At 40.7% G+C, this 144,179-nt stretch overlaps 3 protein-coding genes and 1 long non-coding RNA gene across 6 annotated transcripts; 1 reads left to right on the top strand and 3 right to left on the bottom strand.

The window, feature by feature from the left end:
* Window positions 1-6,863: 6,863 nt before the first annotated feature.
* LOC122659875 (1-aminocyclopropane-1-carboxylate synthase 3-like) lies at window positions 6,864-8,710 on the bottom strand. Its single transcript, XM_043855028.1, has 4 exons — window positions 8,523-8,710; window positions 8,293-8,424; window positions 7,976-8,136; window positions 6,864-7,870 (listed from the first exon to the last, which is right to left on the bottom strand). The coding sequence occupies exons 1-4, from the start codon at window positions 8,667-8,669 to the stop codon at window positions 6,895-6,897; spliced, it is 1,416 nt and encodes a 471-aa protein (XP_043710963.1). The 5' UTR covers window positions 8,670-8,710; the 3' UTR covers window positions 6,864-6,894.
* Window positions 8,711-26,462: 17,752 nt separating this feature from the next.
* Window positions 26,463-131,656, top strand: LOC122660334 (CSC1-like protein RXW8). 3 transcript variants are annotated; one of them, XM_043855590.1, is made up of 13 exons: window positions 26,464-26,847; window positions 27,977-28,364; window positions 30,071-30,217; window positions 42,347-42,410; window positions 42,509-42,718; window positions 52,506-52,688; window positions 87,164-87,462; window positions 88,063-88,342; window positions 89,175-89,453; window positions 130,469-130,702; window positions 130,847-130,978; window positions 131,075-131,258; window positions 131,386-131,656. In XM_043855590.1, the coding sequence occupies exons 2-13, from the start codon at window positions 28,084-28,086 to the stop codon at window positions 131,451-131,453; spliced, it is 2,361 nt and encodes a 786-aa protein (XP_043711525.1). In that variant the 5' UTR covers window positions 26,464-26,847; window positions 27,977-28,083; the 3' UTR covers window positions 131,454-131,656. The 3 variants fall into 3 exon arrangements, with proteins under 3 accessions (XP_043711527.1, XP_043711526.1, XP_043711525.1); XM_043855592.1 differs by lacking the exon at window positions 30,071-30,217 and having other exon boundaries at window positions 26,463-26,847; XM_043855591.1 differs by lacking the exon at window positions 130,847-130,978 and having other exon boundaries at window positions 26,463-26,847.
* On the bottom strand, window positions 50,900-54,323 carry LOC122660335. Its single transcript, XR_006332667.1, has 3 exons — window positions 54,226-54,323; window positions 52,890-52,893; window positions 50,900-50,910 (listed from the first exon to the last, which is right to left on the bottom strand). It is a non-coding gene; the product is annotated as an uncharacterized LOC122660335 (long non-coding RNA).
* A 3,840-nt stretch (window positions 131,657-135,496) lies between the features above and the next one.
* On the bottom strand, window positions 135,497-142,189 carry LOC122657489. The gene is made up of 4 exons (XM_043852206.1): window positions 142,186-142,189; window positions 139,996-140,042; window positions 135,892-136,317; window positions 135,497-135,802 (listed from the first exon to the last, which is right to left on the bottom strand). The coding sequence occupies exons 2-4, from the start codon at window positions 140,038-140,040 to the stop codon at window positions 135,575-135,577; spliced, it is 699 nt and encodes a 232-aa protein (XP_043708141.1). The 5' UTR covers window positions 140,041-140,042; window positions 142,186-142,189; the 3' UTR covers window positions 135,497-135,574.
* Between the last annotated feature and the right edge of the window lie 1,990 nt (window positions 142,190-144,179).

Here is a 144,179-nt window from a genome sequence, read left to right as displayed (position 1 = left end):
TCTTGTCTATGAACTTTTTCAGCCTTATGGACAAGTTCTTAGTAAATATTCTGAAAACCATGTTGCATATATTAATGGGTTTGTATTAGATAGCGGTGCCAGAGTCAAAGAAAGACTTCATTGTCAGACAAATACCTCGACTCATCATATTGAATTCAGATCCTCTATTGCCGAGTTGTCCAGCAGGACCGAGCTGCCCAGACACGATGAGACGCACAATGACCGCCTTACCCCCACTCAGGCAGGAGTAAGGTGATCATTGCACGCCTCGCCGTGTCTAGGCAGCATGGTCCTACCGGATAACTCAGCAGTAGATCGAGGATCCAAAATCCCATCATATCCCAATAAGACTCTAAGAAAACTGGTGACAGACCATCTGATCCTGATGCCTTCTATGGTTTCATATTAAATGCAACCACTTTTACCTCATCATCCGAAATGAGAAGACAAGAGCTCTCTATTCATATCCAATAATAAGTTTGAAACACCTACTAATCAACTTAAGCAAGATAAAAGTAACTTTCATTATTTCCTTTTAAACCCAACAAAGTTAACTAGAAAATCTTAAGGCAATATCACAATTGACATATTTAACTTTAAAACACTTGTTGTACATGTATGGATGTCACATCCTTCAACATGTGTAAATACCATAAAGGCATGGGTTATATTCTCATTATTTACAATTTGCTATATACCCAATACCACAAGAAAGATAAAAGTTTAAAAATTATGATATGATTTATTAAGAAATAATAATAAAATGTGAAATTAAATAGTTATTCAAAGATTAAATATGTCATGATAAATAATACTTTGCATTAAATAGTTATTTAAAGGTTTTATCCAAAAAAAAAAAAGTCATTTAAAGGTTCAATATGTTAATCTATAAAGTATGAAATACAAAGTAAAAATAAAAAATAGGGAAAATTTTTAAAAAGCAAAAAATACTAACCAAAATTATAGAATCTTAAGTATTTTAAAATTTTCATATATTATTCTGAAAAATTTACAGAAAATTAAAGTACCCAAAATGTCTAGGCTAAAAGGCTTTAGTGGGCTGGGGTGATTACCATTACAGGGAATTTCAATAGGCCCAGCCCAATTTAGTTTAAATTTAAACCCCAAATAACTCATGGGCCCATCCGAGTTGGACATAGGGGGAAGTGAATAAAGAATGAAATCTATAGGTGGGTTGGTTCCTACTTCGAACTCCTTAGGCCAGGCCTAACGCCTGAGCTGGGTTTAGCCTGGCTCCCTCTGCTTAGTCTAGTTCCTTGGCCAATGTTAGACTAGCCTTGGCAGGATCCAGATCTTCTATTGCGTAGCTGCCCTGCGTAGACACAGGGCCGCATGCAATGACCACCTTACCCCAGTTTGGGCAAGGTGCTTGGGCAAGGGTAAGGCGGTCATTGCATGCGGTCCTATGTCTGTGCAGCACAGGGCGGACAGGACAGCGCACTGTAGAGGATCTATTTACAGCCTTGGCCTGTCCTGAGCGCAGATGAAGCTAGCTGCAAATTCTAGAGCTGCCCATCCTGCCATGCTGTGTAGACACAGCAAGGCAGGAAATGACCGCCTTACTCCCACTCAGGCAAGGCGCTTGGGCAGGGATAAGACGATCATTTCACGCCTTGCTGTGTCTACGCAGCACGACAGGACGGGACAACTCGGCAGTAAAGGATCCAAATTGCAAATTCTATCAAAGGAAAACATAAATGGACTCGCCTGGTTTCAGGGATGAAGGTTATAATATCTCTGGGGGTGTCATAAAACTCATATTTTCGAACACTAGTATACTATTACTACAACGCATTATATGCTACACCGCACACTCCCAATTTACCAAACACCTGGCAGACAGGTGGGCAGGCCGGGCATATGAGACGCTCGGCCCAGAGCAGATTTTCCCACCTCGAGCTCAAATACAGATATACTTAATACAAAGCATAAATAGGCAACACCGGACACAATCAATTTATCAAACACCTGGCAGGCAGGTGGGTATATGAGACGTGGGCGTTCGCTCCACGCGCTTATTGCTTGTTCGTTACTGCAGTTAAGGCACGTTGGAAATGTCTTAATTACATAGACACGTAGAATACATATATAGCATTTGCATGTGAGGGAAAGTATGGCACAGCATCACAAGGCCCATATTCAAGTGGTTTCTATTTTGGTTAAGTGTTGGAGAGCTTAAAAAATTACAAGACAGGTTAGAGGTTCAGGTTTTAAGGCTTGGCTCTTTCATCTATTATGATCTATCTATTAAACAAATAGAAAGTTGCTAATACTAACCACTAATCACTACTGGAAAGTAGTCAAATCATGAATATATATATATTTATATAATCCAAATTCCAAATAGAGAGAGTCCAAAATTCCAACTCAAAATGGGTCTCAAAATGAAAACAATGTCGACCAGGTGGGGGACCCTTTGAGATTTGTACAGCATTGGACAATAGTTTGTTTTGGTATGGGAAGTGGGGTTCTATTTTAAGACAATGTGTTATGCTCCCCTGGCCCATTTGTTCCTCTAAATGTAAACACAACTAAAGTAGGACCAGACCAGGTTCCCCCTTGAAAGAGACTCACAAGAAGAAAAAAACCTCCCACAATCAAATTCCCCTACTTACAGGCTTTTAGAATAGATTTTAATTTCTTGCAGGTGTTCTTATATGTTCCCTATAGCATGTGAGAACATGTACAGATCTCATGTGAAACCCACATGGCACCCCATTGTGGGTTCTTCTTATAATGGATCATAATTATCTCAAGTTAAAGTGCTAAACTAAACTATAATTGGTTAATTACGTAAGTTCTTATCAGTTTCGTGATTGTCTCCACTTGAGACACTTTCTTGTCATGTTACTGTCTTTGTTCTTCTTTTCTATATATCTTTTTTTGTTTTTTTTTGTCTAGGGTTTTGTGGATCAAGAAACAAATCCAATAAAACTTTTTTGTGGCTTCATAAGTGGCAACTAAAAACTAAAAAGCATCTCTTTTTCTATCTGAGACCCTTAACAATGGCGTAATCAATGGGGCCATGTTTCTTCCTTTATCCTATCAAAATGCGGATTATTTCCTTTTCTACTTTCTACGTAAACAAACAAACAAACAAAGGCAGAAACTGTATGATTTTCTTCTTATTCCGATGCCGGCATCAAGAGAAACACACACGTATGCGCTTTTGGCTTTAGAATAGTTGTTTAAAAGATTCTCTACTAATATCATTGGTTAGGCGTGAGTTTTAAAGCTTTGAAACCTACCTAATAAACTTTTAATGGCTTTACACCTGTTGACATTGAAAAACTTTTCGCTCCTTTGATGATTACTTCCAATACTAAATACTAAATACTAATTCAAGAGCAATATTATATTATTTCACACCTGAATACCTTTTGATGGGCATCTACCAAATGTGGGTCATACAGAAGGTGTATGTCAATTGTCAACCTACCTTCGTGCGGCAGAAGTCTATCATCAAAACTTTTTCAGATGTGTTTGTGGAGAAAATAGGGGAAAGTTAAGTTTCCCTTCATCATGCAGTGAAGAAGAAACCATACAACTATTGATAGTTGTCAATAATTGTTACCCATATTTATGAAATATCTTCCACGATTGATTGCGTAATAGTGCACGAGGTTTTTGTCACTAAAGCGTTTGGGGAGGATCATAATGTACACAGTCTTACTTATATCAGGATTGCGTGATACCCTTTTTAAATTGATCGAAGACCTTGGTCAAAGGATTCTCCATTAACTGTAACCGAAGGAAAATTTGGTTTGAAAAAGTTTAGTAAACATATTAACAAAAAAAAAAAAAAAAAAAAAGTTGGGTTAATTTTATGTGGGTGTTAAAACAATTTGTACTAGGATTAAGCTTTGTTATTATTCTCCAAAAATATAGGATTTTTAGATAGAAATGAGCAAAAGGAAAAGGGTTTAGATGCCTAGATGAGGAGATTCTTCCTTCACCATTGTTGAAGGAAAACTCCGTCCTAAAACAAATGATTCATGCCCTTAGGGTGTAGCGTATACATTTAAAAAAAAAAAAAAAAAGTCATTCTACATTATAGTGCCGGCAGAGGGAGTAAGAGAGGGTGCCTTAAAGCACATGATGAAGATAAGAGAATCGAACACGTGACATCTTGGATGCCTGAACTGTACTGATTTATCATGAATGTGCATGCATGACCAGAAAAATGACCAACCTAAACGATACCCAAAAATTAATTGGACTAAATATGTGAAGTTGCAAGTTCAATTTAACTGTGGTTGAAAGGAAAAAAATTGAAGAACGAGATTTTGCTTGATCACCCTCCCTTCCCCATACACGCAAAAGTCCAAATTAAATGAGTTCCTGCCGTACGTGTATTGGACTTAAGTATGGATTATGGATAAGATCAGATGATTAATATTGAAAAAATAATTGCATAGCTACAGAATGGGTTGGTAGATCATCCAAGATTCCTTCCCCAACCCCTCTCTCTCTCTCTATAGTTGAGGTTTAAGAAACCATAATTGGACAGAATCGGTCAAAACCTTAGAAATTGAAATCAAAACAAAGATTTTCCGCATATATGTGATTTTTTATTCAAAAGACTTTATATGTGGTGTTATGAGAGGTTATTGTCATTGATTTTCTACTTATTTTACACATGAAAAAAAAAACAAATTTTGGACCAAGTTTTCCTACACCCATCATTCATTATCCTCTCAAGATCCCTGCTCAGTACAGTTCCCTAGTGCCTCTAATAAGAGGGGGATGGACTCCACCCAGGCAGTGTGTCCAGGACTTCAGGCAGGGGATAAGGTGATCATTTCCATCCCTCATGAGAGGAACAGTATGAACTGTTCCAGGCAAGGAACCTGAGAGGATAAAGATCCATCCCATTCACCGGGAGAGCATGGGAATGAGTATCAGGAGGGTATTTTGGAACATACAAAAACCCCTAAAAAGGTTTTGTGAACCCTACGATGGTGGATGAACCGTACGCCCTCTATGGGTGGAGGAAAACATAGTCCAAAAAGATTTAGCAGACTGATTTGAACTTGGAGGGCAGTAGGCAAGATCATTCCATGTGAGGAGAAGAAAGATAGACACAGAGGTGCTAGGATACCCTACCTTAAAAGCATAAAGGAATCTTAATTTGCTATATTATATGCAGGTTGGTATAGACTAGGAAGTTTGAACACATGACCCCAAAGTATTGCTTAGGTTTAATTAATCTCAACAACCGAAAACAAACACGAAGGAATTAGGCATACGAGGGGCAACTTTGTAAATACAAGTGTATTTAATACACCATGCACATTTTTTTTCTTCCGGGAATTGAAAAAGATCAATATATAATGAAAAAGTTTCATCTTAATGTAGTTGTGTCCCCTGGTACCTTACAAATTAGGGAACACAAGGGGTGGAGGAGGTTATCTATACAAAACATGAACTCTTGTGTACGGTTCACGACTTCATCTAGCCAATCAACGCAATGGTTAGATTTTTTTTTTGTAAATAAGAGTTTTTATATATAATTATATTTTAAGATGAGGCTCGCCTCCAAAATTATCTAAACACCTCTGTTTTGGTTGGACTGGATCCAGTTCCTGCCATGGTTGGAGGAGAACCAAATTCGGGTTGAATGACCATCCCATTTCGTCTAAAAAAATTATTTTTATATATAATTACTTTTTAGGGTAGGGCCCGCCTCCAAGAAATTTTTTAGTATCTTGCAAATGACTACCCCACTGCAATTCTCAATTTTTACGTAGTTGGTGACGCACTTTGAACGAGAACACCAACAAACATACTCCTACGACCTTTCTTCACTGCTTCATTCTTTTCTTTCTTACTTTTCTTTGTCCCTTGAGACTCTGATCAGCCACTTCATTCTCTTATTCCTCGTCCTCATCATTATTCTATTTTCAACCCTTAAACTCAAAATCGCTATTCATACGTCATTAATTAGTCGATAAAGCTTGCCAGCGTCGGCAATACTCCACAAAAAGTTTGCAGAGATCCTTGCAAGCTTTATTATACACACTCTCTCTATTAATAGGGAAAAATAACCCTAAAAGACAGTGTGGTTTTTGTGTCCGGCAAGAGGGGTTGCATGAAAAATAGAAATTCCGTTTTTATTGATGTTTCACACATGCTCTCATTAGCTCCCGCATTGGTGCAATGGCCACGCTGCCTTTCAAGGAACCCTTTCCCTCTCTTACTAATATAAAAATGGACTGAATTTTCCCACACCAACTATCAAGAGAGAATTCGAATGGTGTCTACAAAGTATAAGGAAAAAGTAAGGGATATTATTGACTTTGTATTATAGATGACAAAACATTTATGACCCTTGATGGATGTATTTTTCCTACAGCCACGGTGTAGAAAGTTCCTCGTATATAACCATACAACTTGAAAAATTATTATTTTAATGTTTTTTTTTTTTTTACTTGGAGCTGAATTTATTTATAAAATCCTGTTATGTAATGATTAAATGATTCAATATTTCGTAGACATATTAGCTATATTTTCTTAGACAAAAGGTGGATGGCACAAGAGGGGATTTAAATGACCAAACCCCACCCCAATTTTGATGCATTGTCATCACCTGTCCCTGTCTAATGCGGCCTTGCATGAAAACCCTCGCCAATTTCTTACTATTAATTAGTTTTGAACAGTTACCTGAAGCGAAATCAGAAGAAAACTCTCAACTTGTAGAGAGAAAGAGAGAGAGAGAGAGAGAGGATGTAAGCTTAATTAGGCACATCGAATCAACAAGAAGAAATAAGGATGGAGTGTTACTTTCTACATATAAAAAAAAAAAAAAAAAGAAATAATAATAATGGAAGCCAGTGTGGAAGAGGACAGGTGTTCACACTTCACACTACTAGATTAACGCTCGGATTCCCTATCATGAGATGATAACCGGAGAACCCACTTAGTGAGTGATCTCCTTCTTGAGTTTCTTGTGGACTGTCGCGCACCAACGTCTCTGTTGCTGCTATTCATGGTTGTGGATTCCACGAAGGCCTTAACCCTTTGCAATGAAAGGTTTAATGTCTCTTCAGCCATGTTAGCAAAGCAAACCCGGAACCAACCCGGTTCAGTACAATGACAAGAAGACCCAGGAGAGATATTTAACCCAACTTCATATAAGATTTTCTTCCACAGCTTCATCTCTTCTTCAAAAGTGTTGGAGCTTAAGAGATGTCTCATATCAACCCAACAGAACAACCCAGCGCTACTCTTCAAACACCCAATACCAACTTCTCTCAGGCCTGAAACGAGCATGTCATGTCTTTCTCGAAGCTTCCTCTGGTTCTCAGCAATATAATTGCTCGTAAAATTCTTATCTGAAAGCATAACAGAGAGAAGGTATTGTGTTTGAGATGAAACGAGCCCAAAGCTCGACATTTTGGTTGCGGCGGCGACAACCACTTCGTCATTTGAGTAAAGAGCACCAACTCGGAACCCGGGCAATCCAAGATCTTTGGAAAGACTGTAGACGATGTGAACCCGGTTCCAAACATCACTTTCTTCTTCAAGGTTTCTTTCCTTTAAAGCTTCTAGAACGCTGATGAATCCTGGTGAGTCAAACACGGTTCCAGAGTAGATTTCATCGCTTATTAAATGGATCTCTTTTGCAGAAACAAAGTCGATTAGAAGATTAAGCTCTTCTCCACTTATAGTAGTACCTAATGGGTTTGAAGGATTAGTGATAAGAACACCTTTAACCCTTAAATTACTTTTTTGAGCTTGTTTGTAAGCTTCATCCAATGCAGATTGAGTAATTTGAAAACCGTTTGAGCTTGAGCATTGTATTGGGATGATCTCTACACCGGTTCTCCATTTAAGATCTCTATCAAACCTATAATTTAAAGATTCCAAATGAGTACAAGCTACTTTCTTAATTAAGAGCAACAACTAATCTTTTAAGAAGAGAGGAAGCACAAGGAAAAGAATAGTAAAGTACCCTGGGTAGTATGGTGTCGGGAGAAGGAATGCTTCACCAGGTTCAGCCAAGCAAAACATGAGAGTCTCGTTAGCCGAAGTTGAACCAGCAGTGAGGACCAGCTTCTTTGGCTCAAAGCTTACTTTGTATCCTCTTAACTCCGCCATGAATTCTACCAAAGCCTGTAAGTTTAAAATATATATATATATTCATTAAATTTTGCTGGGTTTCACGCAAAAATAATAATTTTTCCTTAACGGCTAGCTTTTGAGGATGAGTTCTATCCAAATCCCAATAAGTAGTATCAGAGTTTATCGAGGTGAGTTCTAAGAATTTACCTTCTTAAAGGCGGGTAAGCCGTGGTAATCTTGGAACAGAGCGAGTTCTCTGAATATAGATTCTCCGTTTCTCTTGAAGCCAGCAGCGTCTGGGTTCTTGGATAGCCACAATTCGATGAGGTCAAAGGATAGCTGATGATGAAAGAAACAGAAGAGCACAAGGTAAGATTTAAGAAGAATGGAGAAGAGAGGACGTGAAATGTATGATGTTATGGGTCACACTTGCGCACCTGATTCTCTGCAAGACCCATCTGTATAATTCCATTTGGATTCCGAACCTCATCGTATGGATTCTTCTCGTATTCCTGCCAACCTAAGAAGTATGAAGAGTCTTGCCCATGAGAATTGCACGTGACCTTTCTGGAAAGACACTTCATGGTTTTGTTTTCTCTGGATATCAAGAGAGAGGAAGAGAGGAAGGGCAAAAAGGGAGAGATAGATAGGGAGTAGAGATTAAAGCTTCTAAGCTTGTAGATGAAGAGCGAGCGAGCGAGAGAAGAATGAAGGATAGGAGTTTTGAATGTCGAAGACATCTTATATAGTGGTTGATTTTGAATTTTGACCAGAGTGCCCAACTCCATAGTGAGCTGTCTCTTCTAATAAGAGTTCTTCAATTTTTTGGAATCCTTTGCCGTCACTTTAATATTTGATATCTGGGTAAGGCGCAGCTCTTCTATATCTATATCCACGCGCATCTCATGTCGTGTTGGATCTTCAGCCCATCTCTTGCGCCTCGCGTGATATCAATCCGACAGTCTTAAGTCTTAACAATGGGAACAAGTACACAAACGAAAGAAAAATGTGAGGAGAGGAGCAAGCCGTGTTTGGCAACTTTCTCTTCAGCCTTGTGTTTCCGTGTTAAGAGCGTTTTTGCAAGTTTCAGCTCTTGATGGCTATGGGCCTATGAGAAAGGGCTCAAGTGTGTCTGGCACAGTTACACTTTGCACTGTTCAAGCGGGTGGCGTTCTTTCCCCCATTATATGTATGATACTTTTTGCCTTTTTAGAGGTGTACATTGGTCATTTTACATGCAATTGTGTCTGGCACAGGTACACTCCACACTGGTCAAGCGGGTGGCGTTCTTTCTCCCATTATATATAGTTTTACTCGATTTTTGGGCTTTTTCGATTCCATTCCAATTGGTTGCTCCGATCGGTTTTGATCCAGGGATCATTATCCTCTCAGGTTCCCTGTCCGAAGCAGTTGTTTGGTTCCTCTCATAAGGAGCCGAAAATGACGACCTAACCCCCTGCCCTAACACACTGCCCGAGTGTGGTTAAGTTTTCATTTCTGCTCCCCTATGAGAGGAACCGGACAACTGCACCGGGCAGGGAACCTGAGAGAAAAAAAATTCATTTTGATCCCTTAAACAATTTCTAAAAACCAAAATCAATTCCGAATCAATAAGGTGTTTGATTGGTCCAGTTGATTTTGATCCTTTTAACCGTTTCTAAAAATCAAAACCAATATAGGCCCAATAAAATGTTCGAATCAATTGATTTTGGTTCGGTCTGATAAGTTCGATCGATTCAATCGGATCGATATGCTCTTTTACACCCTATGGACCATCGCGATCTCAATTTACTCCGAGAGCAAAAAATCAGTTTTAAAAATACTTCTCTATTTCTGCTTTGAAGTGAAGTCCCAATTCGTAGGAATATAAAAGAATATAAAAATTTAGTACTGCGAAACATGTATCCGATGTTTTTTTGTTCCAACAAAATAAACAAAAATAAGGGAAAAAAATGTTAATCGATCGCATGGTTCTTGTGCCTAGACACAAGACAATGTGAAATTACCACTCAACCCCAATGAATTAAAAATTTTCATTCAATCAAAAAAATTACATTCAATCAAATGCTTCTGCATGTACTCTTATTGGCTTCCACATTGGTGCAAACACTACACGAATAGACAATATTCTCTTGCCAATAAATAAAAAAGAAATGTCAGGAACATTTTGCCACAGTGCTACCAAAGGCCAATGTAGTCCAATGGAGTCCATGGATTTAGTAATTGGTATGGAGCCGATAACGATTTGATACTATTCCAAATCGGTTTGGTTCGGATAGATTTACACTTGATTTTCATTAAAAATTGAATTATATTACCTTTTCACCCTTATTTCATGATGATCCATTGATCCAAAAATTGGTCAAGAATCAAAAAATCGATACTAACACGAATCAGCATCGATAAAGGCTGGTGCCGATACAAATCCGCCAATTTGATACCAATTTCTCAAACCATGATAGAGTCGGCTGTTTTCTTCTCGCCCTCTGGTAGGGCAGTAAATGGATAACAAAAAATTCAAATTCGAGTTGCATCCGTATCCGTTTAGGTATATCCATATTCGTTTATATATATCCTGAAAAAAAATCCAAATACTCCGATAAAAATCCATCCAAAAAAAATCCAAATATTAAATAATAAAAAATTAAATAAATAATGATGTGAGGGCTTTTGAAGATTCAATAGGTTCTAGAATATGAGGAAAACAAATCATAATCTAAGAGATATAGATTGAGAGTAAATTGTATCCGCTAGGGGGAGGAAGGTCCGAGTTACACAAGGCAGTGATGTAAACGAATGGTCGAAAATCTAAATTTGATCCACATCCGTTTAAAGGTATCCGTATTTGGCCAGAAAATATTCGAATCCAATTACATTCGATCAGTATCTGAGCCAAATCCTATCCATTTACAGGCCTACCCTCTTGTCCCTATTTATCTACTTATATCCCATCTCATGTGCAAAAAACTAAAGATAAAAGATCGATGTAGTTTAATTAAGCGCGCGTGGTAATGTACAGCTCTCTGGATTTCCATTTCCGTTGGAATAAACCTGCCAACTTGATGTAGAGAGTAGAGAGTAGAGAGTAGAGACAACCGGCCACGACCCACAAAAGGCAAATTGCAAGCTAGGAAATTGTACCTGGGCCTGGACCAGTGGGCCCCTAATGCTGCTGCTGCTTCCCGAGTCTCAACCACCCATCCAATCACTGTCGGCCATTTGGTTCCAACATTTCATCTCATTAACTCCAAAACCCAAAAGTCATTAAAGTTTTTTTATCTGATCCTCTACGGCCGGGCAGGTATCGGCTATTGTGCTGCGTACATCCAGACACAGGCGTAATGACTACTTTATCCACTGTCTGAGCACCCTGCCCAGGTAGCGTCTACACCCCTATCTGATTGTAGACAGCACAATAGCCACTACCTGCCCGGCTGTAGAGGATACAAATTAAATCCTCCATCTCTAATTTCAAATCAAAACCTTAGGGTTTGTACTCACACAGATCTCAATCATAGGGATCATCTTGCCTTCATAATTAGAACGGACCTTATAAACATTAGAGAATTAATTGGGATTAAAATGGACTTTGCTCCTGTCTAGCCATGGCGGGAGCCGGAGCATCTAGTCACGCTAAACGACCCATCTGTAAAATGATCACCCCACCCATGTTTTTGTTGTTGTTTAGCAGGGCTGGAGCAAAATGGACTTTGCTCCTGCCTAGCCATGGCGGGAGCTAGAGCATCTAGTCACGCTAAACGACCCATCTGTAAAATGACCACCCCACCCATGTTTTTGTTGTCGTTTAGTGGGGCTGGATGCTCCAGCTCCCGCCACGACTGGACAGAATCCTTTTCCGTTAAAAATATGTTATGTCTGTCTAGTACATGGAAATAAAGTTGCGCTATCGGTTAGAACTTTTGGACAAATACTGTGGAAGAATTGTTAGGTCTAAAAGGTCTCCCTATGACTCTGGGATTAATGGTTCTTTATCCTCTCAAATACAGTGCACTGTCAAGTGCACCTACATGGCGCATCGGGCAATGCACAACAGTTGAGAGGGTTATATTCCATCACTCTTCTTGTGTAGTGCACTGTTTGATATGCCACGTAGGTACACTTGACAGTGCCACTACACTTGAGAGGATAAAAATTCGAGATTAACCGCCCCTGCTTGATCTGATAAACCAACAAAATAGAAGAAAAGCATAATCATGAAGATTTTTAATTTTTGCCTGAAAGTACAATGAGAGGGAGAGAGAAAAGGGACGACATCATTTTCATCTATCCCCGGCTGTTAGTGGATCCAGAGTAGAAACCACCCAATCTGTAAATCTTGTCTGAGAATTCTTGGTGAGAAGCTTAGCTTGTTAAGGGGGCCATCGATCTCTCGTCTACCCTTTGAGAATGAAAAGATCGATTGGAAGTAAGTGCTGCTTCAGAATTAATTCCCAAGCTGATCCAGATCAAGTTTTACGGCTTGGAAGGAAAATGCCGGCCCACTTTGAACTGGCTAGTTGGACCCTAGCTTCCCCATAACAGGACACGTAAGTGTAATCATTGTTGGATCCAAATGGAGGAAACAAGGTTCATGTAGGTCTTATAGGTATGCATGTGGTAGTAGTAGTCAATTCAGATCGTCTAAGGCCCAGCTACCCGTAGCGGCCTGGGTGGTGTAAACTGGGCCCTGCATGCAATGATCGTCGTATCTTTGCTCGGGTAAGGGCGTTTGGGTAGGGGTCAGGCGATCTTTGTATGCGGGACTCAGTCTGCGCTGCTTTAGAGGATCTGGATCCAGTGGTAATAGTAGTAGAGTTTGTAATGAACCAACTAAATCCAATCTCAAGAGTCCCAGACACAATGAGTGACTCTCTTTTTTAACTTCACTGCCTTAGCTTTGGGAGGTCACTTCATTCACCCTGGTCAAAATGTAATAGCTAACCCAGCAATCCAAAGTGTTTTTCTTACGTGTTCTCCTGGTATTCCTCTCGGTGTTTCCCACTAAGTGAAGTGTTTTCCATGAAACACTGGTTGTACCTGCAAAAAGATAGTTGGAGTTTTACCATGATTGGTATGATATGATAATGTTGTTGACTCAACCGGCAAAGCTCTCTTTTTCTCCTTCATGGCTTTCCAAACTCCATTAATTCTTCTCTAGTAAGTGGGTAACATAAATATGATACAATTTCATTTTTCTTCTCATACTTGGTTCAGAATTTTATCAAAGAAGAGGAGATGGAAGATGATATAATTATTGAGGTGGAGAGAGGTGAGGGAGAGGGGCACGTGGTTTGTAGTAGGAGAAGGGTTATTACGTAATGGGAGGCCCTCATTCTCCTTGAACCGTAGTGACGGTATTGTAGACCTGGGGACCGTCGAGAAGCTATTCCTTTGTGACAACTAACATGGACATAGACTACTTGCTTCCTTTCTTCAATAATGTAGGCCCTTCTGAAGCTTTACCGTCTTTCCTTTCTTGGGTGCTCTCTCTTCTGCCTCATCATATCTTTATTAATTCTTCTAATGTAACAGATTGCGCAGCACAGTAACTCTCTCTCTCTCTCTCTCTCTGTGAGACATTTTTCCAAACACTTGGAGTGCTTGGATGTCAACGAAAAGTATAGATACCAACTTAAGTAGAAATAGCCAAACAAGGTCGTAAATGCTGAAAACCAACCTTCTTCTAAGAGAAAATGAGAGTTTTCAACATCGACTTTAATTAAATTCTTTGAGGACGCGGCAATGTCGTGAAGGAATCGACTATATGGGATGACTTCAAACTTTTGACCTTTATGTCATATGCGTTCCAAGTAACTTGTACTTTATTACTAAGTTATATCCAAACTTCTGTGGAATTCCAGTCTCCGGCCAGTTTCCACAGTCTACATACAGACACGTAATACACATAATAAAGAAGAGAAGAGTTGAGAGTGAACTGGAAAATGAGAGGTTTTGTGGTACACTGTTAGGTCAGAACTCACAAAAATAATGTCTGTTCAAGAAAGTCCAACTAATCTTGCTAGCTAGCACTTGCTTCGCATGCAAATTAATTAAAGCCATTTAAAGATTTCATATAGATCAAAGTCATTGTTAATAATTACTATGGTTTACAAAAAAAGGATATGATTATTATAAAATGTTAACATGAAGTTGATATGTGTATTTCCATTTAAGGGTTGAAGTGTTGACTGTGTTCATAGACAATGGTTTATGGTTATCTTTCACTATAATAATAAGGAAATGTTTTACAAAGATGCCAATACGTGGGATTTTTTTTATTATTTTCACTCTCATATGTTTATCATGTGGGCCCATGTGAATGATATCGTTTTCTACATCACCATTGTTGTGACATGTAGATTCCCCTTATATTGGCGTCTTGGGGAACCCTTTTCCCTTACAGGAACCCTGAAAGGCAGCGTTATAGAGAGGCGTGAAATGACCGTCCTGCTTCTTATGAAAGACAGAAATTTTGCCCCCATTAATGCTACCGCGCACACTCTCATTGGCCCTTGCATTGACACAGGGACCGCCATGCTGCCTATCAGAGGACCCTCTCCCTAATAAAAATACTATCTGTGATTAATTATAATTAAATGTATAAATATATATATATTTTTTTAGGGGAGAGTTTTCATACAAGGTCGTGCTTTCAGCTGTTGGATTATCATGATCGTCTACAATACACGGTTCCTCATCCCCATCCAACGGTTGTAGACATGGTCGTGCACCATACACGGCTGTGCACAAAACCTTTTGCCTATTTTTTACAACAAGAATTTCTCTTCCAAAAACCCTTTTAAAAAAAACCTACTCAATACAAGTTAGCAAACATTTGAGGCTTGTAGCTTGTAAGGGGTTTTCTCCTTGTTTTTAGGTTGGTCCTTATGCAACCCTATTGTTCAAACAGAATAATTCAGTTTGTCCAGCAAATTTGATAGCATTTCTTCTACTGTGTGGCAGAGTCGATGAAGTCTGAGTGCTCATAAATACAATCACATGATATATGACCCACGCTGACAGTACCTACTAGATTTCCCCCCCCCCCCTTAATTTCTTGTGTCAATTTAGATTTGTTTTTCCTCTTGATTTTCATTATTTGGAAGAATCAATTCCACTGAAACTATAGTTGAAAAATCAGGTTTTGATTGGGTTGGCCACTCGAGTCAAGTAAAGGAAAAAAAAACATGAAACTTAGTTAAGAATCATGAAAACTCACCGAAGTTTAATAAATGATCAGACCAGGTCCAAGTCAATCCAAGTTTTCATTGACTCGATGGTTTTACCCAAGTCATGAGAAATTCATCGAGTATTATGTCATATACTATTCATAGACCATACGTTTGCATATTGGCTACAATTATATCCACACATACTTTCCTTGAAGCAGAGCGAATAAAAACCTTAAAAGGGTTTGGGTTTTGACAAAATCAATGACAATAATCATTATAACACAATGCTATTATCTACCACATGGTGTTGCAATCAACACTAAAGCTAAGTGGACATGTTTTACAATAAAATTTAATCATGGATTAATTTTCAATGTAATGTGATTGTATGATAATTTACAGTGATTAGGATTAAAAAGAAAAATCAAATATTTTATGAAACCATTTAAAAATTTACAAAGAATTAGAAGAGCTATACCTAGTGAAATATAACACTTCACTATTTGCCACATGGCAATACATGGGTTAGTCTATATGATAAAGGATCAGACAAGAATTTCATTGGTACAATTTCAGTTTAAAATGAATAGAGGAAGTAGCTAACATTACAAAAGATGTCATTTTGTATTTTATATTCATCTCCATTTGATGATATTATATTAATTTTACTAAAACTTTGAATCAAAGTTTGAGCAATTTTTCTTTCTCACTTTGGACTAAAATTTGACCATTGAGATGTACGTAGGGTCCTCTATCACATAGACTAATCCAAATTCTTCCAAATGACAAATAATGAACTGTTAAATATTTAAAAAAAAAAAAAAAGATCTCGTTACAATTAAAAAAAAAACAATAATACAATGATCCACATCTTTTTATATAAGAATTGACAAATTAACCATATGGAGAAAGAACGCCACCCAGTCGCGTAGCACACACCGCTCTTGTACCCAAACATGGCAGCACGCGTAATGACCGCCACATCCCCTTAGAAATATGGAAATGACTATAAATGCAACGATTATTTTGCACATCCATGTGTCTCGACACAGGGCAACATGCGGTGCACAACCAAATAACATTCTCTTTCCCTTATCCATAAGATAGGAATTTTGATTAACTTCCTCATATATTAATTCGAGGAGTAGCTATCAAGGAGGAATTTTTAAGATGCCAAAAATGTGATTCCCATTAATGTTGATTAGTGCAAGAAACAAGGAAAAGGCGTTGAAGCATATACGGTTTAATCACCATTGACAAATGCAACTATCATGATCAAGAAACAGAAATTCTAGGATCTTATATAGTTCCGGCCAATAAATTTTTAGATTCTTCGGCATTAAGAAGGAGTGTAGATGCGTGCAACACGAGTGCAACCGACAACACTAATACAATCCTTCTTCTGCAACACTCATCAGGTCTCAGCCACCTCACCTTACGTCACCCCACCGACCTAAGCCTCTAATGGATAAACTTGAGATCAAACAGTCAAAACACTCAGAAATTTTTTATTTTTCTAAGTTAGACTAGGAAAGCTTCACCCAGCTACGTAAACACCATTTCTGCAACAAAATTTACTTTCTGTGGAATTCAAAACGGTTGACCATTACCTCAAATGGTGCCCTTGAAATTAAATACTACATCTTTTCTTAGCTTTCTCTCTCTCTCTCTCTCTCTCTCCTCGCCTGCATGTCTTTCGTTGAAGATACCACGAGGGAGGTGTGGTTTTGTACATAAGGAGTTCAGACTCTTTAAAAAGTTAAGTTTAATTATCTCTGTTTGCCAATTTCTTTTTCCAGGAAAAATACATGTTTTTTTTGTGTTTCTTTCCCGTATAAGTCAACTGCGCGATTATGGCTTCAATCACAGTACGGAAAATTTATTCTCACTATCACTATCAACTAAACCAAACATGTTACAAATGGAAATGATTCCTTCTGAATTTAATCTTAACCAATTTTCCATTCTTAAAAAAGCTTCCTCCAAAGAAATATTTATGAAAGCTTCGTCATAGCTTCCTCTCTCTTGATTTCCCAGTCTAAGGAAAATTTTTCCATGCGTCAATAAAGGAGAAAGATTTCTTTTACTCAGGTGATCTTTCACCGACCATTAATGTGATCTCATAATTACTTTCTCTATAGGCGAAGCTTCAATAAATCTTAATGATCGGTCAAAAGTCGTGTGTGAAGAGAGTAAACCTAAAACACAAGCTTTTGGAAGTTCCTCTCTCCCAACATGCACATGTGCACACGCCTTTTGTTTTATATTTCGTGATTAATTACATAAATGTTTATGGACCGAGTTTCCCCCCACCCACGGTGAATGGGATCCTATGCACTGTTGGGATCGATACACGACATACAGAAGCGCAATTAAGAGAAAGAAACACAAGCAAACATAAATAACATACAAGATTTACGTGGTTCAGTAAAAACCTACCTACATCCACGGAGAGATTCTTTGTTCTTCACTAAGAGAAAAATACAGTACAAGCATGGTTTAAGTTTAATCCCAAAACCCAAACCCAAATCCAAATCCCTTCTACACCCTCTCTCAGTAAACCCAAGAACAATCCACTCTCTCACACCTCACATCTTGCATGTCCTTTGCTTGTCCCTATATCTCTCTTCCCATTTTAAACCCCTTCAAAATATATAGAGATACAAAGCTTGGCGTACAAGCATCCTTCCCTTGCATCCCACTCAACTCAACTTGACCATCAAGCTAACCATGAGAGTCCCAATGCAATAAATGCAAGCCAAAACTCAACAACTCATGTGAGTCCCCATGCAATCAATGCGAGTCAAAACCCAACATTCAGTGTGGGGCGGGAGAGGGTGTGAATAGGTATTGAGAAGGTATTTTGGAATATACTGAAACCCTAGGAGGGATTTGTGAACCCTAAGATAGTGGGTGAACTGTACTCTATGAGTGGAGGGAAACTTAATCCAGTGTTTTTGTAACCTATTGCTAAGTAAAAAAAAAAAAAATTTCTTTTAAATACAACAAAAGAACCCATTATGGGAATATGAATTTTGCTTGAAGGTTACTAGAGGTTGAGATTTCTTGTAAAGCTTCTCGAAGAATTGATATTTCTTTTTTCTAATAATAAAATTGTTATGTAACAATTACTCTAATATCTCTTAAAATGAAGGCACAATTTTCATTTTATTTTTGAAGACACATAAATTTATCTCTTTCCAAATGTGGGCAAACGTTGAATAGAACGTCAATTTTGCAATGCTCCCAATTGAATCTGTTATGGCAAACACCAACCAAAAACACAAAAAGAAACAAGAAATAGCAAGAGGACACAGAGGTATAACGTGGTTCACACACCAGTATGGTGTGCTACATCCACGGGCGAAGACGAAGATGATTCACTATACAAATCAGAGAAAAGATTACAATGGAGATCTCAAGAACACCCAAAACGGCACTGTTGCTCTCTCCCAGAAACCTGAGAACAAAAAAAAACCCCAAATCTTACAGTACTTTACAATAAAGCGGGTAAGGAACATAAATACTCCTCCATCAGATCCGGGTCAATCCATCGGGTCGGGTCGAACCGTACCACGGAGGCTTTTTCATCTATCCCCGGCTACCATCATAGATCTCAGAAAAAGTTCCATTCGAGTCGCCACCAAAACTGTCGGAGCGGGTCATTCTTTGAAACAGGTCCAAGAATTCGAGACATACATAACAGAATCTCCCTTAAAATTCTTCTCAATCCACCTTGCTTCTGAAAAGATGTCAGCCCCAGGTCTTTTAGAAGGAGAACACAGACTCATATCTCTTCATATTTTGATTTTATCTTGCTAATTCTTGTTTCATATTTTATAACTACAAACTGGTTTCTTCCTTAATAATATCCTGCTTAAGAGGTTTCTTTCATCAGCTAGAGTGATTTTGTTTTCTGAATTTAAACAAAAAGACGTTCACAGTATGTGAGCACCACTACATTATGGAGGGACATTACTGGGCTGTTTAATTTATATCCTTGGGTAAGCTTCACATTGAAGTACAGAGATGGCATGAATCAAGATGGGTAAAGCCCATCTTAAATATAGAACATGGCTCCAAATGGGCTAGGTACTTCGATTCCAGGCCCATTCAACCAGATTTTGTATGGTAGTGAGATGTCCCCTTGCTAGTGCCAGAAAACATTGAAGGCCCAACCTGAACTGCTGCTAACACAAGCTTCTTTTTCAGTTTAATGGCTGATTCAATACCTTTCAATTCAGCCTATAGGGAATTAAAAGATTGCTTGCCCTGATCCAACTCATGCCTCTGTTGGATGTGTTTGTTCATTAAACCCAATTTAAATTATGTTATATATCGTATTTTCTTAAGGTTATATCTTGAAGCTAGTGTCCACACCTGGGGACGATATTAAGTATACTATTCATAGGATTGTTACATTGTATATTTTCAGAATGCGATTCTAAAATATAAATATGAGCATTCATATCGTATGTGTGTTTGACATAATCATAGTGAGAGTCCTATCTTGATCACCATCAATTGTTTATACAATATGTTTTTTAATAGTTATTTTTTATCCCTATACCTGAGAGGTCCTTATTATTGCATTTATACTTTGAGCGTCTTGGTGTACCAATAGTTGATGTCTACACTAATAATATATCGGTGTTCCAAATTCACAATGTATATCTATCAATGGAGGAGTTGTTCGACATAGAATCCACTTCCGATTAGGGAGAATATCGTGAGAGTATTTATTGACAATGATTGGATGAAATTTTAAGCTCGATGGTCGTTTAGTAAATTGTTTATAAATGAATTGAAATACTATTATTTATAAATAATTACATTTTTTCAATATTTTTTATGTCCAAGCTACAAAGACTTAAATGTAATAAAATTCTATCACTTAGGCTTTATTTATTATTTCCAATTATTATTGCACTTGATAATAATTACTGTTATTCGATCACTAGGTAATATGTTATTACCCAAAAAAAAAAAAAATCACTAGGTAAATATTACTATATAGGATAGGTAAGTTATAGGGTCACACAACTTGGCTGGCAAACTCAACATGGGACTCTAGAGATCAAATTCTATTTATACGTAGCTAATGGGAGGGGAGTAACACTACACTATTGAATTTAGAATTTGTAGATTGCCACGATTTTGACAGACATTCTTTCCCCCCATAGTTCTTCTCACTCTTCTTCATCTTTTATGATCGAGAGCTAAGGTTTGTGAAACTCTAATTGAGAAAGAACATCTCATCCATTGCATTGATATCTCCTACCCATGTCGAGTAGTTAGTTCAAGTATTGCAATCTTTCGAAGAACATACACTTGTGGGTTTTGATGTAACCCTAAATCCCTTTTTATTTATGTTTGATTAATCCTAGCTGTATTATGCATGATCAACAGTTTAAGGTTGCAAAATTTTCATTTGACATCCCTCAACGCTAACAACCTCTCCTTCGGTAGCACCTGTCGACAGCAGGAATGACACACCAAGTAGCATCGATAATGATGATCTCAAGTGCCTAAGTATTCAGTTAAATCAGTCAAGTATGCACTCTGAATCCTAGATATGAGTATCACACTGGATTGGTTGTGATGAAAATAAATCTGAAACCCACATATTCATTTATTTTTTGGGCTTATCTATCTAACATGCCCCGTGGGACTACATCTACAAAAGGGTGAAGAGTTGGGTGAAAGAGATACCTTAAGGCACAAGGTGAAGACAAGAGAGTCAAACTCATGATCTCTTGGTAGCCTGCATTCTATTGGCAAGTCATCAGCAAACTGCTAACAATTGTCTTAAAAACCCATTTATTGAAGGCATAAAAAAAATGTGAGATGGGTTCCACTCTGACGATGAGAGAGTGTTTTTCTTGCTCCATTTGTTTCGGCATAAAATTTTATCTGGAAAAATTTTCTTGTTAAATTTTATTTTGTAAATATAAAATTTTATGTTGAAATTTTTTTCAATACTTTTTTTTCATAAAAAAATAAACATTGAAACACACTTTTCAACATGTAAAATTTTACATATCAAATAATTTGAAGTGAAAATTTTCAAGTAACGCCGAAACAAACAGAGTAACATGAAATGTTATACCCGCACTCCGGATCATAATTAATTATTATTTCTTCCCGTGACGTGTGGTTATCACCGCCACGTCTTGGTGAGCTGTTCTCACCGTGGTCAAACCCGATTACAAATTATTGACCATGATACGGGCTTACCATTGACACCCCATGGCAAAGGAAATAGTAAGTTCTAGCCCTTAATTTTATTTATTTACCCTTTTCCTCGATGCCCTCGGGTGCGGGTCAAGATTTAGACCGCCGGCTATTTTAGTTGAGTTGGGAATATTCTATTTGTGGGTCCCACTTATTTAAGGGAGCGTGTGATGGGCTTATAATCCCATGGTGAATGGACCCATCCCCAAGTGGGTTCTTTTCTATTTGAAACCTGTGGGCAAACCCATTTAGTTAAGAGGCCCATTCAACTTGAGGGCCCATTTGACTCTATTTGACCCAAAGATGGGTTAACCCATTCCTTTACCCTAAATAAGACTATGGGTCAACCCATTAAGCCCTCTTGACCCATTTAACTTAAACTATCCATTTGGCCTAATGACCCATTTATCTTGGATCCACCCATTTAGCTATTTGACCCATTTAACTTAAAGTACCAATTTAGCTATTTGACCCATTTAACTTAAAGGACCCAAGCCCATTTTCTATAAATAAGACAAAAGGGGGAGAAGCATTCATTTTCATTTCTTCTCCCATCTAACCTAATCGTGGAGGAGAGAAAGAGGAGAGAAAGGAGAAAGAAGAAAGAAGAAAGAAGGAAAGAAGAAAGAAGGAAGGAGAAAAGGAGAAGGAGGAATGGAAAAGCTTGGTTGAAGGCTTGGAACCTCACCTTGTGGAGCCTTCTACGTGGAGTTTTTCTACATTGGGGAAGGTAAGCCATTGAAACCCACATCTCTTCATCTATTTTGAGTTTTGAGGTTTGGAAAATGGGAGAGATTCGACCTAGGGTTCTCTTGGAACCTCTAAACCTAGACTATGGTGGAGTTATTTCACTCCATTACAAGCCCTAAGCCTAAGTAATCTCTTTCCATTTAAGAAATTTAAGGTTTCTACCCTATTATGTCCTAATTTAGGTTCTCTTTGTTTTCCCTCTTAAATCCATGGGATTACATGGACCTAATGAGGTCTTAGAACCCTAATGGACCTAGGAGGAAGCTTTCTTGAAGCCTCCCTACCTTTAAACCCCTTGGAAAATGAATCCATAGTGAGAAACCTTTCAATTTTCGATTCTCAGGTATGTGGTTTTACATGTGGTTTCGGACACGAGAAACCACACACGGCAACCACCCTTGGCAGAGACCTTCCTAAGCCCCCGGTTAGCTAGGATTTACATGTGGTTTCGGACTGCAAGAAACCACCACAGAAATTACCTTCCAGAAGGCCCCCGTGAAGCTCGGATTTACACTCGGTTTCGTTTTAAACCACATCCGCAACCGACCTTGACTAAACTGTCACGAACCCCTGGTTTCCTAGGATTTACATGTGGTTGCGAATTTGGGCATGAAACCACTCCTCGCAACCACTTTGTTTCAAACCTTATACTTAAGTGATTATGGGAGACCTTTTGGGGATCCTTTCCTTCGCTCGTTTAACCTTATTTCACTCTTTGTTTAGGTTAATATATTCATCTTGTGGCTTATTGCTTGATTGAGAGCGACAACGATAATCTTGGTGCTTGGCGTATACGTTGTGAGTAGGTTTGGTTGTTTGGGCTTGATATTATTATTGCATTGTATATTATGTCATCATTATAAATTATTAAGCATGCTTGCGCATATTGCATACTTTTATATATGAATGTTATGATGTTAATTGGAGATGCTTTACTTTGATGGGTCTCGGTGCGGTGGGTGCGGTCTTAACCCCGGATACTATATATATTTATGAAGAAATTATGTTGAATGTCATGTTGAATCAGATGCGCCGTGTGCGTCTTGGTAACCGGGCACTAAACCGGATGAAAAGTTGATGCGCCGGATTACCTCTCGGGATGATAGGACTTGCATGTAGTTATGGCTAGGATTTTACACCCTTATGCTACGACCCTTACCAACAGGGGTTTAGGTGTTGGGTAATCGATGCGGATTCGTGGAGGTGGGAGAGGCCATCATGGTAGTATTGGTTATCGTGGGTCGCCACTTGAGTGGTCTTGGAGGCTTCGATCGGCGTAGGTCCCGGGTGACAATTGAGGTTTCATTGTGGCGATAAGTTAAGTGACCCACGAGTGTCTCCGAGTTGTCAAGATGCATATACCTCGACTTAGTTGTGATGTTAGGTGGAAAATTTACTTAACATATGCATGCATCATTGGACTATGTGAATTGTGTGTTTGTGCATCCCCATCCCCTCACTCGGCTCGGTGGAGAGCTAACCCCTCGTGTACACAATTTTTAGATTATGATGCAGTGCGGAGGAGCCTAAGTCGTGTTAGAGGAACATGGCAACGGTGTCCTTGTGACAATTGTGCCTACGGCGTGAGAATTCTAGGACTTGTTCCCCTTTTGTTTATTTTAGGCGTAGGCCCATGTATAAACATTTACTTATACCCTTGTTGATCATTATTAGATGGTAATGAAAAATGGATTAACTACGGTATTTATCATCTAGGCTTTGATCATCTTGTAACTATTGATTTTATACGCTTCCCCAAAACTATTGATCAATTGGAATGTAATATTTTCCTTTCCGCACTCTGATATTATATTATTTTAATATTATTTATGGTATGCGTTGGGACACCGTGTCGCTGATCTGGCGCTTAGTAGGATGACAATCGTCGTCCTAGTCACCCCTTATAATGTATTTTATCCCTTGTTGGGATGGGGGCGTGACATGAAATATATTATGTTTGAGTCCTAATTAACAAGGAATTTGCCCATATTCTCTTGACCCTCTCACATGAGAGGAGCATGCCACAAGAGCTTTCATCTACAAGGTTGCATAAAGAACAAATACTAGGCATGGATAGATGGTATGAACCTATGTAAGACTGATCGTGTTGGCAGGCAATTAAGGATAAATCTCCATATAGCATTACCATAATTTTCCAATCATTTTGTCTGAGAAAAAAAAAATTTTTTTGGTAGAATTTTGTTTGAGAAATTCAGGACCTCAAATTAGGGTGGTAACTAGAGCCGGCCAAACTCTAGCCCATTTAAGCCCAACTCAAAATTTCCTGGCCTGTTCTGGTTAAGGTTGGGAATGGCAAGCAGAAGCTGGGTTGTGCTGGTTATACGTGTAACCAGATCAACCTTGCTCGATTCCCCCAAGTTTTGAAACCGGGATAATTTGGTAGAAGCAGAGTTGAGGCCACCCCATCTAAGATTGGCCAAGTTAGAGTTCAGGAACCCTCAGGGTTAGGGTTGCAACAGGATCGGGTTGGGTCAGGTTTTTTAAAACCTCAATCCAACCCTGAGTCCCCTTAGTTGGGTCCAAGTCCGGCCCAGTACAACCTTGACTCAAGAGCCGAAGAATCCAACCCTGACCCGCCCTCAAGGTCGAGCTGAGCCTAATTGGCCTTGATTATGGGGAGAGGGAAGGGAGATGCAGGGGGTGGGCCAAAAGTGAGAAGAAGAAGAAGAAGAAGAAAGAAGAGGAAGAAGAGGAGGAAGAAAGAAGAAGAAGAAGAAGAAGATAAGGCCGGGCTTGATCAGGTCGGGCTCAGCTTAAGGCCTCAACCTTGGCCTGATCTTGACTTAGGGTTAGAAATTTCCAGCCTTGACCCGCCTTCAGGACCAGGGTATTTCAGCCCAGGCCTTGTTCGGGCTCAGGGTGGATTAGGGCGGGTTCAGGCTGACAAGATCAAACTTGAACTCCTACTTAGGATGAACTGAAACCAGGCTGGGCTGGATAGTTTGAGGGCTATTATTTTGATTGACATGAACCGGACTCAACCTAAACCAGATGAAAACTTCCTGAGAGAACCCAATTCGCTTGAAAATAACGAGAACAAACGGACACACTACCTGAAAGTATCAAGGGATTTTGCATGTGTAAGGCTCTCTTTAGTATAGTTTAAATTTATGTTTATTCGACACATAAACATAAATAGATGTCTTTGGTTTTGTGACCCCTATTTCTCATTAAAATAAATCAACATAAACATAAATTCATAAACAGCTCAAGAGTTGTTAATGATTTATCACCATAAATTGTTAATATTTGTTATGCGGGTACCATTAATGAGCATGTGCAGAATTGCTACTTAAGTGGGGTAAAATGGTAAAATTAACGAAGAGTAGAACAAAACCTCTCTCTCTCTCTCTCTCTCATGGTTTTAGTGCACTGTATCAAACAGGGTATCGATCACTTACAAAATTGATACGTTACCGTATTGGATGAATTTGCCCTTGATTTCCCTTAAAAAACAAGATTTTTAACTGTGTTACCCCCTGTCTGTACCGTATCACCGATACGATATTAGCATGGTATCAGGATAGACAACTATTAAAACCATTACGTATCGCCTGATACAGGTGATACGATACCGATACCTTAAGCCACCCACCCTTATCCCTCTCTCTTAACATATATCATATTATATAATATATTTTACCAAAAAAAATATTGATACAATATATCATATTATATAGAATATAATATAATAGAAATAATAATTATTATATTATATATATTGATATATCATATATTATGTACTATATATTTTAGTATCTTATAATACAATATATACTACTATAAACATTATAATATTATATAAAAAATGTTTTTATTATATATATATATATATATATATATATATATATATGAATAATAATATAATACATAATATATTCCACACATAAGCATATCAAACTTATTTTTCATTATATAAGCTATTATGTCTAGTAATAAACAAATGATTATTGTATATAGCTCATAACTTATTATCATAATTAATTATTTATAAATAGGTCATAAATATAAATATTAGAACCTTAACGTATGGGACAATCGAGAGGGAATGTGGGAACCGAATAACAGCTTTTTTCAGAATATTATTCTCATTCCTTCTTCTTTGTTGGTGGCGTTGTATGCAGGCAGGACAGTTCGTTAATTTGGCAGTTGAAGTCCGTCGAACTTGAACCATCTCAGATTTAGGAGGACAAGTGGCAATCGATTAATCGTCCACATGGTTCTTCGGCTTGCCGGGAGAATCGTCCAGCCAATGAATATGCGGCACGCATGCTGTCCTTGCCACATTAAGGTTTCGCGGTGGACGATTTCCTATTTGTCCGGACTTTCGAAGACGATCGATCCTCCCTGGTATTTCTTAGGGTTTCCTGTCTTCTTCAGTCGTGCCTCTCGTTCACATTCTTTTAGAAGTGGAATCAAGCGTGAAAATGGCGGATGATATTTGATACATTTTCCTTCCATCTTCGTTTTCCGTAACTTTTGTCTTTGAACACCTGCTTCGCTTTTTTCAGGCTGTTGTTTCGCTTCAACTTTCTCATTAAGTTCCTTCTTCCTATCACCGTCAATCCCAAAAGCAGGCGCAACGGTACTGTGCTCGGGTTCATGGTGTTTATTATCTTTGTTGTAGCTCTTTTGTTCCTATTGTGTAGGTTTGGACTTGTTTCTATGGTCTGTGATTGGATCTCTTCTCATTCGAGTTCGAAAAATGTATCTGTACGATTGATCCAGTTTCGGTTTTGATGCTTCCATGTCTCTCTTTTGTGTGTGTGTGTGTGGCGATAATCTTGTACCATCAATTGCTCAAGTTTAGTTAGTCCACCGGCATTCTTCTATGACATAACCGTGATTATTATAATCAGTAAGATGGAGGAGAAGTACTTTTATCAATGGCTTCTAACACAATGGTTGTGCCTTGATGAGTCAAATTATGTATAGGAGGATTCAATTAAGCTTTACTGTGAAAATGTTTAATTTCTCTCTCTTTGATGTTTGAAATAGTTTAGACTTAATATGCATTTGCGCTCTAGATATAGAAATTTTAAAAATTTTGGTGTTTCTTTTCATGTAACTTGTCAATGTTTTCTTGGTACAAAAATCAATTGGCTGAATGATCTGCCCAGATACAAGATACTCCTTAGCAGTTGGGAAGTCTGAAAACAGATTTTGATTACTTTTTTTTTTCTCTCCGTGATCGATGTGTTATTCTAATTTTTCCAAATGGAGAAAGAGTTGGGACGAAAGAGAGAATGGATGCTGTAAACTCACATCACTAACCTCACTTTTTTAACATGTTAGGGGGGGGGGGGGTTAGTTTCCCATCTGGTCTGGCTGCTGCTAAGTTATTGAGATGTACTTGTCTTCTCGGTTTGAGCTGGTTCCACCTCTCTCTCTTTGTTTATGTTTGGAAATATAACGTTAAGTTTCTATTTGTAAGTGCTAGAGGATTCTGATAAAACCTATTGGATGTACAATTAATCTAACCTATTAGTATTTCTGTATAAACTGTTTAATCTTTTTATATCATTTATGTTGTAAATTTGTAAATTTTCTTCATTATGATTTGTCTGTTGCAACACTCCCTTCCTGTATTCTGTTTGACTACTGATTTTCATACCAGTTTAACATAAGTTGCGCACATTGAAAAATGTTTATTATTTTGTTAATAATTGCATGTGAGCTTATAAAATTCCATGATACTGCCTTTCTTCTTGCAGCTGTGGCCCTTTTGAACTTGCCCAGACACAAGGCGAAAACTTAGAAGATTGAATGGTTGTTATTTGGCATAATGATAGCTAAAGTTTTTCATTTGTTGTAGACAGAGATGGATGTCTCTGCTCTTTTAACTTCTGTTAGCATCAACATATGCGTGTGCGTGCTCCTGTTGTCATTTTATTCTATTTTAAGAAAACAGCCGGGCAACGTGAGTGTGTACTTTGGCCGGAGGCTTGCTCAAGAGAAAATTAAACTCAATAATTCTTTTCAATTTGAGAGGTTCATTCCTTCCGCAAGCTGGATTGTTAAGGCGTGGGAAACATCTGAAGAAGAGATCTTGACAATTGCAGGCTTAGATGCTGTGGTCTTCCTGAGGATACTTGTTTTCAGGTGATTGAAATCTCACATTCCTGAAAATTATAGACAAAATTTAAAACATAATATATATTTTTCTTTATTTATTTATTTATTTGACCAATATATGTGTTGCCTCGTACTGATTGCATCACTAGAATTTCTGTTCAAAAGAAGTAATTGAGCTGTCCAAACATTTTTTTAATCAAAAGTTGTACAGTTTTGTTATCAGATATCTGACTGATTAGAATAATTTTGTTTTCATTTCTTTTCAAAGCATGGGCAAGCTACAGGCCAGACCTATTATAAGTGTTCATACAATTGGTTGTCCTTAACCTATAATTTTGTATTTCATATACTGATAACATTAAGAATGGAAGTTCCTCTTTAGTCATTAAATTTTAATTTTATGCAATTCTTCTTCTGAAGATTCTCAACAAGTTTGTATTTGGATGGGGCCATTAGATTTGTCTCAGTGACTGGGATTAAAAGGTTCCAATATGGAAGCTTGTTGGATGCAGAACTCGTTACATTTTTCATTTAATGAGACAAGGATTTACATTTTAAATGTTTGGTATTATATGCAACGTGGAAGTCTTTACATATGACAGAGATAATTGATTAGGTGTTTTGACTATGGGGGACCAAAACATTTTCTGGGACATCAATCACAATAACCTAGAAAGAATTTCTTTTCATCTGCTAGTCATGATTATAAATTATTTAAATTACTTTCTACTAAACCTTTAGAGAAAAATGCATGTTTTAGAGTAGTTGATTGGGCCTAAGTATATCATTCACTACTAAAAGCCTTATATTGACCTGATTACTTAAATGATCTTGAAGTTTATTTTGTATTTTTAAGTGGTAAGAGGAAATGGTTGGGGTAGTAAAATGGATTGTGTAAATTCAGAGAGTACTGTAAAGTGTAGATAGTGGAAAGCAAGCATCTGGCTGATGGAGGGATGGGAGAGACAATCCAGGTTAATCCAGCCCACATTCCACCTTTAATATGTTTTGTGCTGTAGTTGACTTTTCCAACTCCCATAATCCAAAAGAAAGACAAACAGGGGCAAGTTCTTTGCACCAGTGGGTGTAGAGGGTATTTCTACACCAGCATCCCAAGTTCTGCAATGTGACATATTGGATAATACTGGAATTTTTGGAGAGGTAGGTAGAACCAAAGGTCTCCTGCTCACATGTCAAGTTTAAGCCCAATAGAGTTTGTCAAGTGGCAAAATAAAGCACTGAAAAATCACGACTACCTTTAAAAAACTGTGTATGGAGAGGGTGTATGGACATACTTGGGAGGGTACATGATTGAATCAGAGTTTGAAATTTGATGTGTCAAATACACATCATTACCTAGATATCTGTATGGTGAAATTGTCACCACCTTTCAAGTGTCAAAATTTGGGTGCTGGTGTATAGATACTCCCTATGCCTACTAGTGTAGAGAATTCACAAAACAATGTAGAATTTTCTGTTCTACAATCTTGAAATGGATTTAGTCGACTCTTCCCCATTAATATTTAGGCGCAATGCATGCTTGCCCGAAATGTTTCTTGACAATTCTGTAAGCTTGTCCATTTGACCTTATGGAGCAGATTTATCATTTTGAGTTGATGTTTGTACACATCACATTTTTTTTTTGCATTGTAATAATCTCGTAGTATCTGCTTGCAGCTTTACTTTTCTTGGTGGAATGGTACTGACCATGGCTACTAATTAATTTTCTACAGTATTCGGATATTCTCCATTGCTGCTGTAATTTGCCTGCTAGTAGTTCTACCATTGAATTATTTTGGGCAAGAGATGGAACATAAGCAAATTCCTTTTGAGTCTCTGTATGTATTTACCATTGGAAATGTCGAGGAAGGATCAAAATGGTATGCTTGAAGTTACCACAATGGATTGATCATCAAACTGCAGCTGTTTTCTGAAAGTTCTAATTTTGATTCAAGCATGTCTATGTTCAAATGTTACTTTAAAATGCTTCAATTTCTTCAAGATGTCACATTCTTTTTGATGTCTGCATATGATCACCGCAATGTGAAAAGTCTATGGTCTGTGGACTGGTTTCACAGAGTTTCCATGATCCAATGTGTGTTTTGACAATGGTTGGCAGTGAATGAATCTCCTATGGAACTTTTGACAGTAAATGGGGAATATATCCTTCAAATTGCTCATAGAGCATGCTTTTGCTATATTATTTTCATGCATTCTGAAATAGGCAGAGCACCAAATATAATTATTTAATTTAGTTATCCTTATACGGAGTGGTGAGCATTGGTGCAACGGTTTAGGTGTGCTATTGCAACCTGTTGGTTGTGGGTTCAAAACTTGGAAACAGCCTCTCCTGCGAAGCAGGGGTTAAGGTTGCATACATTTGCCCTCCCAGACTTTGCACTAGCGGGAGCCTCATGCACTGGGACGCTCTTTACTTATATGGAACAACCGAAAATGTGTACTTTTATCGAGACACAGCTAAGTTTGATGGGTCATAGTTAATAGTTCTAGAATAATGATCTGTAGAGATCCACCTAGCCAAACTTGTCTGGGTCATAGTAAATATTTAAGATAGCACTTCAATGTACATATTGACATTCTACACCTGTGCTATTCTTATGCAAACTTGACACTTTCTGAAGGGTGGAGCTGATACATGTCCCACAATCCCACTCTTGCAGGGTGATGCAGGACAATCTTGGGCCGGGCCGACCCAATTGGTGTACTACATTGGACCGACCCAAACCCAGTTGAACCGAGTCCAGTGTGAGTGTTTGGATCTAGTAAGATTTTAGGAAGTTTATTTTATTTGGGAAATTATTATGTAATCTTTTATTTTAAGGTAGTTATTAGACACATTGGGAAATCTCCAATTTGAGTTTTATTGGGTTTCTTATTTAGACTTTAGTTAGCCTGGTTTTAGTAAGTAATTAGGAGTCTTTATTTTTGGGTGCCTTTTATTTCTCTTTATATATGATGTAATTCCCCATCGTTAGGGATATGCAAGAATGAATTGAAAAAAAAAAGTGAGTTTGTGCGTGTGCACCCCCCCTTCTTCTTCTTCTCACGGCTTCTTCTCCCCCACTCTGATTTCTTCTCAGATTTCCCCTCTCTTATTCTTTCCCCTGCTAATCTGATTTCTTTCTATCTTTTCTTCTTCTCCTATTTTGTCCCCCATTATCTGGTATCAGAGCCCAAACTTGGGTGAATCTCCTTCCCTCTCTTTCTCTGATTTTTCATCCTCGCAGTCTCTTTTCCCTGCTATTTCCTCAGTCTCACTTTTTCCCAATCTATTCTTTGTCCTTCTATTTCCTCTTCGCTGCTGTTGTGACTGAACTTCAACAGCAACCATACCACCAAGCCCAACCCCATCTCATCCCTTCCCCACAACAACTTCCGCTGAATCCCCAACCCATCCTTTCGTTTCCCATCTGTGACAGACAAAAAAAAAAAAAGGAGTCGTCTCTGTGGAAACAGAGGTCGAATCGAAAACCCAGACCCCAATCCCATCCCTTTCGATTCCCTGAGCTTAACCCCAACCCACCATCACCCACCTTCTTGATTCCGCCAAAACTAGGAAAAAAAAAAAAAAAAAGAATCAAGAAGAGAAGCAGAGAATCGAAGCCAAAAAAAAAAAAAAAAAAAAAAAGGGGGCACATGCCTGGTTCAAAGTCCTCCTTCCACAATTCAACTCCCCGCAGTCGATCAGCTCCCTCGTACCGTCGTCATCCATCGAAGTCATGAAGCCCCTCCTTCCTCGCAGCCCCTTCCTCCATTCTTCCTCTCTGGTTCGACTGAATTAGACTCCAAGTAGAAGACGGTAATAATTCCCCCTACCCACGATCTTACTTTTCTCTTTTCTTATTTTCTATTCCTAAACTGCCCTCAGTCTTTTATTAATTCTGTTTTATCCTTTTATTGACCCACTTCCCAGTTTTGCCCTTCACCTTATACATGAGATTCCATCCCCTTTTGTGTTAGTTGTTGCACTTGCCATAATTACAATTCTGCCACCGTCCTTATAAACTTCATTGTATTTACAATTATGCTATCAATGTTCTCCAAACCACAACCCAACCGAATTCTTTTAGTTACAATCCACCAGCTGCTCTGTCCTATAACTGTGAAAGTGTTGCATCAAGTGTTTTCTCCTTGTGGATTTGTTGAAAAGATCAAGATATTTCATCAGTCTGCTATTGTTTGTCAAGCTTTTGTACAGTATCAGTCACTCCTGGGTGCCGTTTCAGCAAATGTTGAATTATGTACACCAGAATACCGCCACGATATTCTAGTCATTCTACAGTTGTGTTTTTTACTTCTTTGTACCTCCTAGTTAAGTCGGCTGTAGTAGGGGTACTTTGGTCATTAGTATGTAATCTCTCGTATTATAAATACAATGCTTGGTTGATCATATTGATCATTCAAGCAATTACTCTCTAATTCTGGTCTGCTAACATGGCATCAAAGCAGGTTTCGAATTAGGGCAGTCCCCTCTCCTTCTCGTCATTCTCAAGCTCTTCTTCCCCTCTCTTTCCCTATGTTCTTCATCCTCCCACTAGGGCAGCACTGATGAGGTGATCTACAGATCCAGTTGCTGCCCTCCATCACCTCATTCATGCTATAAAATTTTTTTCAGATCGATAGGAGCTTGTATACTGCATGCGATATTTGAAGACTTCAAGTTTTTTGGATTGATTCATCTACCCTTCCGAAGGATCTCTCCACATTATTGAAGCTCAAGAACTGCAGCAGATTTATATTGGACAAGGTTCTATCTCCAGCCATACTACGGCTTCTCTCCCTGATCGATTTTGCTCTCATCTTGGGTTTTTTTTCAAAACCCTGCAAATATCGATCTTGGTGTTCTACTTCTTTGTTGAGGCTGTTTTTTGGAAGGGTACTTCAGTACTATTAGCAGCACACTCGATCCAAGTTTCAGCTCTTTCTGGTGATTTTTTGCTTTTAATCTGTCCTCCATCGATTTCACCAAAATCAGGGTTTTTTTCAAAACCCTGAAAAAGTCGATCTCAGGGATTTCCCTACCTGTTGTTGCTGGTTTTTGGGGATAACTCTTCCTACATTTAAAAAGGTTTCTCCTCCAATTTCCAGCACTTATCTTGGAGTATTTATTGGGTTTCTCATTACCATAGCCCCTCTTTGCGATTTAGATTTTTTTGCTGCATAATGGCTGGCTCTGAGGTCTCTTCTGGCACTTCTGCTGATGATGGGTATGGTAGGAATGATACCCGTGACCTTCTCCCTAATCCTATCAAACTGGATGGGAGTAATTACCTGATATGGTCTCGCTCTGCCTACTTTGCCATTGTTGGCCGTGGGCTTACTGGACATATTGATGGTACTGTTGCTTAGCCAACTGAAGCTGGTGCTCCTTTGAACAGATGGATCTCCAATAATGGTATCCTAATGTCTTATTTGATTGGCTCAATGCAATCAGATCTTGCCAGTGGATTTCCTTCTTGATACTGCTGCCCAGATATGGTCTGCCTGCAAGGAAACATATGGGCAACTTGGGAATGATGCCCAGGTTTATGAACTCCGGAAGAAAGTCCTTCATACCACTCAGGGGGAATTAACTGTCTCCAAGTACTATGCTACTCTTCGCAGCCTTGGCAACAGTTGGACCATTTTTCTGATTACCATCCTTCCACTCCTGGTGATATTGCCTCTTACAAGAAGCATGTTGACAAGATACGGGTCTATGACTTCTTGGCTAGATTAAATGTGGATTATGATCAGATTAGAGTTCAAGTGTTGGGTCACTCTCCTTTTCCCACACTTGAAAAATCTTATGCCTTGGTCTCCTCTGAAGAGAACCGTAGGGCTGCTATGCTCCATCCTCCACCGACTGAGAGATCAGCTCTCCAGACTGCTTCCACGGCTATTCCTATGACTGCTGGTTCCTCCCCTTTTGGTGATGGTTCTACCAAGGGCATTGTCACTTGTGAGCATTGTAATAAGCCCTACCACACTAAGGACAAATGTTGGAAACTTCACGGGAAGCCAGCTGACTTTGAAGCCAAACGGGCTGCTAAGAAGAAACCACCCAAGAAGGCCCAACACTCTGAGTCTATTACTACAGCCCCTACTACTAACACTGACCTATCTCAGGAGGATCTACAGGCATTCCTACCTGTGCTCAAGTCTTCTGCTGTTACTGCCTCTACTACATCAGCTACTGCCAATTCACCTATTCCTTTAGGTTCAAACTTTGCTCGGTCAGGTATTTCATTTGGTGGTCATTGTGCTTAAGTAGTTTCCCATCCTTGGATCATTGATTCTGGAGCTGCAGATCACATGACCGGGTCCTCTAGCCTCTTCCATCGTTATTCTCCCACTTTTGGGAAAGACAAAGTCAAAGTAGCTGATGGTTCCCTTTCTTCCATCTTTGGAACAGGAATCATCAACTGCACTTCCTCTCTTCCTTTGTCTTCTGTTTTGCATATTCCTAATTTTACTAGTAATCTTCTTTCTATTAGTAGTATTACTTGTAATCTTAACTGCAAAGTAACATTTTTTCCTTCCCATTGTGTTTTTCAGGATCTGGCCTCTGGGAAGACGATTGGATTGGGTAAATTGCACGGTGGCTTATACCTGCTTGATGATGGTCGTCTCACTCCACCCCCATTACCATCTCCACATTAGAACTCCTTAGTTTCTTTTGAAAATTACTAATGGCACTCTAGATTATGTCATCCTCTATTAGGGATTTTAGTATCTTTATTTCCTACTTTGGTAAAAAAGTGTGATAAGACCGATTTTTTTTTGTGAGGCTTGTGTTCTGGCCAGGCAGACACGTTCAACTTATTCAATTTCAAATAAAAGGAGTTCTTCACCTTTTCAATTGGTACATTCTGATGTTTGGGGCCCTAGTCGTAAAACTTCACTTTCTGGTATTCGTTGGTTTGTTTCTTTTTATTGATTGTCATTTTAGACACACATGGGTTTATCTTATGCACACAACAAGTTTTTTACCTGTTTTCAGCATTTTCATAAAATGGTTCAAACTCAGTTCTAGGCTACTCTCAAGGTTTTGAGAAGTGATAATGGCACTGAATATAAGGAAAATTAATTTCAAAAGTATTTTGCTGATCATGGGATTGTTCACCAGACTAGTTGTGTTGATACCCCAACCCAAAATGGTGTGGCTGAAAGGAAGAACAGACACTTGTTGGAAGTAGCCAGGGTGTTGATGTTTTTGCGCCATGTTCCTTCCCAATATTGGGGGGATGCTGTTCTCATTGCAACCAATCTTATTAATCGGTTGCCTTCCCGTATTCTTGACTCCCGTAGTCCGGCTGACATTTTACATTGGACTTCCACCTTTGTGGTTTCTTCCAAAGTGTTTGGTTGTGTGTGCTATGTCAGAGAAACGAAATCTTATGGCAACCTTGAACCTCGTGGGCTGCGGTGTATTTTTTTGGGTTACTCTCCATCTTAGAAAGGTTATAAGTGTTACCATCCCCCTTCCCGTTGTACTCTGGTCAGTATGGATGTGGTTTTTCATGAGAGTCTTTCCTATTATCAATCCCCACATTTTTAGGGGGAGAGTTCTAGTTCTAGTGAAGATGTGTTTGTGTTTCCTCCCCTTGAAGTTCCTCCTCTCCCAACTCCTTTGGTTGCTGCCCAGCCTTTTTTGGCTCCTATAACTGCTGCTCCATCTCCTTTGGCTGCTGCCCCTTCTTCTGAAGGGATTCCTTTACAAGGGGAGCTTGTAGAAACTAATGATGGTGATGTTCCTAGTTAGGGGGAGTTGACTCCAGTTTAGGGAATCATCAGGTGAATTTTAGAAAAGAATTGACAACTCTAATATCATCACCTACAAAAAGAGATGCTCCAAAAGAGGGCAACATCAATCCACTGTGGCACCAATACCTATCCAATTACCAGCTCAGGATCCAGATCCTCCTCCTCCTGGTGAGACCTCTCCTTCCGACCTACCTATTGCTCATCGCAAAGGTACTAGGACTTGCACCCTGCATACCATTTCTCACTTTGTTTCTTATAGTTCTCTTTCTTCGTCTTTTCGTGCATTTGTGTCTTCTCTTTCTTTATTTTCTATTCCTAAAAATTGGCAGGAAGCTTATACAGATGGAAAGTGGAAGGCATCTATGTTGGAAGAAATGAAGCTTTGAAAAAAAGTATTACTTGGGATCTTGTAGCCCTTCCTTTAGGGAAAAACCAGTGGGGTGTAAGTGGGTGTTTGTGGTTAAACAAAAGGTTGATGGGACTGTGGATCCATATAAGGCACGTCTGGTTGCAAAAGGCTTCACTCAGACTTATGGAATTGACTACCAGGAGACCTTTGCTCCTGTTACAAAGTTGAATACAGTTCGGATTTTGCTATCTTGTGCAATCAATCTTGGATGGGATCTACAACAGTTAGATGTGAAGAATGCCTTCCTAAATGAAGAACTTGGTGAGGAGGTGTACATATTTCACCAGGGTTTTCTTGTGACAGTAATTAAGGTAAAGTGTGCAAATTGAAGAGAACACTTTATGGGCTGAAGCAGTCACCTCGAGCGTGGTTTGGTCGGTTTCACAAAGCCATGATTTCTATGGGCTATAAGCAGAGTAATGCTGATCACACTCTCTTTATAAAGAGGGCTGGTGAAAAACTCACTATTTTTATAGTCTATGTGGATGACATTGTGGTTACTGGCAACGATGGTGATGAGATCAGCCAGTTGAAGAAGTTTCTTGGGCAGGAGTTTGGGATTTAAGATCTAGGGAAGCTACGGTACTTTCTTGGGATTGAGGTTGCCAGATATTCTAAAGGCATCTTTCTCTCCCAAAGGAAGTATGTCCTAGACTTGTTGGCTAAACTGGTTTGTTAGGGTGTCACCCTTCAGATACCCCTATGGAGCCTACTGTCCATCTCAAAGAAAAGGAGGGTGAACCTGTTGATAAGGGCCGGTACCAAAGACTAGTGGGGAAACTGATTTATTTCTCACACACACGTCTAGACATTGTTGTTGCTATGAGTATTGTGAGTCAGTTCATGCATGACCCCTTTTCTTCTCATTTGGAGGCTGTTCTTCGGATTTTTCACTACTTGAAGTCAGCTCCTGGAAAAGGCATTCTTCTGTCTCCTCATGGTCACCTACGGGTAGAGGCATATACCGATGCTGACTGGGCTGGTTCTGCAGATCGGAAGTCTATCTCTGGGGTACTGTTCTTTTGTAGGAGGCAATCTTGTCACTTGGCGTAGCAAGAAGCAAAATATGATGGCTGTTCTAGTGCTGAAGTAGAGTTTCGAGCTATGGCACAGGGCATTTGTGAGTTACTTTGGCTGAAAGGCTTGCTACACGACCTTGGTGTTCCTGTTCATCTTCTTATGATGTTGTACTGTGACAACAAAGCTGCAATCAGCATTGCACACTGTAGGTCAAACTATGGTCCTGGCATCAAGTTATGGTTCCCTAGGGAAACCAATTATAAACCAATTAGGGTATTGCGCGCCCTGGATTAGCCCATGGTCACCCATGGGTGCCCTATTTAAATTTTAGGGTTTTCCATGGTCGCCCATGGGAACCCTAGTGCATCCCAATTAGGGTTTGGTTTGATAAACCAATGCCCTGCCCTTCTCTTTTGTGTCCCATGCAATTATAGAACCCAAAACAGATGGAGAAAATTCATCTTTAATCCATCACATGGAAAGAGGGATCCATCCCATACCCGAATGCGTAGCGGAAACAAATCGATTCTGGTTTCTTTCGCATCCCATAAATAATCAATAATTAATATCAAGAGGAATTCATAAAGAACTGCTAACCTGATGAGCCTCAAGTGTTGCTCCTCCAATAGACAGTGGTTCTTCCTTCAATGAGCACTCTAAGTAAACAGATCTAAACCTCCAATGGTGCAGCCAAGGTTCTTCAAGCCAATCCCAGATGCTTTTCAATTCTTCAAGCACAGATCTGGGTTTCTAAAACTCTCAATTACAGAAGAGAGAAACAAGAAGAAGAAGAAGAGATCACAAGAGGGAGAGATGCACCAAAACACTCCAAGAGGGGGAGAGCCAGAAAACGTGGAAGTCTGCCTCCCCCTTTGCGTTTTGGTCCTATTTATAATAATAGGGTCTTAATTAAATCCTAGATGGATTTAAATAAAACTCTGTGAGAGTCTAACTCTCTCTCTCTTTGTTTGGCAGTTTTGTTTAAACTCAAAGTGCTTCTAAAAGGTGAAGAAGCAGAATCTAATAGGGAATGATTTAATTAGTTACTTTATTTAAATTTATGGATAATTACAATTAGCGCCATATCCATTAATTCAATAAAGAACCAATTAATATAGCAAATTCCAAATAACTCCCTACATGATAACAAATTATCATGTACAACCCCCCCACTAATCAATACCATCGTTATGGAATCTAGGGCATGTACACTTGTACTGCCAAACCCCATTCCATAGTACATGTCCATATAAGAGTATCTGTGCATCTGATCGGGTCCCGCAAAACTCGATAAAACACTTTGTTCAAATAATCATATATAATCTATTATTTTATGTAAAATAAATTTTTGCAAAACCATTTCCGAAACGACACTGGATCCAGATTCCGATCCAACCATACACAGACAATCTCAATCTTGGTGTTCCCCAATCGGGCGGTGGTGACCATGTTGAGTAACTCCTTCACTCACAAAGTGTTCATGCATTCCTAGAACACCGGCTTTGACTCGCTTGAGTCTCAGTCATTGATGAACCAAAGAATGCAATCTCACTTTGCAGTGACAGGGTTCCCTCAGGCAAAGGGTGTCTGTGACACATGTCTATCCCTTTCTACATCTGGTCGTAATACATGAGGGAATCGACAAAGTAGATTTTTCGCTAATACACACATCAATCATGTGAGTACTCGCATTCGTACCCTGACATCACATGTCTAGGCATACCCAATGCGACGACCATATGATAAGGGTGCCCAACCCAAACCCTAGTCGTGAGTACCATTTTAAGTAAAACTTACAGACACATAATGCTCAAAAAGTTTATATCGCATGTGACAATATCAAACCAAAATGTATAGAAGTTCAATACAAAGTAAAACCGGATTGAACCGGACCGAACCGGGTTTGATGGACACACAAGTCCAACACACACAACCCGGTATAGCATGATCGCACCAAGCATGTTGAAGTAGACAGGCATTTCTTCAAGGTGAAGTTGGAAGAAGGGTTGATTTGTGTTCCCTTTGTGAAGTCTACTGATTAGGTTGCTGATATTTTCACCAAGGGATTGTCTGGGAAATTGTTCCATCCTAATCTAGTCAAGTTGGGCATGATTGACATATTAGCTCGGTTGCTCCAACTTGAGGGGGAGTGTTGAATTATGTACAGCTGAATACCGTGGGGGTATTCTGGTCATTCTACAGTTATATTTTTTATTTCTTTGTACCTCCTAGTTAAGTCGGTTGTACTACCCCCTCGGACTGTTGTTGGGTCTGGCGCAAGATTCTAGCCCTCCGCCCCTTAGCTCTCAGCGCTATTTCTTCCTTTATCGCTGACGGCTCCTCCATCTCCCTTTGGCTTGACCCCTGGCACCCCTTGGGAGTCCTCTACAGTTCTTTTGGGGCTCGATCTATCTACTCTTTTGGCATCCCCAAGTCTGCCCCCCTCTCTCTTCCATTATCTCTCATGGTTCTTGGTCCCCCCCCCCTTTCCCCCCATCCTCTCCTAGATTTGGCATTCCCTCCCCCTCCCCCCGGACTCTCGCGGACAAGGTCATTTGGCTCCCTTCAACAAATGGCCTTTTTACCTTTAGGTCTGCCTGGAACGTTGTTCGGTCCCACGCCCCGACTGCTATTTGGCATAAGCTTGTTTGGTTCAAAGGCCACATCCCTCGCCACAGCTTCCTTGCCTGGAGAGCCCTTAACCTTTGCCTCCCGACCCAAGCTTTCCTCCTGCACCGGAGAATCCATGTCTCCCCTTCTTGCATCTTTTGTTGGAATGGCTCCGAAGACATTGACTACCTTTTCTTTGATTGCCCTTTCACCTCTACCATCTGGAAAAAATCCCTCTCATCCATCTGGCCTCGCAGGAGAACCCCCCTCCCCATCGCCAGAGAGTGGCTCTGGCTGGTCATGACTTTCTCCAGAAGCTCTATCTGTGATACCATAGGCAAACTTGTGTTTGGTGCGGCCCTTTATCACATCTAGATGGAGAGGAACTTCAGGAGATGGACCTCCAAATCTAGATCCTTTGACCTGATTTGGAAAGCCATCTCTGTGGATGTCTCCTCTAAAATCCAGTTTCTCCCTCACAAGAGGCTCTTAGACTCCCCAAGGAACAGGCACATTGTTGATTTCTGGGGCTTAGATAGTGCTCTTTTAGAGTCCCCTTACCACCCTTAGTTGGGCTAGGGCTTTCTCTTCCCCCTCCCCCCCTTTTTCTCCCCTTTGTATATCCCCCCCTTTTTTTCCCCTACCCTTCTGGGCTTTGGTAATATATTTTTTTATTCGCCAACAAAAAAAAGTCGGCTGTACTAGGGGTACTTTGGTCATTAGTATGTAATCTCTCATATTATAAATACAATGCTTGGTTGATCATATTGATCATTCAAGCAATTACTCTCTAATTCAGGTCTGCTAAGAAGGAATATTCTTCAAGGCCGTAATATTTATGATGATTGTTGTACATTGAACATCCAATTTTCATGCCTACGTGAGGTACAATTGAACTACAAACGGTCAATGGGTTTCACGAACACATCCGTGCCTTTAGAACAGAAAGACAGGAAACCTATGATTGAAGCATCACCGACTGAATCACTTCCAGGAGATTCTATTGCGCTGACAGACGACTTTACTGAAGATGTCTCTGTTAAAGAGATTCACGTCGACAAAGTTGAAGCACCAAAAGACGAGCCGAATGGATTAACATAAGTGGAAGAAGAAATTGAAACTGGACGTGATGATCGAGAAGAACTGAACGGCCCGATCAAGGTTGCAACCGAAGAACCGACCAATGGTTCAATTGTAGTGGCAAAACCCCGCCATCGGATTCCTATCAAAATCATATCACTTGTTGACGACCATCAAGAGATCGTAATGGCTGATCGGGAGATGTGCGAGATCACCGTCCCAACTAAGCTTTTGATCGTGGATGCTGATCGAGTGGGGCTGATCCTTTCCTTCTTTAAAACTCGTCCACGAGTTTTTCTCAACATCAGGCTAGTTGATGTAGGACAATCTTGGGCGGGCCGACCCAACTGGTGTACTACATTGGACCGCCCAAACCCAGTTGAACCGAGTCCAGTTTGAGTGTTTGGATCTAGTAGGATTTTGGAAGTTTATTTTATTTGGGAAATTATTATGCAATCTTTTATTTTAAGGTAGTTATTAGACATAGGGAAATTTCCAATTTGAGTTTTATTGGGTTTCTATTTTAGTTAGCCTGGTTTTAGTAAGTAATTAGGAGTCTTTATTTTTGGGTGCCTTTATTTCTCTTTATATATGATGTAATTCCCCATCATTAGGGATATGCAAGAATGAATTAAAAAAAAAGTGAGTTTGTGCATGTGCACACCCCCCCTTCTTCTTCTTCTCCCCCCCCCCCCCCTCTGATTTCTTCTCAGATTTCCCCTCTCCTATTCTTTCCCCTGCTACTCTGATTTCTTCCTATCTTTTCTTCTTCTCCTATTCTGACCCCCATTACAGGGTCTTGGGAGGGGTAGATTGGAATCAGTCCTAACCTTCAGAAGTTTTTTTCACCTGCTCTCACCTCGAACTCACATTTCATGCTGGCAGTCCAATAATAAGTGAAAGTCCCTCAAACTAACATTTTTTTGGTGGTCAGAAATCAAAATGGAACAGACATTTTGGCCCTTCTTAAAATGTTAGTACATGCAATATTGTCCATTTTCTTTATCTTTGATATTTTTGTTTGCTTCTTGTATTTTAGACTTAGAATATTACTTTCCACCTGGGTTTGCTTTTTCTTGGTTTGTTTAATTTGATTTTCCTTGTATGGTGTTACCATTAACAGGCTTTGGGCCCATTGTCTTGCATTGTACGTCATATCTTTTTCGGCTTGTGCTCTTCTTTACTTCGTAAGGATGCTTTCTTTTTGTTATTGCATTTTTTTTTTGTATTTGAAGTGATTAAATGATGCTAGATATTTATTTTTATTGCTTATGTTCTGCTTTAGGAGTACAAGAGAATCTTTAAAATGAGGTCAGAATATATTACTCGATATTCTTCCAGCCCGAGTCAATTTTCAGTTCTTATCCGTTCCATCCCCTGGTCTGCAGAAGAATCATACAGTGATTTAGTAAGGAATTTCTTCACAAAGTATCATGCATCAAACTACCTTTCACATCAAATGGTTTATCAGTCTGGAACATTTCAGAAACTAATGGTGCGTAGTTTTTAAAACTTCTGTTTTTCTTTCTGTTTTGTTTGAAGGCTACATTAGTCTCTTATGTCATGTGCTTATGTGCTAAGTTTGTATTCTTTCATCATTTATTACTTTTTCTGATATTCCTTGAACATCTCACTGTTGTAAGCATGCCAACGAGTCATGCCTGGCTGTGTTTATGTCATGTTGGATTCATGCTGTGTCAAAATTTCCTTAACCTTAAACTCATATTTAGATAAATTGGATTTTTGAGAAGCATTTAGATGGCTTTGTTTGAGAGAACGTTATACCATGACTGTTACCATATGCATGGACTTTGAGCACAGTTGTGTAATTTTTAAACTGAATGTCAATATTTTCTTTGGATCCGTTAATGATAATTACCCAAGTTCTACATGCTTTTTTTATAGTTTATTTACAGACTACTTAGGGTTACACGTTTAGCACCCCCCTCCCCCCCCCAAAAAAAAAAAAAATACCTAGGGTTACATATGTTTTCTACATGTTTAAGTGCATATATTAAACTTAAGGTAAGTACCATGGATGACAATAGTGAGTAATGATTTAGTGAAGGTTGAAGGATCTAAAGGCTTAGGGGAAGCAAAGTAGACATGAATTGTGGAAGGAATACATTGGTTTCTGACTCATTCGATCATGTACACCCCACTGTGTATTGCTTACATCGCTATTTATGTCCACGCATGTGTACCGTACTGACCTAGACTGTGCACTCTCTCCCATTACCACTTTGGCAAACTCCATTTGGGCAGGGACCTAGGAGTCTTACCCGTCCGAAAAAATGGGGCCCATCCAATCTGCCATGTATCAAATCTTGTCCCGTGTAAAAGGGCCATCTACCATGAAGGGGCATTTTTGCCCATATAATTTTTAGAGCAATGTTTAACTTATGCACCATGGTTTATTTTCTTGCATTGGCACTTTTGGTTCAGTGGTATGCTGAACTCAGTCATACCAAATTTGTTGGATAAAAATTCTGTCTTACTAGGTTCATGAAGAGGCTGAAGAAGCATTTTTGTCCAACTCTTTTTAGTAATCATTTGATGCCATTTGTAGGGCTGAGGGACAACCACTCTCATGGCCTCCTCCATCAGTTTGGTGGCTTCATGGATGCTATCCATGTTGCGCTTGTTATCACTATCAATCATCTTCAGCACATTCAATATAGCCCCTAAGATGTTGGCCATAGTGTCTAGTAATGATCCAAAATTGAATGTTATGTGATTGTTCTTTTCCCCTTTGTTCCTGTAATACTTATATTATTCTTCATAGAAAATCCTTGCCTTTGGCCCTTTGGAGGTCTGATAGAGGACCTTGGGTAGGATCAGATGAACCCAATTAACCTACTGGTGTGGCCAGATGAGTGACCTGTGATAGAGCAAAACACGCTTAAATATGAAACTGATCTGCATAGATTAGTTGTGTTCACTAAACCAGTGCTGATCAAGAAATCCAAAAAATTCATATAAAACCAAATTAGTGAAACTTCAGGAGTTGACTGCAGCCTGTAGGCATCTTAAAAATATCAACTCAGATAAAAATTGTAAAAAATTCACTAAAATTTTCAGTTGGAATCCACAGCCAGCATAAAAATTCAGATTCAGACCCATTGAGAACTCAGTGAATCAACCTTAGTCCAGTGATTCCCGAATTGTAGATAGTGGCAAATCCAAATCCAAACATTACAGTTAAGTCAGATGTGATTTAATATGAATAGAAGGCCACAAAATCAGACCTAAAATGCAACCAGGTATGGAAATATCATACCATTTTTGAAATTACTTGAAGAATAAACATGAGGCTGAATTCTGAAATATTGGTACAACATTAGCAGCACAAAGAAAATAACTAAATCAGAAGTAAAGCATCAGCAAAACATAGTTTCAACTTTCAAAATAAACTCTCAGAAGCTCATTTTCTATTCCAACATCCAGCCTATGTGTAGTCTATACAAACTGAATAAAGAAGAATAAAGAGAAAGGACTGCCAATTCATGGCAACATTTCAAAACCTATTTTGAATGGTTCTAAGTTCTAACTGACTCAATGATTCACTCTTGAAGATAGCTCTAATTAAATCTACTTATCCCTCTAATGAGTTCAATTAAAAAAGCTTAATCACAAATTAAAACACGTGACATACCACATCCTAAAAATCCTAAAAAACTAATAATAAGAGAAAAAGACGACCATCTAATAATTATTCAGGTTACTCTTCCTTTGTTGGATTGAGACCCAATGGTTTGGAAACTTATGCATTTCATGCTAAAATGGATGCAAAATCAACAGTAGACACTTGCCTCACCATCTGATCCAGATTTCCTTTAGCCCGTGGATTACCTTTGCGCCAAATGGAAATGGTTGCTCACTTGCTCCAACAAAGTTTTCATGTTACTGTCTTCTGATGGTCCAAATTGTGGTCTGTTGTGAGCCTAGTAAGCACTATTCTTAGAAAAACCATTGGTGTTCCTTCTGCTGCAAAAAAATTTTGGAAACCAAATTCGCAGCAGACCTATTGTAACAGTCAAACACACATCTTCTCATTTCTCATTATGAATAAGAAATCCTTCTGATGGAAATTTTGATAACGAATACCTGGTTTTTCCATCACTGGAGATATGCATGCTTTCACGGCACTAACCTGATGGTCAAAATCCTTACCAGACAAACTCTTGAGACATTGGATTGAAAAAGTAGTAATGGTAGCAATATACGGAACTCATGATAGGAAAATAAGCCATGTTTTATGTATCCAATCTCAAAAACTACAATAAAAACATGGGAACTAATGGCTCTTAGTACACCCTTAGACTTACAGTAACTTCAGCTTCTATGTGGAATGTGGGCTGAAAACCAAGGTACTAAAACTCGGGTCTTGGTGCCATCTCGGTCCCTTAAAAAACCGAGTCGAGTCGAGATCTCGGCGAGTTGGTGCATTTTTTTTTCTTCGACTCAAAGCCTCAACTCGGTGGGTTTTAGGCATATTTTGGGTCTAAAACTTGGTATGCAGCCTATTTTAGGCCATTTAAACACAATGGCATTATCAGATTTTGCAAAAACAAAGTCCAAATAGGACTTTTACATCAGACCTTAAGTTGGTAGGTGACGACGTACTAAAATACCCTACTCTACACATAAATGACATAATTTAGTAATAGAAAGCTAGCAACACATTCAATTAATAGTAAAACAACTTATGAGCATTAGAAATGTTAAAGTGATACATCAAATTGTTTAACAATGTTACAACTATCATCACATAAACTGAGATTGAATCACGTATTCAGTCCCCACTCGTGCCACATAGTCTTCCCATGACATAATGTTGTTGCACTGTTGCATATAGTGCTCCACAACATTCATATAAGAGTTGTCATTAGCATATGCCAAGTCCCCTATCCTAGGGTATAGCTGTTGCCATGAGGCGTGAGACGGTTGCCATGAAGCGTGAGATCCACTGTTACTATCATATTGAGGCATGTATGAGACTGGGAATATGGGCCTAAAACCAGACCCAATGTTTTGATTGTCAAACTCATGTGTTGACTGGCCAAACTAACCATAGGCACTATATTCACAACCGGTGCTCTCCTGGCCATAATCATAGTCATGGTGAGGCTCAGATGAATGTCACGACTGATGCTCACTACTAATATCTATATTCATGCTTCTGGATGCGAATGTACTCCAGTTGGGAAGAAGAGAGGATTTTGGGGGTTTTGGACAGAACTCGCCGAGATATGGTGAATTCTGTCGAGTTAGGTGGGCTTTTTAACTGTTAGGTGGGTAAAAAAGTGGACCGAAACTGAGATCCGAACTGAGATCCAATATCTCACTGAGATCTCGACGGGATATTGGACTTCTTAATATCACCTATGGTCTCGTCTCGGCTTTTCGAAATACTGAGAAACTCGGCGAGATCTTGCAAGTTCTCAAACTATGCTGAAAACACAATTGCAAGATGACTTTTAAGCACCACTAGTTGGACTGTGATAGGAAGGATTTTCTTTACTTCCTTTGTTCTAAAAAAATAAGGGCGTACCTATTGCACGAGGCTCCTGCTACTGTGGGGTTTGGGGAGGGAAAATAAATAAAGTTCATAGAAAAATAAAACCCCTGCATAGTTGCTGTCCTGCCCAAAGAAAAGAAGTGAGTTGATTTCATGCTTGTCACATGATATTATTTTTTGGTGAATAAATAATTCATTACCAAAAGGTGATGTAGGGAGAAATTGGCTAAAAAGGTTCTTTTGCAGAACCTGGTCCACATGTTGGTCCAAGACCAGCCCAACCAGCCAATCCCTGGAAGCAGTGAAGTCTTTTCATATTCCAAGGCAGCCTTTAGTACCTTCCATTATCAGTTTTCTATCTAGTCTTGTTTGCAGTTCCTATGTCTTGGGACAATTTTCCATATCTAGGTTGATAGTTGTCTTTTCGTATTCCTAGGTAGAGTTACTGAGATTGTTTTAACTTCCTAGGTGTAGTAATTGCCTTTTAAATTTCCTAGTTAGAAGTTTGAAAGTTGTAGTCAATATATTTAATGTTTTATTGGGTTTATTCTCTAGGTGTGGGAACTCCACTTAGCTTGGGAAGACCAGCAGTCCACTTATTTTAATGCATGTATCCAAGAGACAACTTGGGCTCTTCCTCCCCTATAAATGAAATTCATGGAGGCTGCTATAGCCAATTCCAGATTTTGAAAAGACTGAGTGTGTGAGTTTATCAAGCGTGCTTGGGTGGGACTCCTAAAGCGTGGCCTAGGTGGGACCGTGGGACTCCTAAGGTGAGACACTAATGGGACTCTAGCTGTCTACAATTATCTTTTATTTTCTCTCCTTATCAAGTTCATTTCATCATCATCTACAGCAGCCGAAATCACCAGGTGAGCCAACAATTGTCATCCTATTTCACAATCCTTCACTTCATCCTCCTTTCATTGGCAACCTTTTCTCTCCATAACCCTCCAACCGTGGCCCCTTTTTATACCTTCCATTGAACTAGAATTGATCTTGGCAGCCGCCATTTTTGGCCTGAACATTAGGAACTTACCTTAAGAACTTAGTTCAGATCTTGAATTCCATATTTCTATCTTCTTCTTCCCAATTCTTGAATCCAACTGCAAATCTCCTTCAATCCCAAATTCTCTTCAGATATCAATGAGTTAGCACCTAAAAAATCCAGATCTTTCAATTAATTTCACAAAGTCACTTCAGCCCTCACTAAATCCTACTCTCTTTCTTCAATCTTCTTGAAATCCTTCTTCACTTCTTGACTGTAGCCACAAAATTCTCAAGTTTCCAGCTTTAATTTGAGCAGCCTTCAATCCATTACCACATCATTCAATTGCATAAGCATCTTTCACAAATCTATCTACTAATTCAGATAAAAATCCAATGTTACACATACCTTAGAAACACATTCAGAATTCTGGTTCCAGCTCTTTAAATTCTTCCCTTTCTCCCTTTCAATTTGTACTATCCAGCATCACAGCCCCTATCATTCCATAGTCTCTGCAACTTTAATTGTTTCAGCTTTTAGCTTCTTGCAATTACTCATTCAATTTCACACACAACAATAGCTTCTTAGGTACTAAGGACTTTTATTCTTCCTCTTTTTCTCTAAACCTCAAAAGTCAAAACCCAGTTAGAAGCTTAATGATTTTTCCCTCTTAGGTACTTAGGACTTTTATTCATCTTAACTTTTCATCCCTTAATCATTTCATAACCTTGATTACCTTAGTCAAAGTATACTTAGTGTCCCATTACCTAGACAAAGGACACCTCAAACCCCCTTGCTAGTGGCTGCTTAAAGCCTTGCCACTATAATAACCAGCTCTCAAGATGCTGCCATCTAACTACCACCAACTCTAAATCAGCCCACTAAATCTAGCCTTAGCCATGATGCTGCCACCTATCTTCCACTAATTCTAAATCAGCCCACTCAATCTAGCCTTAGCCATGATGCTGCTACCCATCTTCATTAACCCCTAAAGTCATACTTAGTCTTAATAATCCCCATTAACCCAGCATTACCCATATCCTATGCCACCTCCTACTTTGACTATTCACTTAGTATGTATATATGTATATATATATATATATATATATATGTATATTAAATGAAACAATATCATATATGATCCAAATAGAATATCATAGTATATATAAATATACCATATAGTGTATATAACATAATAAAATCTTGTAAGACTTTTATGAAAAATAATAAAATAATAAGCCTTACACTATAAATATATAAAATAACATATTACTTATTTAATTATTTATATAAAAGTAATAAAACAGATTTAAGTGTATAAAGTAATTCACATTCTCATGCTATATACCATGCTGGAAAATTACAACTATGCCACTGCTCGGTTACATTAATAAAATAATATAACACCATTAAAATATTAATAAATAACAGTAACGTACACCCATTATAATGCAAATATTATTAAAACATTCACAAAAAATTAAAATATTCAAGGCCATCTAATATAATAATAAAATAAACATGACATGCTTCCGGGGTGTTACAGCAGTAGCATCACAACACCTAGCATTAGATATTCTATATCTCGATTCTCAACTACTCATATATTCTGTAAAATGTTTAGATATTGTATTTTTTTTTAAATTTCAAAGAAATGTATGTTCAAACAGGCCCCATTCTTTGTGGCATGAGGTTATTAGATCAAAATATGGGGTAGATCTAGAGGGCTCAGATCCAGCTGTAACTAATAGAGCCATGTTAAAAGTTCCTTGGAAAATCATGAGCCTGTTGTGATGCAGATCCAAGCATCCGCAAGAAGAAGAAGCCCTAAGATTAGGGCCTAGTACTTGGAGCCTTGATTTATTTCCGTACTTAGTTTATTTTTCAGTTTGATTGTAAACTTAAATTGAACCGGTTAAGAATTAAAGATCATGGTTCAATTTAAGTGATTAATTCCTATTGGTTGTTAGGTGCTTATTTCCCATTGGTAGTTTAGGAATCTTTTAAGATATTAGCTTTTAAATTAAGTGTCCCACCCCTTCCACGATTTAAGAAGGGGAATGATTTAGATTTGTATTAGGATTTGGGCCTGTGGCCATATTATAAATAAATAAATCATGGGAGGCTCCCCCACAATTCAGACATTAAAAAAATCGTTTTATGCTTGCTGCCATTGTTGCTGCTGCTTTGCTCCTTTGAGAGTGTTGCCTTGTGAGTGATATCAAGGTGAATGGATTGGTGGATCTCCAATTGACTCCTTGCGTCTTGTAGGCCGAGAGGATCCTCTTCTCATCTCCTTGCATCTGGTAGATCAGGAGACCCTACATTCTTCAAGCTGCTGCCATTGAAGATATTCAATTACAAGTAAGTAATTTACTGTTCAGCATTCACATTCTTCTTCTAATCCTCTAACCTAAGCCTATAAATCCCCATTATCATCTCCCCCATAATCCCCATCGATCCATATAAACCCTAGACCTTCATTAAGCTGTCCAGCCCTATTCTACCATCCAAATCCATTCAAATTTCAAATATAACATCCTCACAGTAATCCCTCCACTCGACTGTAGCTTCTGCCCCATTCCTACTTCAAACCCTAAAATCCCCTCAACCTCCATTAATTCCAAAACCCTAGAATTTACAGATCCATCACTTCCAGCCATTAGTTTACCATCAAACCTTGGCCGAATATTCTTCTTAACACCTACAAGACTCAACCTAAAGCCCTAGCCCAAACTCCGACTCTAAACCCTAAAACCCATCACTCCCATCTGTCCCAAAACCCGAAACCCTAATTCTCTGATATTTAATTTCTCATTCAAACAACATCAAACCCTCACTGTTAGCTTCCTCTAGACCTGCCTAGCACCCTAACCCTAACCCTAGAATTTGACCTAAATCATCAAATCTACCCAATCGGGCAGCAGGTCCTGGTTACTTGGCTCCTAGTAGACCCTTTGTCTGTCTAGGACTACATTATGTTGCTTCCTGGTTATCTCAACCAGGGGAGATATGACTTGGATATTGAAGTAAGGATTCAATTCTGGAAGGATTTTTGGTGGAGGGTGTTGTCAAGTGAGATGGAGACTCTTTTTCCAAGACTATATGCCATTTCTGATGCAATTATATCTTTGTGGTATCCGGTAGTGAAACTATGCATGCTGGGATTAATTGTAATCTCAGATTTAGAAGATGATTTAGGGATCAAGACTTAAAAATCATTCAGGAATTAATTGACCTTGTTCAGGATGTGTCATCTGGTCGCATGGATAAAAGAATTTGGGTTCTAAATAGCAGAGGTAAATTTACTTCTAGATCATTATGTTTTGCTGTGAGTCAAATGGTTTATGCAGATGATGTCTAAGAAAACCATAGAGGCTTTTTTCGCCATAATAAAATCTTTTGACATCCAAGCTACCACAGGAAAGTGCTTATTGATGATATGTTTCAGAAACTAGTCCCAGGTTGTGTCTCCATCCCTATAACGATTTTGACATCGCTCCTTGGCCATATTTCAGATGGCTTTGGCTTTTATGAAGAACGTGAAGAGTTATCCCTTACTATAATGGAAAATATTCCATTAAGAGGAGTGATTTTTGTATCCTTATGGTGGATTTGTAAGGAATAAATGCCAAGTTGTTTAAAAGTCATTATTGACAGGATCAGGATTAAAGCTTCTAATTAGATGATTGTGGATGATCTATTTAAAGATATACCACCCAATCATATCTTTATGAATTTTAGCCTTTTGATCTTTTCAAGGATTGAAGGAGTAAGCAGTTCCATGTTGGTTTCCTCCTCTGGAGGATGTGGTAATATTGAAGTTCAACAAATGTTTATTAGGGAATCCAGGACCCCTTGGAATTGGGGAAGTGATTAGGTTAAATTCACTGGTTTGATGGTGAGTGCAAGAATAATCGAATTGAACTCATGAATGTACCTAGGTCAGCTTAGGGCCCAAGAAAGGATTTTTCTCTTTGAAACCCCTTGTATTGGAAAGTTGAGTGGACGAGGAATCATACATAAATGATCGAACTCTCATATGTCCCGAAAATTCTATTGCTATGGGGTGTTTGGGAGGTCCTTTTTTGGGGATGGGGGAAGGGGGTTCTCCAGCTGGTCAGAGTTACTTTCATTGAAGATGGGCTTGTATATGTAATCAACATTGGCTTTGATCATCTATAATCGAAAAGATCCAGAGAATGCAATTGGATGAATGATGCTTCCTTGGGTCAGTGGTAACTTTCCCATTTCAATAAATACTTTCGAGAGCATTTCATTTAAATTTCTTGTTCCAGTGGGATCCAAGATGCATCAACAAGATGGCTGATGACCAAGCTAAACAAGGATTCATGAGGCTGCGATTTGTTTTGGGGTTAATATTCCGTTTTGAGGTGTAAAATGGGCTCTCTGTATATTTTTATGTTAGTTGTGGTTGATCCAGTGATCTGTTCTGTTCACCTTGTGGCAATATTTTATATCCATTCATTCTTTATCAATAAATTGTTGCTTTATGAGACATTGATTTTGATCAATTGTTTACTTAGTTGGGTCAGGACGGGTTGGATGATTATGATGAATAAAATGTATCAACATGTTTGGTGGAGATAGATAGTTGCAGTTTTTACCATTATTCCTTTAATACATATTTTGCGTTAGTTTGAATTTTTTGTTTGATATGTGATTGATATACGACCTCGTTCACTTTTCTATTTCCTGCTTGTAATCTAACCTATTTTATTCATGGTTTTTTTTACATTTTCCTGTTTATAGAGTGATGCAGAGAAGATGTATAAGGTGGTTTATAATTATGGGTCAAACTCCATCGAGAAGAATTTTCGGCCAAGTCTGTTACAATGTGGTCTTTGTGGAGGAAAAATAAATTCTTTCAAGATGTTACCTTGTGAACCTGAGAAACGTAACCTTGAACATTTGGGTTCAAGTATAAAAGATAAGGTCATTTCCTCCCACATGAATTGTGTTAACTTAGTCGGTCCTTTTTTATTGTTGTCATTTATCATTTCTGGTATGTGATTTTATGATTGGATATGCTCTTTCTACGCTACTGTTGATGTGCTTCTACTTGTGTTTCTGGTTGAATGGATGTGGATTCAATCTGACTTCACTTTATATGTGTGCTTCACTGCTTCTGCATACATGGCTTCTAAGAAGTTATTCTTTCGTTTTAGATGGTTCCAGTTCTAGAATTTGATTAACATCTAATGGCTGCCTATTTGGGAAATCAATGTTTTAAGACACTGAACAATAGATGGTATTGAATATGGAGATGATTATGACCTCTCCTGCTACAGATAGGGTTGGTTAAGCCTCCTCTGGTTTTTCTTCAAATTCAAAATAGTGCTTCTAGCATGTCCATGTCCACCTTAGCTTTTGGCAGTACAGTTGCAGTATAAAAATATTCAACATTTCAACTATTTACCCAAAGGTGCAAAATTTCCTTGCATTCTCAGTGCAAACTTTCTTTGGATCCTCAATTAATGCCTTCCCAACCATCAATTCTGATCGGAAGTTTTTCCTCTTTCCTTGGCCAATCTGTGAGAAAACTGATACTCCACCTTTTTATCCACGAGTGTCTGATACTTCAACCTTTTAATCCGCGAGTTCAGGAGTCAGATTCGCTCAACTCATTCTCCTCTCAAGGAGATTCTTTTTCTTGTTATCCTTGATTCTTTTCTCGGGTAGTTTGGGCACTAGTTTAGTATCTTATGGTCTTATATTGTAATTTTAATTTTTTACCTTTTACCTCCGTAGGGAGGTGTATGTAATTCTCACTTCATGTTAGTAAATCAAATAGGGGAGAGGAATCTTCTCTCCCTAACTTTTGGCTGCACATCTTCTTCTCTCTTCTCTTCTCCTCTCTTGAATCAATCCTTATACCATTTCCAACTTGGTATCAGAGTGTGGTTTGAGAGTCGACCAACCTTTCAGATCCCTTACACCTCTCTTTGGAACCAGATAAGTGGAGGGTTCCAATAGAGGCTATACCATGTAAACAAACACATCGAGAAGACACTACCTGAGTTTGGATCACTTATGAATCAATCTTACATTACCGAGAAGGCATAATGGAAGAAGTTTCAAGGTTGTGATGGCCATTCGAAGAAGCAAGAAGCTCCTTGGTCACTACCGCCAGCCTTTTCTCTCTCTTCTGTTTTCTTCTCCATCGAGCAGTATTTGGGAATGGGGCTGGGCTTGCTAGAATCGCCTTAGGGGTGGCTTTCAACCCCCCCAAGGTCTTGGTTACTAAAGAGGTGAGTTGGTGGAGCACAACTCATCCTCCTACAAGCTGCCAGGTACCGCCAGATTTGTTTTTTTGCCCTATTTTTGGCTCGAAATGCTGTGTATGGTGAGTTTGATTGCTATTGGTTGGTGAGTAACATCATTTGGGACTTATGTGTTGTCGTGGAATGAAGCTAAATTGTGAAGGCAGTATGTGAGTTGGTTTTCTTCAAGTTTTTTTATGGTTACCTACTTGAGGGCAGGTCTTGGTTCAACGGTAAAGGTTGCTCCATTGTGACCAAGTGGTCATGGGTTTGAGTTTGGAAACAGCCTCTTTGTGAAAGCAGGGGTAAGGCTGCGTATACAGCATCCAAGTGCCCACTCCTGGGAGCATGCATAAACTGACTCACCACTCCCATAGCATAAGAAATATCTAGACGAGTCATAGACGGATAGATGAGCTTCCCCACTAGCCTTTGGTACTTCCCTGCATCAATAAGAGGGGGACCACAATCTTCTCCTAGTTTATGATTCTGCTCAATAGGCAAACTTGCTGGTTTGTAACCTAACATCCCTGTCTCTTTCAACAAATCAAGAACAAACGTCCTTTGACATATGTTGATTCCCCTTTTGGACCTTGACACTTCAATTCCTAAGAAATACTTCAAGAGGCCCAAATCTTTAATCTCAAATTATTGAGCCAGGTAGGTCTTCAGCCTAGCTATCTCAGTTTTGTTATCTCCAGTCACTACAATGTCATCAACATAGACAATAAGGGTTGTAATAGTACCATTACCTTGCCGGGTAAATAAGGTATGATCAGATTGACTCTAGGAATACCCGTTCTTGAGAATAGCCTGCCTGAACCTCTTAAACCAAGCTTTTGGAGACTGTTTTAGACCATATAAAGCCTTCTTGAGGAAACACACCTTCCCTTCAGCTGTAGGTAACTTGAAGCCAGGAGAGGACTGCATATACACTTCCTCTTGTAAGTGACCGTGGAGGAAAGCATTTCACATCCAACTGAAACAGGGGCTAATATCTATTTGTTGCCAATGATAAGAATTATGCTTAGTCGCAAGAGTAAATGTCTCATGATAGTTAATCCCGTACACCTGATTATACCCTTTGGCCACCAACCTTGCTTTGTACCTCTCAATTGCACCATTTGACCTGTACTTGATTGTATAGACCCACTCCAACTAGAACGCTCCCCCTTGGAAGATCTACCAGTTTCCAAGTACCATTCTTTTCAAGAGCAATTATTTCCTCAGATATAGCCTCAGTGACATTCTTGGGAATGGAAACAGAGGAGTGGGCAACAGTAAAAGCAAGACTTGTAGGAGAGAGAGCATCATAGGAAACAAACTGGGCAATAGGATTAGTGCAAACTCTCTTCCCTTTTCTAATAATAATAGGAAGGTCTAAATCAGAAGGAAGAGAAGTGATATCACTTGACTGAGGTGGATGGTGCTCAGGATGTGGATCCAAAGAGGACTCTGAGCAAGTATTTTTTCTCTTTCCCTTCAAGCATTCACCTCTTTTGTAGACAACAACTTCTTTTTCATTGCTAGCATCAACACCTGAATGAGTATCAATATCACCAACAACCCCTTCTTTGTGTTTCCCAATATCAAACAGAAATGGAGAACTAAGCAAAGGTGGGAGGAAAGGGATATCAACAACCTCTTCATTCCCACTATGCTCCCCCTGAAGAAGATGTTGATGAGGAGTAAAGAAAGGTATAGATTCAAAGGTGACTATTAGAAAAACAATGCAGTAAAATGGTGATTTTGCAGGAAAAAGGCAACAGAAAAAGAAATCACACACACAAGACAAGATTTTAAGTGGTTCAACCCCAAGAACGCTACATGACTACATCTATGGACGAGCGATAGAATGAATCCACTATTTCTGTTAAGCAAGTACAAACCCTCTCACATTTTTCAAAGAGATAGCTACAATATATAAGAAAACCCTAACCCAAAAAGTACAAAACTGCCCCTAGAGACCCACCCGGTCTGGTTCGAGATTTGAACCAAAACAGGGCGAAATACATATCAAATCGAAGATCTCGACGAGCTCTTCAATATGCAGTTTTAGGCCATTTACGCGCATTTCGAAGGTGAAACGGCCCACCAAAGAAACACCACATCACTTTCTAGATTGAGATCAGGCTTCACCAATAACAGTGACATCTTTAGAGAGAAGTTGTCATCGGGAAGAGGGATGGTAGCACTTATACCCATTGGTAGAGGAGGAATATCCAAGGAAAATGCATTTCAGTGCCTTGGGGTCAAGCTTACTCCCAGCAGATTTATTGATATGGACATAGCCCACACACCCAAAGACCTTAAGAGGAAGAAAAAAGCAGAAGTTTGGGGAGACAATGTTTCCAAAGGGGATTTGGAGCCAAGAAGTTTAGTAGGCATGCGGTTGACTAGAAAAGTAACAGTGAGAAGGGCTTCAGACCAAAAGGTTTTAGGAACATGCATGCCAAAATGCCAAATAAAAGACTCCTAGCTACCTCCAATAAATGATGATTTTTCTTCTTAGCTACCCCATTCTATTGGGGTGTGTCAACACCATAGTACTATATCTCGCGATATATCGGTATCTCGGGCCTACCGAGATATCCGAAATTTGGCGAAATTTTGCCGAAATTTTGCATTTTTTCTGCAATATTTCGGGAGTCCATCTCGGTGGGTATTTGGCCATATCTAGGCCTGATACTTTATGGACACCCTTATTTAAGCTAAATAAACACATTTAAACCTTCATATTGCAAAAAAAATGAACTCAAAGTGGTGTTTTGGGTTTGTTCCCTTGATTGACTGTATACGGTCGGACCCTATTGTATAGAATAGTTAAATACATATTGTTTAAGTACTAAAAGACATAATAAGAAATTTAAACAAAGTAATGAAACAAAAATAAAGTCAAATGTAGCCTTTAGTTTAAACTTTAAAGTTTAAACTCATAAAGTCATAAGTGCATTAGTTATAACTCATAAACTTCATAATAGTCAATAGTTTAATACTTACACAAAGTATTTTTACGAAATTTACCGAAATATACCAAAATATACTGCTCAATACACAGTATTTCTACGAAATATACCGAAATATACCGAGATATACAGAAATATACCGATATTTCGCCAAAATTTACCGAAATTTCGTCGAAATTTGAACTTTTTCCATTTCGGAAGCCCATCTCGTCTCGGTAGTGGCGAAATTTCCGAAATTTCGGCGATATTTCGCGAAATTTTGTACCATGGTCAACACAAGCTACCTGATGAATAATGCCATTATCAGTGAAAACGTTTTGAAGGCCACCATACATGTACTCCCCTCCTTTATTATTTTTTATGTTTTAGTTTCAAACTGTGTAAGAACCATCTGATAGAAATTTTTAAAGGCATCATAGACATCACTTTTATGCTTCATTAAGTAGGTCCAAGTGGATCGAGAATAATCATCAACAAATGAAACGAAATAACGGTAACCAAATAAAGATGTACTGGGAGAAGGTCCCCAAATATCAGTATGCACAATATGGAAGGGAGCGGTGGATCTATTGTCATTGTAAGGATAGGAAGAGCGACAATGTTTAGCAAATAGACATGGTTCACATTGAAGTACATGGGAATGAGGAATGGAAGAAAACAAATGTGGCAATTTTTGTCTCATAGCACTAAAGGAAGGGTGACCCAAACATTGATGCAACAACATCACATAATCAATGGTACTATTGTCACTATGCCTACATACGTAGGACTGAGCAGTATGTAGGGGTAATGATCCTGGATCATGAAGGTAGAGTCCCTTTTCCTCCCGTCCACTGCCAAAAATCCTCTTTGTCACCAAATATTGAAAAACACAATGAGAAGGAAAGAAAGTGATACAACAATTCAAGGATTTGGTTAAATGACTTACCAAATAGAAGGTTGGTGGCAAAGTTAGGGTCATGAAGAACAGAGTTAAGAGAAATATAAGAGGTGATTTGAACAATACCCTTACCAGAAATAGAAGAACGGGAACCATCAACAATTCTAACTTTATATCGACAAATGGTGTAGGAATCAAAACACTGAGATATACTAATCATATGGTCTGTGGCACCAGAGTCAATGATCCAAGAGGGTGCAGATGTAGAGGCTTGTAAGGCTGAGGCCGAAGAATCTGACTCTGCAGGAGTAGTAAAATAGTGGCCTAGTCATGGTTTAAAGTATCGGTACGTATCGTATTGGTATCGGTCGGTACCGATACGATACATACTGATACGTCTCTTTTTTTTTTTTTTTTAAATGGACTGTCTCGGATTGTATAGAAATGTATCAGCCAATACGGGTCGATACGATATGATACGACTGATATGTATCGATACATATCGATATGTCCATTAAAGGGTTTTGTGGGTGGTTTAATATGTATCGATATGTATCATCCGATACCGATACCTACCGATACCATTGATACATTCCATAGAAAAGCCATATTCTCTCACAGACTCGATACAACTCCTATTCTAAAATCTTGCATTTAATCTTGGTTTTTCACACTTTTGGACTAAAAAATGAATCAAGGAGTGCTACAATATTATGCTTTGCATCATCCAATACTCTTCATGGCTATAGACGATTACAACATGTAAGAATCATCATCTTTTATAACAATTTCAGTTTAACGCACTTTTCTGGTTATACATTATTCTCCATTTTAGTATTTATGCATGATATATGTTATATATTGCTTGTTTATATTGTTTTTTGTGTCCAAAAGTGTAGTTCCATGTGTATTTTGACCACTTTCATGCGTTTCTGTACCATTCGATTGTATCTCCGATATGGTACGATATGATACGATACGTCTCTTAAAATTGCCCGACCAATACGATACCTGTTACCGATACTTTAAACCTTGGGCCTAGTCGAGACATCATCGGGCATAGTGCTGCAATATCATCCTGAGTGAGAGATTTGGTGTCTGTCTGTAGTCCATGTGGAGATCCCATAGGTGCAATCTTAGGCATCAAAGTGCGGGCTCTAACTCCCCATCTCTTGCTGCCTTGCATACCAGGGGGACAACCATAAAGTATCCAACATCTCTCTCTAGTGTGTCCAGCTTTCCCATAGTGGTCACACCTGAATCTATCCTTGTCATTTCCTTGGGGTGGAACTGGCCTCTTCCTCCATCAGCTGACATAATGTAGGAATACATGAAAAGGTAGGGATGATACCCAAACCCAATGGGGAGTACACAGTATACCCAACTAGAGACAGTTCTTCTCAGGTAAGACTTCTCCAAACACACTTGCAAGATGGGGGTAATACCCAATGTCAAATGGGGAGTATAGTCTCAACCCAAATACACAGACCAACTTCAAAAGAAATTCCAGCAAGAAAAACAAGCTCCAAATGTGAAGAACTTCACTCAAACAAACCCGCCAAAGGGTAACAACATCTCATAACAACCCAAACAACCCTATGAGGCATTCCACAACCATTTCAATAACACGACAATCAACTGGGGAGTACACTCGACACCCCCCCCCCCCCAAAAAAAAAAAAAATCAGCAAGCAAACAAATCACTGTTTCTTGAAGAAAAAACAAGTCAAATGCATTTCCGGTAACATAGCTTCATTCCAAAGTACCCAAGAAAACCCATATAATATATTCCTTCAACTAGCAGCAGCCATTCAACACTTCATGAGGTATTTCAGGCAAAACAGAGGAGGTATAAAGAATCTGGCAGTACCTGTCCAGCTGAAAGGTAATGAGTTGTGCTCCCAAAGTGCTTCCCTTCAGCTAATGAGGCCTTAGGGGAATCAAAGACACCTCTTGGGCATTTCTAACAAGCATAGCCACACCTCAAGTGGTTGCTTGATGAGAGAGAAACGAGAGGAAGAAGGTGGGGCTGGCGGTAACTTCTGTACAGCTTCTAAATCTTCATTTCGACTTTCACATCCTAATGTAGCTCTAGATAGGTAAAGGTCCTACTAGAGGCCAATTATCCAGGATCCAATTACAAAGGACCAAAGGGGCTACTGGTTCTGTAGTTCCAATAGAGCAGAATAGGAGTTTTAGGTCAAATTCTAGGGTTAAGATAAAGGGGATGTGAGATTATGATAAACAGTAAAGCTGGGCAGGTGTTTGGGACGATATTGAAGTAGGTTTAAATAAAAATTAGAATTCTAGAAAATTTAGGGTTAGGGTTTCGGGTTTTGGAAATAGGAAAGTAGATGAAACTAGGGTTTGGGAAGGAATTCCATTGAAAGGGATTTGGTTAATCAGATCCAATCGGATGGAGGTTTTTTGGAAGGAGATAGAGTGAATACCGGTTTAGGTGTTGATTTAGTGGAGAAAGGCTTGGTGGTTACTACGTCTATTAAGTTGAAACTCAAAGGTAGATCGAATCTGGTAAGAGAAGAAGTTTACAGCAAGAAGAAGAAGAAGAAGAAGGAGAGAAGAGATAAGAAGAAGAGAAGAGAATGGGAGAATCGATTATGTGTGTTGAGAGTGATTCTCAACACACATATTAGCTTCATTCATTAAGTCTTCCAAATTACACAAGCCTCCCTAGGGAGGTAAGGAGAAATAAGACAATAAAATAAAAATACAACTTAGTCATGTCTTATAACTAGACAATGACAGAACTACCCCCCTATACAAGATATTCTAACAACTCTAACACTCCCCCTCAAGTGGAGAATAAATGTCATACATTCCCGACATTGTCAATAGAGTACTAAATAGACTAGAAGAGAGACCTCTTGGTGAAGATATCTGCTACTTGATCACCTGTTTTCACAAAGGGAGTACAAATGCACCCAGAATCCAACTTTTCTTTAATGAAGTGACGATCGACCTCAATATGCTTGGTTCGATCATGTTGAACCGGATTATGGGTAATGCTTATGGCAGCTTTGTTGTCACAATAAAGTCTCATTGGCCCTTCAGTTTCAAAGCTCAAATCGTGAAGAAGTCGTTTTAGCCATATAAGCTCACATACTCCATGGGCCATGGCCCTAAACTCGGCCTCAGCACTAGATCGAGCAACAACTGGTTGTTTCTTGCTCCTCCAGGTAACTAGATTACCACCCAAGAAGGTACAATACCCAGAAGTAGATCTCCTGTCAGAGACTGAACCAGCCCAATCAGCATCTGTGTAGCCTTCAATCTGCAAATGGTCATGCCTGGCAAATAGAAGGCCCTTTCCTGGACAGGATTTCAAGTATTTGATGATGCGATATACTGCATCCAGATGTCCACCCCTGGGAGCATGCATGAATTGACTCACCACTCCAACTGCATAAGATATGTCTGGTCGAGTTAGGGAGAGATAGATTAGTTTCCCAACTAACCTCTGGTACTTGCTTGCATCTATAAGAGAAGAACCACATTCATCACCAAGTTTATGATTCGGATCAATGGGGGAAGTGGCTGGTTTGCACCCCATCATCCCTGTCTCTTTCAGAAGATCCAAGACAAATTTCCTTTGGCAAATGTTGATCCCTTTCCTTGATCTAGATACCTCAATACCCAAGAAGTATTTTAAGATTCCAAGGTCTTTGATCTCAAACTGTTTAGCCAGATAAGACTTCAATCTATCTATCTCAGCAACATCATTCCCAGTCACCACAATGTCATCAACATAGACAATGAGAGCTGTAACTGTACCATTACCTCTCCTGATAAACAAGGTGTGGTCAGCGTGACTCTGGGAATACCCATTCTTCAGAATGGCTTGTCTAAATCTCTCAAACCAGGCCTTAGGAGACTGCTTTAGGCCATAAAGAGCTTTCTTCAACAAACACACTTTCCCTTCAGCTGAGGGACACTTAAAACCAGGTGGAGGCTGCATGTACACAACTTCTGCTAAATCTCCATGAAGAAATGCATTCTTCACATCTAATTGGTACACAAGCCAATCTTTATTGGCTGCTACTGAAAGAAGAACCCTGATGGAGTTATGCTTGGCTACAGGGGCAAAAGTCTCCTGGTAGTCAATGCCATACACCTGACTATACCCTTTTGCAACCAACCGAGCTTTGTACCTTTCCACTGTACCATCGGATCTATACTTGATTGTATAAACCCATCTACATCCAACTGGAGTTCTCCCCCTGGGAAGATCAACAAGTGTCCAAGTATTGTTCTTCTCTAGAGCCACCATTTCCTCAGTCATTGCTTGCATCCATTTTGGATTGGATAAGGCCTCTGTGACATTTTTGGGAATAGAAGAAGACTCAGGGCAAGTGGAAAAAGCAACACTGTAGGAGAAATGGAGTCATAGGAAACAAATCAGGCTATGGGATTAGTACGGGTTCTCTTCCCCTTTCTAATAACAATGGGAAGATCTAATTCAGAAGGAGAGGGATTACCTGATTGAAGAGGATGAGGCTGAGGATGTGGATCCAAAGAGGGGTTTTGGCAGGGTCGCTTGTACCATGGTTGCTTCCCTTTTTCCTTCAACAAGCATTCACCTCTTGTGAATACACCATCTTCTTTGAATCTTATCCCCTTGTATTCCTTTTGTCTGCTAGCATCACCATCACCAATACCATCAACATCAACATCATCCACAACATCCACTTCTTTGTACTTTCCAATATCAAATAGAAATGGGGAAGTGGAGGTAGGCAAAGGGGATAGGAAGGGAATGACATCCGCATTCTGTTCACTGCTAATACTCTCCCCCTGAACAGAATGGCGAGGGGAAGAAGAAAAAAAAGGAATAGACTCAAAGAAGGTGACATCTTTGGAGAGAAATCGCCGTCGGGAAGAAGGATGGTAGCACTTATACCCTTTAGTGGAATCAGAGTAGCCTAAGAAGATGCACTTGAGAGCTTTGGGATCAAGCTTGGTGCGGGCTGATTTGTTGACATGTACATAACAAACACAACCAAAGACGCGTGGAGATAAGGAAAAAACTGAGGATTGAAGAGAAAGAAGAGCGAGGGGGATTTGGAGCCAAGGATGGACTTGGCATCCGGTTAATAAGAAAGGCAAGCGTAAGAAGGGCATCGACGAGAAGGTCTTAGGCACGTGCATACCAAAGAGAAGACTCCTGGTGATTTCCAGCAAATGGCGGTTTTTGTGTTCAGCCACCCCATTTTGCTGTGGGGTGTCAACACAAGCCAGTTGATAGATGATGCCCTTATCAGAAAAGAAATGTTGGAGCCCCCCATACATGTACTCACCCCCCTTATCAGATCTAACAATTTTGATGTGAGTACCAAATTGAGTACTGATAAAGTGATAAAACTCCTTAAAAGCATCACAAACATCACTCTTTTGTTTTAACAAAACAGTCCAAGTAGATCGAGAATAGTCATCCACAAATGAAACAAAATAACGAAAACCGGATAAGGAAGTAGTAGGAGAAGGCCCCCAAACATCGGTATGAACAAGGGAAAAAGGTGCAGTAGATCTATTACCACGATAAGGATAAGATGTGCGACAATGTTTAGCAAAAATACAAGATTCACACCGAAAAACATAAGATGCAGGAAAGGAAGTAAACAAGTGGGGTAAGTGTCTCTCATAACAACAAAAGAGGGATGACCCAAACGTTGATGCCAAAGCATAACAGCACTCCAAAGCACTCCTGGTCATGCCGACCACAAACATAAGTCGCAGCAGAGATCGAGCAGCGATCGTGGCTCAAGAAGATAGAGTCCTCCTTTCTCAGTCCCACTGCCAATAACCCTCTTTGTCTCCAAATCCTGAAAGACACAATAAGAAGGAAAGAAAGTGACACAACAATGTAAGGATTTGGTTAGGTGACTCACTGATAATAGGTTAGTAGCAAAGTCAGGAACATGAAGGACAGACTCAAGGGAAATAGAAGGAGTAACCCGCACATTACCCTTACCAGGAGACAGAGGAAAGGGAACCATCGGAACCCTTACCTTGTCCCGGAAACAAATGGAATAGGAATCATAGTACTGGGACATACCAGTCATGTGATCGGAGGCTCCAGAGTCAATGATCCAAGTGGATGCAGTAGGGGTAGCAGATGAGACCTGCAGAGCTGAGGCAGAAGTAGTCAACCCTCCAGAGCTAGAACCAGTAGCTGACCCTCCAAGGTGAGACATCAACCGACGTAGGGCTGCAATATCTTCCTGTGAGAGGGAATCAGGAGCAGGCTGCGGTCCAGGTGGCTCGGACTCAGATGTCACAGAATGAGCCTTAGCTCCCCTCGCTTGCCTCCACGGGCATGAGATGAACTACCACGCATCCCGGGGCTGCCCATGAAGATCCCAAAGACCGGTCCTCGGTATGTCCAAGCTTGCACAATGGTCACATTTGTATCTCTCACGGCCTTTCCCCCCACTTTTCCAGTCTTTTTGGGAACTGGAAACAAGAGCAGACCTCTCTATTGAGGGTACAATATCCATAGTGGTCCTCCGGGTTTCCTCACTTTGCAAATAACTGCACACATCATCCAGAGATGGAAATGGAGACCTCCCTAAGATTTGCAGGCGAAGGGGTTCATATTCAGAGTTAAGACCACCAAGCAAAATAAGGATCCTTTCCTTTTCTTGGCTCCTGTAGACTTTTGCCTGATCCTCAGCATTGGACAACTGGAGATTGGTATAATGATCATACTCCTCCCACAAGCTAATAACAGAGTTGTAGTACTCAGATATACTCCTATCACCCTGTTTCATATGAATGATTTTTTGGAGAATTTGATACACTTTCGTGGAATCTCCAACTCTATCAAAAATTCTGGATACACCGTCCCAAATATCTTTAGCAGTCTCCTTACTCATAAATCTCCGACCTATCTCAGGTTTCATGGAAAAGATCAGCCAAGTCATGACAAAGGAGTTTTCGCTCCCACTGAGATAGCCTGCATCAGTAGTAGCAGGAGCCGTGATAGACCGAATGTGTACCCCAACTTCCCCTACTACGTAGGGACAACTTCACGAACGGGACCAATCCAAATAGTTGGTATTGTCCAACTTCACAACTGAGATCTGGGTGTTGGGGTTATCAAAGGAAGCCATGGTTGGGAAACCACCACTTGGGCTGCCGGCTGTAATTGGTCCACTGACCTCAGAATCATGTCCAGACACAGTGGACATAATAGGCAAATACTTCAACAATCAATATAAATTGTTTGCGCAAGTGGGGAGTATACTCAACCCAAAACAAGGAGACAGACCAATACAAAAAAAAGTCCCAAATCAACCAAACCACAAGGCTGAGGCCAAGCCTAAAAAACAGCAAGCATATGAAGAGCAAAAACTTGTATAACTCAAATCAAATTCTGCTAGTAGCCAAGAACCTTTAGTCCATAACACCCAATAAGTGTATCAAGATGTAATACTATCACATTCAGCCATCCAATACAGCAGACCTCGTGAGAAGACAAAAAACAGAGTAGCCGATACCGTGTAGCAAGAGAAAAAAAGAATGTATCCTCGGACTCTCCACCTTCAAGGGCAGGCTCTTAGGGCTTCAAAAAGCACTCCCATACGACACAAATGGGACAAGTTCCAAGGTCATCCAAGCTGCCAAAGGCAGAATCGAAACCGAGACACTCCTAGGTCAGGAAAACAGAGCCTGGTTTCAAGTCTTCAAAACATCTAGCAGCAAGGCACCATTTCTTTTTCAACAAACAAGAGCTTTGGGGTCTGAAACAACACCCCTAGGCGATGCAACTCCAATAGGTCTCATGCCAAGATGTGGAGAAGAGAAGGAGAACCAAGAAGAAGCTTCACAAGCTGGCGGTAACTTGCCAGTCTTCCTCCATAGCTTCAAGTCACCTTCAGCAGCTCTGAAACTCTCTCCAACTTAGGGAATACCACTCCCAAGACTGTAAGGAGTATAGGTTTCACATATACAGCCTCCAATGGAACCCCCTTTACATTTATAGGGTTCCAAAGAGAGGAGAAGATGAGGACTGAGCTCAGCCGACTCTCAAACCAGAGATGTTGGCTCTGATACCAAGTTGAAACTCAAAGGTAGATCGAATCTGGTAAGAGAAGAAGTTTACAGCAAGAAGAAGAAGAAGAAGAAGGAGAGAAGAGATAAGAAGAAGAGAAGAGAATGGGAGAATCGATTATGTGTGTTGAGAGTGATTCTCAACACACATATTAGCTTCATTCATTAAGTCTTCCAAATTACACAAGCCTCCCTAGGGAGGTAAGGAGAAATAAGACAATAAAATAAAAATACAACTTAGTCATGTCTTATAACTAGACAATGACAGAACTACCCCTATACAAGATATTCTAACAACTCTAACATATTAACCCTCACGTAAATGTTCCTTTGGTTTCAAATTTGAATGCTAGAGAGGAATCTTCCGTTTTAAATATGCCTAATGAGGTGGAATCAGTTCAAAGATCGGATTCTCGTGGGTCGGGTTATAACCAATCTGATCAAGAGGAGGTGCTAGGCGGGTGGACTCAGGTGTTGTGTCAAAAGAATCGTGATGGACGTAGAAATGCTCTTCGAGGTGGTTGTGTGGGTTCCCATATGACAACTCCAGTTATTGGCGGAACTCGAAGTCAAAGGACTGCAAATCTTGGTGTTAAGGCTGTAGACACGGAGGTTGAAAAACATCAGGTTGAAAAGGAGTTAGGAGTGGGGTTGCAAAAAATTCCATCTCCCTTTTTCGCCAGAGGAGGAGGCTCTTTTGGCCTGTGTGGCTCTTGATCAGCTTGGTTTATATGCTGAGATCCCCCGACGATCGAATAGGATAAGGACCCCCTCGGTGCGCCTCACATATCCCCCGTAGCCTTATTTTATTATTTCTCTTGGGTGAGCGAGTGGCTTGTTGCCCTCGCCTATATGTTTTAGGACTGAGTCCCCTTTTTAGTTTTAACTTTCTTTGCCTTTAGATTGTCTTTAGGCTTGTTTGGCTCCTTTTTAATCTTCAATAAATTTTTTATTTAAAAAAAAAAAACCACTAGGGTTTCGAGTGGGAATTTTGGGATGCACTTTGGATCGATTGAAGGGGATAGTGGAAAAGAGGTTCGAACCAATTTTGGGCTGGTTTTGATAATTAGATTAGGCTGTGAAAATTTTAGGGTTTGTGGAGCTTTAATGGAGAAGAAGGAATTAGGGTTTGAATGACAATTTGGGGTAGCAGCCTGGGATTGAGTGAAGGGAATGCTAAGGGTTTGATAATGGGTTAATGCTGGATAGGGTTAAGGGTGATTAGGGTTTATGAAATTCAAACAAAAACAAAGGGGAATCGATTGGGGGGAAGTAGAGGGTTAGAAACAGAATTGGGTCTCAAACTTACAGTAGAATCCACTGGTAGCAAGCTTGGACAGCAGAGAAGGATAGAACCACCTTCAATTTTAGGGATCCTCCAGGCCCTCACGGCGCAAGGAGTCGTAGGAGATCCATCTACCCTTTCCACCTTGATAGAACCACAAGGATGCAAAATCTCTGCAGAACAGAACAGCAGCAACAATGGCAGCAAAACACATTCATGATTTTGGGAGGCTAATCCTCTTCTGAAATTTTATTAACTTATATAATAAGGCCAAGGGCCAATGATGATTCAGCTTTGGAATAGGATTCCTTTGCTGAAAAGACTTACAAACTATTTTCCCTTCTAAAAATTGTGGAAATGGTGGAATTCAAATCAAAACAGCTAATTAAAAGAAGATTCCTTATCAGCCAATAGGATTTAAGACCCTATTAGCCAATAGGAGTACTTCACTTAAATTGAACCAATTGGATGCAACCAATTTGAACCGGTTCAATTAAAAACAGAAAAAATAAACTAAGTATAGGAATTTAAACAAACTGCCAAGCTATTAACTAAGTAGGGGGGGGGCAAGGGCCAACCCTAGCTAACTACTTAATGGGCCCCACATGGGAATGGGGCTGGTTCTTCTTCTTCCTACGGATGTGGGGCTTTGGTGCTGCATCACATCCCCTAAACCTCTTCCCTTAGGTCTTGTGTTGGTCAATAGAACTCCTTTAAACCTTCCAAGTGCATTAGTTTGCATAGTATAGCCTCTATTGGAATCCTCTACCTTTCTAGGGTTCCAAAGAGAGGTGTAGAGAAGATGTAGGCTTGGTGGGCTCTCAAACCAAGCTCTGTTACCAAGTTAGAAAACAAGAATTGATCGATTCAAGTAAGAAACAAGAGTGGAAGAGTTAAGAAGAGAAGAGAGGAAGAAGAAGAGAAGAGAGGAAGAAGAAGAGAAGAGAGAGAACCATAGGGAAAGAGAAATCGATTCCTCTCCCCTATATTGTTTCATTAAACACTTCATGAAAATTACACATGCCTCCCTAGGGAGGTAAAAGGTAAAAAGATAAAAATACAATTTACAACGTACATAACAGTCCAATAAACAAGAGACTAAAGTACCCGTATCTCTAACAAACATTTCCATGTGTATCTTTAGTTTATCTTGCATCTCTCCGATACGATACGATACGACACGATATGATACGATACAATACGATATATCTCTTAAAATCACCTTTCTGATTCTCTTACAACCGATACCTATACTTTTAACCTTGTATGTGAAGCTGACGCTCTCGAAGCCTATCATCATGATATGGTGGATTGGGGCTCTCTATATTTTTCAAACTAAAATAGAATATTCCTCTTATTTATTTTCAATTTTTTAAACAAAAATTAAAATAAATAAATAAATAACAGTAAAAAAATTTCAATACAATCACGCCATAGATTGGCCAAAGGTGTCTAACATATATTAAATAGGTATCCATCCATCATATGGAACTCTTATTTTTTTTTCAAAATATATTGTAGAAAAATACTTTTTGTAAAACAGAAAATAAAAAAAAAATTAATTGAACTACTAAAAAAATAATCCAAATCCATACAATCGTAGATCAGGCCATTCTAGCTAACATATAAAATTTTTGAAAGAGTTCTACCATATATTATAGTATATTGTACAGAAAATTTGAATTTGGGGAAGAAAACACTATTACCTTTAAGCCTCAAGCTCCAAAATCTCCTCTGGAAAGGTTGATTGAAGAAATGTAGGTTAGATGTTGACTTGAGGAAATAAATCGAAGTTTTTTTGGCAAAACAAGCTCATCAGTGTTGAAAGTTGAAACAGTCAAAACAATTGAGTTTTAGGTTAGAGCTGCAAGGAAAAGAAGAAGAAAAGGTTGAAGAAGAAAGAGGAAGAGAAGAGAGGAAGAAGGAAACAAGGGAGAAGAGGAGAGGATGTTTTGGTTGTAAGTGTTGTGTGTTGAGAGACTTCTCAACACATCTATATTGTTTCATTGATAAGAAAAAGGAAATTACATACACCTCTCCAGGGGGGTAAAAGGTAAAAACGCTAGAAAATACATAATAGGACAACTAGACAAAAGGCTAGTTCCTAAACTACCCTTATTACATAACTTCTAATAGCTCTAACACTCCTCCTCAAGCTGGTGAATAAATGTCGTGCATTCCTAGCTTGCATAGGAGGTTACCAAACTGAAGAGAAGCAAGTGCCTTCGTGAAGATGTCCGCCAATTGATCACCAGCCTTCACAAAAGGAGTGCAAATGCGGCCAGAGTCTATCTTCTCCTTGATGAAGTGTCGATCAACTTCAATGTGCTTGGTTCTGTCATGTTGCACTGGATTGTGAGCAATACTAATGACTGCCTTGTTATCACAGTAGAGTCTCATAGGGCCTTTAGTGTCAAACCCTAGTTCCTAAACTAGTCTTTTCAACCATATGAGTTCACACACTTTATGAGCCATAGCCCTAAATTCAGCCTCTTTACTGGATTTGGCTACAACAGGCTGTTTTTTGCTTCTCCATGTAACCAAATTACCTCCTACAAAGGTGCAATAGCCGGAGGTAGATCTCTTGTCTATGATGGATCCAGCTCAATCGCCATCAGTGAAGCCTTCCACTCTCAAGTGATCATGCCTGGCATACAATAGTCCTTTCCCTGGAGAGGACTTCAAATATCTGAGAATGCGGTACATAGTATCCAAGTGACCACTCTTGGGGGCATGCATAAATTTGCTCACCACTCCCACTACATAAGAAATATCTGGGCGTGTCATAGAAAGATAGATAAGCTTCCCTACTAGCCTCTGGTACTTTCCTGCATCAATTAGGGAGAGGGCAAAATCTTCTCCTAGTTTGTGGTTCTGCTCAATAGGAGAATTTACTGGTTTCAGCCCAACATCCCTGTCTTTGTCAACAAATCAAGAACAAACTTCCGTTGACATATATATATATATATATATATATATATATATATATATATATATATATATTTTAGGTGAATAAAAGAATTTCATTACCAAAGAGAAAGAAACAACAGAGACCCCAAAAGAGGGGGGTGGGGAAGAGAAAAAAAGACAAGCTAACACAGCCTCAAATAGAGGAGGAGGTCTGCTGAGGGGAGGATAGGGGTAGATCCAGGAGACAACAATATGCCTGTTCCTTGGGGAATCAATACAATGGGAAGTTACATTTACGAGCTTTGCCTTAAAGTCGAAGGAGATAGAGTCCCAAATCTGGCCAACAGTCCTGGAGTTGGAAGTCCATTTCCTAATGTTACGTCCATCCAAATCTGGTTGATGGTAGCACAAAAAGCTAGTTTACCAGCTGTGTCGCATAACGAAGAGCCCGAGAAAGTCATATCAATCCACAACCATTCCCTAGAGAAGGGGAGGATTCTCCTTCTGCGAGGCCAGCATTTACCAAGGATTCCCTTCCAAATAGTCGAGGAAAGTAGATAATCAAAGAAGAGGTGGGCTGCATCTTCCATAGCATTCCAGCAAAGACTACAAGAAGGGGAAACTGGGATTTGGCGAAGGCGAAGGAAGGACTGCATTGGGAGGCAGTTGGTGAAGACGCGCCACACAGTGAAGCTGTGCCGGGGAATGTGGCCTTTGAACCAGACAAGCTTTTTCCAAGGAGCTAGATCACTTCTAATCCGAACCAGGTTCCAGGCATCTTTTGATTTAAACACACCCGAGGAAGAAGGAGTCCAAGATACACAATCACATCTCCCTAAAGGTCTTCTAGGGGTAGAGGGCAAAGCATCCCAAACTTCAAGGCCCGGGTGGCTGGTGATGGGAGGGCTCCAGTCACCATTGGATATAATATCAGCAACCCTTGACTGCCTACTTAGGCTACAATTGTAAATAGCTCTGTTGCTGATCGAGTGAATGAGAATACCCTTAGGGTGCCAATGACCCAACCAAAGAGCAGTAGAGGAACCATCTCCAATCTTGGAATGAACTGCTTTGAGAGCCGTCGGCTTGAGAGAAAGCATTTTGCGCCAGACCCAAGAAGCATCTGATGAGGAAGTGACTGTCCAAATAGAGTCAGACCGAAGAACTCCAGAGTATATCCAGTCAACCCAAATGCTGTTTTCTTTAGAGGCTATCTTCTAAATCAGCTTAATGATGCCTGCATAATTCACATCTTTTATAAGGCGGAGACCCAAGCCCCCCCTCTTCCTTAGGGAGGCAAACAGAAGCCCAGCTGATGGGGTGGAGGAATCTAGTGGTTTCAGCCCCTTTCCAGAGGAAGGAAGCCATGAGAGATTCTAAAGCTTTGATGGTTGAGGATGGAAGACCATAAATACCCGTCCAATAGATGTAAGTAGATTGAAGCACAAACTTGATGAGAACCAACTGACCCGTATAAGAGAGCAACTTGCCCTTCCAGAGTTGAAGCTTTTTCCTGATGAGATCCAGCATAGGCGAGTAGTGATGGGTAGTGAGCCTGGCTGGAATCAAAGGGAGCCCCAAATATTTGACCGGAAACTGACCAAGAGAGAAACCCGAAAGATCCAGCAAAGAAGCCTTTTTGATATCAGACACCCCCGCTAGAAAAAGAAGAGATTTTGTGGGGTTTATCTTCAAACTAGAGAGCTCTTCAAAATGCTGCAAACAATACATGATGTGTTCGAAGGATTCTAAGGAAGCCTTGGAGAAAATCATGAGATCATCTGCAAAAGCCAAATGCGTTAGCTTGAGGGCTTTGCATTTGGGGATAGGGACAATGAGCTGGCGATCAGTGCAAGATTGGATGCTTCTAGAAAAGAACCTCCATAGCTAGAGTGAAGATGTATGGGGATAAAGGGCAGCCCTGACGAATACCCACTGAAGAAGAGAAGAACCCCGCTGGACTGCCGTTAACAAGGACTGAAAATTTTGCTGTAGAAATACATTGGTGGATCCAATGAGAGAACACAGGAGGAAAGCTCAACATGGAAAACAAGCTGTCTATAAAGTCCCACCTGAGAGAGTCAAATGCCTTGTGAATGTCTATCTTCAATAGAGCTGCCGGGTGGTGGGATTTCTTGTCAAATCCTCGAACAACTTCATTGTAAAGAATAATGTTATCAGCTATGCTTCTCCCTGGAATGAAAGCTGATTGGTTTGCACTAACCAAATTGTCCACAACAGATTTTAGTCTGAAAGCAAGGATCTTTGCTATGAATTTGTAGAGCAAGTTACAGAGAGCTATTGGCCAGAAATCTGTCATTGACGAGGCACCTTCCTTCTTAGGGATGAGACAGAGAAATGTGTGATTCACTCCTTTAACTTGACTAGGATTGAAAAAAAAGCTTTTGATAGCTTTTATAAGGTCCTCCTTTACTATATCCCAAGCAGCAAAAAAGAACCCCAAACTGAAACCATCAGGCCTCGGAGCTCTGTTGGTTTTAAGAGAACGAATGGCTGCCACTATTTCCTCTTCTGTAGGAATGGCCTGCAAGGAGGAGAGGTATTCACTTGGGATGAATTTGTTGAGGAGATGATCAGGGAATGGCCCAGCCATTCGAGAAGAGTCATTGAAGATCTTCTTGAAGTAATTTGCTGCCAGATCTTTGATGTCCTTTACACTGTGGACAAGGGTTCCTTCAGAATTTGTAAGTTGCTGAATGGAGCTGATGTTTGTTCTAGACTTCATGGATCGGTTGAAATAAGCAGTGTTAAAATCCCCTAAATCCAACCACTTGATTCTAGCTTTCTGCCTGGCAAAACTTTCTTCTTGAGAAAGGAGAATTGTGAGCTCGGAAGCTGTCTCTTTTTCTTCTTCCACCATAGAAATATTTGAAGCCTGCTTTGAATGGTTGAGAGCTTGTCCCTGCAGTCAAGCACACGTTGGGAGATGTTTCCAAAGTGGAGAGAGTTCCAATCCTTGAGAGCACATTTGACATTCCTTAGTTTTCTAGCAGTGGCAATAAGGGGGGAAGAAAATGCTTGGACTGGCTTCTCCCAAGCTTCTTTAACAGTGGGAAGGAAAGATGGATGAGAGGACCACATATCAAAATATTTGAATGGTTTTGGACCAAAAGAAATGTAAGGCTGAATGAATAAAGATATGGGGCAGTGGTCAGAAATACCTGGATTATCATAAGTGGCATGGGATGAGGGATAAGTAGAGAGCTAAGCTTCGTTCACAAGGATTCTGTTAAGCTTGCAAGCAATATGGGCAGTACCAGCTCTTTTGTTGTTCCAGGAGTACTTTGGGCCAGACCATCTCAAGTCACAAGAGCCAATATCCTCTATGTAAGAGTTGAAAGCATCCACTGATTCCATATCTAAAGTGTCACCTCCTTGCTTCTCATTGTCATAACGAACCACATTAAAATCACCTCCCAATCCCCAAGGGAGAGAGCCAATCTGACCAGAGATAGTGCAACCTGTTCACTTCTACAATTCTACCCCTGAAGAGGATGCTGAGAAGGGGTAAAGAATGGGACAGATTCAAGGAAGGTGTTAAAATTATTTATCCACCCGTGTCCCCCTTTGGATAGTCCACCGTGTTAGAGCTTCTGTATGATATACATATTGTTTCCTCCCTTTCCTACAAGGTCGGCCTTTTAGAGAAAGCAGTTCTAACATGGTATCAGAGAAGGCAGGGGGTCACGGTATCAAGTCCTCCTGAGAGCGGGCAGGTGTTAAAATTATTTATCCACCCATGTCCCCCTTTGGATAGTCCGCCGTGTTAGAGCTCCTGTATGATATGCATATTGTTTCCTCCCTTTTCTACAAGGTCGGCCTTTTTCAATAGGTTCACTCTCCTTTTCTTTGAGACGGACAGTAGCCTCCATAGGAGTATCTGAAGGGTGACATCCTAACAAACCAGTTTCAGCCAATAAATCTAGGACATACTTCCTTTGGGAGAGAAAGATGCCTTTAGAAGATCTAGCAACCTCAATCCCAAGAAAATACCGTAGCTTCCCTAGATCTTTAATCTCAAACTCTTGCCCAAGAAACTTCTTCAACCGGCTGATCTCATCACCATCGTTGCCAGTAACCACAATGTCATCAACATAGACTATAAGAACAACGAATTTTCCACCAACCCTCTTTATAAAGAGACTGTGATCAACATTACTCTGCTTATAGCCCACAGAAATCATGGCCTTATGAAATCGGCCAAACCATGCTCGAGGGTATTGCTTCAGCCCATAAAGTGCTCGCTTCAATTTGCACACTTTACCTTGATTATTATCACAAGAAAAACCTGGTGGAATATCCATGTACACCTCCTTACCAAGTTCTCCATTTAGGAAGGCATTCTTCACATCTAGCTATTATAGATCCCATCCAAGATTGACTGCACAAGATAACAAAACACAAACATTATTCAACTTTGAAATAGGAGCGAAGGTCTTCTGGTAGTCAATCCCATATGTCTGAGTGAATCCCATTGCAACCAAACGTGCCTTATATTGATCCACAGAGCCACCTGCCTTCTGTTTGACCACAAAAACCCATTTACATCCCACTAGTTTTTTCCCTGGAAGAAGGGCTACAAGATCCCGAGTATTATTTTTATTCACTGCTCTCATTTCTTCCAACATTGTTTCCTTCCACTTTCCATCTGTGTAAGCTTCCTGCCAATTTTTAGGAATGGAAGCAGAAGAAAGAGAGGACACAAATGCACGAAAAGATGGAGAAAGAGAACTATAAGAAACAAAGCGAGAAATGGAATGCTGGGTGCAAGTCCTAGTACCTTTGCGATGAGCAATAGGTAGGTCGAAAAAAGAGGTCTTACCAGGAGGAGAAGGATCTGGATCCTGAGTCGGCAACTGGATAGGTTGGTGCTACAGTGGATTGCAGCTACCCTCTTTTGGAACATCCCTTTTTATAGGTGATGATGTTGGGGTTGTCAAGTCCTTTCTGAAATTCACTGATGGTTCTTTGAACTGAAGTCAACTCCCTCTAACTAGGAACATTACCACCATTATTTTCTACAAGCTCCCCCTGTAAAGGAATCCCTTTGGATAAAGGGGCAGCAACCAAAGGAGGCTGGGCAGTAGCCAAAGGAGATGGTGCAGCAGCTATAGAAGATGGGGCAACAACATTAGGAGATGGGGCAGCAGCTATAGGAGGTAAGAGAGGAGGAACTTTAAGGGAAGGAAACACAAACACATCTTCACTAGAACTAGAACTCTCCCCCTGAAGATGTGGGGATGAATAATAGGAAAGACTTTCATGAAAGACGACATCCATACTAACCAGAGTACGACGAGAGGAGGGATGGTAACACTTATAACCTTTCTGGGTTGGAGAGTAACCCAAAAAAATACACTGCAACCCACGAGGTTCAAGTTTACCAGGAGATTTCGTATCTCTGGCATAACACACACAACCAAACACCTTGGGAGAAACCACAAAGGAGGAACTCCCATGTAAAATCTCAGCCGGAGTGCGGGAGTTAAGAACACGGGAAGGCAACCGATTGATGAGATAGGTTGCAGTGAGAACAGCATCCCCCTAATATTGGGAGGGAATATGGTGTGAAAACATTAACGCCCTGACTACTTCCAACAAGTGGTGGTTCGTCCTTTCAGCCACACCATTTTGGGCTGGGATATCGACACAACTAGTCTGGTGAACAATCCCATGATCAGCAAAATATTTTTGAAATTGAGTTTCCATATACACAGTGCCATTATCACTTCGCAAAACTTTGAGAGTAGCCTGGAACTGAGTTTGAACCATTTTATGAAAATGCTGAAAACATGAAAAAACTTGACTTTTGGTGTGCATAAGATAAACCCATGTGTGTTTAGAATGATAATCGATAAAGGAAACAAACCAGCGGTGACCAGAAAGAGAAGTTTTACGACTGGGGCCCTAAACATCAGAATGCACTAAATGAAAAAGTGAAGAACTCTTTTTATTTGAAATTGAATAAGTTGAACGTGTTTGTTTGGCCAGAACACAAGCCTCGCAAAAAAATTCAGTCTTATCAAAGTTTTTTACCAAAGTAGGAAATAAAGTTACTAAAATTCCTAATGGAGGGTGACCTAATCTAGATTCTAGAGTGCCATTGGTAAATTTTAGATGAGACTAAGGAGTTCTGGTGTGGAGAAGGTAATGGTAGTGGAGTGAGACGACCATCATCAAGCAGGTATAAGCCGCCGTGCACTTTACCCAATCCAATCGTCCTCCCAGAGGCCAGATCCTGAAAAACACAATGGGAAGGAAAAAAAGTTACTTTGCAGCTAAGATCACGAGTAATACTACTAATGCAAAGAAGGTTAATGGTAAAATTAGGAATATGCTAAACAGAAGACATAGGAAGAGATGGAGTGCAGTTGATGATTCCTTTTCCAGAGACGGAAAAAAGGGAACCATCAGCTACCCTGACTTTATCTTTCCCAGAAGTGGGAGAATAGCGATGGAAAAGGCTAGAGGACCTGGTTATGTGATCTGCAGCTCCAGAATCAATGATCTAAGGATGGGAAGCTACAGAAGCACAATGACCACCAAATGAAATACCTGACCAAGCAAAGTTTGAACCTGAGTAGGGGAATTGACAGTAGCTGATGCAGGAGAGGCAGCAGTAACGGAAGACTTTAGCACACGTAGGAATGCCTGTAGATCCTCCTGGGATAGACCAGTGTCAGTAGGGGGGTTTGTAGTAACAGATTCAGTGATGGGCCTTCTTGTTTGGTTTCTTCTTGGCAGCCCTTTTGACTTCAAAGTCAGCTAGCTTCCCATGAAGTTTCCAACATTTTTCTTTGGTGTTGTAGGGCTTATTACAGTGCTCACAAGTGACTATGCCTTGGTCTCCTCTGAAGACAATCGTTGGGCTGCTGTGCTCCATCCTCCACCCACTGAGAGATCAGCTCTCAAGACTGCTGTCACGGTATCAAGTCCCCCTGGGAGCGGGTAGGTGTTAAAACTATTTATCCACCCGTGTCCCCCTTTGGATTGTCCGTCGTGTTAGAGCTCCTATATGATATACATATTGTTTCCTCCCTTTCCTACAAGGTCGGCCTTTTAGAGGAAGTGGTTCCAACAGAATGTGACATCTTTGGAGAGAAGACACCGACGAGAAGAAGGGTGATAGCACTTGTAGCCTTTGGTATTAGAAGAATACCCAAGAAAGAGACACTTAAGAGCTTTGGGATCAAGTTTTGTGCGATTAGGTTTGTTAATATGCACATAACAAACATAGACAAAGACTTTGGGAGGAAGAGAGAAAGTAGAAACCAAGGAGTTTGGTGGGCATGCGATTTATGAGAGAGGAAGCAGTGAGAAGAGCTTCAGACCAGAAGGTCTTGGGAACATGCATGCTAAACAAGAGACTACGAGTAACCTCCAATAAATGACGATTTTTCCTCTCAGTAACCCCATTTTGTTGGGGTGTGTCTACACATGCTAGTTGATGGATAATGCCATTATTAGTAAAGAAGATTTGGAGGCCACCAAACATGTATTCCCCCCCCCTCTTATTAGACCGAACAACTCTGATGCGAGTATCAAACTGAGTAAGAATCATCTAATAAAAGTTTTTAAATGCATCACAGACATCACTTTTATGCTTTATAAGAACAGTCCAAGAAGTACGAGAAAAATCATCAACAAATGAAACAAAGTAACGATAGCCAAATAAAGAGGTAGTAGGGGAAGGTCCCCAAACATCAATATGCACAATATGGAAAGGAGAAGTAGATCTATTACCATGATATGGATAAGAGGAACGATAATGTTTAGCAAGCATACATGGTTCACATTGAAAAACATGAGAAGAGGCAATAGAAGAAAATAAGTGAGGTAAGTGTTTCCTTATTATAACAAAAGATGGATGGCCAAGACGACGATGCCATAACATAATAGAATCCACAGAACTACTATCATTACATTCACATACATAGGACTGAGCTGTGGGCAAAAATGTTAAAAAAGGTAAAGGCCTTGCTCCTCACGACCACTGCCAATAATCCTCTTCGTCACCAAATCCTGAAATAGACAATGAGAAGGAAAAAAAGTGACACAACAGTTTAGAGATTTAGTCAAATGACTCACAGATAGAAGATTAAGGGTAAGGTTAGGCACATGAAGGATAGAAGAAAGAGAAATAGAAGAGGTAACAGTGGTACTGCCCTTACCAAAGATGGAGGAAACGGAGCCATCAACTACCCTAACCTTATCCTTACCAGAGCAAATGGTATAGGAATCATAATAATGGGACGTACCAGTCATGTGGTCAGTGGCACTAGAGTCAATGAAACAAGGCTGTGATGCAGTAGAAGCTGAGGTGGAGACCTGCAAAGCTGAGGATGAAGAGAAGCTGGCTACTGTAGGTGTAGGAAACGTGCTTAACTGTAACATGACTCGGCGAACCACTGCATCGACCAAAGTGGAGTCATCCTATATAACATCTGCCTCAGTCATCACAAAGTGTGCACGAGCTCCCCTCTACGGCCACCACGAGTACCACCCCACGTACTAAGGGGACAACCATGAAGAGTCCAACATCTATCCTTGGTATGCTCAGAGCTCCCACAATGACCACATTTAAACCTGTCTCTGCCACCTCCACTAGTACCAACTGTCTTTACTGCTCTGTCTTCCCCATGGTTAGGCCCCTGGCCTCTACCACCTCCACGGGTGTCCCAAAAAGAACTAGAATTGAGGGTTGACCTCTCAAGAGATGATGCTGGAGCTGGTTCTATAGTAACACGCCGAGTCTCCTCACTCTGTAAGTAGCTAAACACCTCATCAAGGGATGGAAAAGGGGACCGGCCTAAAATCTGGAGTCTGATTGGTTCATAATCAGGGTTCAAACCACCAAGTAAAGTGAAGACACACTCTTTTTCAAGGGTGCGATGCACCTTTGCTCAATCCTTTGGATTGGTCAATTGAAGATCCCTGTAGTGGTCATACTCCTCCAGAAGACTGATATATGCATTGTAGTACTCAAGCATGGTCTTGTCACCCTGCCTCATTGAATTAATTTTTTGGTGAAGCTAATAGACCTTGGCAGAGTTACCTACCTTGTCAAATGTCTGGGAGACACTGTCCCAAATTGCCTTGGCAGTTTCTTTTCTCATAAACCTTCTCCCAATCTCGGGCTTCATGGAGAAGATGAGCCATGTCATAACCGTAGAATTTTCGGTCTCCCATTTTTCATAAGCAGGAGAGCCAGCCTCTGGGGCTTTAATAGCACCAGTAATATACCCAAGCTTCCCTTTACTCCTAAGGGAAAGCTTCACTGAATGTGACCAGTCGAAGTAATTAGTGTTGTCAAGCTTCACGATGGAAATCTGTGGGTATGAGTTCTCGTAAACAACCTGAGGAACTGTTGGTGTTCTAGTGGGCTGTGAATCAGCTGAACCAAGCGCAGATATATCCGAATCAACCATATTGTCAAGAAGCATCACTTGACCATAAGCAAGAACACCAAAGACAAGTGGGGAGTACACACTCAACCCAAATATGGAATCCAACCCAATAATCAAATTGAGTGACATCAACTTTAAACAAGTTCAAAGACTTCATAAACGCTGTCCATAAGCATTTCTCAACCAAGGAAGCAGCATATGGCAGTCCAAATGCAAGAAAAAAAGGAAATGGGCATTCTCGGCTCTACTTGGACAACAAATGGGATCCCACAAAAATGAGTTATGCTCATAGAGCTCCTTCAATCAGCAAGGAGGGACATAGGGGTTATAAGAGGAACCCTTGGGCGATTCTAGTAGTCCAGTCCAAGACCCAAACACATGCCGAGAGAAGGAGGTAGAGGTCCTGCAACTTGAAGCTGGCGGTATTCCTGGCAGCAGCTGGGTGTGATCCAAATCTTCCAAAGAGCTTCAATACAGCTCAAGTAGCACTTTCAATCATCTAAATAGGTTATAAGGAACCTATTTCATACTCTTTCAACAAATCTTTACATAGGAATCTCCTTGAAATCCTTGGTGCCCTAGGATTTCAAAGAGAAGAAAAAAAATAGGAACCAGGAACAGAACACGACTCTCAAACCTGGTTCTGCTTTGATACCAAGTTGAGTTTTAGGTTTGAGCTGCAAGGAAAAGAAGAAGAAAAGGTTACAGGAGAAAGAGGAAGAGAAGAGAGGAAGAAGGAAACAAGGGAGAAGAGGAGAGGATGTTTCGGTTGTAAGTGTTGTGTGTTGAGAGACTTCTCAACACATCTATATTGTTTCATTGATAAGAAAAAGGAAATTACATGCACCGCCCCAGGGAGGTACAAGGTAAAAAGGGAAAAAAGCTAGAAAATACATAATAGGAAAACTAAACAAAAGGCTGTTTCCCAAACTATCCTTATTACATAACTTCTAATAACTCTAACAAAAACATGTAGGCTCTCGGTTGTAATTGCTTGAAATGAGCATGTTTCAATCGAAACATTGTATTTAAGTCACTTGGTTCAACCAGGTCCAACACTGTTTTGGTCGAAACAATTTGAAACCAACTGAAACCGTGCAACTCGGCATTTCGACCCATGGTTTTGTCTTAGACACTTGCCAAACCAAGATCTCGGTCGAAACCAGTACCATTGGTTTTGACCAAGTTCTTGAACCTTGTACACGACCATGTGTCAAAAGTAATTGAATGGATTTACAAGAAATGATGACTAATCTCCATGTCTTTCAACATACTACGCATTTGTCTGTTAAAGAACCCCTCAATTCTGGGGAGGATGTCTTTATATGGCCAAGTCCGTGTATCTCCTTTAGGGTCTTCAGGTTTCTGGCCTCATAGCATCTACTGTTGTTAAGTAAATCGGTGGGAGAGGGACTCTGTCTATCACTAATTGGATTTGTGCAACTTACTGTCTTTGGAAAATCTCTCACCTAAGGAACATGAATGCTTTGATTTCCTATCCTAATCTGTCGTTCCAATGGAGGCCAAAGTCCAGAAACTCTATATAATGGGGGTACCTTGGAAAGAGATGGTGTCTTCCAGATCTCTTCGTTCTGAGGGGAAGATTATGTGAGTAAGATCCCCTTGGCATGTAGATAACATACTCAATTTTCTTTTTCTGATTTAGGATTGGGTACATGGGTTTGTACATTATTTCAATTTTGATTCTTTTAATCTCCTAGTAATTCTCAAAAAGATGTTTTAGTAATTCTCTATTTCTAGAAACCTGCAGTGTCGACCGAGATACTTGGTTTCAACATTTTCCAAGACGATCTTGGTCATTGTGATTGTAACCTGCAATAATGAACAACTGAGATGCTGCATGTCGAAGATGGCCTTCCTTCTCCGACAACCTGTGAGTCCTTCTCCGGCTACCTGCACTTCCCGGTAATCTGTCTCTCTTAGTCTTGCTGACAGAATGCCTTCCCCCTCCTCTCCTCCTCCAATCCTTGACCCTTCCACTGGTTCTGACCTTCCTTCTGAACCACCTCGGTGGTACTCTTTCTTCAACTCCCCTCACATCTCCTCCCCCTCGATTGAAGGTCTCCCTCTACATTTTGTAGCTCCTTTAGTTGTTGGGTCTTCCAAAATTGCTTCTTGCTCCTCTGGTGCCCTGGACGATGAAGCCAAGATCTGGGAATCCTGTTTAGTGGGCCATTTTCTGGGCTCCAGACCCTCCTTCCATATCGTCAAATCCTCCCTTTCTCGGCAATGGAAAACCCTTGGTACTCTTGATATCTACCTACTTGATAATGGTTTCTTCATTTTCAAGTTCTCTGATGAAAATGATAAGAATCGTGTTCTTGAAGGTGGGCCATGGCAAGTAGGGAAGAAGCCCATCTTTCTACGGCAGTGGCATCGTCACTTACAGCTTCGCCGGGTTGACCTCTCTTCCATCCCTCTCTGGGTGTCTCTCCCTGGGCTCCCCCTTCACTTCTGGTGCACTGATGGTCTCAGTGCAGTAGGATTAGTGCTGGGGAAACCATTGTTCTCAGATATGTGAACTATGAGGAAGCTACGTCTATCTTACGCTCGCATTTGCGTTGAAGTTTCTGCTGATGAACCCCGCCAACTTTTATCACCGCGAATGATGGGGAGGAACACTCGTTCGAACAGGAAGTTCACTTTGATTGGAAGCCTCCCCAATGTTTATTCTGCAAGAAATTTGGGTATGAATCATCTCTTTGTGCTCCAACTGTCCCTTCTCGCCCATTGGAGATTGTCCCGGAGCCAAGTTCTGAGCACCCCCAACGCTCGAAATTTTTTCATTCTAGAGGTCGCACCCGATCGAGAGCTCGCCGGCACCGGAATGTTCAGGCGGTCAATCATGGCAGCATTCTTGGCTCCCCCCCTTTATCCATTGGTCAAAATCGATTTGCAGTTTTACGTGATGACATCCCTACGGATACTGGCAGTTGCTCTGAGCAGATCATCGATTCTGCTGTTCCTCGAAGTCGTTCTCGCATGTCTTCGATTGCTGGAGATGTCTGCCCTGCCATCTCTGAGGAAGAGCCTCCTCCAGGCACTCTGTCGATGGCTTTGCAGGTTCTGCAACTTGGTCTTGGTTTGCCCTCCTCTGCGAAGGATCTCGCCTCCCCTCTGGTTTGCCCCTCTGCTTCCCTTATTTCCTCTCCTCTTCCCAAAAATTCCCTTTCTAATGATAATCCTGCTTCTTTTCTCTTGACGGACCAGCCCACTCATTTGTCCCTTTCCCCATCTCTTAATACCGAAATACCCATTGTGCCCTCTACTAAAAAAAGCAAATCCAAAAAGAAAGATAAGAAAGAGAAAGAGAAGAAAAAGAAAAGTAGAAAGTTGTCTGTCTCCTTCTTTGGGACCCACTCCTCTCTGTCGCCCAACTCTTCTCTTAACCTATTTGGGTTGGGTACCCGCTTACTTGACCTAGTTACCAATTCTAATTGTTTCATTTCTCCTTCGTCCCTACCCGCTTCCCTTCCTGCCAGTATCCCCTGCAACTCCCCTGTTCCTTTGGCCTCTGCAAACTTTAATCCCCCTGCCTCCTCTTATAACAGAAGGCACCGTAGCTCCTCTGCTTCTCGTAGCGCCAGTGTCTTGTCGCGGCTTCTTGGGACTGAGTTTCAATCCTCAAATCTTCCTCAATGAATCTTGGCATTATGTGGAATACTCGGGTTCTCAATTCCCCTTGTAAACACGCTGCTGTTCATTCCCATATTCGCCAACTTCGAGCTACTTTTTGCTGCTTGCTTGAGACCCATGTCAAAGAGCCAAATGCTGCTAGAATCTCCCACTCCATTGCCCCCGGCTGGTCCTTCTTATCCAATTTTTCTCACCACCCTGATGGCCGTATATGGGTGCTTTGGGATCCCACTAAAATCAAAATTTCCTTGGTCTCCTCTTCAGCCCAATTCATCCACCTAAGCTTCTCGAATTGTTTAAACCAATTTTCCTTCTTCTTCACTGTTACTTATGCTTTCAATTGTCCTGTGCTGAGGCAGTCTCTTTGGTCTGATATTCGTAACCTTGCTGGTCCCATAGACTCTCTCCCCTGGGGTATTGGTGGTGATTTTAATGTCATCAGATTTGGGTTCGAAAAACAGGGAGGTGACCACTTGGACCTTGATTCAATGACTGATTTCAATGAATGCATCGATGACTTGGGTTTGGATGATCTCCGATGGACAGGTCCCCCTTTCTCCTGGAGCAATAAAAGGGCTGGTCTTTCCATAATAGCCTGCAAATTGGATCGGGTTTTAGTTAATGAAACTTGGCTGTCCTCCTTTCCATCCTCCTTTGCCAATTTTGACTCCCCTGGTATATCTGATCACAGCCCCATAACTTTATCCATTCAACCTTATAACTCCTTTGGGCCAAAACCATTTAAATACTTTGACATGTGGTCTACCCACCCCTCTTTTCTGACTACTGTCAAGGATGCTTGGGACAATCCTGTCCAAGCTTTCTCCTCCCCCCTCCTAGCTTTGGCAAGAAAGCTTAGGAATGTGAAATCTGCCCTCAAAGTCTGGAATTCTAGCACATTTGGCAATGTCTCTCAAAATGTAAAGGACTGCAATGAAAAGCTTGCAAATATTCAGCTGCAAATTCAATTGGACAATCTCAAAACCCAATTGGCTGTTGATGAAAAAGCTGCTGCTCTTGAATTAACTCTGCTCCTCAACCAAGAAGAAAGTTTCCTGAAGCAAAAATCCAGGATCAAGTGGCTAGAACTAGGGGATTCTAATTCAGCCTACTTCCATCGATCTTTGAAATCTAGAACCAACTACAACTCCATTCTTTAGTTGGATGCTCCTGATGGTTCTCCAGTTACTAATGTGAATGACATTAAAGATATGGCTGTGAACTACTTCAAGAATCTCTTCTCGGGTCCATTGGATGAGGCTGATCAAATCCCTGATAATGTGCTCAACAAGTTCATCCCAAATGAACTCATTCAGTCTTTTAGTGCCATTCCCAATGAGGAGGAAATTATTGCTGCAATTCACTCTATCAAGCTGAATCGGGCACCTGGGCCAGATGGATTCAGTATGGGGTTCTTCTTAGCAGCTTGGGATATCATCAAGGATGACCTCATCAAAGCAATCAAAAGCTTTTTCTTCAACCCCAGCCAGATCTCCGAGGTGCACCACACTTTTCTTTGCCTCATTCCTAAGGAGGGAGCCTCTGTGATGACTGATTTCAGGCCCATTGCCCATTGCAACCTGATCTACAAGTTCATAGCTAAGATCCTTGCTTCTAGGCTCAAGACTATGGTGGATCTTCTAGTCAGTGAAAACCAGTCTGCCTTTATCCCGGGTAGAAATATTTGTGACAATATCCTCCTGTGCAATGAGATTGTCAGAGGCTTTAATAGGAAAAACCATTCCCCGGCTGGTCTTATGAAGATTGACATCCACAAAGCCTTCGATTCTCTGAGATGGGATTTTATAGCCAAAGTCTTGATCAAAATGGGGTTTCCTTCAGTCTTCATTCATTGGATTCATTGTTGTATCTCCACTCCCAGGTTCTCTGTGCTTGTTAATGGCAGCCCAACAGGCTACTTTGGCTCTACTGTAGGTGTGCGTCAAGGCTGCCCTCTTTCCCCCTACCTTTTCACTTTAGCTTTGGAAATCCTATCCAGGGAAATTCAGTTATGTATAAATCAGCACCTCATCTCCCCCATTCCCAAATGCATAGCCTTCAAGCTTTCTCATTTGGCGTTCGCTGATGATCTCATGATCTTGTCCAAGGCCTCCATCACCTCTTTTGAGTCTATCATGAACTGTTTGCAGCACTTTCAAGCTTTATCGGGGCTTCACATCAACCCCCTCAAGTCTCTTCTCTTCCTAGCCGGGGTTCTTGATGATGTCAAGGCTGCTTTGAAGGGTATATGTGGCTTCAGTATTGGTCAGCTTCCTGTGAAATATTTGGGCCTTCCTTTGATCCCGGCAAGATTATCGGCTCATCACTGCACTCCTATGCTGGATCTTATCAGGAAACGTCTTCAACTTTGGAAAGGCAAACTTCTCTCTTATGCAGGTCGCTTGGTGCTTGTCAAGTCTGTTCTCCAAGCCTCCTACATCTACTGGTCTGGTATCTACGGGTTGCCTCACTCCATCATTAAGTCTTTGGAGTCCCTCATGTCTTCTTTCCTTTAGAAAGGCTCTGATGCTACAAGATTCCTTCGGCCTATTAGTTGGAACTCAGTTTGTCATCCATTAGTGGAAGGAGGCTTGGGTATCAGAAGGATTAAAGATGTGAATTCAGCTGGCATTATCAAATTATTATGGAAGATTGTGTCAAAGGCTAAAAGTATTTGGGTGGATTGGATATATTCGGGCCTTCTCTGTTCGGACTCTATTTGGACTGTCCACATAGCTTTGGATGCTTCTTGGACCTGGCGCAAGATTCTTGATAATAGATCATTGGTTCTTGGATCTACCCAATCTCACATTGGTAATGGGAACTCTACCCTGCTCTGGTTAGATCACTGGTACCCTTTGGGTATTCTGCTACACCATGTCAGCCCCAGAATGATCTATGACTTAGGGCTGCCTAGAAATGCCTTGGTGGCTGATATTCTTAATGCCAATGGTTGGGATCCCCCTGATTCCTCTAACCCTGCTCTTACTTCTATCTGGACTTTATTGCCATCTATTTCCAGAAGACCTTTCACTAGGGACGATTGTGTCTCTTGGCTGCCTAGCACTTTGGGAAAGTTTAGTACTAAATCAGCTTGGGATCTTGTTAGAACTAGCCTCCTGCTTGTTCCTTGGAGGAAACTTGTCTGGTACAAGCACCACATCCCTCGGCATAGCTTCACGGTCTGGAGAGTCTTCTCCAATTGCCTCCCAACGCAAGCTTTCCTCAGACACCGCCACATCATGGTCTCTCCGAATTGTAGCCTTTGTTGGAATGGGATTGAAGATGCAAATCATCTTTTCTTTGACTGCCCCTTCGCCCGCTCTATCTGGAAGGGGATCCTTTCCAAATGCTGGTCGAGAAATAGGAGGATCCTTCCTTTTAACTGAGAATGGATCTGGGTTGATATGACCTTTGGTGGTTCTACTCTTTGTGTTGTGATTGGGAGAATGGCTTTCTCTGCGGCCATCAATCACATTTGGATGGAGCGCAATCTTCGGAAATGGACCTCCAAATCTAGATCTTCCAACCAGATTTGGGATTCCATCTCCTTCGAAATCAATTCTAAACTTAGTTTAGTTGCTCCCTCTACTTGTATTGACACCCCAAGGAACAGACTCATTGTTGTATCCTGGGGCCTTTCATCTATCTCCCTTATTCCAGCGGGCTCCCCTGTTTGAGCCTCTGCTGCTGGTTCTTGTTTTCTTCCCTCCTATTTGAGGGCTGTTCTTCTTTTAGTAATGAAATTTTTATTCACCCAAAAAAAAATTCTCTATTTCTATCTGTTAGATCTAGTTATCAAAGTCACCTTTTTTTCCTGGTTTAACATATTTTGGTTGCTATCAACTTCCTAGGATGAAACATAATCCAGTATAAGCTATTTACATAACTGAACAAGTTTTGGTGAAAGTCGTTTCGATGCAGCCTAAAGTATTTAACTCCTTCATGCAGGAATGTGGAGCTGCTTTTGTTTTTTTCAGGACTCGCTATGCTGCTGTTGTTGCTTCACTTGTCCGTCAATCTTCAAATCCTATGTTATGGGTCACTGACTTGGCTCCAGAACCACAAGATGTTTATTGGTCAAATCTTTGTATCCCCTATAGGCAGCTTTGGATTCGTCGGAGAGTAACGCTTCTGGCCTCATTTGTTTTCACCATTTTATTTTTAATTCCTGTCACATTGGTACAAGGTCTGACTCAACTGGAGCTGCTACAGCAGCAGTTCCCATTTCTGAAAGGTATTTTAAAAAAGTAAGTATTTCCTTTTTGGCTATGATTAAAGCCTTTCACTTTACCAATGTCTTCTTTTTCTCAGTCCTTGCATTCCATGTAAATTGGACATCATATATTGATATCATAATACAAATTAAGTGCCCAACAAACTGGCCACAACTAATCTAATGCTTCAACATGTTTGTACAATTTATTTCATATAAAATAATAGGCCTATAAACTCTGTGATACAATATAATCTCTAAACATATGCTGACAGGAAAATGCTTCCTGAAATAAATCAGTCATACAATACACTCGTGGAGGGCAAGGATCCATGTAGCCGACCTCATTTAGTTGGGATAAGGCTGAGTTGCTGTTTGTTGTATCAGTTTGTAGTAATGATTTTATTCCTTAAAGTGTCTCTTTTAGTTTGGAGAAATTGCAGGTTAATTATTACATTACACCATATTGATGATTTTATGTAATATATTATTGGGACTCCAAGTTTGCTTCTACAATTACATCTCCTTTAATTTATTCCATATTTCCAAGGTATTAAAGAACAAAAAAAGGGTGAAAGTTACTGACTTGTGGAGGCATATATGTGTGAATAGATTACCATATTCTTCCATGCAGGACCTATATTAGTCGGCTGGTTACAGGATATCTACCAAGTGTGATATTGCTGTTATTCCTGTACACTGTCCCTCCTGTGATGATGTTTTTTTCGGCTGTGGAAGGATCAATATCACGTAGTGGAAGGAAAAAGAGTGCATGCTGCAAAGTCCTCTACTTCACAATCTGGAATGTTTTCTTTGTTAATGTGTTTTCTGGATCTGTCATAAGCCAGGTGGAAAAATTCATCTCTATGCCAAAATCCATACCTGCTGAACTTGCTACAGCTGTACCAAGGCAGGTGATTATTGCTTCTGATCTGTAAATAAACTAAATGGTAATCTACCTTTGTCGCATGGATATGGTGCAGGTTTCAGAATCCAATACATCATATGTGAAACTTAGTGAACCCCCAAAAAGCTACAATTCGGTGACTTGGGGGAGTGGCAGTGTAGAACACATTTTCTTTTGAATAATTTGAACTATTTTAAAAATAATTTTAAATCATAATAAGTTATTTCACTAGTGATCAATGTGATCGAATTATCTTTACATATGTCCATGTGTCCTACAAAGTTATTTATCTTGTCTTTATATATTATCATTATTAGGGACAAGTTCCTTATATTTATGAGTAGTTGGAGGCTTGTTTCTTTTTCTGCACATCAACTAAATCCCCCCCCTCTCCCTCTCTATCTTTTTTTGCTTGCCCCCTATGTTCTCCTTAACCTTTTATCATGGATTTACACTTCGACACCCCGAGTTGGGGAGGTGTCCATCGGTGTCCACACATGTCAACATGTGTAGAAAACTATCTACCTTAGCTCTGGTAACCCTTCTTCCTTGCAAAAAAAATTTATAGTTCAATGTAATCCTATTAAATAATAATTTTCTGACTATTCTCTTTCTTTCCTGTTATTAAAAATACTAGGTCAGTTTTCCATGGACACCATCCCATGAAACTGGTTTTTAGTTGATAATGAACTCGTAGTGTTATTGCATTACCAATGGAGTCATCTAATTCATTTTGTTTATGAGCATAATACGATGTTTTAGCTGTTGGCAGGTAAATATGTGATTATTCTATCCTTTGGCGAGTAATATTGATTATTCTCCCCTTTTAATTTTTGCAGGCTACTTTCTTCACTACTTATATTTTAACATCAGGTTGGGCAGGGTTGGCCTGTGAAGTTGTGCAAATTTTCAATCTGTTCTGCAGCCTGTTTTATAGATTCATACTCAGAAGCAATGATGTTTCGTTCTTCAGTGCCCTATCTTTTCCATACCACACAGAAATTCCAAGAGTTCTTCTGTTTGTACTTCTTGGCTTCACTTGTTCAATCCTGGCTCCTCTAGTATTGCCTTTCTTGCTGGCCTACTTCTTTCTAGGGTATGTTGTGTATCGTAACCAGGTGAGATTTCTCCAAATATAATTTTCATATTTCTTGAATTAATTTCCCTAAACCCTAATAAAGGATTGGCATCTTTACACACTGACAGTATCAACCTAAAAAAATAGCAGTCAAAGAGAGGAAGAAGAACCAAAGGGAGAGGGAAGAGAGAGAGAGAAGTCATGGCTAGAATAGAATGCTGAGACCCATAACCCACTATAAAGTGTAATTACAATAAAGGACAGGTTTTAAACTAAACAGTCACAATACTACCCATAATTCACTACACACTACCCATGATGTTCCTAGACTGGCAGTAATCACTTACTAACACTTCACAATAAAGGATAGTAGGGGTGTCAACGGGCCGGGCTGGGCCGGGCTTGCCCTAAACTCTAGCCCAGCCCTAGGAGCCTTAAACTAAACCCAAGCCCAGCCCGGCCCTGCCCGGGTCAAGCATACCCTCAACCCAGCCCGACCCTGGCAGGGTTTTTCCAAAGCCCGGCCTGGCCCTGATTGACCCTGAATAACAGGCCCATTGAGTTTTGAAAATAAAAATGCCCAATCACAGCCCACTTAATAAAGCCCAGACTATAAAAAACAGAGGTGAAATTAAGCAAAGTACATACCAAGACTTGAACCTGTGACCACTTGGTCATAATAACAACCTTAACCATGGCAGCAAGGGTGACAATTAATATACTGCATAAATATAAACTATATAATACAAGGTCGGGCTGGCCCTGCCAGGGTCACGGCCCCAACCCAGGCCCGGCCCGGCCCTGCCAGGGCCAGGAAAACAGTAAACCCAGCCCGACCCTATATTAAACGCAGGCCCGGCCCAGCCCTGTCCGGGCTCAGGGCGGGTTCGGGCTGGCTGGGTTTTTTTGACACCCCTAAAGGATAGATTTTAAACTAAACAGTTACAGTACTACCCATAATTCACTATACAATACCCATGCCCCTAGATTGGCGTTAATCACTTAATAACACTTTAACACTCTCCCTAAAGCTGGAGCATAGATATCTCCCATACCCAGCTTAGAACATCCACTAAGAAAAGCAAGCCGAAACAATGCCTTAGTAAATATATCACCAAGTTTATTGCTGGAGTTGACAAATGGAGTAGAAATCAGCTTTTGCATGACAACATTTCACATAAAGTGACAACCGACCTCAATAAGTTTAGTCCGCTCCCTAAAACATTGGATTACTAGCAATAAATAGTAGTATGATTGGTTCTCATCAAATCAGTTTTGCAATCTTGCTTCATTTATTGGTTTGGGATCTATGGGCTTCCTCACTCCACCATCAAGTCGTTGGACTCCCTTATGCCCTCCTTCCTTTGGAAAGTTTCTGATTCTACAAGGTTTCTCCGCCCCATTAGTTGGGCTTCAGTTTGTCTTCCGCTAGAAGGAGGTTTGGGTATTAGAAGGATAAAGGAGGTGAATTCCGCTGGCATTATCAAGCTGATATGGAAGATTGCATCTAGACAAAGGAGTATTTGGGTGGATTGGATTTACTCGGGCGTTCTTCGATTCGATTCAATTTGGACAGTCTCAACCTCTTCAGATGCTTCTTGGGTTTGGCGCAAGATCCTATCTAATTGCTCATCTGTTTTTGGAGCTATCCACTCTTGCATTGGCGATGGAGCATCCACCTCGCTATGGCTAGATCATTGAAACCCTTTGGGAATTCTTCTTCATCAGGTCAGCTAAAAAACTATCTATGTTTCTGGTCTCTCTCGAACCTCTTTGGTGGCTGATATTCTTGATTCGACTGGCTGGTCTCCCCGGTCCTCTTCCAGCCCTGCGCTTAATAATATTTGGAATATCTTGCCTTCTATCTCAAGGAGACCCCATAATAGAGGTGATTGTGTTACTTGGTTGCCAAATTCTTTGGGCTCCTTCAGTTCCAAAGCTGCTTGGGATCACATCCGCTCGCGTAGCCCGCTTGACCCTTGGAGGAATCTGGTTTGGTTCAAGCACCAGTGCACCACATCCCCCACCATTACTTTACAACATGGAGAGTTTTTTCTGATTGTCTTCCAACACAATCCTTCCTCTGGCACCAGCATATTGCGGTCTCCTCCAGCTGTGACCTTTGTTGGAATGCGGTTTTAGGACTCAAACCATCTTTCTTTGCTTGCCCTTTCTCCTCCTCTATATGGAAAGGCATCCTCGCAAAATGCTGGCCAAGAAACCGTAGGATTCTTTCTTTTGACAGAGAATGGGTTTGGGTTGATATTACTTTTGGTGGCCACTCCCTCTGTGACACGGTCGGAAAACTGACTTTTGTGCTGTCATCAATCATATTTGGATGGAACGCAATATCAGGAAATGGACAACCAAATCCCGCTCTCATCAGCAGATTTGGGATTCCATTTCTTTTGAGATTAAAGATAAACTTAGCTCGACTCCCCCCTCCACTTGTATTGATACCCCAAGGAACAAGCTCATTGTTTTATCCTGGTGGCTTACCTCTATCTCTCTTCGGGCTTCTGACTCCTCTGTCTGCGTCTATGGCTCTTTTGTTTTTTCTTTTTTTCTTCTCCTCTCCCTCCTAATTTGAGGGCTGCTGTATGTCCCTTTCTCTTTGGTAATGAATTTTTATTCACAAAAAAAAAATAAAATAGTAGTTTAATCCAGGTTTAAAGTATCGGTATCGGGTATCGTATCGGTCGGGTGATTTTAAGAGACGTATCGTATCGATTTGGAGATATGTATCGAACAATACAAATACGCGTAGAAATGGTCAAAATACACATGAAAATACACTTTTGGAACAAAAAACAATATAAATAAGCAATATATAATAAGTGTCATGCATAAAACCTAAAATGGTGAATAATGTATAACCAAACAAGTGCATTAAATTGAAATTGTTATAAAAGATGAAGTTTCTCACATGTTGTAATCGTCTATAGCCCTAAAAAGTATTGGATGATGCAAAGGATGATGTTGTAGCACTTCTTGATTCGTTTTTTAGTTTAAAAGTGTGAAAAATCAAGATTAAATGTAAGATTTTAGACTCTTGGTTGAGAGTTTTCCTTCATTTTTTCGTAAGATTAGGAATTGTATTGAGTCTGTGAGTGAAAATGGTTTTTTTATGGAATGTATTGATGGTATCGATACATATTGGTATGTATCGGTGCGTATCGGTATGTATCGGTACGTATCGGTAATGCATCGAGCCGTATCAGTCGATACGTATCGATACGTATTAAACCACCCACTGAACCCTTTACTGGACGTATCGATACCGTATCGATGGTATCGATACGTATCGGTTGTATCGTATCGTATTGGCCCGTATCGGTCGATACATTTCGATACACTTCGAGACAATTCATTTTAAAAAAAAAAGAGACGTATCGGGATGTATCGTATCAGTATCAATCGATACCGATACGTATCAGTTCATATCGTATCGTATCGGTCGATACTTTAAACCATGAGTTTGATTATCACAATCCATCTCTATTTGTTTGGTGACTAAAAAACCCAGTTCATGAATGAGAGATTTCAATCAGATCAGTTTTGCTATAGTATGCGCCATAGCCCTATACTCGACCTTTGCACTTGACTAAGCCACCGTAGTCTGCTTCTTACTCCTTCGGGTAACAAGATTACCACCAACAAATGTGCAATATCCAGTAGTAAACCTGTGATCACCGTTAGCACGAGCCCAGTCAGCATTAGAGTAGCCCACAATATCAGTATGACCATGACGTCGATAAATAAGACATTTCCTGGGTGTACGTTTAAGATATTTCAAAATACGATACGCAACATCCCAATGGGCATGCTTAGGATTTTTCATGAACTGACTAATAACACTGACAACAAAAGAAATATTTTGTCTAATAATAGTTATATAAATAAAATTTCCAACCAGTCGCCTATATTGATGTTTATCCATAAAGTCTTTGTCATCACACGTTCCAAGTTTAAGATGAGAGTCCATAGGATTCTCAACAGGCTTAGAGCCTAACATGCTAGTCTCAGATAAAAAAACAAGCACATACTTTCTTTGAGACAAGCTAACACCTTTATTACTATGAACACGTTCAATTCCCAAGAAGTACTTGAGCATTTCCAAATCTTTCATCTGAAATTGTTGATGTAAATATGTCTAAACATATTAGATTTCGGAAAAATCATTATCAGAGATAATAATATCATCAACATACACAATAAAAATAACCAACTTGGATCCATGATGACAACAAAATATAGAATGATCTGAGAAGCACTGTGTGAATCCATAACCACCAATAACCTTATTGAATTTATCTAACTAGGCACAAGGGGATTGTTTTGGCCCATAAATAGATTTGTGAAGATGGCAAACCTTTGATTCATTCTCACCCTGAGCAACATACCCAAGAGGTTGCTCGATATACACCTTCTTCAGTAGATCACCATAGAGAAAAGCATTCTTTATATCAAGCTGAAACGGAGACCAATCAAAATTAACAGCCAAGGATTTAATAACACGAACTGAATTAAGACGAGTCACAGGGAAAAAGGTCTCAAAGTAGTTAACTCCATAAGTCTCGGTATAACCTTTGTCAGCCAAGCGAGCCTTCAGCCACTCAACAGAACCATTAGAAAGATATTAGACAGTATACACACAACGACACTGCACAAGCTCCTTTCTTAGGGGTAAGTCGGTAAGAGACCACATCTTCGTAGTACTTGTTAGGCACAAACAAGGTAGATAAAGATAAGACAAGACAAGTTCGAATGTTAAATTTTTTAGTACAAGTTTGAATTCCTTTTCGAAGAGCTACTGGCAAGTCAGTGAGGGAAGAATCCCAGGCAAGGAGTCTGAAGAATTAAAGGGCAGTAGCGAAGGATTAGCAGGAACCATCGAGTTCGACTTTGGACGACGCTTGTAAACCTGCAATGGCACTATTGGAGATGTAGTATGGGAGTCGGTAAGAGGAATAGATGCAGAAATTGGAGTTAAAAAGTCAGTATCCATACTACGACTTTCATCAGAAAAGTACGATGTGGATTAAACAAAAGTAGCATCAGCACTGACTAGCTGCTGATGCGTGATAGAACCATAACACTGATACCCTTTTTGAGTATAGCATAACCAAGAAAAACACATTTGGTAGCACGTAGAGATAATTTATCAAGACTAGGACGGAGGTTGCGAACAAACCATGTATAACCAAACACTTATGGCGGTAAACCAAACGGAGACGATCTGGGAAAAATCATAGAAAAGGGAGATTGATTTTCAAGCACAGTAGATGACATACAATTTATCAAATAACAAATTGTTAGAACAACATCACTCCAGCAGAACTTTAGAACATGCATATGAAACATTAGGGAGCGAGCAACTTCCAACAAATGTTGGTTTTTCCGTGCAACACCATTTTGTTGGGGAATATAGGTACAACTAGTTTGATGTATCATTCCATGATCAGAACAAAATTCTGATATTTCATGTTGGGTATACTCTAAAGCATTAACAGAACGAAAAATTTTAATTGACACACCAAATTGAGGATTTATTTATTTTTTGATAAATGAATATATTACCGAACCCCAAGGGGGGGCAGGGAAGAGAGAACCAATATACAAAGAAAAGAGAACGGGAAGGGGAAGGGGAAGGGGAAGGGGGGAGAGGGAGGAAGAGGAAGCGGCCAGCCAGCCTACGCAGAGGAGGGAGGCCGCAAGAGGGCAGTATCTAGGCCCCAAAAGACAAAATGTGCCTGTTCCTAAGGTTGTCCTTGGAATGTCTCTGATGGATACATCTAAGCTTGGAAGATACATCTGAGGAGATGGCTTTCCAAATCACATCAAAGGATCTAGAATTGGAAGTCCATCTCCTGATATTTCTTTCCAACCAGATATAGTGAATAGCAGCGCCAAAAACTAGCTTCCCAATAGTGTCACATATGGAGTTCCCCGAAAAAGACTTGAGCAACCATAACCATTCACGATCAAAACTCCGGGCCCTTCTGGTCTGCGGCCAAATGGATGGCATGGCCTTATTCCAAATGGTGGAGGTGAAGGGACAGTCAAAGAAGAGGTGAGGGGTATCTTCTCAGCCAATCCAGCAAAGGTTACAAGAGGGGGAGGCGGGGATGGTGCGGTGAATGAGGAAGGCTTGAGTAGGCAGGCAGAGTCTGAGGGCTCTCCAGACGGTAAGGCTATGGCGGGGGATGTGGCCTGTGAACCAGACTAGGTTGTGCCAAGGGACTATAGGGCTAGTATCTCTAGAAAGGTTCCAAGCAGAGGAAGGGGTGAAAATACCATTGGGCGAGGGGTGTTAAGAGTACTTAGTTTCAGGGGTATATTTGTACTTAGACACTTACTTATGTATTTTATGTGCTATTTGTATTAGGCTAAGGGCCTGAGTGTAATTAGATATTCTTCTCAATATAAGGCTGTTTGTCTCAAGTTGAGAGACATAACACATTACACCAAATCGTGTTTGAACTTTGCCTCCCTTGGAGCTTTTCTCCTCTCTTCTCTTTCTCCTCTAAAACCTAACATGGTATCGAGCACTTTCTTCCTGGAGTTTGAAGGTTGTGTGGAAGGCTGGAGTGAGTGCAATCCACTTGTTCTTCTTTGGTTTGCGAAGGAAACCTTGGGGTATCTTCACCAAGCTTCTCCTTCCTTGTTTGACAACCAAATGGGGAGCAACCAGATGCTCTAGCATCGTTTGGAAGTCTTCTTTCCTATCATTTGATCCTCTCAAGTCTGCTAGTAGCATCGAGAGGAGAGAATCGAGTTTCGGCCAGACAGTTTTTCTCCCGGTTCCGCGGTGAGCTCTTGGAGTGATCCGCTCTTAGTGTGAGCTGTGTTTGCTGCTTTCTTTGGGCCATACAGCATCGTTTTTGGGTAAGGAAGACTTACCCTTGTTGCTCCGCTGCTGTTTGCTGCTTCGTTTGGGTTTTACAAGCCTTTTTTCAGTTTTTCTAGTCTCTGTTTTTGCCTGTTTTTACTGTTGTGTTCAAGGAGCAGTGGGCGTGGTTGAAATCTTTGTTGTTTGGACTTATTAAGCATTTGATTTGAGTTAAATATGGGTGACAAAGATGAGGAAACAGCCTTGCCTTTGTCAGTAGACCCACTTCTGCATCATCCTCTGTCCCTTCATATGAGAACACCAATGTGCGACTTCCCATTGTCAAGTTGGACAATACCAATTACCTAGATTGGTCTCGATCCATGCGATCCTTAGGTGTAAGGGAAAGATGGGGTACATAAATGGCGACATCAAGGCACCTCTTCCTACCGAGCAAGGGTATTCCAAATGGGACAACGAGAACTCATTGGTGATGGCTTGGCTTCTTTTCTCAATGAAGCCTGAGATTGGACGGAGGTTTATGGGTAAAGAGACTGCCAAAGATATTTGGAACAGTGTAGCCCGTATCTTTGATCGTGTTGGAGACTCTACAAAGGTGTACCAACTTCTCCAACAGATTGTTAGCCTACGCCAGGGTGATAGAAGCATCTCTGACTACTATTGTCTTGTTGTGGGCCTGTGGGAGGAGTATGATCACTATAGAGATCTTCAGTTGTGTCCTGATGATGAAGTCAAGGTACACAGGTTGTTTGAGAAGGAGAGGGTACTATTTCTTCTTGGTGGCCTGAATCCTGAATTTGAGCCTCTAAGGGTACAAATCCTTGGCCGACCTAGTCTTCCCTCACTGGAGGAGGTGTGTGGATATCTACAGAGTGAGGAAACCCGTAGGGGTGCCATGGAGACTAGTATCAACACCACTATTGAGCGCTCTGCTCTTGTTTCTTCCATCCCTCAGGACTCCACTAAGGGAGCTGATAAGGGGGCTGCTAAGGGGTCTTCGAAGAGCCGATTCTTATGTGACCATTGTGGTAAAACTGGACATACGAAGGACTTACTTTGGGATCTCCGTGGGAAGCCCCCACTGGTTCCACTGGGGACGAAGGGACAAGGAAGAAGGGGCCTAAGGCTCATGTTGGGGTCATTGAAGGCGATTCATTCTCTCTTTCCCCACGCCATTCTTGCCTTTCGCCGGGTTGTAGCCCACTGGGCGGTTCACTGCGCTCCTACTTCTCTTGCACTACTGAGCCTCTTCCTCCTCCGGCATCACACCTTGGGTTATTGACTCGGGCGCCACGGATATATGATGGTAGGTCCCAGTATAATTCCTACTCTGTTTGTTCAGGAAAGATAAGGTAAAAATTGCCGATGGTACATTCTCTTCCATCTCTGGTAAGGGAGATATCCGGTTACACCTTGCTTACCCTGAAGTCTGTTTTTCATGTTCCCAACTTTGCTACTAACCTTCTTTCCGTTAGCCATTGACTAAATCTTTGAACCGCTTTGTCACCTTCTTTCCTACCCATTGTCTTTTTCAGGATTTGGTGACGAGGAAGGTGATTAGCGGTGGTCGTGAAGGCGATGGCTTATATGTTTTGGAAGCGGTGCTTCCTCATTGTACAACCTCAATCCTATGTTTGTGGGCTAGAAGGTGGACGTACTCAAGAGGATAGTTTGCTTTGGCATCGTCGGTTGGGACACCCTTCGTTTTACATTATGAGGAAACAGTTACCTCACTTGTTTACTTCCTTTCCAGCTCTCATGTTTTTCATTGTGAACCTTGTCTATTTGCCAAAAGTTGTAAACAGTTTATACATCCAATGGTAATAGATCGACTTCACCTTTTCATCTTATACATCTTGATGTTTGGGGGCCTTCCCCGTTACCTTTTGCGTGGCTTCCGCTACTTTGTCTCTTTTATTGATGATTATTCTCGGGTTACTTGGGTGTACTTGTTGAAACATAAAAGTGATGTACATGTTGCATTTACAAATTTCTATGAGTTAGTGTATACCCAATTTCAAACCCGGATCCAAATTGTTCGTTCGACAAGGTGGGGAGTATATGTATAGTGGTTTGGAAACCTTTTTTCGACCATGGCATTATTCATCAGTGGCTGTGTTGATACCCCACAACAAAATGGTGTGGCTGAAAGAAAAAATCGCCACCTTCTTGAAGTGGCTAGGTCCCTTTGGTTTACTACCATGCATGTTCCCAAAACTTTTTGGTGCGATGCTCTACTCATCTGTCTTTCTTATTAATCGCATGCCGTCTAGTGTCTTACAATTTCAAGTTCCTCTTCTTGTCCTACCCTCACGGTCTTCTTCATTCTCTCTCCCTCCAAAGGTGTTTGGTTGTATTTGTTATGTACATGTTAGCAAATCTGCCCGCACTAAATTGGATCCTAAGGCTCACGAAGTGCATCTTTCTCGGGTATTCCTCCACCTCCAAAGGATATAAATGCTATCATCCTCCCACTCGTCGTGGTGGCTTCTCTCCGAGAGATGTCCGTTTCTTTGAAACCATACCTTTTTTTCGCCTCTTCGGGGAGTGTTTATCGCTTAGTAGTGGTATTGCGGTGAAGAGGTTCCCGAGTCCTGTCTCACTTCCTATCTCCTATCCTGTTCCTATTTCACCTTTTCAGATTGACAGGAAAGAGAAGTTACATTGAGGGGAGCCTTGTATAGAGAATGTAGTTGAGGGGAGCACCCTTGTGTACGAGGGGAACAGAGAACAAGGGAGCTCTTGGTGTATACGAAGGAAAGGAGAAATCCTGCTTCATGGCTGCCTATAAAGAAGACCTGCCAAAATCCTTCTTCATCACCTCATCCTGAGTCTCCATCCATCGAGACAGGTATACCTTCTTCTACTCCTATATCCTCAGACTTGGACCTTCCTATTGCCCACCGTAAGGGAACTCGGGCATGTACTAATCCCATTGCCAAGTTTGTTTCCTATGATTCTATTTCCCTTACAGGTATAGCCTTCTCTGTGGCTATCTCCTCCATATCTATTCCCAAGAATGTAGCAGAGGCTATGGCAGATCCAAAATGGAGAGAAGCAATGAACACAGAGATGTTGGCACTTGAGAAGAATCATACTTGGGACCTTGTTGAGCTCCCTAAAGGGAGAGTCCCTGTTGGGTGCAGATGGGTATTCACAGTCAAGTTCAAGTCTGATGGTACCGTGGAGAGATATAAGGCAAGACTTGTCGCTAAGGGTTATACATAGGTGTATGGCATTGACTTTCAGGAAACCTTTGCTCCAGTGGCCAAGCACAACTCCATCCGGGTACTTCTCTCAATGGCAGCAAATCTTGATTGGCCTTTGTACCAACTGGATGTGAAGAATGCATTCTTACATGGTGACCTAGAAGAAGAAGTGTATATGCATCCTCCTCCTAGGTTCAAGCATCTTGGTGGACGATGGGAAAGTGTGTCGTCTTAGGAAGGCTCTTTATGGACTCAAACAGTCTCCTAAGGCTTGGTTTGAAAGATTTAGACAAGCTCTCTGCCGCAAAACGGATATACTCAAAGTCAAGCTGATCACACATTGTTTCTACAAAGGAAGGACAGCACTATTACGGCTCTCATTGTTTATGTTGATGACATTGTGGTCACGGGAAATAGTGAAGCCGAAATCTCAAAGCTTAAACTTTACTTGTCTCGACAGTTTGAGATCAAGGACCTCGGTCCATTGAAGTATTTCCTGGGGATTGAGGTTTCTAGATCCAAGCAAGGATCAATGTTTGTCAAATGAAGTTTGTTCTTGATCTCCTTACAGAGACAGGCTACTTGGGATGTAAACCAGTCTCCTCCCCATTGAGCGAGAATCACGAGACTAGGGAAGATTGTGGTAAACCGCTTGTGGATGCTGAAAAATACCGAGAGATTAGTAGGCAAGTTAATCTACCTTTCCCTCACCGGACTGACATTACCTATCTTTGTGGGAGTGGTGAGTCGGTTTTATGCATGCACCCAAGGTGGGACATCTTGATGCGTTTCTGAGATCCTCGTGTACTTGAAGTCATGTCCTGGAAAGGGTCTTCTCTTTTCTAGGAATGGTAACTTGAGAATTGAAGTATATACGATGCAGATTGGGCGGGTCTATTTCGATAGAAGGTCCACCTCCGGATCTTGTACATTTGTTGGGGAAACTTAGTTTCTGGAGAAGCAAGAAGCAACCTGTGGTAGCTAGGTCAAGTCTTGAAGCGAAATTTAGGGCCATGGCTCATCGTGTGTGTGTGAAATCTTGTGGTTGAAGAAACTTGTCCAAGAATTGGGGTTTGAGGCAGCGAACCTATGAGTCTATCTTTGTGACAACAAGGCAGCCATAAGTATTGCACATAATCCGGTCCAACATGATGACAAAGCATGTTGAGGTTGACAGGCACTTCATCAAAGAGAAAATAGAGTCTAAGACTATTTGTACCCCTTTTGTGAAGACAAGTGAACAAGTGGCAGACATATTCACCAAAGGACTTAGTTGTCATCACTTCAGTTTTATGTTAGACAAGCTGGGTATGTATGACATATACCACCCAGCTTGAGGGGGGAGTGTTAAGAGTACTTAGTTTCAGGGGTATATTTGTACTTAGACACTTACTTATGTATTTTATGTGCTATTTGTATTAGGCTAAGGGCCTGAGTGTAATTAGATATTCTTCTCAATATAAGGCTGTTTGTCTCAAGTTGAGAGACATAACACATTACACCAAATCGTGTTTGAACTTTGCCTCCCTTAGAGCTTTTCTCCTCTCTTCTCTTTCTCCTCTAAAACCTAACAAGGGGAGCCAGATAACCCGGTCAACATTATGGGAAGTGGTGGACTGCAGGGGGGGAGAGTTGCCCAGATCAGGGAAATGATGGAGGGATTAAGAGAAGGGGGCGGAGACCAAGAGCCAGAGGAGATGAGGGCAGAGACAGGGGCATCCTTTGGGAGCCCAGAAGAATAGATGGCTCTAGGGAAAAGGAGGTTATTATAAAGCTGCTTGAAAATAGATAAAATTTCGAAACAATAAAAAAGGGCGTACTCAGTGCACGAGGCTCCCGCTACTGCGGAGTCTAGGAAGGGTCATTATTGTACGCAGCCTTACCCCTGCTTTCGCAGAGAGGCTGTTTCCAGACTAGAACCCATGACCACTTGGTCACAATGGAGCAACCTTTTACTGTTGCACCAATGCCCGTCCTCACTTAAAATTTTGAAACCTTTAACATATATAACCATGTCATTCGAGAATGATCAGTCAATAAAAGTATCAAAATATAAAAAACCAAATTGACTCTTAACATGACACGGACCTCAAACATCATAATGAACCAAGGAAAACAAGGAAGAATTCTGAGAAGCATCATGAAAGGGGAATGAGGTACGATGATGCTCTTCAAGCTCACACGCTTCACACTCAAGTCAAGATATAGTTTTGCAATTGGGAATCATATGCTAGAGCTTGGAAAGGGAAAGATGTCCTAACCGGTAATTCCACTAAAGAGGAGAGGACACACTAGAGGTGGCAGACTCAACTGTAGGATCTTCGCCATCAATGTAATATAAACCATCCTTCTCACACCCTCCACCAATCATTTTCCATGTCTTGAGATCCTGAGAAACACAATAGGTAGGATAAAAGGTAATTGAACAATTTAGGGACTTGGTCAGTTAACTAACCGAGATAAGATTTAAAGGTAATTTAGGTACATGAAGAACAAAATTTAACATGGCCCACCATGTAAAAGAAGAGGAGGCAAGAAATGCATCAGTAACTAAGTCAACAATTGTAGTAATGGATGTTGATATAGATGTCTCAACTTGCTGAATACGCTTAAGTAATGATTGAGTTCATCTCATTACAGAGACACTAGGTGACTACCTCCGGATGTGGATGCAAGATTGGCGTTGGAAGATGACATCACTGGAGAACTTTGATCAAGAGTAATAGTATTAGCAGATAGCTACTGAGTCAACTCGGGTATACTGTTCTTCGCCCAACATGTATCAACAATAGGATTCATCTTTCCACAGTAAGTACACTAATGCATGCCTTGATCCGGTTGCTGTCTTCTGCCTCTACCACCACCACGACCTTGGCTTCCTCTAAAGCTCTACCACTACCACGACCCCTACTATATGAAATAAGGGTTAAATATCCTTAGAGGAGGATGATTCAGATTTGGTGAATGAGGTAGACACGTTGAATCCGACAAAATGCTTTATTCATGGATGGTATCTTCTCGCCAGCAAGAATTTGGCTTTTGAAGATCAGAGGTTTGGATCGACCTTAAAATTGGGTCGAAGAGCCTTACCAGAATGACCTATAATGTCCTGAAAATCAGGAAGATTTGATGGCCAAATTCTTAGTACTGGCCAATCTCGATTCTACCAAAAAAACCCCACCTTCAAGAGAGGAAAACAACAAAAAACTTGAGAAAGGTCAATACTGGTAGATAGGTAACCCCAAGAAATCACTGTTAAAGGTAATCTCCTTCATGTAACTGATAAAAAGGGGGGGGGGGGGGTGTACCCAGTGCACGAGGCTCCCGCCACTGCGGGATTTGGGGAGGGTCATAGTGTACGCAGCCTTACCCCTGCTTTCACAGAGAGGCTGTTTCCAGACTCGAACCTGTGACCACTTGGTCACAATGGAGCAAACTTACCGTTGCACCAAGGCCCGCCCTCTTCCTTCATGTGCTTGATAACTTCCGTATAAATTCATCTTGTATGGTTATCCATGCAAGGGAGAAACAAAAGGATAACATATATGGAGAAAAAATTTATTTTCATATAATCATCAACTAGGGTTCCATAGAATAGATACAGCAGCAAAAATTGTTTTAAACCACAATAGAAGAGGCTTAATTTGTTAGAGTTCATAAGGGTATTTTAGGTACATGCCTGCCAGATCTCTGAGATCAACCAAACTTTCCTTTGCCTAATCCCTAAAAAAGAAAGGGCTTCCTCCTTGTCTGATTTTCGCCCTATTTCTCTTTGCAACCTTATCTACAAATTCATTGCCAAAATCTTGGCCAACCGCCTTCAGTTGGTGGTTTAGAGATGTGTGTAAGGGTAGTTCTGTTATTGTCATATTATAAGACATGACTTAGTTGTTATTTACTCTTTCTTTTTATTTCTTCTTTCCTCCCTAGGGAGGCTTATGTAATTTTCAGAAGTTTATTAATGAAGTTATTATGTGTGTTGAAAATCACTCAACATACATAATCGATCCTCTCCCAATCTCTCTTCTCTTCTTCTCTTCTTTTCTTCTCTCTTTCTCCTTCCCATTCTCTTAGCTGTTAACCCTTTGATATCTCATTAGAATCGATCCATTGAAGATTTAACTTGGTATCAGAGCTAGCATCTCTGATTTGAGAGTCGGCTGAGCTCAGTGGTTGTCTTCTCCTCTCTTTAGAACCCTAGAAATGTAAATGGTTCCATTAGAGGCTGTACTATGTGAGATAACTATACTTCTTACAGTCTTTAGAGTGATATTCTTCAAACCAAGTCCATATGGAGAGAGTTTAGGAGCTGCTGAAGTGGTTTGAAGCTTTAGAAGGTGCCTGCCTAGCTACCGCCAGCCTGTGGAGTGATTGTCTCGATTCTCCTCCATCTCTCCATCTCTTTGAATGAGACCTAGTGCATTTGAATCACCTAGAGGTCCTCTCTCAGACCCCTGACCTCTCGGCTGTTGAGAGGAGTGTTGCTTGGCTGGAAGCTGTTGTAAAGCCTTTAAAGATAACCCAGAATATCCGCCACCTTGGGATGTTTGAGTTTCGATTCTGCCTTTAGCGGTTTTGCCTTGAAACTAGGCTTATTTGAGTCGTATAGGAATGCTGTTTTGAAGCCCTAAGAGTCGATTCTTGAAGGGGAAGATTTGGAGACTATTGCTCCTTTTTCTTTGTTGTACGGTATTGCGACTTTGTTTACGCTTCTTGTTTGACCTTTTTTTGAAGATTGCTGCATTGGATGGTTGTTTGTTGCTGAGAATGGAATGTTTGCACCTTGTTACACTTGTTGGGTGTTATGAACTGAAGTTTCTTGGGTGTTAGAAGGATTTGGTTTGAGTTATGCAAGTTTTTTGCTCTCTGTATGCCTGCTGTTTTTTAGGCTTTGCCCTAGCCTAGTGATTTGGTTGATTTAAAACCATTTGTATACTAGTTTACCTCTTTTATTTGGGTTGAGTGTACTCTCCAGTTGAGCAGCACACTTGTTTGCTTGTTGAAGTGTCAGCATATGATGTCTACTATGTCTGGGCAAGATTCTGAGGTTAGTAGACCAACTACAGCTAGCAGCCTGAGTAGTGGTTCCCAAATGATGGCTTCCTTTGATAACCCCAACACCCAAATCTCTGATGTGAAATTGGACAATACCAACTACTTGGATTGGTCCCGTTCTGTGAAGATGTCCTTGCGAAGTAGGGGAAAGTTGGGGTATATTACTAGCTCTATTAAGGAGCCTACCATTACTGATCCAGGCTATCTCAAGTGGGAGTCTGAGAACTCCACTGTTATGACTTGGCTGGTATTCTCCAGGAAACCTGAGATAGGTAGGAGGTTTATGAGTAAGGAGACTGCAAAAGATATCTGGGACAGTGTCTCCAAGGTTTTTGATAGAGTTGGTGATGCAGCCAAAATGTATCAAATCCTCCAAAAAATCATCCATATGAAACAGGGTGATAGGAGTATATCTGACTACTACAACATTGTTACTAGCTTGTGGGAGGAATATGATCACTATAATAACCTCCAGCTGTCCAATTCTGATGATGAGGCAAAGGTCTACAGGAGCCACGAAAAGGAAAGGATCCTTATTTTGCTTGGTGAGCTTAACCCAGAATATGAGCCTCTTCGCTTGAAAATCTTAGGGAGATCTCCCTTTCCATCTCTGGATGAAGTATGTAGCTACTTGCAAAGTGAGGAAACCAGGAGAACAACTATGGATATGGCACCATCAACAGAGAGATCTGCTCTTGTTTCTAGTTCCAACAGAGACTAGAAAAGTGGGGGGAAAGACCAAGGGCCAACTCATGGAGATCACCGTGAGAGATTTAAATGTGATCATTGTGGAAAGCTGGGACACACCAAGGACAGGTGTTGGGATCTTTATGGGCAGCCCCCCTGGTATGCGTGGTGGTTCATCTAGTGCTTGTGGAGGCAAGCGAGGGGAAGCTAGAGCTCACTCTATGACATCTGAGTCTGAGACATCTAGACCCCAGCCTGCTCCTGACTCCATTTCACAAGATGATATTGCAGCCCTCCGCCGGCTGATGTCTCACCTTGGAGGGTCAGCTACTTCTGCCACAGCTCTACAGGTCTCGTCTACTCCTTCTATATCCACCTGGATTATTGACTGGAGCCTCTGATCACATGACTGGTATGTCACATTATTATAATTCCTACTCCATTTGCTCTGGCCGGGATAAGGTAAGGGTTGCTGATGGTTCCCTTTCTTCTATCTCTGGTAAGAGTAATGTGAGAGTTACTCCTTTTATTTCCCTTGAGTCTGTCCTTCATGTTCCTGATTTTTCTACGAAACTATTATTAGTGAGTTACCTAACCAAATCCTTAAATTGTTGTATCACTTTCTTTCCTTCCTATTGTCTTTTTCAGGATTTGGAGACAAAGAGGGTTATTGGCAAGGGACTGAAAAAGGAGGACTCTACCTTCTTGAACCACGGTTACCTGATCAATCGATTGCTGCAGCTTGTGTTTGTGGTCAGAGTGACCGTAGTACTTTGGAGTTTGTAATGCTTTGGTATCAACGTTTGGGTCATCCCTCTTTTGTTGTTATGAGGAGATAGTTACCCTACTTGTTTACTTCTTTTCCTTCCTCTTATACTTTTCAGTGTGAATCTTGTATTTTTACTAAACATTGTCGCACCTCTTATCCTTATCGTGGTAATAGATCTACTGCACCTTTTTCTCTTGTTCATAATGATGTTTGGGGGCCTTCTCCTACTACTTCTTTGTCTAGATTTCGTTACTTGTTTCATTTATGGATGACTATTCTAGGTCTACTTGGACTGTTTGGTTTAAACAAAAGAGTGATGTTTGTGATGTTTTTAAGGATTTTTATCAACTTATCAGTACTCAATTTGGTACTCGGATCTAAATTGTTAGGTCTGACAAGGGGGTAAGTACATGTATGGGGGGCTCCAACAGTTCTTTACTGATAATGGCATCATCCATCAACTAGCATGTATTGACACCCCTCAACAAAATGGGGTGGTTGATAGAAAGAACTGTCACTTGTTGGAAATCACCAGGGGTCTTCTCTTTGGTATGCATGTGTTTAAGACTTTTTGGTCTGATGCACTTCTTACCGCTGCCTTTCTTCTTAACCGGATGCCCTCTCCACTCCTTGGCTCTAAATCTCCCCTGGCTCTTCTTTCTCCTCAATCCTCAGTCTTTTCCTTGCCTCCAAAAGTCTTTGGTTGTGTTTCCTACGTTCATGTCAACAAATCAGCTTGCACCAAGCTTAATCCCAAAGCTCTCAAGTGCATCTTCTTGGGCTACTCTGATTCAACCAAAGGGTATAAGTGCTACCATCCTCCTTCCCGAAGGCGACTTCTCTCCAAAGATGTTACCTTCTTTGAGTCTATTCCTTACTTATCTTCTCGTCAGCATCCTCTTCAAGGGGAGAGTACTAGAAGTGAACAGGATGCTGATGTCATTCCTTTTCTATCTCCCTTGCCTACCTCCACTTCCCCATACCTATTTGATATTGGAAAATACAAAGACAAAGAAGTGGATGTTGTTAATGCTGATGGTGTTGTTGATATTGATGCTAGTAGTGGTGGTGATGCTAGTGGAAAAAAAGAATACAAGGGAATAAGATTCAAAGATGTATTCACAAGAGGTGAATGCTTGTTGAAGGGAAAAGGGAAGCAACCCTGGTATGCGTTGAAGGGAAAATAACCAGGCCAAAACCCCTCTTTGGATCCACATCCTCAATCTCATCCTCCTCAATCAGGTAATACTTCCCCTTCTGAATTAGGTCTTCCCATTGCTATGAGAAAGGGGAAGAGAGGTTGTACTAACCTCATAGCCCAGTTTGTTTCCTATGACTCTATTTCTCCTACAGGTATTACCTTTTCCACTGCCCTTGAGTCTTCTTCCATTCCCAAAAATGTCACAGAGGCCTTATCCTATCCAAAATGGATGCAAGCAATGTCTGAGGAAATGGTGGCTCTGGAAAAGAACAATACTTGGACTCTAGTTGATCTTCCCAAGGGGAGAACTCCAGTTGGATGCAGATGGGTTTATACCATTAAGTATAGTTCCGATGGTACAGTGGAAAGATACAAAGCTAAGCTGGTTGCAAAAGGGTATAGTCAAGTGTATGGCATTGACTACCAGGAGATTTTTGCCCCTATAGCCAAGCATAACTCAATCAGGGTTCTTCTTTCAGTGGCGGCCAATAAAGATTGGCCAATGTACCAATTAGATGTGAAGAATGCATTTCTTCATAGAGATTTAGCAAAAGAAGTGTACGTGCAGCCTCCACCTGGTTTTAAGTGTCCCTTAGCTGAAGGGAAAGTATGTCTCTTGAAGAAAGCTCTTTATGGCCTTAAATAATCTCCTAAGGCCTGGTTTGAGAGATTTAGACAAGCCATCCTGAAGAATGGGTATTATCAGAGTCAAGTTGACCACACCTTGTTTATCAGAAGAGGTAATGGTACAGTTACAACTCTCATTATCTATGTTGATGACATTGTGGTAACTGAGAATGATGTTACTGAGATAAACAGATTGAAGTCTTATCTGGCTAAACATTTTGAGATCAAAGACCTTGGACTCTTGAAATACTTCTTGGGTATTGAAGTATCTAGATCAAGGAAAGGAATCAACCTCTGCTAAAGGAAATTTGTCTTGGATCTTCTGAAAGAGACAGGCATGATGGGGTGCAAACCAGCAACATCCCCCATTGATCCGATTGATAAGCTTGGTGATGAATGTGGTTCTTCTCTTATAGATGCAAGCAAGTACCAAAGGTTGGTTGGAAAACTAATCTATCTCTCCTTAACTTGACCAGACATCTCTTATGCAGTTGGTGTGGTGAGTCGGTTCATGCATGCTCCCAAGAGTGGACATCTAGATGCGGTATATCGCATCATTAGATACTTGAAATCCTGTCCAGGAAAAGGTCTTCTATTTACCAGGCATGATCATTTGCAGATTGAAGGCTAAACAGATGCTGATTGGGCTGGTTCAGTTTCTGACATGAGATCTACTTCTAGGTACTGTACCTTTGTGAGTGGTAATGTAGTTACCTGGAGGAGGAAGAAACAACCAGTTGTAGCTAGATCCAGTGCAGAGGCTGAGTTTAGGGCCATGGCTCATGGAGTGTGTGAGCTTATATGGCTAAAGAGACTACTTCAAGACTTGAGTTTTGAAACTGAATGGCCAATGAGACTTTATTGTGACAACGAAGCTGCTATAAGCATTGCCCATAATCCGGTTCAACATGATCGAACCAAACATATTCAGGTTGATCGACACTTCATCAAAGAGAAGCTGGATTCTGGGTGCATTTGTACTCCCTTTATGAAGACAGGTGATCAAGTAGCAGATATCTTCACCAAGGGTCTTAGTCCTAGTCTATTTAATGCCTTATTGTGCAAGCTGGGAATGTATGATATCTATTCTCCAGCTGAGGGGGAGAGTTAGAGTTATGTGTGTAAGGGTAGTTCTGTCATTGTCATATTATAAGACATGACTTAGTTGTTATTTACTTTTTCTTTTTATTTCTTCTTTCCTCCCTAGGGAGGCTTATGTAATTTCCAAAAGTTTATTAATGAAGTTATTATGTGTGTTGAGAATCACTCAACACATATAATTGTTTCTCTCCCAATCTCTCTTCTCTCTTTCTCCTTCCCTTCCTCTTAGCTATTAACCCTTTGTTATCTCATTAGATCGATCCATTGAAGATTTAACTGGTGGTCCCTTCCCTTGTTAGCCCTAACCAGTCGGCTCTCATCTCCGACAGAAGTATTTCAGATAATATCCTCCTTTGCTCTAAAATTGTTCAGGGTTTTGATCGTAGATCTCATTCCCTTGCTGCTCTCATGAAAATTGATATCCATAAAGCTTTTGATTCCCTCGGTTGGGACTTCATTACGATTGTATTAACCCATATGGGATCCCCCCCCCCATTCGTTCGCTAGATCCACGCTTTCATCTCCTCCCCTCGCTTCTCTGTCCTCGTCAGTGGGTCCCCGGCAGGATTCTTCTCCTCCCTTGATGGCATCTGCCAAGGCTGACCCCTTTCCCTGAAGGTTCTATCCAGAAGTATTCAATCCAAAACTGATCAACTTCTTATCTCTCTCATTCCTAAATTCAAAGCCATCAAACTTTCCCACTTTGCTTTTGTTGATGATCTCATGATCTTCTCCAAGGCCTCTCCCTCCTCTATCTCAGCCATCATTTCCTCCTTGCACCATTTCGAATGCTTCTCGGGTCTCAAAATCAACCTTTTGAAATCCCACATCTTTCTTTCTGGTGTTTCTGAACTTGAAAAGGCTTCCCTCCTTAGCCTCACTGGGTTCTCCCTTGTTTCCCTCCCAGTCAAGTACCTCGGTCTACCTCTTATTCTTGCTAGGTTTATTGGTCATCACTGTATCCCCATGCTTGACCTAATTCGCAAAAGGCTTCAACTCTGGAAAGGAAAACTCCTTTCCTATGCTGGGAGGGTGGAGCTAATCGGATCAGTCCTCCAAGCCTCCAACATTTATTGGTGTGGCATTTATGGGCTTCCAAAGTCTACCATCAAAGCCATGGAATCACTTTTTTACCCCTTCCTCTAGAAAAGCAAAGAATGTTCTAAATTTCTTCACCCCCTCAGTTGGTAATCCATCTGTCTCCCCAAAAAAGAGGGAAGTCTTGCCATTCCTAGAATCCGTAATTCTAATATCACTGGTATTCTCGAGTTACTCTGGAAAATTTCTACTAAGCATGACTCCATCTGGGTCAATTGGGTTTATTCCTACCTTCTTAAATTTGAGTCAATCTGGATAGCTCCAATTCCTACTGATTCTTCCTGGGTCTGGCGCAAAATCCTTCACCTTCGCCCCCTTGCCCTTAAGCTACCATTTCCAAGATTGCTTATGGGAATTCTACCTCCCTCTGGCTCGACCATTGGCATCTCTTAGGAGTTCTCCTTTTAGTTGTTGGTGCCCGTTCGGTCTACTCCTCGGGTATTCTAAAATCCGCTAAGTCTGTTCAATTATTACCCATGGCTCTTGGTCCCCCCTCTTCCCCCCTCCCGAGTCTCCCTAGTTAGGGCCTCCCTTCCCCCCCAATCCTCCACCTCTGACCTGATCCTTTGGCTTCCATCCCCTAATGGCCCATTCAGCTCTAGATCGGCTTGAAATTTTGTTAGACATAGTGGCGCCCTCATAGTTGTCACAGCGGTTAGGCAACCCAAGGCGTTGGAGAGGGTCCAAAATCAAGGCGACACAAACAAGGCACCCATCTATGCGACCAAGGTGCTTGGGGACGCTTAGGCGACGCCTTGACAACTATGGCGCCCCTATCCCTTGGCACAATTTGGTGTGGTTTAAAGGCCACATCTCCCGTCACAGTTTCACTGTCTGAAGAATCTTTACCCAAATCCTTCCCGCCCAAGATTTCCTTCTACACCGCCACCTTTGTGTTTCTCCTTCATGTAGCCTTTGTTGGAATGGCTCTAAGGACATTGACCATCTCTTTTTCTCTTGCCCTTTTACCTATTTAGTTTGGAAAAAAAGCCTTATCCGCTTTCTGGCACCGCAGGAAGAGACCCCTCCCCTTCAATAGAGTGGCTTTGGATGGATATGACATTCTCCGGTAGTACTATCTGTGATGTGGTCGACAAGCTTGTGTTCGGTACTACTATTTCTTATATTTGGATGGAGTGCAATCTTCGAAGATGGACTTCCAATTCCCGCTCTCTTGACATGATTTGGAATGCCGTCTTTTTTTATGTTTGCTCTAAGTTACACTTGTTACCGCATCGTTCTATTGTTGACTCCCCAAGGAACAGGCTTATTGTTGTTACCTGGGGATTATCTATTTCTCTTCTTCTTCCTTTGGGCCCCTCCTAAGGCCTTGTTTTGTATAGCCCCACCTCTCTTCTCCCCAAGATTCTAAAACCCGGTCTTGACCAGGTTGAGTTTTTCGGCGAGACAGTGTTTTTTTATGTTTCGGAATTATGTTTTGGTGGCCATATGGCCATAGTTGGCTCCGAAACTTTAAGGTAAACTTGTTTTAGGCTTAATAAACATATTTAAAGATTTAAACTGAAAAGAAAAAAAAATCCAATTTGGTGTTTTGGATTTGCACCCTTGGTTGGCAGTAAAGGCCGAACCCTTAATGTAATATTGCCTATTCTAAACATTGTTTGAATGATAGGAGACATAATTGGCAAGTAAAACAAGTAAATTATGCACATAATATTGAATAATTATTTAAGAAATAGTTAACGACTTAAAATTTCTACTACAAAACCACAAGGTACAATGAAGTGTTCATAATGCATATTACATAGACACCTAACCTAAGTACAATGAATAATACATAAGTCATAGACACCTTACTACCCTAGTCTTCCACGTCTGAACTCCCAAGTCCCAACAATACAATACTATGACTCTATGAGTACTGAGGAGGTCAAGATTTTCGAAATATTCGAGATTTCACCGAGATCCTCAAAATATTCAAAATCTCAGTAAAGTTTTTACATTTTTTTGTTTCGTATAATAACTCGTCTCGAGAAGCTCGAGTTTTCCGAGTTTTCTGAGATCTCGCTAAGATCTTGACGAGATTTTGAACTATGCTTCTCCCTGTGTATTCCCCCCTTTCTCCTGCTCGCCCTTTTGGTAATGAATTATTTATTCACCAAAATATATATATATATATATATGAAGGAGTTGTGAAGAGATTCACAACACACATTCACCATCAAACTCTCTTTTCTCTATTTTCTCTTCTTCTCCTTCTCTCTTCTTCTCCCATCTCCTTCCCTCTTCCTTACATACATTCACTACCTAACTTCCAACTTAGTATCAGAGCTCTACGGTTTGAGAGTCGTATTCTTTCTCTTGCTTTCCTATTTCCTCTCTTTGGAATCCTAGGGCACAAAGGATTCCAAGGAGGAGGTTTCTATGTGAATCAATTGTAGAAGTATTAGATTGGTCTTGTACAAAACTTCCATGAAGTTTTCAAGCCTCTAGAGTTACCGCCTCCTTGTTCTAGGATTACTACCAACTAACTCCATGTTACAGGCCCTCTCTCTCTCGGCATGTGTTTGGGCTGTGGTATGGCTCACTAGAATCGCCCAAGGGTCCTCTCTATGCACCATATGTTCTCTTTGTTGATAAGAGGAGCAGTTAGAACACAACTCCTACTCTTGTGATCTGCCAGGTACAACAGATGTTGATTTTTTTACTCTTTTTTTTTGCATTTGGAATGCAATATGTGATGTTCTTAGTTGTGAAATGGTTATGCACTGCCTTTTATGGACTCTTTGAGTTGTTTGAGTTGATGCTACCCTTTGGAGGGTTTGTTTAAGTAGAAGTTTATCAAAGTCGATGCTTGTTTCCCTTGGCTGGGATTTTTTCCTTGTATTGGATTGTGTATTTAGGTTGAGTGTATACTCCCCCCTTGGATTGGATACTTTTTCCATATTGTTGGATACCTCTCTATACTATGCCTGATTAGGATGTCTCCGGGAGTGGTTTGGCTACTTTACAGCCTACTCTAGTAGCCCCACAGTTAGTTTTTGGGAATCCTCATTTTCATGCTCTGGCACTATTACGGCTCCAGAGCCTAGCTCTCCTATCTATCAGAAATGGGAGACCAAAAACTCTACAATTATTACCTTGTTGATCTTCTGGATGAAGTCTGAAATTTGGAGAAGATTTATGCGAAAGGAAATTGCTAAGGCCATTTGGAATAGTGTTTCCAAGACCTTTAACAAAGTGGGTGACTCTGCCAAGGTTTACCAACTTCTATAGAAGATTATCACCATGCGGCAGTGTGATAGGACAATTTCTGAGTTTAACAATACCTTTGTTGGCCTTTGGGAGGAATATGACCACTATCAGGACCTTCAATTGACCAATCTTGAAGATGAAGATAAGGTGTACCGAACTCTTGAGAAAGAGCGTGTCCTTATTCTTCTTGGTTGATTGAACCCAGAGTATGAGCCCATCCGCATACTAATCTTAGGCAGGTCCCCTCTTCCATCCTTAGATAAGGTGTGCAATTATTTGCAGAGTGAGGAGACTCGTATGGTATCTATGGAGCCTGCTTCCTCCCTTGAGCCATCTGCTCTTTCTTCTAGCTTCCAGAGAGGTAGTAGTAGAGCCCAAGGACCATCCCGTGGAGATGACAGTGATAAGCCCAGATGCAATCATTGTGGGAGACCTGGACATACTAGAGAGAGGTGTTGAACTCTTCATGGTTGTCCTCTTGGTACACGTGGTGGATTTATTGGTGTTCGTGGTGGCCATAGAGGGGGTGCTCAAGCACATTCTATAATGAATGAGACTGCTACTCAGGAGTACTCATCTCGCATCCAAGCTGATTCAGGCTTACTCGATAGGAAGGACATTTGCAACATTTCGTCGGGTCATGTCACACATGGGTAGCTCACCTTCTACACTTTCAGTGGCAGATTCTTAATCCTCCTCAGCTTTGCAAGCCTCCACATCCGCTCTTACCACAGCCCCATCTTGGGTCATTGACTCTGGTGCCACAGACCACATTATTGATATGTCCCACTATTATGATTCCTACACCATTTGTTCTAGTAGGGATAAGGTCAGGGTGGCTGATTGCTCCCTTTTCTCCATTTTCTGGTAAGGATAGTATTCCTGTTACATCTTCCATTTTTCTTGATTCCGTTCTTCATGTCCCTAACTTTGCCACTAATCTTCTGTTTGTGAGCCATTTAACTAAATCCCTGAATTGTTGTGTCACTTTTTTCCTTCTCACTGTCTTTTTCAAGATTTGGCGACGAAGAGGATTATTGGCAATGGACGTGAGGAGAAAGGGCTCTATCTTCTTAAACCTCGACTACCTATTTTTCCCACAACTCAGTCCTGTGTGTGTGGACGTAGTGATAGTAGTTCTGTGGTATTTGAAATGTTATGGCATCATCGTCTTGGCCATTCCTCTTTTGTTGTAATGAGGAACAGTTACCTCATTTATTTCTATCCTTTTCTTTCTCTCATGTTTTTCAATGTGAACCTTGTATATTTGCCAAACATTGTCGTTCATCTTATCCATATCAGGGCTATAGATTTATTGTTCCTTTTCATATTGATGTTTGGGGACTCTCTCTTCACTACCTCTTTATTTGGCTATCGCTACTTTATTTCATTTGTTGATGACTATTCCCGCACTACTTGTACTATTATGATGAAACATTAGAGTAATGTCTGCGATACATTTAAAAATTTTTATTAGATGATTCTTACTCAATTTGAAACCATAATCAAATTGCTCGTTCTGATAAAGGGGGGGGGGAGTACATGTTTTGTGGCCTCCAACACTTCTTTACTGATAATGGTATTATTTACTTGCTAGCTTGTGTTGACACACCCCAACAAAATGAGGTAGCTGAGAGAAAAAATCGCCATTCATTAGAGGTTACTCGGAATCTTTTATTTGGCATGCATGTTCTTAAGACTTTTTGGTCTAATGCTCTTCTTCCTGCTTCTTTTCTCATCATCCGCATGCCTACAGAACTTCTTAGTTCCAAATCTCCTTTAGAAACCTTTCCCTCTCAAGTTTCTACTTTCTCTCTTCCTTTGAAGGTCTTTGGGTATGTTTGTTATGTTCATATTAACAAATCCTCTCGGACCAAACTTGACCCCAAGGCTCTCAAATGCCTCTTTCTTGGGTATTCCTCTACTACCAAAGGCTACAATTGTTACCATCCTTCCTCCCGTCGGCATCTCCTCTCCAAAGATGTTACCTTCCTTGAATCTATACCCTTCGTTGCTCCTCATCATCATCCTCTTCAGGGGGAGAATAGTGGGAGTGAAAAGGTTGCTGATGATATTCCCTTTCTTTCTCCCCTACCTATTTCTCCTTTTATGCTTGACATTGGGAAACATAAAAAAGTAGATGTGGTTGGTATTGGTGATCAGTCATGTGGTGATTTTGGTAATGAGAAGGAGCCAGTTGTGTACAAAAGAGGCTGCTGGAAGAAGAAGATCTGCCAAGAGTCCTCTTTGGATCCACATCCTAAGCTCCACCCTCCTCAGTTAGGTGACATCCCCTCTCTTCCCTCTGAGTTAGGTCTTCCCATTGCTAATCGAAAGGGAAAGAGAGCTTGTACGAATCCTATAATCCAATTTGTTTCCTATGATGCTATCTCCTCTATAAGTATTACCTTCACTATTACCCTTTCCTCCAATTCCATTCCAAAGAATGTTGTTGAGGCCATCGCTGACCCAAATTGGAAGCAAGCAATGTCTGAGGAAATGACAGATCTTGAGAAGAATTGTACTTGGAAACTAGTTGATCTTCCTAAGGGAAAGTTCTAGTTGGATGCAGATGGGCTAATACCGTTAAGTACAAATCAGATGGCACTATTGAGAGATATAAGGCAGGGTTGGTGGCTAAAGGGTATAGTCAGGTGTATGGCATTGACTATCAGGAAACTTTCGCTCTTATGGCTAAACACAACTCGATTAAGTTCTCTTATCTTTGGCAGAAAATAGGGATTGGCCATTGTACCAGCTGGATGCGAAGAACGTCTTTCTCCGTGGCGACTTAGAAGAGGAAGTATACATGTAGACTCCTCCTGGCTTTACCTTTCTGGCTGCCGAAGGGAAAGTGTACCCCTTAAAAAAGGCACTTTATGGTCTCAAATAGTCTCCCAAGGCTTAGTCTGAGAGGTTTAGATAGGCCATTTTGAAGACTGGGTACTCTCAAAGCCAAGCTGATCAAACATTGTTTACTCGGAGAGGTAATGACACTATCACAACCCTCATTGTATATGTGGATGACATTGTGGTGACTGGGAATGATGAGACTGAGATAATGAGAATAAAGTCCTATTTGGACCAACAATTTGAGATTAAAGATCTTGGACCTTTGAACTATTTATTGGGAATTGAAGTGTCAAGATCTAAGAAGGGAATAAACATCTGTCAGAGATAGGAAGCGACAAGAATGTTGGGTTACAAGCCAGCAAACTCTCCTATTGATCAGAATAATAAATTAGGAAAAGACTGTGGTTCTCCTCTTGTTGATGCAGGGAAATACCAAAGGCTTCTAGGGAAATTGATTTATCTCTCTTTAACTCGTCCAGTTATCACCTATGCAGTTGGGGTGGTGAGTTAGTTTGTGCATGCTCCCAAGAGTGGGCATCTAGATTTTGTATTCCAGATCCTCAGATACTTAAAGTCCTGCACTCCTGCCCAGGAAAAGGACTTCTATATGCCAAGCACAACCATTTGATAATTGAAGGATATACTAATGTTGATTGGACTGGTTCCGTTTCAAACTGATTATCTACATTAGGCTATTGTACATTTGTGGGTAGCAACTTGGTCACATGGAGGAGCAAAAAGCAACATGTGGTAGGTGCAAAGGTAGAGTTTAGGGCTATGACCCATGGAGTTTGTGAACTCTTATGGTTGAAGAGGCTGGTTCAAGAGTTGGGGTTTGATACTGAAGCACCTATGAGACTTTATTATGATACTGCCATAAGTATCACCCACAACCCTGTGCAACATAATAGGACAATGCATATTGAGGTGGATAGGCACTTCATCAAAGAGAAGATTTGACTCTGACCACATATGCACTCCTTTTGTGAGAATTGGTGATCAGTTAGCAGACATCTTCACCAAGGGTCTTATTTCTCATCAGTTCAGTATTCTTCTGTGCAAGCTGGGAATTTTTGACATTTAGGCCCAAGGTGGGGTGGGATTGTTGGGAAGATGGGACCCACATGTTGGTGGGGTTTTGTTGGGGTGGAACTGTTGAGGTAAAGTTACCTTCTCATGAATAGTAACCAAAGTCCCACCATAGTAAAGGGGTAGGATTTTGAAGTGCCACATCAGCAGATAAAGCAATTAATGATGTCCCCTGAGCTTTTGTAAGTTCATCCCAAATTAACCAAACAAGATTGTGGTGGGATTTTGAAGTGCAACATCAGCATTCTCCGACCCCACCTTAGTCCCCTCTAAACAAACGAAGCCTTACCCTCCAAATTGAGGGGGAGTGTTAGAGTTCAGATGCGTATTTTAGGCACATGTCTGTAATATTGTAATTTGATGTAATATGTTCTTTTCCTTTTATCTCCCTTAGCTATCTTATATTAGCATAAGGGGCAAGGATGTAATTTTCCCTTCATAAGTTAAGTGAACAATATATGAAAGAGCTGTGAAGAGATTCACAACACATTCACCACCGAACTCTCATCTTCTCTATTTTCTCCTCTCCTTCTTCTCTCTTCTTCTCTCATCTCCTTCCCTCTTCCTTACATGCATTCACTACCTAAATTCCAACTTAATAGACAATCAAAACAAGGATTGAGGAAGAAAGGCTGATTAGTTAGGTTCTGATACCATGTAACAGTATCAACCTAAGAAACCAGCAGTCAAAGAGAGGAAGACGAAGAAATGAAGGGAGAGAGCGAGAGGTCACTTTGGAATAGAATGTCTGGCCGAGACCCATAACCTACTATATATATATTAATTTGGCAAGAGATCGTTGTCTGGTTGTGTAGCTCTACACTAGAGCGGGGGCCAATGAGAGCGTACACAGGGACAACAACTTGGATGACATTTTTTTTATTTCACTGGGGGCTGGACAATACCCGCTCTTGTGTCTGGGCAGGAGCGTTCTTTTTCCCATATTAATTATAAAGAGTAAGCGAGGGGGTTCCCTCCAATGTTCATGCACTAATTCTGATGGGGGGGCTAGGGTTTCGAATATTCAAATAGGAGGGGAGTGTTTAGGAGAAAGAATGAGTAGGGTTGCTACAGTGTTTTGTGTGTGTGTGGGGGTGCAAAAGGATTCCGCACACTGTCCGTATACGGAACCTTTTCCCAAAGTGTAATTACAATAAAGGACAGAACTTAAGCTAAACAGTTACAATACTACCCATAGTTCATTACACAATGCCCAAGATGCCTCTAGACTGGCAGTAATCACTTAATAACACTTAACATGTACCAAAAGATGCAATTACGAAGGGCAATTTGAGTAATACATGGCAACCAAAAGAGACCTTCGACTAGCAAGAAAGCTACCTGCCGAGTAGGGCCTACTGTAATGCATCATCTAGTGTAGATATCCTGATGGCAATAGATTGGTTTGGTACTGATTGGGGTCATTCCAACCCTTACACAGTTTGCCTTGTTAAGGTGATGGGACAGGGTGTGGGGGGAGAGAAAAGAAATGGAACTCAATGAGTTAATCTAGGGGTGATAGTTGAGAAAAGAAAGAGAGAATGATTTGGCTTTTCAAGATGACAGAGGCCACCAAAACTTTATTTATAATTTAGAATTGTTGCAAATAAGGAAGATCTACTCAGTATTACTCAGCACTACTCAGCACATTTAACATGTGCAACATGTGTGAAATGAATCTAGACATTCTAGTGAGCCAGATACATAACACACTCTAACAAGGCGTAAGAGAATTGGAACTGGACCGGTCAATCCAAATCCTTCAACACTCCCCCTCAAGTTGGTTCATGGATGTCACACATGCCCAACTTGGTTCTCTGTAGTAACAAAAGGAGTGCATATCAGACAATCTTCAATTTTTTTTTTGATAAAATGGCAGTTAATTTCAACATGTTTGTTTCTGTCATGTTGAACCGGATTATGGGCGGTACTGATTGTAGCTTTGTTAACGCAGTAGAGCCTCATTGGTCCTTCTAGAGCAATTTTTAGATCACTGCAAAGCTTTTGTAGCCAAATAAGGTAACATACTCCTTGAGCCATAGCCCTGTATTCAGCATCGGCGCTGGATCTGAAAACGTCAGACTTAATACTTCAACAAGTGACTAAGTACCCTCCGAGGAATGTGCAGTAGCCAGAAGTAGAGCGGCGGTCATCGATGGATCCAGCCAATCAATATCACTAAAGGATTCTAACTTCAGATTCCCTTTATTTGAGAATAGAATACCCATTCCAGGAGCTGATTTTAAGTACCAAAGAATTCTGTAAACCGCCTCAAGATGAACAGTCTTCCGATCATGTAAGAAACAACTAACAACTCCCAAGGCATAGGCAATGTCTGACTTGGTGTGAGATAAATATATAAGTCTGCCGACGAGACGTTGATATCGCTCTTTTTCCACTGAGTCACCACCGGTGTTGCTGAGTTGGTGGTTAACTTCAATGGGAGAATCAACAGGCTTGCAACCAAGCATCCCAGTTTCTTCAAGAAGATCTAGAACGTACTTTCTTTGGGAGATGAAGATTCCTTTATTGCATCTAGCTACTTCGATTCCCAAGAAGTACTTGAGGTGCCCTAGGTCTTTAGTTTCGAATTCAGTTGCCAGTCGAGTCTTTAGAAGGAAGGAGATTTCTTCCTCATCATCTCCAGTGATCACTATATCATCTACATAACAATAAGTGCAGTGACCTTGCAAATTTTGTGCTTAATAAACAGGGTATGATCAACATTACTTTGTTTGAAGCCAAACTTCACCGTAGCCTTCTGAAATCGACCAAACTAGGCATAGGGAGACTATTTCAACCTATAGAGTAATTTCCGGAGTCTACACACTTTGCCAGCTATAGCAGATGGTTCAAAGCCAAGAGCAATGTCCATGTAGACTTCTTCTAGATCACCATTGAGGAAAGCATTCTTCACATCCAATTGTTGAAGATCCCATCCCATGTTTGCAACACAAGACAACAAGGCTCGAATAGAGTTCATTTTTCCATTGGGGCAAATGTTTCCTGGTAATTAATGCCATAGGTCTGAGCGAATCCCTTGGCAACCAGTTTGGCCTTATAACGAGCAATGGTTCCATCTGCATTCTACTTTGTTGTGAATACCCACTTACATCCAACTGCCTTCTTTTCATTAGGACAAGGCATAAGCTCCCAAGTATCATTTTTCTTCAAGGTCTGCATTTCCTCTACCATGGGACTTCCATTTTTGGTTTATGATAGCTTCCTTCTAACCCTGTGGAATAGACACAGAAGACAGAGAAGAAACAAAGGCACGGTAGGAGGGGGACAAAGACTTATAATAGATAAAGTTAGAAATGGGGTGTTTGTTGCAGGCCCTTACTCATTCTAAGAGCAATAGGGCGGTCATCAGGATCAGGAGGAGATGCATTACCTGTTGTTTGGATTGGTAGAACCTGCTCTGAGGGCGTAAATGAATATGGTATGTTTGGGATAGTCTTTTCCTTTTGTCGAGAATAGGTGATGAGATCCTTTTGTTTAGTGGCAACATCAATCTCATCCGCTTGCTCTCCCTGAAGACGAACAATATGAATGACAAAAGGAGATGAAGGATTCTCTTCTTCTAGAGTCTTCCCCTGAAGAGAAAACTGGTAATATGGCTCGTCCTCGTGAAAAGTAACATCCATCGTAATAAACAGTTTTCGAGAGGGAGGATGATAACACTTGTAACCTTTCTGAGAAGTAGAATAGCAAAGAAAGGTCAGGAAGCTGGCTGGCTGGTGTCTTAAATCAAGGGCAGCGTAAGGAACTCTATTGATAAGAAAGGCAGCAGTAAACATAGCATCACCCCAAAAAATACTTGGGAACCCGAGTGGTAAATATCAGAGATCGAGTGACCTCCAGAAGATGGTGATTCTTTTGTTCTGGGGTACCATTTTGCTAAGGGGTGCGGACACATGAGGTCTGAGAGAGAATTTTATACGTATCAAGATACTGAAGAAACAAACCGTCAATGTATTCTGTCCCATTGTCACTTCGGAGAACTTTAACTTGGGCATTGAACTGAGTTTGGATCATCTTGTGGAAGGACTGGAAAAAGGAGAAAGCTTCGGATTTGGACTGAAGAAGATATGCCCAGGTTAATCTAGTATAGTTGTCAATAAAAGTGATAAACCATCTAAAACCACCCCGAGCAACTGTCCGAGAAGGTCCCCATAAGTCAAAATGAATAACAGAGAAAGGAATCAAATTTTTATTATCACTGGAAAAATACGAGGACTGTGTGTGCTTAGCAAGTTCATAGATATAACAATTAAAATGGTCCAAATTACACTGTTTGACTAAAGAAGGAAATAAACAATGTAAAATATAAAAGGAAGGATGATTGAGACGACGGTGCCAGTGATGGAGCTGTTGGAGAGCACTGTCTTTGCGGGTAATGTGAGCTCAAACTGGAGAGGGAGCAACACTAAGACCTGGGTCCAAGTAGTAAAGACCATCCTACACTCTACCATATCCAATCGTTGCCCCCATCTCTAGGTCCTAAAAAACACAGTGAGAAGAGAAAAAGTGAACAAAACAATTAGGATCAATGGTAAGACGGTGAATGGAAAGTAGGTAGGTACAAAGATTGGGAACTTGCAAGACAAAATATAAAGAAATACTGGGAGTGCAGAAAATAGACCCTTTACCAGAAATAGCAGAAAGAGAACCATCAGCAACTCAAATCTTGTCCTTGCCACATAGATGGAGTACCAGCAATAACATCTGTGGTCTCAGTTAAGTGAGCCTGAGGAGGAGTGGAACCAGATTTGCCTTCCTTGACACCCCCTTTGGGATGACCATGTAATTTCCAGCAAGTCTCCCTAGTGTGATGTGGATGGCCATAGTAATCACATTTAACTGGATCACGAGAGGCACCAGCTTTGCTGACTGAACCAGTACTGTCCACAGATAAAGAGGGCTGTGGTGTAGTAATAAGGGCAGACCGAAGAGCAGTAGGAAGCATCATGAGTAATAACAGAACGGCGGTGATCCTCATCTGAACCATATTATTGTTAAGAATAGGAGTTTAAGGGTATTCTTGTATATAACCACATGTATTTTATATTTCTTCTGTTATTTGTATAAGGCCAGGGGCCCCTGTGTAATTAGTTATTCTTTTTCAATATAAGGAAGTTTGTCTCTAGTTTGAGACAGAGGAGATTAAACACAACCGTATGTGCTCTTCTCTTTCCCTCTCTTTTCCTTCTTCTCCTTCCTCTCTAAAACTGAACATGGTATCAGAGCGTACTCTTCCTGGAGTTTGAAGGTGTTAGAAGGGTGTTTAGTGGACCAAGAGGTGGTTTCCTCTCTTGGTTGTTGCTGGAGTTTGAGCTCCAACCTGCGGTTCTTCACAGATCTGTTTTCTCTCTCGGTTCTCATCCAAATGGAGAGCAACCAAGTGCTCTAGCTTCGTTTGGAGGTTACCTTTCTTCCCATTGTGTCATCTCAAGCCAGTTGGGAGCATCCAAGGGACGGGAGTGAATCTCGGCCAGGACTGTTCTGCCCTATTTTCCGCCAGCCAGAGTGTGGGATTGGCAATAGCTCTTCACTAGAGCTTTGTTTGGGAGCTGTTTTGGACTACCCACCGCGTTTTTGGTAAGGAAGACTTTTCTTTTCTACTCCGCGCTGTTTTCTGTTTGTGTGAGGCTCTACAAGTTTTTTTCAAGCTTTGTGGTCTAGGTTACCTCTGTTTTTTCTCATTATTGGGAATCTATTGTTCTTGCTTGAAGTCTGTTGATTGCTCCTCTCAGTGTTTGTTTTAAAACCACAATGGGTGAAAAAAGCTGTTGAGACATCTCGAACTTCCCATCTTATCGAAAGCCTTGCCAATCCCTCTATCATATGAGAATCCAAATGTTCGCTCCCATTGTTAAGCTTGATAGTAACAATTACTTGGATTGGTCACGGTCAATGAAGCTTATCCTTCAAGTAGGGGAAGTTGGGATATATATCCGGGAGCTTTAAGGCCCCTTCCATTGATGATCCGGGTTACTCTAAATGGGAAACCGAGAACTCCTCGTGATGACTTGCTCATTTTTTCAATGAAGCCGGAGATTGGAAGAAGGTTTATGAGCAAGGAGACAGCCAAAGATATTTGGGATAGTGTTGCTCGTATTTTTGATAGAGTGGGGACTCTACAAAGGTTTATCAACTTCTTCAACAGATTGTTAGCCTCAGGCAGTGACAAAAGTATCTCCGAGTACTATAGCCTTGTTGTGGGACTTTGGGAGGAGTATGATCACTACAGAGATCTCCACTGTGTCCTGTGATGAGCCTAAAGCGCATCGCTTATTTGAGAAGGAGAGGGTCCTGTTCCTTCGAGGTCTTAACTCGAGTTTGAACCCATACGGGCGATACTTGGCCGACCAAGTCTTCCCTCCCTGGAGGAGGTGTGTGGTTATTTACAGAGCGAGGAGACGCGTAGAAGTGCTATGGAGACCACTCCCACGTTGAGCGCTCTGCTCTTGTTTCATCCACTCCACAGGACCGTCCTCCCTTCACTAAGGGGGCTGGTAGAGGCCGATTCTCCTGTGACTATTGTGGCAAGTCTGGGCATAAAAAGGAGTTTTGTTGGGATCTTCATGGGAAACCACCCTCTACTGCATCTGGAGGACAGAAAGGACCGAAGAAGAATGGGCCTAAAGCCCATGTTGGGGTTCATGAGTCTGATTCATCCTCCCTCTCCAAAGAAGACATAGCAGCTTTTCGTCGGATTGTAGCACACTTGGATGGATCCTCCTCTACTGCACCCACTACTTCCACTGCTCTACAGGTCTCTACTTCATCTGCCACTACACCCTGGGTAATTGACTCAGGGGCCACGGATCACATGACTGGTAGGTCTCAGCTTTTTAACTCCTACTCAGTTTGTTCTGGAAAAGATAAGGTAAAAATTGCTGATGGTTCCCTTTCTTCCATCTCGGGTAAGGGAGATGTCCAAGTTACTCCACTTATCCCTTTGAAGTCTGTCTTTCATGTTCCCAACTTTGCCACTAATCTTCTTTCCATTAGCCAATTGACTAAATCTTTGAACTGCTTTGTCACATTTTTTCCTACCCATTGTCTTTTTCAGGATTTGGTACGAAGAGAGTGATTGGCGCTGGACGTGAGACTCGATGGATTATATGTTCTGACACTTGTGCTTCCCCGCGACGATAGCTCAATCTTATGTGTGTGGGCAACATGGCGGACGTACGGGAGGACATTTTGCTTTGGCACCGGCGTTTGGGACATCCTTCCTTTTCATTATGAGAAAAATGTTGCCACATTTATTTACCTCTTTTCCTGTCAATCATGTTTTTCATTGTGAACCTTGTCTTTTTGCAAAAAGTTGTAAGACAGTTTATCCATCTTCTAGCAATAGATCTATTTCACCTTTTCACATTGTTCATACTGATGTTTGGGGCCCTTCCCCTGTTACTTCTTTACGTGGCTTCCGCTACTGTGTCTCCTTTATTGATGACTTCTCTCGAGTTACTTGGGTTTATCTCTTGAAACAAAAGAGTGATGTCTATGTTGCATTTAAAAACTTTTATGAGTTGGTTTACACTCAGTTTCAAACTCGTATTCAGATTGTCCGTTCTGATAAAGGTGGAGAGTATATGTATGGTGGTTTGGAGTCCTTTTTTTCTGACCGTGGCATTATCCACCAGGTGGCTTGTGTTGATACCCCTCAACAAAATGGGGTTGCTGAAAGAAAAAACCGCCACCTGCTGGAAGTAGCCCGGTCTCTTTGGTTTACAATGCATGTTCCAAAAACCTTTTGGTCCGATGCCTTACTCACTGCAGTCTTTCTTATCAATCATATGCCCTCCAGTGTCTTGAACTTCAAAGTACCTCTTGCGGTCTTACCCTTACTTTCTTCTTCTTTTTCACTTCCCCCACGGGTCTTTGGTTGCATCTGCTATGTCCATCTTAGCAAATCTGCCCACACTAAATTGGATCCTAAGTCCTCGAAGTGCATCTTTCTTGGGTATTCCTCTACCTCTAAAGGCTACACATGTTATCACCCTCCTACCCGTCGGTGGCTTCTCTCCAAAGATGTTTCTTTCTTTGAACATCTCCTGTATTTTCAGTCACCTCTTTAGGGGGAGTGTCGTGGTAGTGAGGTTGAAGAGGCTCCTGAGTTTCTATCATTTCCTTCCCCCTCTCTCGTCCCTATTTCCCATTTCAAATTGACAAGGGAAAGAAAAGGTCCGAGGATACCGTTGTTGAGGGGAGTCTCCGAGCGCAGAGGTGAACAGAGAGCAGGGGAGCTACTTGTGTACACAAAGGACAAGAGAAATCCTCCTTCATGGCTCCCTATACGTAAGACCGCCAAAATCCTCCTTCGTCTCCTCATCCCGAGACAGTATACCTTCCTCTACTCCTACACCCTCGGACTTAGATCTTCCTATTGCTCACCGCAAAGGAACTCGAGCTTGTACTAATCCCATTGCCAAGTTTGTCTCCTATGATTCTGTCTCCCCTACAGGTATTGCTTTCACAGTGGCTATCTCCTCCATCTCTATTCCTAAGAATGTAGTAGAGGCCATGGCTGATCCAAAATGGAGAGAAGCAATGAATACCGAGATGGTGGCCCTTGAGAAGAACCACACTTGGGATCTTGTTGAACTCCCAAAGGGGAGAGTTCCTGTTGGATGCAGATGGGTATTCACAGTCAAGTTCAAGTCTGATGGTACTGTAGAGAGATATAAGGCAAGACTGGTTGCTAAGGGCTATACCCAGGTGTATGGCACTGATTATCAGGAAACCTTTGCTCCAGTGGCCAAGCATAACTCCATTCGGGTACTCCTCTCAATGGCTGCAAACCTTGATTGGCCATTATACCAGCTTGATGTAAAGAATGCTTTCTTACATGGTGACTTAGAAGAAGAAGTCTACATGCACTCTCCCCCTGGGTTCAAGCATCCTAGTGGCAATGGAAAAGTGTGTCGTCTCAGGAAAGCGCTTTATGGCCTTAAACAATCTCCTAAGGCTTGGTTTGAGAGGTTTAGGCAAGCTATTCTACAGAATGGATACATCCAAAGTCAAGCTGATCACACTTTGTTTATACAAAGGAAGGGCAACACTATTACAGCTCTTATTGTATATGTTGATGACATTGTGGTCACGGGGAACAATGAAACTGAAATCACAAAGCTTAAACTTTACTTGGCTCGGCAGTTTGAGATCAAAGATCTTGGTCCATCAAGTATTTTCTCGGGATTGAAGTTTCAAGATCCAAGCAAGGGATCAGTGTTTGTCGAGGAAGTTTGTCCTTGATCTACTTACAGAGACAGGGTACTTAGGGTGTAAACCAACCTTCTCTCCTATTGATCAGAATCACAAACTAGGAGAAGATTGTGGTGAGCCCCTTGTAGATGCTGAAAAATATCAGAGATTAGTAGGCAAGCTAATCTATCTTTCCTTTACCCGACCGGACATAGCCTATGCTGTTGGCGTGGTAAGTCAGTTTATGCATGCACCCAAAATGGGACATCTTGATGCAGTGTATAGGATCCTCAGATACTTAAAGTCATGCCCTGGAAAAGGTCTTCTCTTCTCTAGAAATGGTCACTTGAGGATCGAAGCATACACTGATGCTGACTGGGCTGGATCTATTTCTGATCGAAGATCCACTTCGGGATACTGTACTTTTGTTGGTGGGAATTTGGTTACTTGGAGAAGTAAGAAGCAACCTCGTGGTGGCTAGGTCAAGGCTGAGGCGAGAATTTAGAGCTATGGCTCACGGAGTGTGTGAAGTCTTGTGGCTGAAGAGACTTGTTCAGGAATTGGGATTTGAGACTGTCAAACCTATGAGTTTATATTGTGACAACAAGGCAGCCATAAGTATTGCCCACAACCCAGTGCAACATGATAGGACCAAGCATGTTGAGGTTGATAGACATTTTATCAAGGAAAAGATTGAGTCAAAGACCATCTGTACCCCTTTTGTGAAGACGAATGAACAAGTGGCCGACATCTTCACCAAAGGACTTAGCACTCATCACTTTGACTGTTTATTGAACAAGCTGGGTATGTATGACATATACCACCCAGCTTGAGGGGGAGTGTTAAGAATAGGAGTTTAAGGGTATTCTTGTATATAACCACATGTATTTTATATTTCTTCTGTTATTTGTATAAGGCCAGGGGCCCCTGTGTAATTAGTTATTCTTTTTCAATATAAGGAAGTTTGTCTCTAGTTTGAGACAGAGGAGATTAAACACAACCGTATGTGCTCTTCTCTTTCCCTCTCTTTTCCTTCTTCTCCTTCCTCTCTAAAACTGAACAATTATAAGCTTCAAGTAATGTAGGAAATGTGCTCCTGTTCAAAACCTGAATGCGTATTTGATCATACTCAGGATTAAGTCCAGTGAGGAAGGCATATACTCGTTCCATTCCACATTCCTTTGCAAAAGTGGCTGCATCAATGGGGCTGGTCATGGTAATAGGATGATAGAAATCCAATTGTTGCGATAGGGTCATAAGGACAGAGTAATAGGCAGACATTGAGAGATCCTTTTGTTTAGTATCTTGAACCTGATTATGAATTTCATATATTTGGGCATAGTTGCTGGCTTGACCGTAAGTGTGCTTTGCAGTTAACCAGTTATCCATAGTGGGAGATTCAGTAAGCATAGGTGTATCACCAGTAATATATCCCAGAAAGTGATTACCACGAATGGTAAGAAGGCAAGCACAAGACCATGCTAAGTAATTTGATCCATTCAACTTAGTAGGTTCGGTTTGGAGAGTAGGATGATAGTGAGGAGCAATAGGGGACTTAGGTCACCGCTCCCAATAGCAACGGATGTTCTAGAATGCTCCATTAAAACCGACCAAAGACACTATAGTTGAAGAAGAAAAAAAATACTACTCACAACGAAGTAGAGGCAGCAGACTCAAAAATGATGCATAACAGTAGCACCAAAGAGGGCTGTAAAGAGGCCGGCATGGTCTAGGCAAGGCGGCAGTGAGCCAGGGAGGCCTAGACAAGGCAAGGCAGTGGCCAACGGGCCTGGACAAATCGACATGGGGCCGTGAATGCTTGGGCAAAGGCAGCAAGGACCACTAGGGTCAGGTAGAGGCGGCATGAGGCCACAGAGGGGCCGGTGCAGGTCGGCAGAACCAGACGGAGCCCTGAAGGAGCTAGGTGGGGCTGGCAGGGGGTCGAGAGGACTAGGCGGGAGCCTGGAGATCATGCAACTGGGCTGAGAAGCCCTGGGATGGTGCTGACAGGGGGCGGGAGGCCCTAGAGGTCGGTAGCAGGGGCTGGAGGTCCTTGGCGAATCGCGAGAGAGCTAGGGCAGGGCCCTAGTAGGCGCGAACAGAGACCGAGGGCCCTGGGAGATGCAACGCTGGTGCTGGAGCAGCCATTGGAGCTGAACAATGGTGGCGGAGGTAGGCGGCAGCAGTGGTCAGTGGTTGTTAGTGATGATCATACGTGGTATTAGTGCGACATGCAGTGGCGCATGTTCAGTCAACCATGTCTGACATGTTGGGGCCGGAGCCTTGAGATTGGTGGTAGTGCTCTACTAGCGGCATTGGAGAAAGAAAGCCAAAAAAATTGGGGTTTTGGCGCTCTTATACCAAGTTGAGAAAAGAAAGAGAGAATGATTTGTCTTGTCAAGATGACAGAGGCGACCACAACTTTATTTATAATTTTGGATTGTTACAAATAAGGAAGATCTACTCAGCGCTACTCAGCACATTTAACATGTGCAACATGTGTGAAATGAGTCTGGACATTCTAGTGAACCATATACATAACACACTCTAACAAGGCACTGGTCCGGGTCAATCCAAATCCTTCAACAGTGATGCGAAAAGAATCGCTGAGAGGAACTGGTTTTCTCTCTCTCTCTCTCTCTCTCTCTCTCTCTCTCACACACACACACACACACACACACACATACAACTTCAGATAGAAGGGGGCTGTAAATGAACAGTGTAAACAATGACAAGCGACATGATAGGATCATGATTTATGACATTTGGTTCATTATATAATTGATGAGTATAACCTGAGGGGTAGGGCTTATTGATGAGGCTTTTGGTAATATTGTGAGCATGGTTGTAGGTTTCGGTCAAAACTGACCGAAATCTCCGAGTTGTCTCGGTTTCGGGCCTGGCCGAACCGAAACCCAGGGATGCCCAGGGCCGAAACCTCGAAATGAGATCCGAAACTAAGTATCTCAATCCTTGACTGTAAGAGGAAGAGAATTTTGTGGAATTTTGCTTCCATCTGCTTTTTGCTGGTTAAATTGGAAACAGAGTAATAACAATTCCTCCTTGGGAACTAAGTGACTTAATGGATCTCCAGAATTTCTATTCTCTTCTATTTCTGTGCGAAGTTGGGATGGCTTAACATTTAATGACAAGTGCTTTGTGTAGGCAGGTCGTCATTCTCTTTGATCACCGTCGTACATTTTGTTTATCTCCTAGTTTTCAAATAAAATTTTAGAACATATTAAAGGGGATGGGGGCTGAAACCACAACCCCAAGCATTGTCTATATTGCTTTATCCTTTCGCATGTTTCCTCTTGTTTTTCTACTGTTTCATTCTGCAGCAAAATAAGGATGGGAGCTGTCCATTTTTACTCCCAAAATATGACTCTGCACCAGCATAACTTAGAGTGATAGTACTATATTACAAAATATGAAATGTTTTGTGCGTTCACTTTATGGAATAGTATCTTAGCGTATCTTGTCAGTCTTCCTTAAAATCCAAAATTCTTGGATCTCTATTTATGAACTACGAAGTGTATGGTTGACCAACTTCTGTTAGAAAAGGAATCCTTTTTTCACATACAACATTTTTTTGCTTTCATTGTCTTGGATTTAGGGGTGGTAGGCATTGTTAACCAATAGATAACAGACAACCCTAAACAAATTTTGATTAAGAACCTCTGACCGTCAATTTTTTTTTCTTGTTTCTTTTTATTGAAATAAAATAGTGGTGTCTATCAAGGGGCCTATTTTTGTTTTCTTTGGCTTTACATAATTGGTGACTATAAGCTGCTATATCTGGGGAACTTTTTAGAAGACATGCTCATATTGTAAATCTGCCACGCTTACACTGATAAAAAAAAACAAATGTAAAACACCATGCTTGTTACAATCCTGAATTAGTGTTTCTTAAGAGATGGTTGTAGTTTCCATTTATAGTGTGATGGTTGAAAGACTGTTCAACATTTGTTGTGATAGTTAATGACTGTATTCTGGCATATCTGAGACACTTAGAAAGAGAAAAAATATTCGCCTTATTATTTCCCTCCTTAAACTCTCCGTCAAATATACTTTTCAGATTCTTAATGTGTATCTGTCAAGGTATGAGACCGGTGGACAGTATTGGCCTATTGTACACAATGCCACAATCTTCTCATTGGTGCTGATGCAAATAATAGCACTTGGGGTTTTTGGATTAAAAGAATCACCAGTTGCATCAGGGTTCACCATTCCACTGGTGATATGCACACTACTTTTTAACGAGTACTGTAGGCAGCGGTTCCATCCCATTTTTAAGAGTCCTTCTGCAGAGGTAACCCATTCCTCTCTCTCTCTCTCTCTCTCTCTCTCTCGTACACACAGGTACAAATGCTAATTCAATTCTTAGTGGTATGGTTAGCCATAGGCATACACATGGACATGCTCATTGCAGACTGAGAATTATGGTTGGATATAGGGAGTTATTGAGATGGATCAGCAAGATGAACAGAGTGGGCGGATGGCATTGAATCATCAAAATCTGCAATCAGCTTATTGTCAGTTGACACTGGACTCAAGTAGTCCCTTTTGTAAGAGTTCTTCTGCGGAGGTAACAATCTCTCTCTCTCTCTCTCTCTCTCTCTCACACACACACACACACACACACACATGCTCGTTGCAGTCTTTCTGATATGGTTTGAAATAGGTTCTCATTGAAATGGATCAACAAGATGAGCAGAGTGGGCACATTTCAGAAATTCAAGAACAACTGCAATCAGTCTGTTGTCAGTTAACACTGAACTCGCATATGCATAGTTTCTGTAAAGCCGAGGATTTCAATCATTCTGAAGATGCAGACAGCATCCAGGATCCAGGGTACAAGAAGCCAGGTTTGGTACTCCTAACAATTAACACCCATTAAACTCTCTATGTTATTCACCCCCCCCCCAAAAAAAAAAGAACTCTATATCTGGAGTCAGAAGTACTCAGTTGTTGTTTATGTGCCTCGCTACTCAGGAGATGGAGCCAACCAATTTAGCAAAGCATGGGCCAGGTTGAGAAGCAAAGATGCCAACGAACTGTAGAATGAGCTGATTCTTGTGTATATAAGTTTCTCTTCAATATTGTTTCATACCTTACCACCATGATTTTGATGGTGCCTTGACAAAAGTAATTGGATAGATAGTGATACTTGCTGGAAACTGTTTCTTCGCATTATACAAATGAATACCTCAAGCCAGATTTGTAGAATGTCTGCTCATGTCATCAAGTGATCTGTGTTCGGATCCTTCGTATCTCAGGCATGGAATATCACCAATCATGTGTTCAGCACTCAGAAGTAGCAGTGCTAGTTGTGACAGCATGCTGCTGAAATTAGCTATAGTTGTTTGCATCATCCAGTATGTCTACCAAAGGATAATTGCCATCACCCACGGGCTACTGTGGGTGAGTTACCTGATTCCACAGAAGAACAGATGAGGTTATTTTGGCAATTAGAATGGATGATGTGGTTAGGTCCATGTGCTAGATGATCTTACACCCATTTCGTGGGTTGAATGTCGACTTGAAACAAGCATGACAAGTAGTAGAAAAACTGTGTTTAAAGTTTCATATGATTGGAAGGTTCCCGCTTGCCCCAACAGTCGTCGCTAAATCTTGGGATGGAATTCCTTATTCACCCTTCTTCTAATCCTCAGACCACTGTTTGTCAGAAAGTTTCATAAGATTACAAGGATGCCAATTGAATATGCTGGCAATTATGTAAATTTCTCAGTTTAAACATGCTTTTGAGTTTCCCTGCTTACTTTTGGCTGAAACTTTGTAATTGAAGTGGGTTTTGGGTCTTTTATCACATGGATCTGCCCATGTTTACCAAATGTAATGTGGTATATACTGCAAATCTCCTCGCGCTGCTAATTGCACAGAATTGCATGGTCAGTTGTGCAGCCCCGGAAGGATAAGAAGTACTCTGTATCAAACAGTTCATGTATCAGCTGTATCAAGGCATGATATTTGACATCTGTCAAATGGGACCCACATCTTGAACGACTTGTTAACTGGGATCGTTGCCAGGTTGTGACCTTTGTACCAGTGCAAGGGCCATTGAGAGCATATGTAGGGATGTAAATGGATAGCCGAAATCCGAATCCGAATCGGCATTTGTATTTGTTGAGGGACATCCGTATTTGCTTAGAGATATCCGGAAAATAATCCGAATACTTCGATTAAAATCTGTTCGAAAAAAAATCCAAATACCTAGTAATAAAAAATTAAATAAATAATGATTTTGAGGGTATTTGAAGATTCAACAGGTTCTAGAATGTGTTGAAAAGAGAATCATGGTCTAAGAGATGGATTGAGAGTGAATTGTACCTACTAGGGGGAGAAAGGTCCGGGTTACACAAGGTAGAGATGTAAACGGATGATCTAAAATCTGAATCCGATCCGCATCTGTATCCATTTAGAGATATTCATATTCGGTCAGGGAATATCCAGCTTCAATCCGTATCCGATCCGTTTACATCCCTAAGCGTATGTGGAAGTATCCAACAGGGGTGGGATTTTCATTTCACGTGGTGGGAGATTCATTTCACCTTTTTTTGTGTTTGGAAGTAACCTCTACACAGCTTAGCAGCCTTTTTTTTCTTCCCCCTTTTAAGGTATTTTTTAGGAAAAATGTTCCCTAAGCCGTCAGTTCAGGGTACATTAGCACCTCTTTGTCTATCTTCTCCTCACTTGAAATAACCTCGCAGCTTTTCAATGTATGATATCATTTTGCCACACTTTATTGGTGCTGCCACTTGCTCAAAGAACCCTCTCTTTAATTTTTAATAGTAAAAAATCAGAATTAACTACGATGTGACATGTGGGATACAATACCAATAGAATATAACAAAATGAGGGAGAGCACTGAGTTTGAGTCCTATTCCTATTTTTTACCGTGGATATCGCACCTTAGAAAATGTTTTTTTTTTTTGTTTAATGAAACGGAAAACCATAAAAAAAACACAAGTTAGAAGATCTTCCTAATAGTAATTGCTAGCTTGTCAGTTTTAACCTCCACAACCCACTAATGGGCTATTGATACAATTTATTTAATCTTCTTCATTATACTGACAGAGATAAAAGTTTTCATTATATGAGAAATATCATGAAGTAAAGAGAAGGTTTCCCACAGCCATCATCCACTCGAACCTTGCATCAGCCAGGTAACCCACCTCCTGACAATTCATTTATATTTTTTATACTTCTCTGCCCCTGCCCCTGCCCCTGCAAACCATACAATCCGTGGATTTCTAATTCATGAAAACTCCTTACAAAATCATGAATCACATAGGCCACCAGAATCTGAGAATTAACAAAGAATAAAGAAACACATCCTGTGGTATCCGTACTTGGTTCATAACTGCCATCACAAATGAGAATACAAGAAACCCCATCTAATAACCATTGGTTTCACCAAGAGCTAAAGAATAATCATAGTTATAAGACAATTTCTTAACATCACCTGAAGGAAGAAGCTTAAGGTCATAAGTTCATTTATAGATCAACAATGGAACTATTTGCATTGCATTAGGGTTCAACCTACGAAACATCTAAGTATTACAAGCTATCCAAATATCTAAAAAGTAATAGCAAAAATTGAGACAAGGCTTTGCATTTCCAATATTATCGAGGTTTAGCGATAAGAGAGTCAACCAAATCACAAAGGGAAGGTGAAAGCCGAAAGGAAACATTCCGACCTTAAGCCTAAAGGCTCAGCAACCAAGATCCTTTTAGTAAAGTCGCAAGACAAAAATACAAAAGCAACAATAGTTTACTTTTAGTACTTGATGCAACCACAGAAGCATTCCATAAAGCTAACAAAACCATTTCTTATACGAGACGACTTATTTCAGATGTCACACAAAATTCCATAATTTCCTTGAGGACGACATATTTTAGTACTTTTGTTGATTTTGAATTAACCATTTCTTATTTGAGAAGTATTTCCCTTTAATTAACTTAACCCATAATTGATCAAGTTAAGTGAAAGGCAACCATGCCAATTTGACTACTAGGGCTTTATTACTAGTGAATAACAATCTAAATCCTAAACCTCCCAATGATCTATACCTACAAAGTAAATGCTGAGTCTAGTTCACCTACTCACATGGGGAGAGGCGTTACCCTCCCCACTTGAGGATCCACCATCCCCACTTGAGGATCCACCATCCATTGGGGATCAAACCCCCCTGACTCGTTGTCAGAGGAGAGTCGACTCCTGTCAGACCCCACTGGATGGTGGATACCTTGTGGGGAGGTCACCACATGGGGAGAGGATCCAAACTCGTAAATGTCACCCCACAGGGCTCCATCTATGTTGACACTCCCCTACCCCTTTGCAAATCCTGATTTCAATGGATCAAACCCCCCTGACTCGTTGTCAGAGGAGAGTCGACTCCTGTCAGACCCCACTGGATGGTGGATACCTTGTGCGGAGGTCACCACATGGGGAGAGGATCCAAACTCGTAAATGTCACCCCACAGGGCTCCATCTATGTTGACACTCCCCTACCCCTTTGCAAATCCTGATTTGATCGAATCAAGTTCAAACATATTTTAGTTGGGAGCAAAAAACAGGACATACAATATGTTGGTATGGAGCTAAGGACTGACTTCATTAATACGGATCTTCCTGCTTAGGAGAGTAAGGGATTTTTCCAGCTCCCAAGCTTCCTTTCCACTCTTTGAACTAGTGAACACTTCCTGAAGTACTTCGGCATGCTGTCCAAATGGTCCATGATTTACTGGGACCATGCTTAAACACTGTGTCCATGTCTTTTTAAATGTCTTCCCAGAATACCAATCAAGCCACAGATGATTCCAGCTCTTATAGAGTTATGGTAGCTTCTCCAGGCTCCGACTAGTATGCAGTAACATATCATGCAGTACTAGCTGGGAGAGCTCAATGTTCTCAGTTGATGCCCCTCATCCTAAATGTACTCAGTTTGATCAAGACAGCATTGCAACCACCACAATAAGAAGGCCTTCACTCCAAACATCAGACTGCCAATTAATCTACTCTGCTCAGACAACAGACATGGGATTTGAGACCATCATTTAATTAAATTATGCCAACACTACCAAAAGGAAGAAATGCTAAAGAACAAAATTTCAGCATTGTCAAAAATCCCTCTTGAAAGCAGAGAACCAAATGTGCCTTTCAACCTTCTACATTGATGGATTTAGAAGCATTTTGGTGCGACAGCTCCACATTAACAGATTCTCTTTCCTCCAGTACTTTTCTCCATAACCATTGAACCTGCATCAATCCGCCGTTCCCAACATGGGCAAGAAATACATGTCCTTGTACTGTGAAATACACGGAGACAAACTTAACAAGAACAAACAAAGAACCAATGCCCAGAAGGTGCCATCTCAAACCTTCTTCCTGAATAGCCAGAAGAATACACCCAAGAAAGCATCAATAAAAGGCATAAAGAGACTACTAAATGGTAAGCAAACAAGTAGGTAGCATACCTTGGTGCCTTGAAACAATTCCTGAGAAGTCTCCTTCAGGAAGTCAGCGATTGTGCAGCCAATGAAAAGACCGAGAGGTACCATCAATTCTCTATTTCTCACGACAGCAAATATTACATCGGATAAGAAGCTAAAAATGAACACTGTAATCAAAGACCACTTCAATGCTTTCTCTCCAAGTATCAGCAAGTGCTGCAGCACCAGATCCTCTGCTTTCCTCCAAGGAAACTCTTTCACTGGCTCAGGAAGAGAAGCCCAAAGCCTCTTTGTGAAACGATTCATATGCACCATCTTTTTATTTGGTTCACTGAAATGTGCAATGGTTGCTCTTCTTATTGGACATGTTCGAAATGATTGGCAATTTTGGGTGCATGAAAACTGCGAGAGCCTATGGACTGGATACCTGTGGCCTTCAATAAACTTTATCTGTGCGAAGATAAATGATGTCAAACCCAAAATATTCCTAGATGTGAAGAAAAGTTTTTCTAACAATCAAAATCCTATTAGGAAAAATATAGCTGACTGAAGCATAGTAGGAATGCGTTCCAACTGAAGTGGCTAGTCTTGCCACATGGACTACTCCTTGTGTCATTGGGGTGGGGGGTGGTAAGTGGTAACCCACATAGGCCACATGTCCAATTGGAGGTTCCAAATTAAGAAGGACTCTTAAAGGCATTACAGTTACATGTGGAGCACTCAAATTGGACTGAAATTTGACTATGATAAGACAATGTAGTGGATAACATATCCGTTAAGTTTCAGCCCCATCAAACACTGTCACATGGCCAAAAGCCACTGCAGTTGGATCCCTGCTCCCATTCTTTTACAGTGTTCTTTTCAGTGATTTCAATATTCTTTCCATGGAGAACTGAACTCTCCATAAAAGACAGTCACACAAGATCTTCATAGGTATGATTTTTGTTATAGATTAAAATGAGATACAACTCACTATAGGCGGAAGAAAATATCCAGACACTTCTGAAAATTTATCTGAAAAATCATGACTTTGCAATTGAAGTATATTGTTGATTTGATCAAAGAATAGGCCTCCCCTTTGCAACACAAGGTGGCTAACTTTGAAAGCTCTGTTATCAGCAAATAGAAAGATTGGCTTTAAAGATGAACAGTGTCAAGTAAGCATTTTCATTTACAATTATATATAGAAAAGAGCCTTCATTCTCACAGCGTTGAGTTTCAATTTGCACCAAAAGATGACCGATGCATACATACCCATGAAACCTTTAGTTGTAGATGCCAAATCAAATAAGAAGGTCCCAATACCAATTCCTGGTGCTTTCCATGTTCTCCCTTCAAAAGATTCATCTACTTCTTGCACAACACTCCCCCCCAGCCCCTTAAAAAAAAATAAAAAATAAAAAATAAAATAAAATAGAGTACAGGATCATTTTCCAGAGGATGCCCCTTCGAGAACCAAACTAGATAGTAGTGCAAAAAGTGAACAACATCCATGCATCCCTAGGATGGTCAACAAACTGCTCGCAGCAATCTAGCTTAAGAAAAGATGGGATATGCATTCCTCTTTCTAGCACATGTAGCATTTATTCAGCAGTTGAATGGCTTTTCTTTTTAGATTGCCCAATGATAAACTTCCGCAAAGTGATACTAGCCTTGCACATGCCACAACCCTTTGAGTAGCCGCTGATCTCCATCCCTTGCAATGTCTTGGTGCTCATTCAAGATGCTAGATGCGGACTTATAGTAGCATCAGCAAAATACAAGTGCTGAAGCCTTAAAAAAAAGATTTTTAGGGATTGGTTTCTTATTTGTCCTTATATCATCAAGATTACAAATGTAAAAATTTCCAATTGAGGCTAGTCACGCAGACAAATTCAAAGGGATTGCTGAAGCATAAGATTATGGGAGTTGTTGAAACAAAACCTACTCACGATGCAGAAAACAAACAAAACAAGAGGGGGGGGGGGATCTCACACCCACAATGCAAGGATATCCATGGTTTGACAAAGTTCCAACATCCACGGAGAAAAGGATTACATGCTCTCTTCCTAACGCCTCTCTGTCTTTACAAAGAATTCCTAACCCTAATAACCCCTAACGCTATATGCTTTTAACGGCCCTTCGGGGGCAGCCCACAACCCAAACTTCAGAATACAAGACATCAACCCTCAACAGGAATATGGGTTTGAATTAGGTTTGTCTTGGGTTCCATATTAACTAAAGAAAGCGAACAAGGGGGAAAAAAATAAACAATCACCTAGGAGGGAAAAATCCAATATGCCAACAATCCCACCCCCCCCCCCCTTTTTTTTTGCCATATCAGAACATAAAGATGTTAGAAGCTTGAAAACTCCCCCTCAAATGACTAAAATAACAAATCAATAGTCAAGAAAGGCTTTTAAGGGAGTACTATATTTACAAAATTGAAGAGGTTTAGAATGTACATTCAATTCAAGACAATAACCATAATTAGAGAAAGATGATAGAGGGTTGATTGGAGCTTGTTATCTCAATGGTTGACGAGCAACAGGAGTTCCTACCAACCTTGACAAGACTTTGATAAAATGTTCATAATTTTGGTACTACCGGTAATTTCAGCCCTGGGGTTAACAGTTTCAATTAGCTTTAGTTTCTTAGAACTTGACGTGTTCTCCTAGAGATGTTACGAGATTAAAATAATTTAAGAAACATGTATGGAGAATGTCTACGTAAACTAACTAGAACGTAGTTGCACATAATCATAATGCAGATAAATTCTACTCCAAACAGTACCATCTCAAGAAGGGAGAAATCAAGCCTAAACTAAGTTCAGTAAGTTCAGGCCAGACCCTCCAGTCCTAAATATTCTAGCCCAAGTTTCAGTTAACTCCAGTCAAGATGTGTCAAGAGTAACTAATGCATGTGTGCTGAAAAAGAGATCAATTAATTAGAGTCCAAGACTTAGTCAAGAGTTTCAAGGGTACTATGTGCTGAAAAAGAAAAGCATTAGTTGTAATATCTAAAGTAGTGAAGTCTTATTTCAGTCAATAGGTCAGTTTCCTTGTTAGTTGTAAAAGACCTTGAAAATGTAAAGTTCATTAATTGGTCAAAAAGTCTACGAAGAAGTCTCCATAAGAGTCTAGAACCCTCTTAGCACTCTATATAAGGAGCTACCTGTAAGCTAATGAAGAACAAAATTTGAATGAAATCTTAGCTTTGCCTACATAGCCGTGACATACAGAGTTGCTTTTTCACCAAAAAAAAAAAAATTGCTTGGTGAGGTTCCTTGTTTTTGGGTTGGTGAGATTCTAACCAAAGCCTGGGTGAGAAGTAGAGGTCATATAACTCTTATCATTCCCTTATTCCAGTAATTTTGAGTTATTCACATATTTGTTCCGGGTGTTTGGCTGCTGATCATAAGGAACAAACAGCGCATAAACTGATGCCAATTTTACTGTTCTCATTACCCTGCGATCCTATCTAGTAAAAATTCTGATTCTGTCAGCAGGATCGAACCGAGACCTTATCAATTCATCAAACCATAAGGTAGTTCATGCATACCGGAACTATCTCCCGCAACACCAACAACCAACACCACCCCCCCCCCCCCCTCCAAAAAAAAATAAATTTATATGTATATATATATATTCATGCTAAAACCAGCTTGCCCCATCAAGAATTTACTGCAAAATTCTCCTAGAAAATCATTCCATTACACCAGTTGCACACCAATGGCTTTCCAGCCCAGTGACGTTTGAGTCCACTGGAAATGTTCTGAGGAAACAATTCTGGAAAATCGATTTGAACCATAGATAGAGCAGTAATATATCAAATCTATGACAAACCAAAATTTTCTTAAACCTAGGGATTCTTTCTACGGTCTGTCTTACCATTTGTCTCAAGAGTGAACCCAACCTTTTTTTTTTTTTTTGATACGGTGAACCTAACCAGATACATATATGAATGGGACTCTATTTGTCATTTCTCTTAGAATCAAATTTACAAACTAGATCTTCCTCTCTCTCTCTCTCTCTCTCTCTCTCTCTCTCTCTCTCTCTCAAGAAGTAGGGATAAATAAAAAGGAAACATTAGAAAGAGTAGCAGCAGTGAAGGAGAACAAGTAATAAATAATAAAGAAGTCGCAATTACCTGAATTTTCGATGATCCAGCGGTTCCACAGGAGCTTAGCGCCATCTCTCTCGCCCTTTTCCCAACCACCTGCGTCTTCTGCTGCTGAGCCTTCAGGTTCAGCTCCTCTCCCTCTCCAACTCTTTTCCCCCAGTCCCCTCTGTTCTAATCTTCTAGATCTGTTGGCCTGACAATTAAAGATTCCAATCCAATCGTTTATCAAATATCCCATTCAGGCTTCAGGGCTCCTAGCTGGGCCATTGTTCATGGGCTATGGAATATGGACCTGTGCTCCAAAGCGAATCAGGCCAAGAGAGCATAGTTGGGCTTTTATTTCCATTTTTAGCTGTTAACTTTTTCCTACGACCGTAACTAAGCAGGGTAACAAACCATGAAGGTTGCCCCAACAGGCTCCTTTGGTACCTTTCTACGGTTTTTAAGTGGCACATCCATGGATCAGTGTTTCTCAATTCATTTTTAGTTTTTGGAAGAAAATTTTGGCCACCCAGGGTGGAGAGAGAATCTCTTCATCTATGGTGATTTTTCATTATGATTGAACTCTTGGAACAGTCAATGTCATCATTAATCCTCTTCCCCCTATTTATGAAAGTACGAAATACCCCTTTTAATTCTAATCAAATGGTCAGATCACATGGATTAAGAAGTTCTACCTTCACGGTGGGTGAACGAAAACTGTCTTTTTTTATTTTTTTGGTGGCTAAGCTCATGCCATTCTTGTTTTATTTTTTAGGAGAAATGTTTCCTGTGGGGGAATGTACCGCCCACGCTCAAACTCAGAGGGGAGGGCAAAATGATCGCCCAGCCCCCATGAATAGACAAAATGATTGCCTGCCTGATGCTTCTGCATGCGCTCCCATTGGTCCATGTGTATGCGCAAGGCTATGATCCCCCACAGGGAAACACTTTCCCTATTTTTTTTATTTTTTTATTTTTTAATTAGAAATTTGCTTTCCTAACAGAGCAATTTGCCGTGTGTAGTAGATGGGCTGGGCTTCGGTGAGGCCTAGCACAGGATATACTTTCTTGTAGGCCAGGCCTAATTCTCTTTGCCCTATATGCAGCTGGGCCCGCCCACAGTTGGGCTGAGCCCAGAACCACTAATATAATTGGAGAAATTTCTAATGGAAGGCAGAAACCAGTCCTTGGTTTAAATAAACAATAACTAGGGGTGTAATGAAGGAATTGGCTAAATTGCCAAAATGGCAGAGATGTTAGAACTTGGAACTCCTGCACTTTGGAGCATTTCCAAACTCCAAAACAGTCCTCTGTGGGTGTGTAATGAAGGGAATTGGCTAAATTGCCAAAGGGCTCAGCCAAACTTGGATCCGTCTCCTATATTGGGATAAATTTGGATACCTTACATGGATGATGAAATACCTAATTTACAATAACTCAGTCTTATCCAAACTAAATGGATCTTTGTCTTCCAATCAATTCTATTCGAAGTCATACATGATACAAGGTCTAATCTATGCATGTCTTTCCTCACCACTTCTCTTAAGGTCATTTTAGGTCTGTCCCTGACTCTTTCAGTTCCTTTAATTTGAATCAAGTCACTCCTCCATACTGGAGCATTTTTAAGGCCTCTATTAAACATGGTCATGCCACCTCAAATGACTTTCTCGTAACTTTTCATATAATATTGGAGATATTCTCAAATTAGCACTTTATCCTTCTTAGTTTTGTTACTCATCCATCTCAACATCCTCATCTCCGCTACACTGAGTTTATTTATATGATGTTTCTTATAAACCCAACATTTTGCATACATCATAATTGATCGAATGACTCTCCTATAAAATTTTCCTTTAAAAGAAACTCAAAGATGCTTTAGTTGCTCAGGTACCTTTAATAATAGAGTTTTGATAGAAACCTATGCATTAATTAGCATTTATAGATCGCACCTAAGACTTATTCGCTGCTAAAATAAGCGATTTCTCTCTCCTTTCTAATCAAAGAGTAGAAAATTAAGGTGGCCCTTTTGGTAGGTACAAGTTCATTGTACAAATCACAATGTGTTCATTTCACTGTGTAAAGCCTGTATGAATCGTCAAATGGTCTTTGCCGATCCAAATGGGTCGAAGCTCTTCTCCTTGAAAGCTGGCTGTGAGAGAGATTGAAATATGTTTATATTGTGTTCATATAGAGTGAGATACTACCATACTTATGGTCCTCATGAATATACTAAACTCTCTCTCTCTCTCTCTCTCATCTAAATTGGTTTGTGAAACATATTTCATTAATTACCACAAGTTAAGAACCTAAGAAGTTGATGGGAGTACGATGTCTTGTATTCAATCATTGGATCATTCTCCTCTTAGGTTTCCTGCCTGGTTAGGTGCGTAGGTTCCTCTCATAGGAGGGGCGAAAATGACGACCTCACCCCCTGCCCAAACACACTGCTCGGGTGGGGTGAGGTCGTCATTTTCGCCCTCCTATGAGATGAACCTGCACACCTGACCGGGCAGGGAAGCTGAGAGGAGAAAAATTCTCAGTCATTTGCATTAGTGTGCTAATTCTGAAGGACAGTTAATTAGAGGCTGTATTGGGAAGACCCTCAAGAAAAAAAAATTAGGAGTATATTGGTATTTCCATAAAGTGTAGTACCTATGTAGAGTTTTGCTATAAATTTTGTAGCAAGGGTTCTTTCTTTGTAATCAATTTGCGAGGACAAGCGGCTGTAATCCTATTCTCCATTGATGGTGAAGCAAGTCTCATCTCAACATGAATGTAGACAATTATTTTACCGAACCATGTAAATTTTTTATTTTTTTTATTTTGTGTTACTGTTTTTTCGTGATTTCCATTCTTTTCTACATCATTATAGTAGGTTCACGTTTTACTACAGAAAGTAGATAGCATCAGCTATAACATCATGCATTTGAGATTTGGATTTGGGATTCTTAGAAGATAAACACCGGTGAATGCAGAATGTAATCAATCTTTTGTTTCTTTTAAAAAATTCCCTCCTCATAATATCATATTGAGTGAGGGTGGGCCTTGGTGCAACGGTAAGATTGCTCTAGACCAAGTGGTCACGGTTCGAGTCTGGAAACAACCTCTTTGCGAAAACAGGGATAAGTCTGCAAACATTATGACCTGCCTCAAACCCCATAGTGACGGGAGCCTCATGCATTGTGTACGCCTTTTTTATAATATCATATTGGGTCGGCTGTCAAGGCTTTGAAAACAAGAGTATTCTCTCCCTCCTCCAAAAAGAAAATGCTTCAGAAAGGGAGAAAGGTCACTTTTCTGTTTCTTAATATATGGTATAATTGTCGGTACTTGTTCAAATCACCTTCACTTAATCAAAAAACTAATCTTTCATATCCAATCTTATTCTTTTGACAAACCAAAAGAAACCCATAGATGACTTAACTTCTTCTTGGAGAAAGAATACTTTTAAAAAAAAATTTAAAATCATTCTCTCTTTTTGTGGAAACAAAGAATATTTGTTTACTATTCCCATAGTCAAGAACAAAAACAATAAAAACAAAGATTGTAATCTTAAAAGACTCCACAAATATCAAAGAGATGGATATCTAAATTCTCATGTTAGTGAGTGTCAATGTCAATTAAATAAACTAATGAGCTGTGATTAATAGAATATTAATTTCATATGAAAAAAAATATTGGTAAAGTAGGGTGGGAGATCGTCGCTTGGTTGTTGTCACGGTTAGGGCTACCTCGCCACCCTCAATCACGGACCCTTGGGCTTGGGAGGACAGTTGGTGCTTTACAATCGTCATTTGAGTTGAAGGAACATGCGTGCTCTTAACCGACTCAAATTTTTGGAAGAAATTTTGGTGTTTTGCTTAGGGCTCTTTCTGCTCCAACCTTTTCTTTAGTGAGGGAAATTCTTATCTCTAAACTTACTTTTTCAGGGATTAATTAATTGTAATTAACACTTTAATTAGCCTATTGAGCAAGGACAAGTATATGTAAGCACCCCCAAGAAGAAGAGTCATGGTTGTCAAGTGTTTGGCATATAATAGTATACATGGGGTAGGAGCCATTTAAAATGTACATTGTGGGTCTTCAAACATTCAACTAATTGAGAGTGTATCCGTATGATTTGGGTTTGGAAACGAATAAGGCATGAAAGTTCAAGAGATCAAGATATGACAATGACCCTCGAATCCATAAGGTAAATAAAACCCCTAATTCCAACGAGGAAGAAAAGA

This window comes from Telopea speciosissima, chromosome 4 (genome assembly GCF_018873765.1).
Source record: "Telopea speciosissima isolate NSW1024214 ecotype Mountain lineage chromosome 4, Tspe_v1, whole genome shotgun sequence".
Classification (NCBI taxonomy): Eukaryota; Viridiplantae; Streptophyta; class Magnoliopsida; order Proteales; family Proteaceae; genus Telopea; species Telopea speciosissima.
Note: the sequence above shows the minus strand (reverse complement) of the source record. Positions and strands in the feature narration are given on the sequence as shown.

Bases quoted from the DNA above. Each gene is read 5' to 3' on its own strand.
- LOC122660334 (XM_043855590.1), top strand. From the start codon at position 28,084: ATGGATGTCTCTGCTCTTTTAACTTCTGTTAGCATCAACATATGCGTG. The intron at 30,218-42,346 runs GTATGCTTGAAG...TACCATTAACAG, and splicing joins GTCGAGGAAGGATCAAAATG to GCTTTGGGCCCATTGTCTTG. The intron at 130,703-130,846 runs GTAACCCATTCC...GGTTGGATATAG, and splicing joins TTAAGAGTCCTTCTGCAGAG to GGAGTTATTGAGATGGATCA.
- LOC122657489 (XM_043852206.1), bottom strand. From the start codon at position 140,040: ATGGCGCTAAGCTCCTGTGGAACCGCTGGATCATCGAAAATTCAG. The intron at 136,318-139,995 runs GTAATTGCGACT...ATCTTCGCACAG, and splicing joins CTGGATCATCGAAAATTCAG to ATAAAGTTTATTGAAGGCCA. The intron at 135,803-135,891 runs GTATGCTACCTA...CTGGCTATTCAG, and splicing joins AATTGTTTCAAGGCACCAAG to GAAGAAGGTTTGAGATGGCA.
- LOC122659875 (XM_043855028.1), bottom strand. From the start codon at position 8,669: ATGAAGTGTCTTTCCAGAAAGGTCACGTGCAATTCTCATGGGCAAGAC. The intron at 8,425-8,522 runs GTGCGCAAGTGT...TTTCATCATCAG, and splicing joins TGGGTCTTGCAGAGAATCAG to CTATCCTTTGACCTCATCGA. The intron at 8,137-8,292 runs GTAAATTCTTAG...TTAAACTTACAG, and splicing joins GCTTACCCGCCTTTAAGAAG to GCTTTGGTAGAATTCATGGC.